This window comes from Girardinichthys multiradiatus, chromosome 20 (genome assembly GCF_021462225.1).
Source record: "Girardinichthys multiradiatus isolate DD_20200921_A chromosome 20, DD_fGirMul_XY1, whole genome shotgun sequence".
Lineage (NCBI taxonomy): Eukaryota > Metazoa > Chordata > Actinopteri > Cyprinodontiformes > Goodeidae > Girardinichthys > Girardinichthys multiradiatus.
Window position 1 is genome coordinate 25,187,473 of NC_061812.1, and position 116,987 is coordinate 25,304,459.

The 116,987-nt window shown below is 40.1% G+C and overlaps 1 protein-coding gene across 1 annotated transcript; it reads left to right on the forward strand.

Annotated features, from left to right (window-relative positions):
* The first annotated feature begins 19,682 nt into the window (after positions 1 to 19,682).
* bsnb (bassoon (presynaptic cytomatrix protein) b) lies at positions 19,683 to 99,643 on the forward strand. Its single transcript, XM_047347686.1, has 12 exons — positions 19,683 to 19,839; positions 21,318 to 22,106; positions 76,424 to 77,185; positions 79,361 to 85,636; positions 88,451 to 90,527; positions 90,880 to 91,760; positions 92,191 to 92,302; positions 92,810 to 92,959; positions 93,077 to 93,128; positions 94,068 to 94,189; positions 94,532 to 94,743; positions 96,520 to 99,643. Exons 2-9 carry the CDS (start codon positions 21,348 to 21,350, stop codon positions 93,115 to 93,117), a joined length of 11,058 nt encoding a protein of 3,685 aa, XP_047203642.1. The 5' UTR covers positions 19,683 to 19,839; positions 21,318 to 21,347; the 3' UTR covers positions 93,118 to 93,128; positions 94,068 to 94,189; positions 94,532 to 94,743; positions 96,520 to 99,643.
* The last annotated feature ends 17,344 nt before the right edge of the window (positions 99,644 to 116,987 follow it).

Consider the following 116,987-nt stretch of genomic DNA (forward strand, 5'->3'; position numbering starts at 1 on the left):
CCCCGCCCACGTTGACGGGAGGCCACGATCCAGCGGACCGTGTAGGCCGGATGACCCTGGAAGTTCCGGGTGGGCGGAGGGGGCTCGGCCGGAGGGCAGAGCATGCTGGTACTGACAGGCTTGAGCTGGGAAATATGAAAAACGGGGTGAATACGAAAATGAGCAGGCAGACGGAGACGGACTGAAGTAGGACCAACCAGAGACTCGACGAGGTAGGGACCGCTGAACCTGGGAGACAACTTTCTGGACAGGGACTTAAAGGGCACATTCTGTCCGGCAAGCCAAACTCTCTGGCCAGGGCGGTACTCAGGAGTAGGGGCACGGTGCCTGTCCGCATAGCGTCTGTTTTGCTCCGAGGTCCTCTGAAGAGCCCGGACGGTTAAGTCCCAAATACGCCAGCTCCTCCGAACATGATGCTGCACTAAGACTGAGGATGCCTCCCTCTCATCCAATGGGAACAACGGAGGCTGGTAACCAAGAGACACCTGAAAAGGTGTGAGACCAGTAGCCGCAGAGACATGGGAGTTATGGGAGGACACTATCCAAGGCAGGTGGCTGCTCCACTCGGTCGAGTCGGCTGAAGTGACGCAGCGGAGGGCTGCCTCCAGTTCCTGGTTCAACCGTTTGACCTGGCCGTTGGACTGCGGGTGGTAGCCCGAGGTTAGCGACTCCTAACCGTACAAAACTCCCTCCAAACCCTGGAAGCAAACTGGGGGCCCCAATCGGAGAGGATGTCCTGGGGAATTTCGTGGAGGCGAAAAACATGCTTGACGAAAAGCTTTGCGGTCTGAAGAGCAGAAGGCAATTTCTTGAAGAGAACCAGATGGCAGGCCTTGGAAAAGCAGTCGATTATGGTCAGGATAGTAGTCATGCCCTGGGAGTTGGCAAGCCCGGTGACAAAATCCAAGGCTATGTGGGACCAGGGTCATCTTGGAACCTCAAGTGGCTGCAGAAGGCCCGCAGGTGGACGGTTAGAAGATTTGTTCCATGCACAGGTGGGGCATACGTTTACAAAGTCCCTGATGTCCTTATGAAGCGTCAGCCACCATAACCTCCTGGTGACCGTGGCGATAGTTCGACTGCCGCCAGCGTGAATGGAGAATCTTGAAGAGTGAAACCATTTGATGAGCCGAGATCGTACTGCGGAAGGCACGTAGGTGTGGTTGGCTGGTCCAGTTCCAGGCCACGGCTCAGTAAGGAGGGCCTGCCGCACACTGTCCTCGATCTCCCAAGTCATGGCACCTACAGTACAGCTAGGTGGCAGGATGTTGGCCGCTTGTGTCTCCGACTCATCTGGGGCAAACTGACAGGACAATGCATCAGGCTTAATATTTCTGGAGCCAGGTCTAAAATAGATGGAAAAGTTAAACCTTGAAAAGAACAATGACCAGCGTGACTGACGGGGATTTAGGCATTTAGCAGATTGAAGGTAAGCCAAATTCTTGTGGTCTGTCCATACCAGCACGGGATGTTCAGCGCCCTCCAGCCAGTGCCGCCACTCCTCCAAAGCCAGCTTGATGGCGAGGAGTTCACAGTCGCCGATGTCATAATTCCTCTCTGCTGGTGACAGTCGGCGGGAGAAGAAGGCACACGGATGCAGTCTCCCATCCAGGTCTTGGTGTTGGGACAGCACGGCCCCTACTCCGGACTCTAAGGTGGACACCACAGCTGGAGCTTGATCCGGGTTCTTCGGAGGTTTGAGAGCGATCAGTCACCAGACAGAGACGTTGACTGGACGTGAAGCCTAGGAGGAGCGAGACAAACGGTCAATTAGATTATCTTCAATCTAAAAGTACAAGATTCAGGAAATCTTCTCTTGTAACTATGAATCTGAAAATATTATTTAATATTTAATATTAATCATTTAATATTTCATCAAATAATATTTCGGTCTGTTAAGGGTTGTCCTGTGAATACCAGCCTAGTAAGGCGGTGGTATTAGGACAAAATCAAAAGGGTGAGCCAAGCTCTGACATAATTGAAAAGCAAAACTCTGCACACACATGGAATGAATTCACACAATTTCTTAAAATACAAGAATACAACTCAAAGTCAAACATTTTTAATCAACAAAGTCTTTGCTTTGCTAAAACAATCCAACTACACTACTAAGCAGAATTAAAGAATAACGAAGACTAATGGGTTATGTACAATATAAACAAGTTGATTAAAGATGATTGAAAACCATGACCAAAAGAGTGATGCAACATTACCATGCAATGTTTATGTTTGAGAACCAAGGATTATCTTGAAGAATCTGGAAATGAAGTTAAGTTAGTCTTGGAACTAACTTAGGCAATAATCAGCAAACATTTAGACAACCCTTCACAATGCAAGATCAGAAGAAATATTATTTTAATAAAATAATGTTTTAAATAATGATCTGCTGCTGCAAATTCTATACCAACAGTGAAACATGGTTGGAGCACCATAATGCTGTGGGGTTACTTTTCTTCAGATAGAACTAGGATTTGTTTTAGAGGTGATTGTAATTAAGAACAGCTCCGAATGCAGGTCAGTTTCCAAAACCTCCAGGTGTCTGCTAGAAAGCTGAAGAGAAATTGTATTTTCCTGCATCACAGTGAGTCCAAGCATATCCAAATCAACAAAATATCTGTTTGCCAGAAGAAAGTAAAATATTTGGAATGGTAAAGTCAGGCTTCAGAACTAATCTGATAGAAAATCCATGGGGTTTGCTTGAAGAGTTCTGTGAACTAGAGATGTCCTCATATTCGTAGAGATTTTGAGAGCTTTTAGAAGATAGTGGGCAAATAATGATAAGTCAAGATGTGGCATGCTGATAGACTCCTACACTTTTGAACGCCAATGTATGACCCAATCAGGGAAAGAGTTGATTATATAAATACAGTACTGTACTAAAGTTTTAGGCAGGTGTGAAAATAATACTGTAATTAAAGAAAAAGAATGCTTTCAGTAATATAAATGATGATTGTTTATTATTAAATGCTAAGTGAGCAAACCCAAACATACAGCCAAAGTCATTAAGAACTATCTTCAGCATATATATATATATATATATATATATATATATATATATATATATATGCTATATAGACAGTACAGACCAAAAGTTTGGACACACCTTCTCATTCAAAGAGTTTTCTTTATATTTATGACTATGAATATTGTAGCTTCACACTGAAGGCATCAAAACTATGAATTAACATGTGGAATTATATACTGAACAAAAAAGTGTGAAACAACTGAAAATATGTCTTTATATTCTAGTTTTTTCAAAGTGGCCACCTTTTGCTTTGATTACTGCTCCGCACACTCTTGGCATTCTGTTGATGAGCTTCAAGAGGTAGTCACCTGAAATGGCTTTCACTTCACAGGTGTGCCCTGTCAGGTTTAAGAAGTGGGATTTCAAGCCTTATAAATGGGGTTGGGACCATCAGTTGTGTTGTGAAGGAGGTGGATACAGTACACAGCTGATAGTCCTACTGAATAGACTGTTAGAATTTGTATTATGGCAAGAGAAAAGCAGCTAAGTAAAGAAAAATGAGTGGCCATCATTACTTTAAGAAATGAAGGTCAGTCAGTCCGAACAATTGGGAACATTTTGAAAGTGTCCCCAAGTGCAGTCGCAAAAACCATCAAGCGCTATGAAGAAACTGGCTCACATGAGGACCGCCCCAGGAAAGGAAGACCAAGAGTCACCTCTGCTGCGGACGATAAGTTCATCCGAGTCACCAGCCTTAGAAATCGCAGGTTAACAGCAGCTCAGATTAGAGAACAGGTCAATGCCACACAGAGTCCTAGCAGCAGACACATCTCTAGAACAACTGTTAAGAGGAGACTATGTGAATCAGGCCTTCATGGTAAAATAGCTGCTAGGAAACCACTGCTTAGGACAGGCAACAAGCAGAAGAGACTTGTTTGGGCTAAAGAACACAAGGAATGGACATTAGACCAGTGGAAATCTGTGCTTTGGTCTGATGAGTCCAAGTTTGAGATCTTTGGTTCCAACCACCGTGTCTTTGTGCAGCGTAGAAGAGGTGAACGGATGGACTCTACATGCCTGGTTCCCACCGTGAAGCATGGAGGAGGAGGTGTGATGGTGTGGGGGGGTGCTTTGCTGGTGACACTGTTGGGGATTTATTCAAAATTGAAGGCATACTGAACCAGCATGGCTACCACAGCATCTTGCGGCATGCTATTCCATCTGGTTTGCGTTTAGTTGGACCATCATTTATTTTTCAACAAGACAATGACCCCAAACACACCTCCAGGCTATGTAAGGGCTATTTGACCAAGAAGGAGAGTGATGAGGTGCTGCGCCAGATGACCTGGCCTCCACAGTCACCGGACCTGAACCCAATGGAGATGGTTTCAATTCAATTCAATTCAATTCAAAGATACTTTATTGATCCCCGAGGTGAAATTAGAATTCCAGTACAACCCATCCAAACATACAGGTCCTTCTCAAAATATTAGCATATTGTGATAAAGTTCATTATTTTCCATAATGTCATGATGAAAATTTAACATTCATATATTTTAGATTCATTGCACACTAACTGAAATATTTCAGGTCTTTTATTGTCTTAATACGGATGATTTTGGCATACAGCTCATAAAAACCCAAAATTCCTATCTCACAAAATTAGCATATTTCATCCGACCAATAAAAGAAAAGTGTTTTTAATACAAAAAACGTCAACCTTCAAATAATCATGTACAGTTATGCACTCAATACTTGGTCGGGAATCCTTTTGCAGAAATGACAGCTTCAATGCGGCGTGGCATGGAGGCAATCAGCCTGTGGCACTGCTGAGGTCTTATGGAGGCCCAGGATGCTTCGATAGCGGCCTTTAGCTCATCCAGAGTGTTGGGTCTTGAGTCTCTCAACGTTCTCTTCACAATATCCCACAGATTCTCTATGGGGTTCAGGTCAGGAGAGTTGGCAGGCCAATTGAGCACAGTGATACCATGGTCAGTAAACCATTTACCAGTGGTTTTGGCACTGTGAGCAGGTGCCAGGTCATGCTGAAAAATGAAATCTTCATCTCCATAAATCTTTTCAGCAGATGGAAGCATGAAGTGCTCCAAAATCTCCTGATAGCTAGCTGCATTGACCCTGCCCTTGATAAAACACAGTGGACCAACACCAGCAGCTGACACGGCACCCCAGACCATCACTGACTGTGGGTACTTGACACTGGACTTCTGGCATTTTGGCATTTCCTTCTCCCCAGTCTTCCTCCAGACTCTGGCACCTTGATTTCCGAATGAAATGCAGAATTTGCTTTCATCCGAAAAAAGTACTTTGGACCACTGAGCAACAGTCCAGTGCTGCTTCTCTGTAGCCCAGGTCAGGCGCTTCTGCCGCTGTTTCTGGTTCAAAAGTGGCTTGACCTGGGGAATGCGGCACCTGTAGCCCATTTCCTGCACACGCCTGTGCACGGTGGCTCTGGATGTTTCTACTCCAGACTCAGTCCACTGCTTCCGCAGGTCCCCCAAGGTCTGGAATCGGCCCTTCTCCACAATCTTTCTCAGGGTCCGGTCACCTCTTCTCATTGTGCAGCGTTTTCTGCCACACTTTTTCCTTCCCACAGACTTCCCACTGAGGTGCCTTGATACAGCACTCTGGGAACAGCCTATTCGTTCAGAAATGTCTTTCTGTGTCTTACCCTCTTGCTTGAGGGTGTCAATAATGGCCTTCTGGACAGCAGTCAGGTCGGCAGTCTTACCCATGATTGGGGTTTTGAGTGATGAACCAGGCTGGGAGTTTTAAAGGCCTCAGGAATCTTTTGCAGGTGTTTAGAGTTAACTCGTTGATTCAGATGATTAGGTTCATAGCTCGTTTAGAGACCCTTTTAATGATATGCTAATTTTGTGAGATAGGAATTTTGGGTTTTCATGAGCTGTATGCCAAAATCATCTGTATTAAGACAATAAAAGACCTGAAATATTTCAGTTAGTGTGCAATGAATCTAAAATATATGAATGTTAAATTTTCATCATGACATTATGGAAAATAATGAACTTTATCACAATATGCTAATATTTTGAGAAGGACCTGTACATCATGACACAAGACAATGGGGGGACGGGTCACCGAGGCTTTGCTGCCCACTCACAGGCGCTGCCCTTGCTAGATGAGAAAAGAGGCCACATTAGGTAAGTAGAGGGAAACAAAAATCATATTTCACACTTTATCCTTAGCAGGATACAGTTTGAGATTGCAAAAAACCTCAGCACAAAGAAGCAACAAATTTACAAAACAACATCATGCCGGGAACGGTGAAGGTGGTGTGAGGAGTGCAAATGTTTATCTTGAGCATGTGTGTGTGTGCAAGTGAGTGTGTGCAAGTAAGTCCATGAAGCACTGTCACAGAGGCCATTGTCCTTGATGGTTCGTTGGAATGTACATCAACCGGCCACAAAGTTCTGAGCAGGTCCACAGGTGTCCTCAGGGAAGGGAGGGGGCAGAGGGAGCAGAGCGTCATGTTTACATAACTTCCAGGAGAGGTTGAAGATAGCCAGCCATCAAGGCCGTGCAGGGAAGCCAGATTCAGAAAAACAATAATTATTTGGGTTAGGCTGACTCTTAATTTTCCGTCAGCCTTGAGAGTCTCACTGGTGCTTCTCATAGGCAAATCCAAACAGCCAAATTCCTGGTCTTTCTGCCAGATCCGAGCGAACAACTTTCTCCAAGATTTATCCCATTTCATCCCTGAGTCCAGGAACCGCAACCTGCCTGCGATCCTGTGTAAGGATCACATCCAGTCTGCGATTCAGCTCACGTAACATCTCAGTCTGAGTGTTGATCGCTCTGAAGATCCCATCACACATGCCAGGTAGCCTTACAATGGCCAGAACAGCTGCTGACATTCTCCGAATTTCTCGATATGCCAGGTAACCGCTGACTCCAAAAAGCAGAAATCCTGATATCAAACATCCAATTATATACACATCTTCCACATCCTCGACTGACATTATCGACAAACACACAATCCTCCACTTCTGCCAGGAGTCCATCGTGTATCCGGAGAAAAATGTCCCGTCCGGGCAAGTGGGCTCTCCCGACCCCTGTCTTCTCGTCGAGAAAATTTGATCAATTGCATTGAGAGACCAGCTGACCAAATCCATATTTTGGAAGAATTTGGAAGATGTGCAAAAAGAGGCTCCAAAAAAAAAAGACAAGACACAGAGCTGAAGCAGGGCAGATATGGGAGGGGTGCGGGAGACAGAGAAAAAGGGTCCACCTCCACCGAGAGCAGGAAAAAGGGTGAGCTGCACCGCAGAGTGAAGGCAAAAGGGCCAAAAAGTGCTAAGCATCTCTGGGAACTCCTTCAAGACTGTTGGAAAACCATTTCAGGTGACTACCTCTTGAAGCTCATCAACAGAATGCCAAGAGTGTGCGGAGCAGTAATCAAAGCAAAAGGTGGCTACTTTGAAGAACCTAGAATATAAGACATATTCTCAGTTGTTTCACACTTTTTTATTTTCATCAATCAACAAAATGCAGTGCTTTTCAGCACATTGCTTTCAGGTGCAATTATTATTTGTAACTTTGGGTTAACCAATTGTGGGAACTGGGTCAGGAATCCGCCGAGGCACATATAATTTGATATTTGCATACACCAACATATTTTGCTATAAGAGCTGCCAGAAACTAAATCTGGGACACTGATTTAATTATTACACCATAAGTCGTTGCATTTAAAGTCCCAGCTTGTTATAATCGGTTGAGCTTCTCTTTACAACCAGAAACAACAGAAAACAGCAGATTCTGTCAGTGTATGAAAGACAATAATAAATGCTTATTAGGTCAATTTTACTTTACAAGCTCAATTACTGCTAAAATTTAAAAACATTTGGACCTATTTGAGCACAACTAGGTTTATTTTGCAGCTTATCCTGTTTGCAGTTGTACAATAAAATGTACCTTAAATTAAGGTATTATGAAAATAGAGTTTAGCAAACTCTTAAACCTTTGTAGCTTTGATGTACATCATCATTATTACTTTAAATATAGTCACAGTTCAGGGCCATAAACTCAATAACGCTAGATCAATAAAACCTGCATAAACATGGCAGCAAATCCTTATCAGGGAGAAAAACAATCATTATATTGTACATGTATTCACTTTAGTATGCCCAGATCCTGCTGTGTGTTTCAGAATTTAATGTTAGTCAGTATGCACAAATTTCCTGCGCCCTGTTAAGAATTTGGCTCCCTGCTGCGGCTAACGCTGCACCAGATCACCTACTGAGAGGCTCTCAAAAGAATTTCATGAGCCATTTTCCCACATCATCTCAACATTTTCAGTCGTGTCAGTTTGTTTAAATGGACCCCATTAGTTGCTTCGGTGACATTCAGGAGTAGATACGCCAACTGAGATAGAAAAACTCAGAGAGAGAGAGAGAGAGAGTGAGAGTGAGAGTGAGAGTGAGAGTGAGAGTGAGAGTGAGAGTGAGAGAGAGAGTGAGAGAGAGAGAGAGAGAGATTCAATGTTTCAAAGTTTTTGGCCCAATTTGCAAAGAATTAATAAGCCACTGCATCTCAAGCATCCCGATCCTGAAACTGCAGTCCTCTGAGCTGCTGTATATGCTGCAGGGTGATACTTCCACTTGATATCTAGCCAGAGCTTCTTCTTTCATCAGGATCACATATTCTTTGTTTGTGATGCTTAGCATGTTTTTTTTTTTAGAGATTGGCCTGCATAACGTTTAACTACAGTCAGCAAATGCATGAAGGATAGGAGGTGGGAAACTAGCTGTATCTTAGAAAATGTCAAAGTGATTGCTGTGATTCCAAGATAGCAATAGGCACAAATGAGGTTTTGATGGAATTACAGTCTTGAGCAAAAATGCAGTGTTGCAGATCACAAGATGTAATTGATTTCATTTAGAAAACAAAATACTATTACTGATCCTCTCACTGCTATGATATAACATATTGCTAGAATATTGAGTATTTACCAATTTCTGTGATGTTACGAAATCAACACCGTCAGCAAAAGCAGTAGAGGCCAAGCAGGCTTCAAATCAAATTCAGTTTTGGTACAGTTTGGTTTATTTATATAGCTCCAATTCAGAGCAAATGTTATCTCACAGTGGTTTACAATACTAACAGGTGCAATTCATATACAATTATAAGGAATCGGCTTCTGTCCACATTTAATTCAAATTAATCCAGTTCGGTCCAGTCAAATAAAATGTTCCTGATTAAAACATTAAAAAAGGGGAAAAAAGTTACAGGTGTTTACATTCCATGTTGCTGGATCATTGCATGGTTGTATCTTAAATTTCGATTTGCAACAAAGAAAAAAACAAGAGCAAGAGACAAAACTAATGGAAAGTATTCCTGGAGAGAGGAAAGTCAGGAACTGTTGCTCTGATCTTGGATAACCTGAAAGCAAGAGATGGACGGAAAATATCTAAAACAAAATGTGTCAAAAATAACTAAGTGGAGAGTAGTTACAATGCTTCTTCTGCTTAAAATTGTTTAGGCATGCTTGAGTTGAGTGTTTCTTTAGGCTGGTGCAAACAATGCTCCATGTGATAAAGATGGCTTCATGAAGTGCATCTATGTTCTGGAACTGTCATCTCTTTTTCTAAACCTCCGTTACAATCCAAACATATAAATATTTTCAATAGGATGTAGAGACATTATTCTCCTGGAAAAAGCTCTAGCTGAAAGACCCAGTAATCACTGCTTATATGGGCCCTCAGTCAAAAGGAATACATGATGTAACTACTTCGCTGTTCCATTGAGGAAAAATGTTCCAGAGATCATGATGGCATCTCCTATGTTGTTCTGTGTAGAAAAACATCTCCAGTAGGATTTCATTGTCATGCAAGTCATGTTGGAAGATCTGTTTTTTTTTTTTCCTTGCTGAGAATAAAACTTTCTTTCACCTTTCAGTGTCCCATGCATTGCAAAGTCAAAACATGCTGGTTTGGAGTGTGGGAGGATATGGGACCTTTGAAGATATTTTCTTTAAAGTACATTTTTTCAAGGAACAGGCAGGGTCTTCATGGACACCCCACTGGTTCCTTTATCTCAGTGTAGCTTTGTGTTTTTGGTCTACCTCTTGATTTTTTCCCCCAAAAGCACAACTGCTGCTTAGGGGGCTGCATTGTGCTTGGTTGTACGTTAAGGAAAATCGGGTCAGAGCAGGCAGGCTTGCTCTTTTGTGCAGGCTTTTTATATTGCCATTATTGCAAATATATTTAAAGGAAAAAAAAAGTTAGAAAGGTGGAACTGTTGATGTTTATGTTTGGAAAAATTTCCTGTGTAACTCTCCCTTTGGTGTCATAATCACACTTAAATCTGGTAGGGTTTTTGTAGACTTTTCTTTTAAAACACTGTTCCCCCTGAAACAAGTTAGTGGGTGGGTACCCTGGTAGCAAGTGCATGACTGTCTGCTAACCTTAAAGCAGTTTCCCCTTCTTTAACCATTGTACACATTTGACTGACAGCTTGCTGTGACAGAATGGGGAGGAGGAGTTTCAGTCTGTGCTGCACACTGAGATGGGGACCCCAATCAGCAACTTAGAGCTGACTCAACATTTTCAGACTTCAAACTCATGCTCCAGACACTTGTGACTCGACTGGGTTTTAACTCGAGGCTCATGAACAATCTTTATTTCATGTAATCAAGGGCAAAAGTAAGCTGGCAAGTTTGCATCATTTGAGTTATTATTGTGGATAGAAATGACAGGTTGTTAGAGTAAAAATATATCTGTAATGTTCATGAAAGTACATGTCAGTAAAAAGACTTGACAGCAGCTTCCAAGTTCTTCTGTTTTTAATAATGCTATTGAGCAAATTCACAGTAAATGAGCCACAGACTGCAGCTCTAACAGAGAGGAGCATTTCCTTCTGCAAAATGATACATTCAATTTAGTTGCCAGAAGCTTTTATTGATCTTGGACAATTATTAGCTGAACAACGTATTGTTTGATGTAGTATCATCATGATGAGCACATGAATTACTGTCGAACTGAACTCTGTATTAAATGATTTCAAGTTGTTGTATTATCCTCTGTTTGTTAGGCTAGCGTTATTACGACACATCTGGTTTTCAAAATAAGAGCACTTTCTGCTTGATTCATTCAGAAATATAACATTACCTGGTGCTAACCAATTTGAATAGTTTTCTTTGAACATTAGCATTTATATTTCAGGGTGATTAATATGTTATACCCGTTTAAAAATATATATATAATTCAGACCAGTTAACAGTTCTTTTCTCATTGAAATGAATATTCAGAAAGAGATGAAGGTGTTAAATTTTTTATGTTAAATAATAATTAATATTTTAACTCTTAGCACTGCGGTGTCATAGCCAGACTAGACAGCATGAACCCCATGTAAATATGTTAATTTCAGTTATTTGAAACATTAAGAGAAACTTGAGGGACCTATGACATGACACTTGAATTGGACTTAGGAAAAAATGACCTGTGAACATTTCTGTCATGGCAAGAGAAAACCCCACAGTATGCCTGCAATGCCATTAAAAAAAAGTTTAAAATGCACAAAGAATTTCAGTGGCTTTGAAACTGTTACTTTTTAAGAGTGTGATAAACCTGGAAACCAGAAAATGGTCATCTAACTTGTCATAAAAAGTTCATTCAGTTTAGTTCTGAATACTGTTCTGAATAGGAATAATGACTCCTATTGAGTTGACCCACATCTTTTATATTATGATTGTTAAAATACATTCCATAGAGTGAAATACTTACTACTACGTGACAATAGGCCTATTATGTTTGCCATTTAACTCCTTAATGTTGGTCAAGACTTGAGAAGAGCTCAGCTTACAGTTGTGGACATTCTATTTGCAAGAATAAATGTATTGTTATTGTAGTATTCTGATAAAAGACAGATCAAATGAATAACAGAATATTGAAAAGAAAAGTAATATATTAGCAATGGATGATTAGACTATTGTAAATACCTGCACTTATTGCCAAGGATTTTTGTTTTTATTATTTGATCTCTATCCAACTCTTGGTGGGTCCCCTGTTGACAAGGTCTATTTCCAGTTTCTCATGACGGATCTTTTTGGCTGATAATTGGTTCCATGTCCTGACTCAAAACCTTTGACATGTGCCAACCTTGTACTCACAAGAGTACACTCACATCTACCTAGCTAAAATTGGAATGGAGTCTATGTTTTAAAGAAAGCTGACAAAAAAATTGAATATGATTATAAGCTTAAATATGAAAGTTAGAGGAAAGGATGCTATATGGAACAAAAAAACAGATAAGACAAAATAAAGGCATCAAAACGAGCACATGATTGGTGTTTCAGAGAGCTGATAGAGGAGCAGAACAGGAGATAGAGTGTGCAGCGTGCTTGTTTTCTGCTGATACAGATCAGATTTCATAAAGATCCACATGACTGCTTCATAACAAGGGGATGCAGCGAGGAATGAGATGGAGATATGAGGCGGAGGCAAGCAGAGACATGAAAAAATTAATAAATAGCTGCTTGCCCTCCCTGCAGCTGCTCTCTTTGTTTTTCCGGCTTGTATTTTTCCTGCTGAGCTTTATATGATTATCCGAACTGTAATTTGGAAACAAGGATTGGAGGACAATAAAAATGGAAGAAAAAACATTATAAATTAGATTACCATTGAATCAATGATTGGATAGTGTTGCGTTAGTTATGAGGCGCCCTGATTTGCCAACCATCCACATTGCTGTGACTGTTCTTAGCTCTGCTTACAACTACTCTGGTTGTCTGACTTACAGTGTCAGCCATGTAGGCATCATCACTCTTTATGCTGAGGACTGACAGGGGGCCAAGCTAAGATCCTGCTGAGACTGTGACTTACTCTGTCTAAGTTACTGAATGTTACAGACAGTCCCAGTGATTGACTGGAAGCTTGATATTTACCATAGAGCAGGTGGAGTGGGTGCTGAAACCTTCACTGGTGTCAATACAAGTTAAAAATGTGTGTTTCATCAGATGCACAACACTTTGCAAAAGTATTCACACCTTTTGTACTTTTTCATGCTTTGTCACATTGCAACCACAAATTTCTATATATTTTATTGGGATTTTATGTGAAAGACTTGAATGAACCCATGCATGATATTGAAATGTAAGGAAAATGATGCGTTGTCCTGCTAAAAGATGAGCCTCCAACCCAGTCTCTAAAGGTCCATTTATGCTGGTCACATATGTTACATACGCAAACGCATTCAGATAGAATCATCTTCTGCGATCATTTTGCGCATATTATAGGGAGCTTTAGATGCAAACCCAAGTGGAAAAACAGAGCAATACCACTGGAAATTGTGGGGGCTCTGCAGTGTGTTGTAGCTTATGTGCGTATAGGGAAAGAATCCAAGAAGATATTGACAGAAATGTTGAAACTTTTCTATCTACATGTCACCATGTATTTAACAAACAGACCACCTCCACCTAGGAAGTATAAATGAACCTTAACAGAGTTTGCTCCAGAATTGCCCTGTATTCAGCTGCATCCATCTTCTCATCAACTCTGACTAGCTTCTGTAGTTATACTCAGATTAGATTACACACAGTTAGACTATTTATTAATTACATGACTTCTACGTGCCTTTGGTAGTGCTGGATTTAGTAAAGGGAGGCTGTATTAAAATGCTTGCCACACCTTTCATATTTTTGAATCAAAATATTGAATTCCAGTTATAATTTTTTCCAATTCACAATTATGCACTGCTTTGTGTTGTTCTATAACACAAATCCCAATAAAATACACTCATGATTGTGGTTGTAATGTGACAAATGTGATTTTGTGTCTTGGCCTCTGGCTTGCTTCCTTTAATTTCCCCTTGCTCTTTTTAGTTTTCAGCTGTAGTCTTTGTAGAGAGGGTGTGTGGACATCAGACAGTAACAGCAAGTGGGTGTGAGGGTTGGAAAAAAGAGCTATTGGAATAGGTTGCGTCACATTTGTACACATACATGGTATATGTGGGCATATTTGATGCCCACATGCACTAAAGAGCTGTGACACTGTAGCAACTACATACTATTGGTTGGTTCGTCCTTTGGCTCCTAAAACTGCTCTGACCCTTGGAGATAAGGATTCTTCTGTGAAATCTGGCATCTATCACTGATCCTTTAAATTCTAAGATTTGTTGAGCATTTCTGGCATTTCAGATGTTGTTTTCCAGGATCTTCCACAATTCCCTAATCAGTGAGAATGGTATTTAGCTAATCAGCATTCTCACTTATTGTTGCCCTAAACTATTTCCACATACTTCAACCGATTTCAGCAAATCGTGTATCAAAACCTTTAGTTTGCTCTGCAAAGTTATGCTGTCTTTTGGTAACTTTTTTGAAGTTTTTTACAGTGTAATCGAATGACAGACTTTCCCACCTGACACAGTGCACATTATAGCAGTTTTGATTCTGTTGCAGGGGTTCGAACTCTTCCAACTTGCTTAATTTTCACTCTTCCCAGACAAATTATGTATCAAAATATAGTTTTTTTTGTCTGGGTTCAGAAAACAGGACTCTCGTTAATGTTGGACTCAGAGATTTCTGACAAATCGCTCCAAAGTAACTCAAAGTCAGCATGACCCGTATTGACCAGAAATAGAAAAAGAAAACATTTACAAGACATTTTACAAAAAATCCGAGCAGCTAATTGTTGTTCCCTTTATCCAGTTTCTTGAGCATCTCCTGGGTCTACCATTCAGCAGATCAGCATTTACATGGCTGTTTCACAGGAGCAGCAATTCTTTTAGTTGGATTTAAAATTTGAAAGCTAAGCCAAGATGTACTTTTTACAAACATTCTTAAAGCCTCAGGTCACATTATCCTACCAAAAGCAGCCACTGCAATCAATAAATCTAATTTTTTTAAAGGAGTATACTTGGTCGCTGACAAAGCATAGGTCGATAATGTGTGTCTGGCAATATCGGCAGTTCTCACTACTCGCAGCTGTACATCTCTTAAAATATCAGTAACCTGATCAGTATGTGTCGGCACTCCCCCATACTCCACAAACGTTTTCTGTTTTTCTGAATTCTGAATTTTAAAAGCTCCAACATTGAATATGAGAACTTTGCAAAAAAGACCATGACCCTAACCCTGGGTTTCCTTATGTTAAAAATGTTTGGCTGGTCCTGACGGGTCATTGTGTGAAAACTATGAAGGTAATGTTTTTTTGGAAATACAGTTGGCATGTTAAGAGGCTGAAGCATCACTTGTGGTAAGCAGCAGACTGCAGGCTATCTAAATTAACCCATATCCTAGCTAATTAACCAGCTAGTGTAAGCTTGTTAGATTTACAGTGTTACTCTATAAAGAGGTGAACAAGAGCTGGTATTCTGTGCAATGAGCACATTTATGACAAACCTGGTACTAAATCTGTTGTGGATTCATATCATATTTTGCTGCAGTCTTTCCCCAATACATCAATCTGTTAAAAAAATGAAATAAATCTTTTAAAATGGCCAACTTTTTTTGCTGATACTGACTTTAAATGTATCTACTACTTGTGACTGAAGAGGAATGCAACTCTTAATATTCTGAATATCTTTCCTCAACCTAAACTGATTTGTAAATCATTACAGGGTGACTGTCAACACTCTCACCTGTGTTTTCTTATTCTCTGTATATTTCTTTGCATCAAAATCAAAGCAACAATAAAATAATTCCATAAACATTATTGTGTCTGTATTAAAAATGTATCATATTATTTAAGGTTTAATAATGTACTCATTGATACTTTCTGTTTTGAAAACATGAAATTAGGTTACGTAATCGATTTAGTTTGAAATCTACAACAATGACCTTTCTACATCATTTAAATGATGAATTTGATGCGTTAAAGGCAGAATTATCCTACTTTGACAGCAGTGAGAAATTGTCTATATCTCAGTTTTCCTCTCATCAATTCTAGCAGTGAGCAGTTAGGAGAAAATGACAGCACAAAGAAATAACTATGCAACCTGATAATCATCTTACAGAGTAAATTAGATGTTGCCAGCTGGAGTTGGGGTTACTAAGTTTCTCATGTCACTAAAATATACCAGCTCAGCAGTTAGTTTGTGCCCTGTTCTGCACATTAACTCTGCAATTCAAACTGTCTGTTGACTCATACTGTTACAGCTAAACTGTGAGGTAATAACATGCCTGCAAGGTTATAATAAATGTTTTGATCAGTAGATTTATGTTATTTTACAATCTTAATTATCAACTTTTCTCAGCAGTTATTTACACTTAGAGCTAAACAATCCTAGAGGATAAGGATAATTTACTGTAATTGGCAAATGTTGATACAGTTGTGTGAAGTCATTATCATTACTCATATGTTGGACGTTATTGTAAGGGGGCACATACTAAGCATATAAACTGCATGATTTGTGTCATATTATTCTTGGGTTCACCAATGTGTAACCCTGTTTTCATCCTACAGATTGCCATTTCATCCCTTCCTTCTTTCATTTACTATCCATAAACAAACCAGTTGATACCACGTACTTAACCATTACATTTCAATTTATAGTTTATGAAGGAGATCCTCTAATACCGACCATTTGAAGAATATTTAAAGAATGCTTTTGTGAACTTACACTGGTTCATGAGTAGGTAGCAGTATATGTAGGAACAAATAAGAGTCTAAAGAAGTAGCTTTTAAACAAGTACACTATCAATCCCCTACACACATGGGCTTTTTAAAAGCTGTCACCCCTATGCATAAAAGTGTTGAATTATTGGCTGTGCAGGTATGAAATATCCAGAAATGTTGGGTACAAAAAGATAAAATCTGCAAAACAAGGAATGAGAAGGGGGCGAAATGACCAGCCACCACAACCAAACATGGGGAATAAAACAGTGAGCGGTTGCTCTCATCAAAAACTAGCCAGTTGTGTAACCCGTCATTGTCAGTTCTTTTCTATGCAACCATCCATTCATTGTCTATACCAGATTGTCCTTGCAGGGTTGTGGGGGGGCTGGCACCTATCTCCAGCAGTCATTTGGCGAGAAGTGGGGTACACCGTGGACAGGTTGCCAGTCCATCACAGGGCCACGGGACAAACAGCCATACACACAAACAATCATACCTAAGGGCAATTTAAAAAGACCAGTTTACCTAACATTCGAGTTTTTGGATCGTGAAAGTACGCAGAGTATCTGGAGAGTACTCTGATATTCACAGGAAGAACATGTAAACTTCATGCAGAAAGACCACAAGCCAGGATTCAAACTAAGGACCCTGCTGCAAGGCAACAGTGCAAGCTCTTTTCCAATTTTCATTTAAAACTAAAAAGATTGTTTAACTTTGATCTAATTCCTTGGCTAATCTTGAAAAAGTTTTCCCCTTTTTGCCAATCACTTTAGTCCAGAAATGCGGCGTCACATTACCATTCAGGTTATCTTCTATTGATGATGGCATTAGCAAAACTTTAGCGGCAGTTCTGGTGAAATACTACCCCTGACAGGTCAATTGTTTAAACTGAATGCTGTGTTAATTGTGGTGTGTGGGTTGATAACAAGTTAATTGCCACTTTATAAACTTGGTGCTAAATTTCTCCTGTATAAAAGTCTCAGAGCAAATGGTTAACTTAAACCTCCGTAAATGACCCCAAATGGACTCAAAAGGCATTCAAACCCAATACTTTTTGTGAAAAAGCTAACAATAGGCATGTAGCCTCGGTCTTTGTGCCCAAGATTTCTAGGTAATCCCCACTCTCTCACAGCCTTTCTCTGACTGCATTTATAATGCATGAAAGCATTATGCAATGACCATGAATCCACAACAGCTACAATAGTGTGGCAGCTGTCAAAGCACCAGGATGCCAATTACCTCTTACGGCCATGTGCCATCACTAACACCTTTCTATGGCCTCCTTTTCCTTTTACACCTCTATGGTGCAAAAAAAGCAGCAGAAGAGCTTGAAACATAAATGTTACCAGTGGCTGTAAAGTACAGGAGATTGTTCAGAGGATTCTAATAAAAAATGGAAAGAAAAAAAGGAAAGAGATGCAGAAAAGACATGGGTGGAATCACAGAATGAGGGTCAGCTTTTGATTATTAAAGACATCCAAAGTTGTTGCCATCTGTGACATTTATTTACCATGCTTTTGTAAATAAGTAAACTGTTTACCAATTAATGGCGATTCTGAGCTTTATGGATGCGTAAATCCTTTGTCACTGAGATATTTCACATCATTCAAAATTATGACTCATGTTAATCATTTGGTAAGGTGAAAACGTCAGCAACACTTCGTAGACCAACGTGTTTCGGCTTGTGGCCTGCTTCAGGGTCATTACAAATCACTTCAATCATTTTTCACGTATACATTTTGCAACTTGTCAAATAGGCTGAATGGCTTTTCAGCCTGTACTAGATGAGCGGTAAACAGTCAGTCAGTCAGTCAGTCAAACAGATCAACACATATACATTTATAACTATTACAGTAAATACAACCCACACATAGTTGACTTTGTAGTTCGTCTTCTTTTTGATATTTATGGACAGCAAGGAGAAAGTGTGGCATTTAGGGAAAACATTCAAAAACTGTGCTAATTTACTGTATCTGTTTAAGTATATCTTACTTTTTCTGCTCTCATAATCTAGTATTTTTAGTTTTCTGCATTGTTTCTGGTAGTTTAACTTTCCTAATACTCCCCATGGTCAGACAACTAATTTAACAATATATAAAACCTGCTGTTGAAGGTTTTCTTTTAGCTGATGTTTGTATAGTCAGATCCATTTCAGGAAAGAGAAGTCAGCAATTCAATTTGAAAATCTTCTTCAGTGGAAAATAATATTTACATTTGTTAAATATTACAGTATAACATTCAAATCATTGTGCACCAAATTGTGTCCATACTATAACAGATTGTTTTGAAGGCTGATAAAAAGCTGGATTCACCATCTATTCATCTGCCTTGAGGTAGTGTCTGTGGTATTTGACTATAATTATTTTTTTCACCGTTTAGACTGCAGGATAGTTTCGTACCTTGTTCACATTAAGAGACCCTAAGGACGACCTCACCCCAGTAACTAAGAGATATAGCTGTTCGGTACTATTTGTCTGTCTTATCTCTTTCAAAGATTTCTCCAGATTGTTAAGGGCTTTTATTAGGGGTCTAATAAAATGTCTTAACAAGGCAAGGTAGCAATACAATCTGCGGAGCAATGATTTGTATTTTAACAGTTTTTTTTCTTCGTTAATAAAGCTCATACTGCAATCTAAGAAAAAATTGAAATTTCCATAAGACGTTAGAAACACAGTACATGAAATATTTTGCTACTGGTCACCAAGAAGTGGTGCTAATGCTAAGGTCAACATTCTCTGGTTTATTAACTTCTAAACCATAAATAGAACTGTCAAGAACAAACTAAAAAAATCCTTAATGTAAGGATGAAGCCATGAAAGCATATATTTGCGCTCATATCTAAACAAGAAACCAAATAAAGGAAAAAAATATTTATTTATGACATTTTGAAAAATGAACTAAGCAAAGCAAAATCAAAGTTTAATTGTAGCTAGCAAAGAATTCATTGGACAAATCTCAGACATATAGCAATTATTCTTCCAAATCCACTCCTCAAGAGCTACAATCTGCCATTTTTAGAGGCATCCCTGCTTCAACACACCTGAATCAAATAAATGAGTCATTACCATGCCTGTGCAGAACTTGGTGACAAGGTGAGGAGGTAGTTCAGCCATTTGATTCAGGTGTGTTGGAGCAGGGATGCCTCTAGAAGTTGCTGGATAATAGCTCTTGAAGATGGGAGTTGGAGATCGTTGATTTAGATGAACTTCACATCCCAATTCAGAGTCACATCACTGAGACAGTTCAGCAAATCTGGCAACATCCAACACCAGAAGATGCTACAATGTAAAGTGGTTTATTTTGGAAAACAACTTAATAGATTTGACTTCAGGTTTGTTCATACATTCAGGGAAATGCACTAAAGCAACATGTTTAATATGGTAATGAGTATATAAAAATATAAACTTAAGATCAGAACTTAAGTTTTTTTAATCTTTAAAAAATCATGTTTGACCTACTTACCGTAGATTTCCTGAATATGAGCGTAGAATAAACCTGAATATCTAATTTGCTGCAACCCATGGTCATCATACAGTTTACAGTCAAACTGTTTGGGCACTTAAGCTAATGCTTCTTGTTAGGATTTGTTTAGCTACTGCATAAAATTTTTCATTGAAGCATACCTAGGAAAACCTTTAATTTAACTCTTCTGTTTGCATATAGTAATATGTTACAACTTGACCCTAAGTGCAAATTAAGTTTAGCAATTTTTTGACTGAAAAATCTTTCATCTATTAGCATGAAAACACTCAAATATATACCAGACCAAGAATTATTTTTACAACTTCTGTATTTTGGTGATAGTTTTTGTTACATGCTTTCATTAAATCTGCATTAAAATAAAAGGGTTAAAGGTTCGTAAGTGTTCTTCTCAGTAGAGAAGAATGCAATGTATTTCTTCATATCTCCTTTCATTGGCATTGACCATTTCCTAGATTTCAGGTTGTGCTGAGTCTAAAAAGCTTATTGTACAATTGAAATTGCCGTATCCTCGCAGTTTATGCGGGTGGTGTGTATGTATGTATTTTTTAAAGTCAGCAATTCCTTAGGTTAGTGTTGGGGAGGCACAATTGTTTACCGTAGAAAAGGGAGGGATGGATTTGCTGAGGAGGGTTTAGACCCCTTTCAGAACTGCTTGCAGTTCTAAATATATCAGTTCTAGATATTTTATTTACAGATCATGAAATATTGAAAGTTATTTTGAAATAAATGCCACTGAATGCAACAAGTGTAAGAGACCTGCAAAAAACTACGAAGCCTATCCCTGTTGAAAGGAACGACTCAGTCTTTTGACTGAATATTGCTGCTGAGTTTTTTTCCACTTTAAGTGTTGAACTTTACACTGAGCACTCAAATAAGATTATATTTTTATTTTGCACTACAAAGTCCATGCAAATTTATTGTCGCATTTCTCAAAATGTTTAAATAATGTTGCTCGCAGAAAACTCAAAATATATAAAGAGAACTGGATCAATATTTCATACATTGTCTTTATTGTATTTTTATTGAAAATTTAAAGTGTCTGTTTCAAAAACTAGGGAAAGTGGGATTTCTAATTCTGCGAGCAGGAATGTTGACATACTTATTTAGAAATATTATTCATTTTCTCAGATATTCTTAACATAAGGGCCATAATAAAGTTAAATAATTGTGTTTTTTTTCTTGTGTGTTAATGAAACTCCAGACCACAACTAACTCTGTGATTCCTATTTGAAGGCTGATAGCTCCAAAGTGTGGCTTATTATTTTTTATTCCTCTTTCAGGTGCAAGAGTGGTTATGTCTGAACTGTCAGATGCAGAGAGCACTGGGGATGGATATGACCACACCACGCTCCAAGAGTCAGCAACAGATTCACTCTCCTTCTCATCCAACCCAGCCTGAGTCCAAACCTGATGCTACCAAACAGCCTGCACCTCAGCCTCAACCAAGTCCTCAGAAACAGCCCATAGCTCAGGCCTATTCAGCACCTGCCTCTACCAAACAGCCTGTTACAGGCGGTCCCAGTCATCAACAACCCAAACTGCCTCCAGGGGCGGTCCCTCTCCCTGGGATGGCCAAGGCCCCATCCCAGCCAGACCTCTCTCGAGGCTCGCCTGCCCACCAGCCCCAACACCCCCGCCAAGATCAGACTCGCAGTGCAGGAAGCTCCCCATCACGACAACCCCCACCCCCAGAGCAGACATTTGGAAAGCTGTTTGGCTTTGGTGCCTCCCTTCTAAACCAGGCCAGCACTCTCATATCTGAGACCACTCAACCCCAGCAACAACAACAGCCCCCAAAACCAGCTCCCAAACCTGGGGGGGCACCTGGTCCAGGACCTGGAGCAGCTAAGTCTTCAGGACAGCCTGCACAACAAGGGCCACAAGCACCACCTCAGCAACAACGGCATGCTCCCCCTGAGTCTTCTAAGCCCAAAGCCTCCTGTCCTGTCTGTAAGACCAACCTTAACATTGGTAATGCGGCCGAGGAACCCAACTACAACACTTGCACACAGTGCCACTCCCAGGTGTGCAACATGTGTGGATTCAATCCCACTCCACACCTACTTGAAGTAAGGCTCTGAGTTGTTTTTTTAAATCTTTTTTTATTTTTTTTTTTAACTATTCCGCACACAAACCTTAAGCTGCTTTAAATTATTCATTGTTTTGTTTTTGTCAGTGTGACCAGTTGTTACAGCTGTACCCCAGCTGAAGCCTTTCTGTCTTGAGTTTGCATACTCTCCCTGTTCATGTGCTCCCCAGGTACTCTGGTTTTGTCCTGGTTCTGGTTGCCCTCCCACACTTCAAAGTCAAATGCCTAAATCGAGATTTAAAAGTGCCCATCTAATTCAAAATTGAATGCTTGTTTTTCTTATCATTGACTGGCAATCTATTGATGATTTACCAACTCTCATGATCCCAGGAGATATGCTCTAACCATGGTGACCATGAACAGGATTAGATGGATGAGTGGAAATTTGTGCAAGGACCTAATAATTTCTCCAAATACTGTTTAAGGTTCATCTTTGGCTTGTTTCACACCTTTGCAGCTCAAGAGATTTAATATTATCACCAATTTTGTTTAGTTCCTTATTTAGTTTAGTATTTTAATTCAAAAATATAAAACTTTTGTGGTTTAACTTCATTACTCACAGTGAGAGTATATTTCAAGCGCCATTTTTGGATGAGTTTGCTCACAGTTAATAAAACCCCATAATTTAGTTTAAGACCAATAAAAAAGGATTTTATGACAGAAATGTTGGCTTACTGAAAAGTATTTCCATGTATATTACTTGATTCGGGCTCCGTTTTCATAAATTACTACATCAATGTGGTGTGACATGGAGGCGATCACGCTGTAGCACTACTGAGGTTTAAAGGAGATTGGTTTAATAGTTTTTGTGAAGGATCATAGTGCATGCTGACAGTTTAACTTCACAAATCATATTATTCATCTCAGGATCCCTGCAAACAGTTGCCCTGATATAATCGATTTAATTTGTTATCGCTGTTTGAACAAGTGGTGCCTGTGATACGTTTCAACATGGCTCCAAAGAGTTTTGATTGGTTGCTGGTTTTTCTACTCCTGTCAGTAGCTGTTGATGAAAATGGGTCTCCATCCCATAAATGCACCATAGGTTTTAGGTCAGCTTGAAGCAATACCAGCAGATGCCAAGGCTTCCCAAATCATCGCTGACGGAAAACTTCATGATGGATCTCGAACAACTTAGATTTTGTACCTCTCCACTATTCCTCTAGACTCTAGGATCCTAATTTTGTGACATACCCTAATTCTGAAGGATGTCAGTGATTCTCCACTGGACAACTGTCAGAAGTGGATTTTATATATATATATATATATATATATATATACATACAGTTAAAAATATATATTGCAAAGGATGTTTCTGCAAAAGATTAACAGCTATTTGAGCTGTAAGCACTGTCAGATATGCTGATTTCTCTACAATCACACAACAGGTTTTTATTAAAAACTTTCCATGTCTTTTTGTGTTTCTTAGTCAGCATTTGCTCTGTTCTGCACTGTCAGAGTCTTTCATCCAGGTAACAGATTAAAGTCCAAGCTGTGACTCACCTCATCAGTGATTTCAGCCTGAGGCAGCACAAAAATATATGACCAGTCAGGAAACGGAGCCTTATTAAGGTCAATTAAATGGATTATCTTTGTATTTATTAGACATCCAGGGGTCATTTGAGGCTGTATCCTTCTCGTTTTGCATCATGGTACGGGTCTGGTTGGTAAGAAGAGGGACTTGCAATACCTTCCAGAGCCAGGCAATAACAGATTTTAATTATGCAAATCTAAGTCCAATTGAATGATAGCAGTAATAACAGCGTTGCTGCAGAGCACTGGCTTTTTATGGGAATGTCTTGTCTTTCCAGGCATCTGGTTGTCACAGGCACTAGCAGAGGCCATTCATAGATCGCTATGGAAACACTGGGATAATTTGTCTGTCAGCCATCCCCTTTCATGCTTGGCTGCTGCGATGCAGAATCTCTTAAAAAACTTTCAGACTGCTGTTGTTTTGTATTCAAGACAGACACATTTGTTCGGTGTGTTGTGTTTCTGCTCCCCGAGCTATGGTCGGCTACTCGCTTCAACATAAGGTGCATTTTCTTTTGTTTTGTTTTTTTTTCCCTGTGAGCTTCAGGTGTGTTCCTCAAGAGTACGCAATTAAATTTTTAACATCTGCAAGGCTTTTTATTTTGTGACTGTGAATTTTATTGTGGGTGTGGTGACGTAGCTGTAACAGAAAAAGATGCACTAAATCTGCTGCTGTGTCTAATACTTTTCTCTGCTATTTCTCTTATTTTTAAAGCAAATCTGCAGGCACAGGCTGGGATGAAAATCTGATGATTGAAAACCTCGGGCAAAAATACAACAGGATTGCAGTATAGCATTGAATAAAAATATAAAAATGTATAACATTATCAAAAAGAACTGCAAAATTACTACTACTGCTGATATCAAATATTTCTAGAGATGCACAATGTATTAATTCACAGTTGTCATCGCAGAATTCATTTGAGCAATATCAATATGACAAAGGACTAGAATGTTGCAATATTTGGTAGGCTATTGAACACTTACTGGCCAATTTATTAGATACATCTGTTGAGTTGCTTGTTAATACAAATAGGAAATCAGGTAATCACATGAAAGCAAGTCAAGGCTCAGAATAGGGAAGAACGGTGATTTAAATGAGTCTAAACATAACATGTGGTAAGTTTCAACTGGTTTGAATACTTTAGAAACTGCTGATCTTCTGGGGCTTTCATGCACAACCATTTCTCAGGTTTACAGAGAATCATGCGAAAAAGAGAAAATATCCAGTAAGCGATAGTTGTGTGGACAAAAAGGCCTTGTTCATGTGTAAGATCAAGCATGAAGCCAGCGAGAGCTGAAAAATGTGAGTGGCAGAATACCACCACCTACACTGATGCTGCTGACTGCGAGTTGTCAATATTTTTGTCTTCAGCCCATATGATATCAAACATGCCATCAATGTCTGCACCTTGTCTCTCATCTGCTTCACTGGGCACTGGATCGATGTTGATTTCACTCCCATGCAGGTCGTTGTACTAGCAAAGAGTTTGCCTTCTGCACTTTACCACCAGCCGAGCTCCATCTTTAAATTCAATGCACTTTTAAGGCAAAAAGGGGTGACAAGCATCTCAAAAAATGGTTGCAAATCCTGCATGTCAGTAACCTAGATTGTCATCAAAAAAATGATTTATTTCAAAGTAATCCTTTAAAGATTTCAGGTTTTTTGTAACACTTACATGTTTCAGGATCATAAAACAAAGTTTAAGACACAAGTAACTACAAAAATGTAATAATTTCATTTATCAAAAGGGGAGAAACTATCCAAACCACCTTTAACAGCGCCTGGGATGGTTCCCCACTGTTCCGTGTTCTCTCTATTTGCCGATAAAGACTCTTACTGTGATTCACTGGAGTCCCAAAGCCTTTGAAACAGCTTTGTAAGGTGGGGCAATACTTTCTCAAATAGTGCCAAGTAGTTTTTCCCCCCTACAAATACAATAATCATTTGAAATCTTTGTGAATTTAATCTGGTTACCAATAAGGTACTTAAATTAATAACTGCACTAAGATAGGTGCATCAATGAGATTAGTGACCAAAACATTTTTCTTTAACTTTAAGAAACCATATTAATTTTACTGGTCAAGTTGGATGGTTTTTGCACCAACACTGTGACTAAAATGGTGATGTCTGCTATATAGTTGAAAGTTGTTTTGTTTAGCCTTATACCACCTCTCTGGCATCATGATGAAAACATCTATCCATTTTTATATTCTCTTTCTGGAAAGCTGTTGATGTGAAGCTCACAAGTTGAAAGTGTGTTGGTGAGTTAGCCTTTAATAGATGTTTGCAAAAAAAGAAGATTTATTTCATTTTGGTGATGTTGGGACCCCAGCCATGGAACTTTCAAAATAAATCACAGTAACCTACTCCTAACTCAGCCAGGAGGAGTAACAGCGAACTTCCCGTGACGTCACTGTTTGAATAAAAACCAACAAACAGATCTCTTTCCATGTGAATCCCCATGGAAACCGGACAGGAGAGGCACAGTGCGCTAATGTCTCCTTGCTGGCAAGCAGACATAACTCTTCAAACTGGATCCAAGAGTGTCATACGATCCCTCAATCATATGCACCAACTTAAGTAGGAATGAATTGGTGATTGTGTATCTGGTATTCATTCATGAACGGGGGTAATTAAGGTACAAGCGTGGCTTGACTTTTCTTTCTGAGGTCTACAGAAGCAAACTGTGTTTCAGAGAGTTCCCTGCAGAGACCCTGTTACTATGACGCCGAGTGGAGCGGTTTTCCTGGTCTGAAGATACCGCAACACAGCATGCCACTCTGCATGCAGTTCGGCCCAGCCGGCAGAACGAGCTGCCCCACCCCACAGCTACGGAGGTTAGCTGCAAGCTAAGCCTTTGTTCACCGTGAATGTTTCCTCAACACCCAGGACAACTTATCTTCAACACAGTTTACGTAAGAGGTAGTGTTTGGGCAGAGAAGATTAGTTTAGAGTAAAATAAATGAAATAATGTTCGTTTAATGACGTCTGTTTTTGTTTGTGTGGAGAAACTCAGCTACAGTAAGTGCTAACAGACTAGAGCTCAGCTAAGAATGTGTGGTTTTAAACACAGAAGATCGGCCATAACGCGGCTTCCATGCTTATGCATTTCAACCCTTTTATTAGTGGTATTTTAATTGAATGTGTTTCTGGATTCTGGTAACCAGCTATAAGTTTCTTTTGTTAGCTCCAACCGCTAAAAGCTAAGAACACGTGCTCACCCACTTCATGAGTCAGCTGAGGATCATTTACCCAGAAAGGTTGTTAGTTTCCAATGTAGGAAATAATATTTCCCTAAATATTAATTTACTAAATGGGATAACTAATTAAACACCAATAGGACCCATTTATCCAAAAGGTTTGGTTCTTATTCAAAATAATATTTCCTTAAATATTATATTAATAAATAAATGTTAAAAATAAAATGCTATTTTATTAAAGTTATGTTTTATCTGATATATATATATATATATACCAATTATTGCCTAAGTTAGTTCCAAGACAAACTTAATTTCATTTCCAGATTATTCAAGATAATCCTTGGTTCTCAAACATAAACATTGCATGGTAATGTTGCATCACTCTTTTGGTCATAGTTTTCAACCATCTTTGATTCACTTGTTTATATTGTAAAAAGTCCATTGGTCTTCCTTATTCTTTCATTTTACGTTGTAGTTTAGTTGGATTGTTCTAGTGTAGTGAAGAACTTGTTGATTGAAATATGTTTGACTTTGAGCTGACTTATTTTTGTTTATAAATACTTGTACTCTAAGAAATTGTGTGAATTCATTCCATTTGTGTACTGAATTTTGCTGTTCAATAATGCCAGAGCTTGGCTCCTCCCTTTCAATTTTGTCCTAATGCCACCGCCTTATTGGGCTGGTATTTACAGGACAACCGTCAACAGACTTAATTATTCTTGAATAAAATATTAAAATATTACTATTAAATAATATATTCACATTAACGTTGACAGTAAAACAAATGTAAAACATTACCATTCATTAAAAAATAGCTATGTCTAGCTGTTTTTAATATATTAAAACAAATTTCTGATATCTAGGTAGAGTCACAGTTTCTCAAAATGTCTCTTCTTCCACAAGAATACATTTATAGTTTTAAAGAAAAGGTTCCCTTTAAATATGGGACAGCTAAGAGAATGGTTTGGTTAGACAATAACTGCAAATCAAAAAAGCGTGGGCTGAAGTAAAAGGCCCAGAACTATGTTTTCATTTCTGTGTGTGCAATCAAATCTGTGTATAATAAAATTCAAAAACATTAATGTAATAAGCATTTTTGCTCTTCTCAGTGTCTGACCTGCCAACATAATTTGATAATTGTTTAGCACATCCTTTCTTGTGATGTTTTGTTGCATACGAGAAACAGATTATATTGGAAATATGTATAAAACTTGGTTTTTTGTCATGTTAGCAGTGACACAACGCATGATTCATTTGGAACGAATCAGGCTGAGCTGTATAAAAACACAGTCAACTTCTTTTTGATCTTGGATAAGACGACGAGCGCTGAGAGTGAGTGGAAGAAATGGAGCAGGACGACGGGGGGGCAGGAAGGGATGAGGTGAAAGATTGTGGAGAAAGAGGAAAGTGAGAATCAGAGATAATGAGTGAAGGAAGCCAAATGTTTGTCACATTGCAGAATATTTCACATCAATTAGAGCTGCAATGCATGTGGGGCTCTGAGTAAATAACATGTCCTTGTTTTGGGACTTTTACTCCCTTATTATGTTTCTCAAGGAGATTAAAAGCCTACGAGTGTCACTGTCTTCTCCCTTCAGTTTGGCTGTAAATGTGACATAAAGTGTTTTTACTGAAGTATTGCTGCTAAATCTGATTTCCAGGACTCCGAAGCTTTATTCCTAAACTTCTTTATTCTGCCTCTTTCCTTTATTCTTCTGCCGAAATGCAGAGTTACAGGGTTGGTGCTCTACATTAGCTTTTCCCCAACTGTACATACAGGTAGTAGAAGGAATGCTGGAATTCATCATGCCTCAGAGCTCAGCAGTCACAAGCTATGTAGCATTATTTCTTCCCTTGTCAGTTTTCCTATGTGACAAAATTTTTCGTGCCCACCGTTTGGCAGCCACTGTGCTTTGACTGTGTGTCTATTATTATGATGTAGAAGCCTGCCCACTGTTTATAACGAGGTGTAGGCCCTTAGTGGGTCATAAATAAGGCAGTGAGTTTTTCACAGAACTGTAGAAAAGGTGCAGAGAGACAGAAAACATAGCTCATTAATATTTCAGATGTTCATAGTAAATAGTTCATGCGGTCTGGAGCAGTGATAATACTGTTTGATTATGTTGCATGCAGTCAGTTTGTGTTGATGTGTGTTTAAGCTGTATGTCCATGCATACATGCACACGTGTGGTTTAATGAGTCTGTAGGAGGCTGTTAATTTAACTGTTGAATAGGATTTATGGGATAATTCAATACTCTGCTTACACATACATATAAATCTTGTTCTTTTACCTGTGTATGGGTGCTTTTCCTGCTGCTTAGTAACTCTTTCTGATGTTCAAGAACATTAAGATTTATCAAACTAATTCAAATTTAGTCATAACATACAGTTGTAAACCCTCTTGAACGTTTTTACACAATACAACCACAAACTTTAATGTATCATTATTGGGATTTTTTGCCATTGACCAACAAAAAGTACTGAAAGTAAAAGTAGACGTGGGTGTTGCACCACTTGTTTGCTGAATATTGGACCATCTGCACGTTGTTGGACGTCACTATGCCTTTCCAATGGTATCGGCCATTTTGTATCCAGGACAGTTCGCTCCTACATATCCCGTCGGACATTGCGACTGATATGATGGGGCGCCCCAAGTCTGACGTCACAGGACGCTATATATGAAGGCACCCAGTTTGAACATACGCCTTCAGCTGGAGATCGTGACACGGTCACCAACATCTGAAGCATCACCTGGACAAGAGTCCCGAGTGGATTTCATTTATTCTCTCTTGTTGGCCAACGAAGAATTCATAAAAGAGGTTTCTGGAATAAGAAGGCCAGAAATTTCACTTTGCCAATCAAAGACGTGAGTTTAACACGTAACTAAAAAAAACACGGAGTTTCGAGGAGACGAACCGCCACCGTGTTTTGGTCCTAGTCGACTTTGATGGTCAGATCATATTTTCCCTTTCGCCAAGGAGGCCAGAGGACGAAGATTGACAGCTTTTCCTGAAGTTAACTGTGGACGCACAGTAACTTCCAACTCCCCACATCCATTCGCTCTCAACTCCGCAGAGAAAGAAGGCTTCAACAAGTAACACCCATCCTTTATTTTTATTTATTTCTTAGAAAGCCTGGGCGGCGTACAGGAGGTTTTAGTGCGATTAGATTCGCTATTTAATCTAATGTGTTCTGAATGATATGTGCATGTAACCTTTTTATTGAAACTTTCATGTGCCGTGTTTGACGTCTGGAGGCCGCTGCGCTACCCAGCTTTGTGTGTGTTTTGCGGGGTTATTGAACACCTGAGAGCAAGCGCAGGTGCGCTGTGAGACTGGACTGTTAAAATAACCTCATGGTGAAATTCCCCATTTTCTTTGTCTTCAACCTCACTGCTTGCTAGCTTGCTGCCAAAAGTTTTATAACTCTTTGTCCGCTCAAGAGTTGGGGGAGGTTTTATGACTGAGTATAACTGAGTTACAGTGGAGCTGCGCCCCACCCTCCACTCACCACCCTATCCTTTTTGTCATATTATCATTTTTGCCATAACTGCTGGTTGATCCCATTCGCACCCACTGCTGTTTTGCTTTATTTTTGTTTAGTTAGATATTTGACCCCTTTTGTGTAGAACTTTGCATGTTTGAGTAGGTGAAGATTATTAAATCAGAAGAACGGATTGTATCAGGCTGTGATTTAATAAATATTCACATAGATAAAGAGAATGCGTTTCTGGGTTTATTTTGTGTAAGAGTGATTCGTCAGTCAAGATAAGGTTAAAAGTTCCACACGTTTCGGCAGAAACAGTCGATTAAACAGTGACATCTCCGGTAATAGTTGTTAATTATTACTGAGTATTTAACGGTTGTAATTATCAGAGGCGTTGCGCCACAATTACAACAACAGAAGACAACTCTGGTCTCAATTCATAAATGAGGATTTTGGTTAAGAAATTAATTTTGTCAAATTATGATTTTTAATTATAATTATTGATAAGGATTAATCAATCAATAATCATAATTCCAACATGGGTTTCAAAACTTACAGAAACTTTATAGAAACCTGAAAAGTGTGGGGCACACTGGTTCCCCCCCTTTTTGTAACAATATTTTGCAGAATTATCTTCAATTTAAGCTGCAAATCGTTTTGGGGTATGCCCTTGCCAACTTCGCACATCTAGAGACTGAAACAAAAGCATCCCCGCATGATGCTGCCACCACCATGTTTCACAGTGGGGGTGAAGAATTAGTATGCCTCCACACATTGTGTTTTGGGTGTAACGAATTTTTTTTTAATACTGGGCAGATTTTGTAGTGCATGGCTAATAGGTACCCTGTTAGCAAATTCTAAGCTTAGGATCTCTGCAGCTCCTCCAGAGGAACGTTTCCACAACTTTATCCTTGTACTGCCATATGTGTTCCTTGGTCTTCATGATGGTGTTTGTTTGCTGATGTCCTCTAATAAAACCAGTAGTTATACACAGGCTCTTTACTAATTAAGGAACTTCTGAGGGCGATCGATTAAATTGGAGTTTATTTAGCGGTATCAGGTGAAGAAATAGATCACAGGTTAAAATGGTGAAAACCATGTTTTCAATTTATTTTTCTACTTCACAGTTATGTCCAGACTGTGGCTCAGTGTGTAGACTAGTCATCTTGCAATGCCAAAGTTGGGGATTTGATTCCAGCTTGCTCCTTTGGACAAGGCACTTACCGCCAAGTTGCCTGCCGATCTCTGTATCAGTGTACAAATGTACAAATGCGAGTTTGCGAGTGCAGTTTGGTAAATAGTGTAAAGCGCTTTGGGTTGGTATGACTAGAAAAGCATTATAAAAGTTCAACCAATTTACCATTTACTTTGTGATGGTCTGTCACATAAAATCCCAATAAAACACATTGAAGTTTGTAGTTGTAATAAGACAAAATGACAAAAGGTTCATTGGGTTTACATACAAGCAATTTATGCTGTGCGTCTACACAGTAAATTCACTGAAAAAAGCTTAGAATTCAACCCCTTAGGCAGACAGTGAGTCATTCCTTCACTTTCTTAATGGAAGATCCAGCCAACGGAACCCAGAGGACAATATCTACACTGTGGCACGCAAAGGCAGGCTCATTGTGTTATCACAAAGATGTGTTATCCTCACACCTTTGGCAGAGCAGTAGCCATTCCAGTCCCTTTATTTATATATATATATCTATATATATATAGATATATATAGATCTATCTATCTACATATATAGATAGATAAATAGATAGATAGATCTATATATATACAGTACAGACCAAAGGTTTGGACACACCTTTTCATTCAAAGAGTTTTCTTTATTTTCATGACTATGAATATTGTAGTTTCACACTGAAGGCATCAAAACTATGAATTAACGCATGTGGAATTATATACTGAACAAAAAAGTGTGAAACAACTGAAAATATGTCTTATATTCTAGGTTCTTCAAAGTAGCCACCTTTTGCTTTGATTACTGCTCCACACACTCTTGGCATTCTGTTGATGAGCTTCAAGAGGTAGTCTCCTGAAATGGTTTTCACTTCACAGGTGTGTCCTGTCAGATTTAATAAGTGGGATTTCAAGCCTTATAAATAGGGTTGGGACCATCAGTTGTGTTGTGCTGGAGGTGGATACAGTGCACAGCTGATAGTCCTACTGAATAGACTGTTAGAATTTGTATTATGGCAAGAAAAGCAGCTAAGTAAAGAAAAACGAGTGGCCATCATTACTTTAAGAAATGAAGGTCAGTCAGTCCAAACAATTGGGAAAACTTTGAAAGTGTCCCCAAGTGCAGTCGCAAAAACCATTAAGCGCTATGAAGAAACTGGCTCACATGAGGACCGCCCCAGGAAAGGAAGACCAAGAGTCACCTCTGCTGCGGACGATAAGTTCATCCGAGTCACCAGCCTCAGAAATCGCAGGTTAACAGCAGCTCAAATTAGAGAACAGGTCAATGCCACACAGAGTTCTAGCAGCAGACACATCTCTAGAACAACTGTTAAGAGGAGACTGTGTGAATCAGGCCGTCATGGTAAAATAGCTGCTAGGAAACCACTGCTGAGGACAGGCAACATGCAGAAGAGACTTGTTTGGGCTAAAGAACACAAGGAATGGACATTAGACCAGTGGAAATCTGTGCTTTGGTTTGATGAGTCCAAGTTTGGGATCTTTGGTTCCAACCACTGTGTCATTGTGCGGGTGCCTTGCTGGTGACACTGTTGGGGATTTATTTAAAATTGAAGGCATACTGAACCAGCATGGCTACCACAGCATCTTGCAGCGGCAAGCTATTCCATCCGGTTTGCGTTTAGTTGGACCATCATTTATTTTTCAACAGGACAATGACCCCAAACACACCTCCAGGCTGTGTAAGGGCTATTTGACCAAGAAGGAGAGTGATGGGGTGCTGCGCCAGATGACCTGGCCTCCACAGTAACTGGACCTTAACCCAATGGAGATGGTTTGGGGTGAGCTGGACCGTAGAGTGAAGGCAAAAAGGCCAAAAAGTGCTAAGCATCTCTGGGAACTCCTTCAAGACTGTTGGAAAACCATTTCAGGTGACTACCTCTTGAAGCTCATCAACAGAATGCCAAGAGTGTGCGGAGCAGTAATCAAAGCAAAAGGTGGCTACTTTGAAGAACCTAGAATATAAGACATATTTTCAGTTGTTTCACACTTTTTTGTTCAGTATATAATTCCACATGTGTTAATTCATAGTTTTGATGCCTTCAGTGTGAAGCTACAATATTCATAGTCATAAAAATAAAGAAAACTCTTTGAATGAGAAGGTGTGTCCAAACTTTTGGTCTGTACTGTATATATATATATATATATATATAGGTGACATTCCACGTCCCTAGAGCCAGCCTAAGCATCCGGGGATCGGGCCGCTGAGGTCTCCACCTTCGTCCGCCACCCAATCCTCTTTGCACCGGTCCCTCACGGTTCCTCCTGCAGGTGGTGGGCCCACTGGGGGATGGCCTCGCGTCTCTCGTTTGGGCTTGGCCCGGCCGGGTCCCGCGAGGAGCAACCCGGCCACCAGGCGCTCTCCGACGAGTCCCGACCCCAGGCCTGGCTCCAGGGTGGGACCCCGGCTCCGCCGTACTAGGCGACGTCACGTGCCTTGATATTTTGTTCTTCATGAGGGATTCTTGAACCACTCTTTGTCTGACCCATCACCTAGAGCCTGTTTGCCATGGGAGACCCTACCAGGGGCATTTAGGCCCCAGACAACATAGCCTCTAGGATCATTTGAGCACTCAAACCCCTCCATTGAGAGGAACCAGTTGAGGTGGCTCGGGCATCTATACCGGATGCCTCCTGGACGCCTTCCTCGGGAGGTGTTCCAGGCACGTCCCACCGGGAGGAGGCCCAGGGGATGGCCCAGGACACGCTGGAGGGACTATGTCTCTCGGCTGGCCTGGGAACGCCTTGGGCTCCCCTGGAGGAACTGGAGGAGGTGTCTGGACAGAGGAACGTCTGGGCATCTCTGCTGAGTCTGCTGCCCCCGCGGCCCGGTCCCGGATAAGCGGAAGACGACGAGTACGAGTATATATGTATGTATATATGTATATACGCGTCGAACATGTCGAACCTTGAGGTGGATGCTACCGGGTGCCACTCCTGTCAGCTAAGAACAGGAAACTGAGGCTACAATTCGCACAGGCTCACCAAAATTGGACAATAGAACATTGGAAAAACGTTGCCTGGTCAGATTAGTCTCGATTTCTGCTGCGACATTCGAATGGTAGGGTCAGAATTTGGCGTCAACAACATGAAATCATGGATCCATCCTGCCTTGTATCAACGGTTCAGGCTGGTGGTGGTGTAATGGTGTGGGGTATATTTTCTTGGCACACTTTGGCACCAATTTAGTACCAATTGAGCATCGTGTCAACGCCACAGCCTACCTGAGTATTGTTGCTGACCATGTCCATCCCTTTATGACCACAGTGTACCCATCTTCTGATGGTTACTTCCAGCAGGATAACGCGCCATGTCATAAAGCAGGAATCATCTTAGACTGGTTTCTTGAACATGACAATGAGTTCACTGGACTCAAATGGCCTCCACAATCACCAGATCTCAATCCAATAGAGCACCTTTGGGATGTGGTGGAACGGGAGATTCGCATCATGGATGTGCAGCCAACAAATCTGCAGCCTCTGTGTGATGTTATCATGTCAATATGGACCAAACTCTCTGAGGAATGTTTCCAGTACCTTGTTGAATCTATGCCACGAAGGATTAAGGCAGTTCTGAAGGCAAAAGGGGGTCCAACCCGGTACTAGCAAGGTGTACCTAATAAAGTGGCTGATGAGTGTAGATCTATATATATATATATATATATATGACTTCTGTGACACCGCCTGCAGTAACTGAGTGCTATATCGGCTCATTTTTAAATATGCATTTGTGCAAAGTAGCGTGATGCTCATTAAGCTGTCACTGAGGCAGGTATGTCCTATCTAAAGGTTTTAGATTCAGAATTTCTCATTTTTAATTTGTGTTCTTCCACCAGGGTTGAGTGCCCACAGCAGGTATTTATAGAACATATGTAGAATGTGCACAGATCTTTCACATGCTGCCTCAGTATGGATGAACATGTCACTCTTATTCTCAAACGTCCCTGAAATGTTTTCTGAAAGTTGGCACTAGCATGTGTTTCCCTCAGGATTCTTATACAAAGCCAGATGGCTGGCGGCATCAGCCATCCAAGCCTGCCGTGTTCACACTGGCTGCTCCCAAAGTGACTACCATGCGCCGTCACATGATTTAATCCCGTATCCGCTCCCAATCAGCTGGTTGCTTCCTCTTGATACATCAATATTTCTTCAAGTTGGCTATTTGACACACTGAGGCACAATACATACGACAACATACAAAATTATTTGCTTAATAAGGATCCAAAAATATATGTATTTTTGCACTCGAGAGCATCTGAAAACAAAACATTATTATAATCAAATGCACAAAATAGTCATGTGAAAAAAGTCACAAAAAGTTATATAATTATTTGGTCTAAGTTTACAACATACTCATGGAATGTTATTATAGTTCAAAACTTTTACCAGAATTTAAGTGGTCAAAGAAAGTACAACACAAAGAATAACATCCCAGTCAAAATAGAAGAAACCAAAAATATTTATAAGATGGCTAGAGGGGTGTTGGAGAAAAGGCATGGGGTTATAAACCTGAAACTGGATTTTGAGAACACTGTGAAAGGGCAGATTCTTTTCCATTCTCATTTCTTTTTCTGTTTGCATCAGGTTTTATCTCCCTTTCAATAGATGTTCAGATAGGGGTTCAGTCATCATTTATAGTTTTGGGACAATAAAACTATGTGGTTAGGTTTTGGTAAAGATGATAAACTATAAAATACATTCTTACATAATTTCAGTCCTGCCTACAGGTCCTTCTCAAAAAATTAGCATATTGTGATAAAGTTCATTATTTTCCATAATGTCATGATGAAAATTTTACATTCATATATTTTAGATTCATTGCACACTAACTGAAATATTTCAGGTCTTTTATTGTCTTAATACGGATGATTTTGGCATACAGCTCATGAAAACCCAAATTCCTATCTCACAAAATTAGCATATCATTAAAAGGCTCTCTAAACGAGCTATGAACCTCATCATCTGAATCAACGAGTTAACTCTAAACACCTGCAAAAGATTCCTGAGGCCTTTAAAACTCCCAGCCTGGTTCATCACTCCAAACCCCAATCATGGGTAAGACTGCCGACCTGACTGCTGTCCAGAAGGCCACTATTGACACCTTCAAGCAAGAGGGTAAGACACAGAAATAAATTTCTGAACAAATAGGCTGTTCCCAGAGTGCTGTATCAAGGCACCTCAGTGGGAAGTCTGTGGGAAGGAAAAAGTGTGGCAGAAAACGCTGCACAATGAGAAGAGGGGACCGGACCCTGAGGAAGATTGTGGAGAAGGGCCGATTCCAGACCTTGGGGGACCTGCGGAAGCAGTGGACTGAGTCTGGAGTAGAAACATCCAAAGTCACCGTGCACAGGCGTGTACAGGAAATGGGCTACAGGTACCGCATTCCCCAGGTCAAGCCACTTTTGAACCAGAAACAGCGGCAGAAGCGCCTGACCTGGGCTACAGAGAAGCAGCACTGGACTGTTGCTCAGTGGTCCAAAGTACTTTTTTCAGATGAAAGCAAATTCTGCATGTCATTCAGAAATCAAGGTGCCAGAGTCTGGAGGAAGACTGGGGAGAAGGAAATGCCAAAATGCCAGAAGTCCAGTGTCAAGTACCCACAGTCAGTGATGGTCTGGGGTGCCGTGTCAGCTGCTGGTGTTGGTCCACTGTGTTTTATCAAGGGCAAGGTCAATGCAGCTAGCTATCAGGAGATTTTGGAGCACTTCATGCTTCCATCTGCTGAAAAGCTTTATGGAGATGAAGATTTCATTTTTCAGCATGACCTGGCACCTGCTCACAGTGCCAAAACCACTGGTAAATGGTTTACTGACCATGGTATCACTGTGCTCAATTGGCCTGCCAACTCCCCTGACCTGAACCCCATAGAGAATCTGTGGGATATTGTGAAGAGAACGTTGAGAGACTCAAGACCCAACACTCTGGATGAGCTAAAGGCCGCTATCGAAGCATCCTGGGCCTCCATAAGACCTCAGTGCCACAGGCTGATTGCCTCCATGCCACGCCGCATTGAAGCAGTCATTTCTGCAAAAGGATTCCCGACCAAGTATTGAGTGCATAACTGTACATGATTATTTGAAGGTTGACGTTTTTTTGTATTAAAAACACTTTTCTTTTATTGGTCGGATGAAATATGCTAATTTTGTGAGATAGGAATTTTGGGTTTTCATGAGCTGTATGCCAAAATCATCCGTATTAAGACAATAAAAGACCTGAAATATTTCAGTTAGTGTGCAATGAATCTAAAATATATGAATGTTAAATTTTCATCATTACATTATAGAAAATAATGAACTTTATCACAATATGCTAATTTTTTGAGAAGGACCTGTACAGCATAAAAGTGCAGACAGGCTTTCTGGTCATTTGTGTGGTGAGTTTGTTGTAAATGTCTTAAAACTGGTTTCTATGATTATAGATGATGCTAATTTTTACAGTTTGTCCCATCAGAGTGTGAATGAGCTCAAATATATAATGTTTTCTTAAACTGGGCCTTACTGTCTTGCTTTAAAATCCAAAATAGACTTTTGTAAAGGATTTCCTTGCTGACTTATTTGTTTCAGCACTTTCTTGTATGACTTGTAGTTCTTTCATGTTCCTAATGGATAAAAGCTTTCTCTTGACATGCTAGTCTTTAATGTGACATTGTTCCCTTGTTTCTTGCTCCAATTCATGATGCATCCAATTCATGCCCCCCTCACCTCTCGCCTCCATCAATTTACAATCCTTGTCTTGGTGTCTTAAGGCCTTATTCAGACTGGACAGCTTGCTGTTAACATAGAGTGATTTGACAATGATTCCTGGTTGAATTATTTGACTTTGCAACATGGGTACTTGTGTTAATTTAGACTTTGCATGTAGGAAGGCAAAGTGTTTATTAGAAGTGATATGAAGACACCAGTTCTTTATGTGTCAGATAGAGTGACTTGAGTCACAGACTTGGATTAGAGTTGCTATTAAATTGCGAAAAACAAAGACCTCACACTTGGCTTACCGAGACTTGACTTAGAGTTGTTGATTCGAGTTCTATTAAATATTTTCTCATGTCATAGCTCATGTAATCATGGGTAAAAGTAGGCCGTCATGTCAGACTATTCCACAGCTCTGACAAGTCTGTTTCTGTGTAATTCAGTTTATGTGTGTAGCATCAATAAGAAAGTAACTTTTCTTTTATCTGCCTTGTACTGCCCCATGGAGGCAGATTGGGGAAGGGTAGGTAATTACTGCAGAGTTGGTTCAGTGTTGTGGTGGAGCGGAGACGGACGCTATATAAATTCAGAGTTAAGCTTGCTTTATCTACCCCCTGAAGACTTGAGACTTGACTTGGACATTCCCTTTAAAGAATTGAGATTTGACTTGTAATTGGGTTGAAAGACTTGAGACTCCTCTTGGACTTGCAAAGTCAAAATTCTGACTGGAATCGGCCTTGCCCCTCAAAGCTGTGTGTATTGAGAATGTATTTGTTTTCTATTGCTCAAACCCTGAAAGGACATCTAATAAATACAACCTGTAAATGTAGGCATACAGTTTGCGGTCCACTCGAATGAAATGGGATTTTTAAGACCTTTTTCAGGGATAATGGATGGGTTATGAGTAGGTAAGGGGTTAAAATATGGTGTTTAGTTGTAACTGTTAAATAATAGCATTAGCATAATAATAGCGTAAGAAACTAGGGAGTATATTATGTAAAGAGACAGTCCACATGAAGACATCCTGCTCTTGTGTGTAGAGAGGATAGGGATTGGGGGAGGGGTGCTCTTGACGAAAAAGCTAATAGTTTAGTGTTACTAATCCATGTTCAGTAAGCATAGTGATCCCCTTGAGTACAGGGCTTAACCCCAACACATCATGGTGAGGACTCACACAAATAAACTTCATCTGAGAATGGTAAGCCATGTCAGATAATTAAACAGAGACAATGGCATTTTGACTTCACCTAATAACTACATCAGCTTAAGATTGAAACATGGAAACTTGGAGATTGAAACATGGAAATATCATAAGTCCTTTTATTTCTGATAAGCTTTGTTTAAATTTCACTCAGGACAGTTAAAAACATTTAGGGTGGCATTGTTCTGAAGTGTGACAGGAAGATGATGTACAGAGATGACTGCTTCCTGTGGAGACTATGTGGCACCCAGCACAGATGGCATGCTGGTTTGGAGGCTTAAATGCCACTCACTCTCCACTCTAGGACCTTTGTTTTTGGCTCAGAAAAGTTGCACACTCTTGAACTTAACTTCTTCTTTCAGATGAGACACAAAGCATTTATTCTTTTGAATTTTTAGTTTGTTAGATGTTTTGTTTACTTTTCCATTATATTAACTATCTTTTTTCCATTTGGAAGCAAAACTTATTTTTCTTGCCCTTTTTGACACCAGCATTGCACGTTGTTGGATATCATAGAACTTCAATTATGTTTTTTTTTAGCAAGATGTTTCTGAGGCCGACTCCAACCCTGGCATACACACTCAGCACCATCAGTGCTCTTGTTGAATGACTGCCTGAAAAGGACAGAGACCAGACTAAACTTAAATTACACTTCCAGTTCGTTCCTGTTTTCCTCTAAACACTCTTTCCTCTAAACACACCTTGTGAGCAAATATGCTTCAAGGTCCGCAAGTGACCTTAACATTGGCTTAATCATCTCTTCAGAACTCATCATCTTCAAGGCCCGGTGGCGACTCTAACGAGCTTTAGCAATGCTCTAGGGGCTCCCGCCAGTGCAATGTCTATTCTCCCTGGCAGAATCACAGAGGTGGTCTGGTGCAGTCTACCCGCTACTGAAACTTTGCCTTTCTGTCTCAGCACATCACTTCATCCGCCTCATTGGTGCTCCAGCTCTCCTCTTGGCCGTGCAGCACCTCAGGCATGCCGCTTCTCCTTAAGGCTGGTATTGAGGGGGAGGAGGGGGGTTAGAGGAATATGCTCTGCAAATACTAAAAGGGTGGCGAGACAAATGCATGTTATAGATGTACGGTTGTATGTCAAGAAACACAAAAACACAGTCTGAGTGAGAGCTATAATAAAAAAGGAGCAGGAGATTGAGAGACAAAATGAAGGAGATAAAGCTCACACATCGCTCTATTACATTTAACCGTTCACTAATCTTCTCAGTGCCGCAGCTGTCAAGCAGGAATGAAGATGATCAGATCTGTGGGTGAGGGTCTGAGCTCCTTTAGCTTTAGAAGTGGCCTCACAACTGTTGCCTCAGTACTACAAGCAGTATGGCGGCCATAACAAGGATTTAATTTCAGTATAAATATAGCTGTTTGTAAAGGCATCAAAGGTTTGTTAGATAAGATTAGTAAAATAAAACACATAATGAAGACCAAACACAGCAGACATGTCAGGGAAAGTTGTGGAAAGGTTTAAAGCAGGGTTAGGTTATTCAACAAGATCCCAGTCTGTAAACATCTCACAGAGATCTTTTCAATCCCTGATCCATAAACTGGAAGCTTTGCACAACTGCATGGCTCCCAAGATATTGCTATCCACTGGCACCTAAACTGGCACCTTGGACAGGAAGAGCATTATTCAAAGCAGCCATCTCTAGGGGAGCTGCATAGATCCACAACTCAGGTGAGAGAATCTGTTGACAGCACAATTATTAGTCATATGCTCCATAAATCTGTCCTTTTTGGATGAATGGGAAGAAGAAAGTCACAGTTGAAAGAAAGCCATAAGAAGTTCTGTTTGCAGTTTCCATGTAGCAGAAGAAGCAAACATGTGGAAGAAGGGGCTCTGTTCAGATTAGACCAAACCCGTTCTTTGACCTATATGCAGAAGGCAATGTGTGGAGGAAAACAAACACTGCACATTAAACTGAAAACCCAACATGGAACATGGTGGAGGAAGCATTATGCTGTGGGGATTCTTTTGTGTTGCACAGCATACAATCTAAATGAAATCCATCGAAGTTTGTGGTTTAAACTTAACAAAATGTGAAAACTCAAATGGTTTGAATACTTTTGCAAGGCAGTATACTTGAACACCTTTCATTTTGGTATTAAAATTCAGTTAATGAGTTTTCCATTTAAAAAAAAAATAAACTGGAGCAGATCTGACTTAATAAAATGCATTCCAGCAGATTTTTGAACTAATGGATCAGAATCAGCTTTGTTGCCACGTTTTTACAGACAAACGAGGAAAATTGACTCTGGTACACTGCTCTCAATAATAATGAATATCTTTTTTAATATACATTTATACACAATTGACTTTACAATAGAGTATAATGTGAGATCAGTCCAAGTATAAATTGTGTTCTGGATCTCTGACTGTCAAGTGTTTATCAGAGAAAACATTCTGGGGGAAGAAACCTGTAGGAGCTGGTTTTAGCAGATAGCGTTCTGTAGCGCCAACTGAAGGTGAAAACCTAAACAGTTTGTGTCCAGGTTGTGTGGGGTCTGCAAAGATTTTAGCTGTCCTTTTCCTCACCCAAGAGCTGTATAAATCCTGGATAGAGGGAAGGTCAGCCCTGATGATTCTTTCTGAAGACCTGATTGTTCGTTGCAGTCTGGACCTGTCCTGTTTTGTGGATAAGCCAAACTACACTGAGATGGACGAAGACAGGACAGACTGAATTATGGTAGTGTAGACGATGACCAACAGCTTCTGCCGAAGATTGTACTTCTTGAGTTGCCTCAGGAAGTACAGTCTCTGCTGGGCCTTCTTCTGAACATTGTCTATGTGTAAGGACCAACTCTGATTTGAAGAAATGGTGGTTCCTAGGAACTGGAAGTGGTCCACAGTAAACACAGTATTTTTGAGTGTGGTGAGGGAGGTATATGTGGAGATGGTGTTCTCCGAAAGTCTACCATCATCTCCGCAGTCTTGAATGGGTTAAGTTCCAGGTGGTCCAGTGTACCAGTTCCACCTCCTGTCTGTATGCAGACTCGTCACTGTCCTGGATCAGATCAATAACAGTGGTGTCATCTGCGAACTTCAGGAGTTTCACAGATGGGTCATTTGATAGATGTATTAAATATTTGCTAAAGTCTGACAAAAATCCATGTTGTTATGAACATTTCCAAGGAAAAAATTAGAAACAATGATAAATTGGTCCTATGTTGGTCCTTATGTTAGAATGATTTCTTTTTTGAAAAATCTTGTCCTTTATATACAGGTCCTTCTCAAAATATTAGCATATTGTGATAAAGTTCATTATTTTCCATAATGTCATGATGAAAATTTAACATTCATATATTTTAGATTCATTGCACACTAACTGAAATATTTCAGGTCTTTTATTGTCTTAATACAGATGATTTTGGCATACAGCTCATGAAAACCCAAAATTCCTATCTCACAAAATTAGCATATCATTAAAAGGGTCTCTAAACGAGCTATGAACCTAATCATCTGAATCAACGAGTTAACTCTAAACACCTGCAAAAGATTCCTGAGGCCATTAAAACTCCCAGCCTGGTTCATCACTCAAAACCCCAATCATGGGTAAGACTGCCGACCTGACTGCTGTCCAGAAGGCCACTATTGACACCCTCAAGCAAGAGGGTAAGACACAGAAAGAAATTTCTGAACGAATAGGCTGTTCCCAGAGTGCTGTATCAAGGCACCTCAGTGGGAAGTCTGTGGGAAGGAAAAAGTGTGGCAGAAAACGCTGCACAACGAGAAGAGGTGACCGGACCCCGAGGAAGATTGTGGAGAAGGGCCGATTCCAGACCTTGGGGGACCTGCGGAAGCAGTGGACTGAGTCTGGAGTAGAAACATCCAGAGCCACCGTGCACAGGCGTGTGCAGAAAATGGGCTACAGGTGCCGCATTCCCCAGACCTGGGCTACAGAGAAGCAGCACTGGACTGTTGCTCAGTGGTCCAAAGTACTTTTTTTGGATGAAAGCAAATTCTGCATGTCATTCGGAAATCAAGGTGCCAGAGTCTGGAGGAAGACTGGGGAGAAGGAAATGCCAAAATGCCAGAGGTCCAGTGTCAAGTACCCACAGTCAGTGATGGTCTGGGGTGCCGTGTCAGCTGCTGGTGTTGGTCCACTGTGTTTTATCAAGGGCAGGGTCAATGCAGCTAGCTATCAGGAGATTTTGGAGCACTTCATGCTTCCATCTGCTGAAAAGCTTTATGGAGATGAAGATTTCATTTTTCAGCACGACCTGGCACCTGCTCACAGTGCCAAAACCACTGGTAAATGGTTTACTGACCATGGTATCACTGTGCTCAATTGGCCTGCCAACTCTCCTGACCTGAACCCCATAGAGAATCTGTGGGATATTGTGAAGAGAACGTTGAAAGACTCAAGACCCAACACTCTGGATGAGCTAAAGGCTGCTATCGAAGCATCCTGGGCCTCCATAAGACCTCAGCAGTGCCACAGGCTGATTGCCTCCATGCCACGCTGCGTTGAAGCAGTCATTTCTGCCAAAGGATTCCCGACCAAGTATTGAGTGCATAACTTTACATGATTAGTTTAAGGTTGACCTTTCTTGTATTAAAAACACTTTTCTTTTATTGGTCGGATGAAATATGCTAATTTTGTGAGATAGGAATTTTGGGTTTTCATGAGCTGTATGCCACAATCATCCGTATTAAGACAATAAAAGACCTGAAATATTTCAGTTAGTGTGTAATGAATCTAAAATTTATGAATGTTAAATTTTCATCATTACATTATGGAAAATAATGAACTTCATCACAATATGCTAACATTTTGAGAAGGACCTGTATTAGATAATCTCCTGATAATCTGCCTGTTAATTAAGGTTTAGTTTTGTTGGGACCCACAGCCATGGATTTCAACATTAAACTCCGGTACATACTTTTCTGGAACTTTCAAAATAAATTGCCTTTAACAGACTTTCAGCACAACTTCAGAAGGGGGAAGGGGGGTAACAGAGGACTTCCCATGATGCCACTGCCCGCATAAGACCCCCCACCTTCCCACAAGTCTTTCTCTTCCACACCGATGACCATCGGGATAGGAGATAAACAAAGCGCTGATGTCTTTTGCTGGCAAAAAGACATAAATTCAACTGGATCCAAGGAAGCCATACGATCATCGATCATATGCAAAATTAAGTAGAATGAAATACTGTCTCTGTATCCGGTATTTTCATTCATGAACGCGGATAATTAAGGTACAAGCATTACTTGACTGTATCTCCGAGGCCCCGCAGACGCAAGCGGTGTTTGAGAGAAGCCCCGGCAAAGACGCGGTCTCCCAGCCTGCAAGGAAGACGGCAGAGACCGCAGCGGACAGGACGAACGTCCAGCTCTCCGTAGCTAACCCCTTTCTTTCACAGAGCGAACGGAGAGGTTAACTGAAAGCTAACCGCTTGTTGACTGTGGACGTTTCTTCGAACTTCATCGCCCTTGGACAACATTTCCTCACCATGGTCAGAGGTTAGGTTTGGGCAGATTAACCGTTAGGATGAAATAATCTGAACGTTTTCATTCTATGAAGTTTTGTTTTTGTGAAACCTGGCTATCTTAGTGCTAATAGGCTAGCTACAGCACGCGCCGGTTTATGTTCTTTGTATGTTTTAAAGTTAAGATAAACTTTATTTAAAGGGTGGTTTTAAACAGAACATTGCTCATAACGCGCCATCCGCGCTTATGCATTTTAACCCTTTTATTAACCCTGGTATTTTAAAGGTATGTGTTGATTCTGGTGCGAAGCAATCCGCTTCTTTGTTAGCTTAACGGCTAACCGGTAGAGAACATGTGCTATTAAAGACTATTCAACAGAAAGGCTGTTGGTTTCAAGCTAGTGAATAATAGTCCCTGAACATCATTTACTAGATTTGATAACTAAGTAAACACCATTAAACCCCATTTCTCCAGAAAGATTTGGCTCTTTTCCAAAATACTCCCTTAATAATATTTCTTCGAATATTATTTCAATAAATAAAGGCAGCTAATTAGACACCGTTGAGAATTAGTCATCCAGAAGGTTGGTTTTATTCAGCAGATCATTATTTAAAACATTATTTTATTAAAATAATATTTCTTCTGATCTTGCATTGTGAAGGGTTGTCTAAATGTTTGCTGATTATTGCCTAAGTTGGTTCCAAGACTAACTTAACTTCATTTCCAGATTCTTCAAGATAATCCTTGGTTCTCAAACATAAACATTGCATGGTAATGTTGCATCACTCTTTTGGTCATGGTTTTCAATCATCTTTAATCAACTTGTTTATATTGTACATAGTCCATTAGTCTTCCTTATTCTTTAATTCTGCTTGGTAGTTAGTTGGATTGTTTTAGCATAGTAAAGAGTTTGTTGATTGAAAAATGTTTGACTTTGAGTTGACTTATTTTTGTTAATAAATTCTTGTATTTTAAGAAATTGTGTGAATTCATTCCATATATGTGCAGAGTTTTTAGACCGAAATATTATTTGATAAAATATTACAAATATTAACATTAAATATTAAATAATATTCTCAGATTCATAATTACAACAGTTTGTTTAGACAGTGAGTTGTACTTCCTGTGTTAAATGGCATGATTCTTTTGCAGCTTGTAGATTTGTTGTTTTGTCGTGTCAGTTGGTTTAAGCTATCCTATAGGCTTCAGTTTAAATATGCATGTGTGCATTGAGTGGAAGTAATAGGAAACCTGTCTGTGAAACTCCCATACTTGGAGTTGTCATTTTACCACATTCTGGTAATACGTTACTGCTTGGGTAACTTGTCTTGTTTTTTGCAGCGAGTTTTGTGAATTGTATTTTCCTGCCTCCTGGTTGTAGCTTTTTCCTGGCAGCACTAATAGAAACTCATTTCAAATAAAGCAGGGCAAAGGAGACAGGCTGTCCGTGAGGCTGACATATGTGACAAGATGAGACGTATTGGTTGACGAGGCTTTGGTTGCAGTAACGGTTTTATTGTCTTCTTGGAAAACAGACATATACTACCAGTCAAAAGTTTGTACACACCTTCTCATTTAGTGGTTTGTCTTTTTTTTTTTATCACTACCTCTGGGAACTTTTTCATGACTGTTGGAAAACCATTTCGGATGACTAACTCAAGAAGCTGACTGAGAATCATAAATTAACTGTGATTAACCACAACTTCACAAGCCACACCCAGGCATGATTGCTGCGAGACCTGAGGAATCAAGAAATCTCTCAACGAATATCATACCGAGTGTCAAACATGGGGGTGGTAGTGTGTTACTCTGGGGCTGCTTTGTTGCTTTAGGACCTGGACAACTTGTCATAATCAATTGTTGTAATTATTAATATAAATATATTATTTAATATTAATATTTTTATATTTTATTAAATAATATTTTGGTCTGTTAAAGGTTGTCCTGTGAATACCAGCCCAGTAAGGCGATGGTATTAGGACAAAATAGAAAGGTGTGACACGAGCTCTTGACATTATTGAACAGCATAAACTCTGCACACACATGGAATGAATTCACACAATTTTTTAAAATACAAGAATTTATTAACAAAAATAAATCAACTCAAAGTGAAACATATTTCAATCAACAAACTCTTTACTATGCTAAAATAATCCAACTAAACTACCAAGCAGAATTAAAGAATAACGAAGACTAATGGGCTATGTACAATATAAACAAGTTGATTAAAGATGATTGAAAACCATGACTGTAGGAGTGATGCAACATTACCATGCAATGTTTATGTTTGAGAACCAAGGATTATCTTGAAGAATCTGGAAATGAAGTTAAGTTATTCTTGGAACTAACTTAGGCAATAATCAGCAACCTTTAGACAACCATTCACAATGCAAGATCAGATAAAATATTATTTTAATAAAATAATATTTTAAAGAATTATTTGCTGAATAAAACCAACCTTCTGGATGACCAATTCTCAAAAGTGTGTAATTAGCTGCCTTTATTTGTTAAAATAATATTTAAAGAAATATTATTAAGGTAATAGTAAAATAATATTCAAGGAAATATTATTTTGAAAAAGAACCAAATCTTTCTGGAGAAATGGGGCTTAATGGTGTTTACTTAGTTATCAAGTTTAGTAAAATAATGTTTAGGGAAATATTTTACTGGATTGAAAACCAACAACCTTTTTGGGTAAATGATCTTTAGCAGGCAAGCTGTTAGCGGTTAAAGCTAACAAAAGAAGCTTGTAGCTTATCATCAGAATCAAACACATACCTTTAAAATACCATAAAAATAAAAAGGTTAAAATGCATAAGCATGGATGGCACGTTATGGCCAATCTTCAGTGTTTAAAATCACTCTTTAAATAAAGTTTTCTTAACTTTAAAACAAACACAAACACAGAACACACAAACTGAGCACATGTGCTGAGCAGATAATCTGCTAGCACTAAGATGGCTGAGTTTCACACAAACAAAACCAAACTTCATAAAATGAAAAAAGTTTTAGGTTATTTAATTCTAAAATACTTCTCTCTTTCTGCCCAAACCTAACCTCTCAGGTGAACCGTGCTGAGGAAAAGTTGTCCAGGTCAACGAAGTTTGAAGAAACATCCACAGTGAACAAAGGGTTGACCGCAGCTAACTTCTGTAGCTGTTGGGTGGGGCGGCTCGTTCTGTCGGGTGGCCAAACTGCATGTTACAGCTGTAACCCCGGTGATGCGGTCCCGTTGTCCTTCCTTCAGATCGGGAAAACTGCTCCACTCGGTGTCGTAGAGACACGGTCTCTGCTGGGAACTCTCTAGAACACAGTTTACTTCTGTAGATCTCAGAGAGAAAAGTCAAGCCACGCTTGTACCTTAATTACCTTTCTCTCTCCTAGTGCCCTTTCTCTCTCCTAGACATGGCGATTGACTAAGCTTAACTGTAACTAACTCTATGTGCTCTCTTTCAGACTCTATCCTTGAAAACTGGCTCAGAGTTTATCTGTTCATGCTTTCTAGGTGAAACGACTAAAGGAGCTACATCCATTAACATTTATTTTTCCTTCCAATAGAAAGGACTTCTGGATCAGTGCTTCTTTGTTCTCTTTGTGTCTCTGCTCTGTTCTCTCAAACCCCCAGTCGGTTGTGGCAGATGGCCGCTCACACTGAGCCTGGTTCTGCTGGAGGTTTCTTCCTGTTAAAAGGGAGTTTTTCCTCTCCACTGTCGCTACATGCATGCTCAGTATGAGGGATTGCTGCATAGTCAACGCCAGTGACTGTCCACTGTCTCTACATGCTCATCCAGGAGGAGGGAATGCTGCAAGTCGCTGACTGGATGCAATCTGCTGGGTTTCCTTAGACAGAAAAACTTTTTATCTAATTTGAATAAATAACTGAATCTGACTGCACTGTTCAATGGTTAGGATTAATTGGAATGTATGTACCTGACTTTGTGAAGAGCCTTGAGACAACATGTGTTGTGAATTGGCGCTATATAAATAAAACTGAATTACCCATGTTCATGAATGAATACCGGATACACAAACAGCAATTCATTCGTACTTAACTTATGATCGCATGATTGTATGACACTCTTGGATCCAGTTTAAAGAGTTATGTCTGTTTGCCAGCAAAGAGACATTAGCGTGCAGTGTCTCTCCTTCCAGCTCCGCAGGGCCGTGTGGAAGAGGCAGAATATCTGCGAAAGCGGGGTTTTATTCAAATAGTGACGTCACGGGGAGTCCACTATTACCCCTTTTCCTGGCTGTGCTGGAAGTAGGTTAATGTGATTCATTTTGAAAGTTCCAGAAAAGCCCATACTTGCCATTCATGTTGTCCCAATGGCTGTGGTCCCAACATAATGGAGCCATGAATTTTGATTTCCACCAGAAAGTCCTGAAAAAGAACATCCGGCCATTAGTTTGTGTCCATAAGCTTTAGTGTACTTTGGTTATGTAAAAATGAAGTTTTGGAGTGGCCTAGTCAAAGTTGGGGCTGAACTCCAATTGTGATTCTGTGGCAAGACCTTAAACTGGTCATAGACACTCAAAAGCCCTCCAATGTTGCTGAATAAATAACATCTGCAAAGAAGAGTCGGCCAAAATTCAACTACAGCTATATAAAATACTAATTGCCAGTTTTCACAAACACTGGGTGGCAGTCGTTGCAGCATAGGATGGCACATTAATGAAATCCTCATCTGAAACTACATTTTTATTTACCTGGGTTACTGTGGTCTGATATAAACATTTGCTCAATGACCTAAAAAACAGGTGTAACAACAAAAATGAAAAAAATCAGTTAGATGGCAGCTATTTTTCACAGCCTTGGATGTGGGATTACTCATCTTCTATAGGATCCTCCAAATAGGCTGCAATGTTTTCAACCTGTACATGTACTGTATCTGATTTAATCTCACTGAACCACAATGCAATTCTGTGTTCCATTATTTCACTGACATAAGATCTATGGGCAAATTACAGCCTGCAAAGGTGGAGATCAGTGAATGAAATAGGTAATAAAGACTACACAATCAAGAAAAACATAAAAAGGTGTGTACTCTGAAACTTTGTGCTGTTGCTCAGAGAAGCTTTTAAACTTTTATGGAGATATTGCAGATGCATCATTTTAACTTTTTCAATTCTTTCCGGGCAATTTAGCAGAGATGGGCAATATTATATATATGAAAAAGAAAGCATCAACCTTTGAATTCAGTTAATCTTGAAATGCTTTTTATAAGTCATTGAAGTGTCCAAATAGGGATGTTGAGATATACCATTCCTATGAAAAGCTTGTTGCATTTTTGGTGGATGAAAAAGTGTATTCACAAATTCAGCAGAAGAGGTGATGGGTTACTGTATGGGCTTTTAATAGAAATTGTTTTATGTCCTTCCTCCTACCTTTTATTATATTCAGTTTAAACCGTGGATATGTTGATGGTACCAGTTGAGATTCTTCAGGCTTTGGCCTTCAGCTGATTCAATCTGAGTTACATAACGGATGCTTAAAATAATGTGCCAAGTCTCAGGTTTAATTTGGACATGTTTGTGTATATAGAGCCTTGGCTGTTCAGTTAAGGATACAAATGGGGATCTGGTTTGCCAACATCTAAATAACATATTCTATCCAAATGGTGCTCACATAAAACTTTAAAAATGAAAAGAACATTAGTCTTGTGGAAATGCAGAAAATTATTTGTATTGTTAAAATATCCTTGAAATCAATAATACTCTTCAGGAGCTTCTTACTCAGGAAGAAATTAGAGTATAACTGATCTGCCAGAAGGTTTAAGCACAAAGGCAAAGCTAGTTTCAAAAGGTAACATAGAAACATTTGAGGTGATGTTGGCTTGTTACATGTCATTTTAAGGCATGTTGCTTGTAAGATCATTTTAACGTTTAGGTATTAGATGCAGCACACAATGATTGTGAGTTATAGATATATAAGCATTTGGGAATCAAAAAGATTGTGTATATACTTTTTAATTAATATAAGTTTGCCAGCATATACAGAAGGCACCAGTAAGAGGCACAGCAGGCTTGGAGTATATAAGTGTGTTTTAACCCATTGCCAGGGTGAGAAGACATCAGCAGTGACTTAGAGAAGCAATAGATGCTGCCTATCAGTCTAGGAAAGTTTATAAGACAATTTTCAAAATATTATATTCTACATATATTAGTATTCTACAGTGAGAAAGGGGTTTCATGAACTGAATACATTTTAAATTGTACCCAGTCTTCCCATAAACAAGTGTCCAACAAATCCACCCCAAGGTCACATTGCTTAGAGAATTTGCAAAAAAAAACCCCAATGACTTAATCTCAGTCTCAGTTTTAGTGGGATTTCTAAATTCTGAAGTTCATTACAGAAAAACAAATATGGCTTATTTGAAATTGTTTTCAGGATAATTCTTTCTAAAGAGAATATGGCTCAACAGCTTAGGTTTGCAAAGTTAAGCGAACAAAGAAGGCTACTTGCTGATTGTCCACAAGGCACAGCATCACATTTTGCAAAAAACAGTCAGAGCCAAAGGTCCTAGAAGCCTTGTATTCATTGAGTTGACTCTGTATACTGCATTCTGTATCTATTTTCTGAACAAGCTGGGCCATCAACAAAACAAAGCTCCTTAACTCAGCTGCAAATTTACAATAGAGTCTTTATACTCCTCCAGCATCTCTCTAATTTCCTAAAACTTTAGGAAAATTAAATGTATAATTTTATGATCGACTCTTATTTCAAAAGATTTGGCTTAAGCTCTGTGATGAGAGACCCTTTTAAATAATTTCAGTGCCTGAATATTTTCAGGTACCTTAAAGACTCATTTGAAATCTGTATTTTGCTTTTACTTAGGTTATTGGTGTAAGATATTAAGTTGGTTGGAAGAACTAAAAACAGAACAAATCTGTAACAGGACTAAATCTTTTTCTGTGCACAAATTACATTTTACAATACTCTCTAAAAATCCCAAATACTTTTTACAGGTTACCATTTCCAGGTTGCAGTACATGTAAACATTAAGTTAAATTGTTAAATTGTCAGTAATGGCCGTTAAAGAAAAGTTAACTATGTTTACCTCTGATGCAATGTTACTGTTCAGCTTCCATATTTAGCCAAAGACACTTCAAATTTACAATTACCTTCACTTTTTTAGTCGTCTGCTGAGATGCCCAGACGTCCCTCTCTCCAGACACCTCCAGTTCCTCCAGGGGGAGCCCAAGGCGTTCCCAGGCCAGCCGAGAGACATAGTCCCTCCAGCGTGTCCTGGGCCGTCCCCTGGGCCTCCGCCCGGTGGGATGTGCCTGGAACACATCCCGAGGAAGGTGTCCAGGAGGCATCCGGTATAGATGCCCGAGCCACCTCAACTGGCTCCTCTCGATGTGGAGGAGCAGCGGCTCTACTCCGAGCCCCTCCAGGATGGCCGAGCTCCTCAACCTATCTCTAAGGGAGTGCCCGGCCACCCTACGGAGGAAGCTCATTTCAGCCGCTTGTATCCGGGATCTCGTTCTTTCGGTCATGACCCAATGTTCATGGCCATAGGTGAGGGTAGGAACATAGACCGACCGGTAAATTGAGAGCTTTGCTTTTCGGCTCAGCTCTCTCTTCACCACAACGGACCGGCACAGTGCCCCCATTACTGCGGCAGCCGCACCGATCCTTCTGTCGATCTCCCGCTCCATTTTTCCCCCACTCGTGAACAAGACCCCGAGATACTTAAACTCCTCCACTTGAGGCAGGAACTCCCCTCCAACTTGAAGAGGACAGGCCAACCTTTTCCGGTCGAGAACCATGGCCTCGGACTTGGAGGAGCTGATCTTCATCCCAGCCGCTTCACACTCAGCTGTGAACCGCCACAGCGCATGCTGTAGGTCTTGGTTAGAGGGGGCCAGCAGGACCACGTCATCTGCAAAAAGAAGAGACAAAATCCACTGGTCCCCAAACCAGACCCCCTCCGGCCCTTGGCTGCATCTAGAAATCCTGTCCATAAAAGTTATGAACAGGACTGGTGACAAAGGGCAGCCCTCCCGGAGTCCAACATGCACCAGGAACAGGTCCGACTTAGTGCCGGCAATGCGGACCAAACTCCTGCTCCGCTCGTACAGGGACCGGGTGACCCCTAATAAAGGGCCCCCGATTCCATACTCCTGGAGCACCCCCCACAGGGCATCACAAGGGACACAGTTGAATGTCTTCTCCAGGTCCACAAAACACATGTGAACCGGTTGGGCAAACTCCAATGAAACCTCGAGTACCCTGTACAGGGTATAGAGCTGGTCCAGTGTTCCACAGCCAGGACGAAAACCACACTGCTCCTCCTGAAGCCGAGGTTCGGCTATCGGCCGGACTCTCCTCTCCAATACCCCGGCGTAGGCTTTACCAGGGAGGCTGAGGAGTATGATCCCCCTGTAGTTGGAACACACCCTCTGGTGGGACCACCACCCCAGTCTGTCAGTCCAGAGGCACTGTCCCCGACCGTCACGCAATGTTGAAGAGGCGTGTCAACCATGACACCCCGACAATATCCAGAGATTTGAGGTACTCAGGGCGGATCTCATCCACCTCCGAAGCCTTGCCACCGCGGAGCTTTATAACCACCTCGGTGACTTCAGCCTGGGTGATGAAAGAGTCCAACCCCGAGTCCCCAGCCTCTGTTTCCACCACGGAATGCGTGATGGCAGGATTGAGGAGATCCTCGAAGTACTCCTTCCACCGCCCGATAATGTCCTCAGTCGAGGTCAGCAGCCTCCCACCCCCACTATAAACAGTATTGGCGAAGCACTGCTTCCCCCTCCTGAGGCGCCGGACGGTTTGCCGGAATCGCTTTGAGGCCAACCGGTAGTCCTTCTCCATGGCCTCACCGAACTCCTCCCAGGCCCGAGTTTTTGCCTCTGCCACAGCCCAGGCCGCAGCACGCTTGGCCTCACGGTACCCGTCAGCTGCCTCAGGAGTCCCACAAGCCAACCACAGCCGATAGGACTTGACAGCATCCCTTACTGCCGGTGTCCACCGCCGGGTTCTGGTATTGCCGCCGTGACAGGCACCGCAGACCTTACGGCCGCAGCTACGGGCAGCAGCATCGACAATAGATGCGGAGAACATGGTCCACTCGGACTCTATGTCTCCAACATCCCTCAGAATCTGGTCAAAGCTCTCCCGGAGGTGGGAGTTGAATACATCCCTGGCCGAGGGCTCCGCCAGGCATTCCCAGCAGACCCTCAATATGCGCTTGGGCCTGCCAAGTCTGTCCAGTTTTCTCCTCCTCCAGCGGATCCAACTCACCACCAGGTGGTGATCAGTGGAGAGCTCAGCCCCTCTCTTCACCCGAGTGTCCATAACATGCGGCCGAAGGTCCGATGATACGACAACAAAGTCGATCATCGACCTCCTGCCTAGGGTGTCCTGGTGCCAAGTGCACTGATGGACACCCTTATGTTTGAACATGGTGTTCATTACGGACAATCCGTGACTAGCACAGAAGTCCAATAACAAAACACCGTTCGGAGTCCCCGGGAGGGGCACTATCCAGCACCCCCGACAGGGACACCAAGAAGGCCGGGTACTCCGCACTACGGCTCGGCCCATAGGCCGAGACGATAGTCAGAGACCTATCCCCAACCCGAAGGCGCAGGGATACGACCCTCTCATCCACTGGGGTAAACCCCAACACAAGACGGTTGAGCTGGGGGGCAATAAGCAAACCCACACCAGCCTGCCGCCTCTCCCCGTGGGCCACTCCAGAGTAGAAGAGAGTCCAACCCCTCTCAAGGAGATGGGTTCCAGAGTCCACGCTGTGCGTGGAGGCGAGCCCGACTATTTCTAGTCGATATCTCTCGACCTCCCGCACAAGCTCAAGTTTTTATATATAAAAACTGTATCCAATTAAAGAAGAGAAACAATAAAATATGATTTATCTCTTGATATATTGCGAAATATAGACAAAGCTGTTTATTTCTTCTCAGCGCTCTCCAAATGATTTTTAACAATACACCAAGATCCCTTCTATACAGACAATACATTTGCCCCCCAGCGTGGACAGGCCACATGTGTTTACTGGATTAAAAGAGGGCACCTGTAGCCCACGTTGAAACAAACAGAAACAGACCCAATATGTAAATAAAGAGCAGGAAACATGACCTTAGCTGGTGTTACTCTGCCCCTGAAGGGACAGCAGAGACCCGCACACTTAATAGCCCATGACATATTGTTGACCTGCAGGAACACAGTCTGCAGAAGTCCTACTGTGAAACAAATACACACACACACATACGCAAACAAACACACAAAAATATACCATGTGCAAGTGCCACTGTTTAGGAAACTTCTAATCTTCTACTGCACACACCTTACTTATTATTAGTCCGCTGTAGTTGTTATTTTCGAACAAGGGATGGGGAAAATACCTAGCTATATAAAGGTTTTGGCACTTTTCAAATAATTCTAATAATGTCAGGGATAAAACTACTACTATTTTTGCGTTCACCCTAAAACAAGTTAGAAAATAAAACTTTAATAAATATTGTGTCAGCGGCTATAAATAAAATTCTCTTGATTAGCTTATAAATATCCTTTTGATCCCTGTTTTTTATGAATCTACGACCCTGAAGTGCCTGAATAGAAATAACATCCTATAAATATGTATTTGTCCCTTCTTCACTTTGTGTCATGGACTTGTCATTGACTTGTCAAATCTATTCTGTAATTGTCGGACCATGAGCACGAGTGTCTCTGACTATATATTAGTCCTGCTTGCTCAGTGGATGATCCTTCATTTCCTCTCTAATCCAGAGGCCTCACAACGTCTCCCCATTGAAGGAGTACCAAGGGATTGACCTATATACCTGCTGACTCTTACTGACCTATCACAACTGTGGCGTGGTTCAGCTTGTCACGCTGCTGAGACAAGTGCTCGGTCATGCTTCAAGCTGTGCACTTAGCTGTCTTAAACTACCGCCTGTTCAGACCATTCATAATAGAAATTGATGCAGTGGTTTAATAGGCTCTGAAAGGGCTTTAATAAAAAAATATGTAGTGATCCATTTGAATTACAGTGCTTTGAAAAGTGCTCAGTATAGTTAAACCTTTCCACCTTTATTCGGGTTATAATTATAACTTGTAACACTTTAGTGTAACATTAATTGATATAAGGTAAACTAGCTCCACTATGTTAAGTGGAAGAAAACTGACACATGGTTTACATACATTTTCTGATATAAAATTCAAAATGTGTCTGAATAAATATTTTGGACCGTCTGAATGTGTATTCAGACCCTCTGAATTGTTATTTTGTTAAATTACATATCACTGCAAAATTTCATCTAGCGTTGCTGTCCTGTTAAAACGGAAACTTTGATCCAGTATTAAGTCTTTTCCAGTCACTAACAAGTTTCCTTACAGCATTGCCAAAAACATGCCAACAGTATGATATTACCACCACCATGTTCCACATTTGTGGATGGGGTTTTCAGGTTGATGTGCAGTGTTAGTTTTTCATACACATCATTTTGCATGTTGGCCTAAAGGTTTCATTTTGGTATAATCTGATCAGGTCACCTTTTTCCACGTTTGCAACAGCAATGTAAGTAAGTACAGGACTTAAGGGAAGGTTGTTTCAGTTGCCACCTTTAACCAATGCATTATGCTAAAGTGTGCAGAAATGAGACATGTTATTGGGTCTCAACTTAGTGTAGCTTTGTCAGAAGTATTCCCATTTCTGATTAAAAAAAGCTAATAAACAATAAACATTACATTTTGAGATGATGGACTGAACAATGTAGAGAGGGCTGAGTACAAATGCATGCTACACCTTTTAGATTTTTATTTAGTAAAAATATCTAACTATTTTCTAATCTGTGTTGCCTTATCACAATAAATCCCCACTAAAAGACCCTGAAGTTTGTAGTTCCAACAAGACAAAATGCGGAAAAGATTAAAGGGATTTGAATTCTTGTCCAATGCACTGTATATTCTTATCTCTTCACAATGTCTTTATGGATTGTAAATTTTCAAAATATTGAATGCAAACTCTCAATTTTCTATTTTTAGATGTGTGTGTATATGTCCACCCACATGGTGTGTGAACATATTTTTTCTCCTGTACTGATTCTGAGAATGTGCGCGTCTGGGCAACAACCATATGGGGATATTTTCCCACTCACCTAAAGCTCACAACTGCTTTTTGTCACACCCATGTACAGGTGTTAGTTAATAATTCACACTGACCCTCTGCTCTCCTGACATTCACTTGTTAGGAATTAATTATGACCTCCTCTGCTGTACACCTCAGTAATCTCTGTGAGGGACATAACTCGGAGGATTAATGTGATGATTTCTTCCTTTTGTTATTACAAAGAACATTTGCTCTCCTTTGAATTGTGCTTTGTTGCTCCTTTAAAGGTTGTAGATATGACGTCGGTCTTTGTTTTTGCTTTGTCAAAAATGATTTATATTCAGGCAGCAGGACGATCAAAGCAGTGTTGATGCGATAGATAACTGGGTTATTGTATATTTAAGGTTAAGTAGTGTAAGACGAATGGATAAAATAGATTTGGCTATTGTAGAGGACATATAATATATGACTCTGCTGCTGCACATGACTTATTACGTCCTGCATACTGTAACTGTCTTGCTTCCACAACTCTTATTCTATTTTTAGTATGACAGCCCCAGCTACAACTTATGTGTATACAGAAAATGTGACACCTCATTCCATCCGGCATTTCATCTACATCATTTCAGCATCATTATATTTAATATGTGCTATTGTGTCAATGAACTACTACCTCAAACAGAAAGGACCTTCCTCTTCCCTGCAGGCAATGAGCACCTAAAATACATTATCTCAATGAGCTCTCTGACTGCATTTAATGACGTCTGACATTTCTGGCTCACAGCTTGTTGTCAGGTCCTGGCAGAGGCACCATGTGGAGGACTGACTCGCTGTGAGCTGACTGACAGTAGGAGGGCAATAACTGAGGCTGTGCAGCTTGCACAAAGTGCTGCTTGACTTTTTGGACAAAAAATAAATAAATATATTTTGTTTGTACTTTTGGGCAGTGATTGGGCAGGGATTAAAAGCTAAAATTTATTTTAAAAGACTGCTGTTAGATGTGCAGCTTTTAGAAATAAGTTTAACTTTAAGAATTCAGTGTTTTTAAAGGTCTTTGAGTTCATGTTGATGTGTCTGTGTTCACTTCCACAAGCCTTTCTATATGAGTGCTATAATGGACTCTCTGGCTCCCTCCATGTGCACAAAGTGCTATAGCTTGCCACATTCTCTTAATTTAGCTCTGCAGGACAGCAGTCTGTGCACATTTCTTTCTTTCTTTCTTTCTTTCTTTCTTTCTTTCTTTCTTTCTTTCTTTCTTTCTTTCTTTCTTTCTTTCTTTCTTTCTTTCTTTCTTTCTTTCTGTCTGTCTGTCTGTCTGTCTGTCTGTCTGTCTGTCTGTCTGTCTGTCTGTCTGTCTGTCTGTCTGTCTGTCTGTCTGTCTGTCTTGTATATTTCCACCTTTATTCCTTGAGTTTGAAGAAATTATTTCTTGTTTATAGCCAGCATTTTTAGTTTTACTTTTAATTAAACTTTAAAAGGATATTAGTGAATATTTTTCACAACTGTATTTACAGCTGCATCTTAATAAATTAGATATCATCAAAAAGTAAGTTTATATTGTTAATTCAACCAAATGTTGTTTCAGTGAATTAATTAAAAAACTGTAGCTCATTGTGTAGATATATTATATTACATATATTACATAGCTATTATTTCAAGTGATTATTTCTGTGAATTTTGATGATTGTAGCTCACAGCTAATGAAAACCAAAAATACCCCCAGAACATTCTTTCAGACTAATAAAAAAGTATTTTTGATACAGAAATGCTGGCCTACTGAAATGTTTGTCTTTGTACTCCATAGCATATGCAATCCATACTTGGTTGGGGCTCCTTTTGCATAATTTACTGGATCAATGCTGCAATAAATGGAGGGGTTAGCCTGTGGCTCTTCTGAGGTGTTAAAAAAGCCAAGGTTGCTTTAACAGAGGCCTTAATCTCCTCTATGCTGTTGGGCTCGGTGTCTCATCTTACTCTTGACAGACCAGTTTGATAGAATGGTCATCAAAGCAGATATTAGTACTTTTAGCAATGTGGCTAGAGGCCAAGTCCAGCTTGAAAATGGAACTCCATAAACCTTGTCAGCAGAGGAAAGCATGAAGTGCACTGACTTTAGACTTGATAAACCACACTGAAACAAGACTGGCAAATTCATCATCGACTGTGGAAACTTCACACTGAGCCTTAAGCGGTTTGGCTTCTGTGCCTCTTCACTCTTCCGCAAAACTCTTGAACGTTGATTTTCAAATGAAATCCAAACTTTACTTTCATCTGAACAGAAAACGTGGGACCACTGAGCAACAGTGCAATCCTGTTCCTCCTTAGCTTTGATAACACTGTTCTGGTTAAAGAGTGGTTTAACACAAGAAATTCAACAGATGTAGACAGTATCCCTCAACTCAACTTTGCATTAATATGCTTTGACACAGCACTTTGTAAACAGCCAGCTTCTTGAATAGTAACCTTTTTTGGCTTAACCTACCTGTATAAGTCAACAATAATCCCCATGAACCAGGTTTATTGCTGGTTGCTGAGGAAAAAACTCGGGTGTGGGAGGAGTATGGAAAAGCCATAGAAAACGACTTCTGTATTGCTTTTAGGCGATTCTGGTCCACCATCCAGCGGGGAGAAGAGGTACACCACCAACACTGTTTACAGTGGGGAGGGTGTGCTGCTGACCTCAACTCGGGACGTTCTGGGTCAGTGGGCAGAGTACTTCGAAGACCTCCTCAATCCCACCAGCACATCTTCCACTGAGGAAGCGGAGCCTGGGGACCTTGGGACGGGCCTTCCAATCTCTGGTGCTGAAGTCATCAAGGTGATTAAAAAGCTCCTTGGTGGTAAGGCCCCGGGGGCAGATGAGATTTGCCCAGAGAACCTTAAGGCTCTGGATGTCTACACCTTCAGCAGGGTCCTGGAGGGTTCATGGGAGTTCGCCTAACCAGTCTACATGTGCTTTGTGGACTTGGAGAAGGCACTCTGCCGTGTCCCTCGGGGAATCTTGTGGCGGGTACTCTGGGAGTATGGGGTACCAGGCTCTTTGATACGGGCTCTTAGGTTCCTGTATGACCGGTGTCAGAGCTTGGTCCGCATTGCCGGCAGTAAGTTGGACTTTTTTCCGGTGAAAGTTGGACTCCGCCAAGGTTGCCCTTTGTCAACGATTCTGTTCATAACTTTTATGGACAGAATTTCTAGACGCAGCCAATGTGTTGAGGGGATCCGTTCTGGTGGCTGTAGGATTGTGTCTCTGCTTTTTGCGGATGATATGGTCCTATTGGCTTCATCAGCTCGATCTACAGCTCTCCCAGGAGCAGTTTGCAGCTGAATCCATGGCCATGGTCTTGAGCCGGAAGAGGGTAGAGTGCCTTCTCCAGGTCGAGGGGGAGGTCCTGCCTCAAGTGGAGGAGTTCAAGTATCTTGGGGTCTTGTTCACGAATGAGGGAAAAATGGAGCAGGAGATCAACAGACGGATTGGTGCTGCATCAGCAGTGATGCGGGCGCTGTTCCGGTCCGTCGTGGTGAAGAGAGAGCTGAGTCAAAAAGCGAAGCTCTCGATTTACTGGTCGATCTACTTTCCTACCCTCATCTATGGTCATGAACCTTGGGTCATGACCGAAAGAATGAGATCATGGATACAAGTGGCTGAAATGAGTTTCCTCCGCACGGTGTCTGGGCTCTCCCTTAGTGACAGGGTGAGAAGCTCGGTCATGCGGGAGGGACTAAGAGTAGAGCCATTGCTTCTCCATGTCGAGAAGGGCCAGTTGAAGTGGCTTGGGCATCTGGTTAGGATGCCTCATGGACGCCTCCTTGGTGAGGTGTTCCAGGCACGTCCTACCAGGAGGAGGCCCAGAGGAACACCCAAGACACGCTGGAGGGACTATGTTTCTTGGCTGGCCTGGGAACGCCTTGGGATTCCCCTGGATGAGCTGGCCCAAGTGGCTGGGGAGAGGGAAGTCTGGGTCTCTCTGCTTAGACTGCTGCCCCCGTGACCCGACCCCGGATAAGCGGAAGACGATGGATGGATGGATGGATGGATGGATGGATGGATGGATGGATGGATGGATGGATGGATGGATGGATGGATGGATGGATGCTTTATTGGTCTTATTTAATACTCTTATTAAATGAGAAAATTAAGTTTGAATTATCAAATAACTGCTTGATATATATTGTCACATAAATTGCTTTTGAATAATTGTATAATTTCTTGAGCTCCACCTGTATACCAGCAATGTTAGACTAAAGTTTTTAAAACCAAGCAATGATGAGTTAAAAAAATTTGGTCTGGATAGCTATGATGTGTGATGAAACATGAAAACGAATAGCGAGTTATTCAATAAACAGACACATAATGCCAATCTGAAACGTCATTAATTTCTACTTTTTCCAAATCATTGATCACAGAAGAGAAGCTCTATAAGAGAAGCCTTTTACAACTTTAAAGAGAGAGATAGTGATACATTTAAACTAATATTACTTTGATTTCTCCTAAAACACTTACCTGAGCTTGCCTCCACAGTCCTGTCAGCATTTTGTTTTATGACCCATGACTTAGCAGTTTTTTTTTTTTACTGCTTCTGCAGCATTTTCAGGGGGTAGCAGGCAGACATTTTTTTTAATTTGATATTATTTTTGTTGTTGCCTTGATTTAGAGTGAGGGAGAGAAGAGAGAAAACAAAACAGCCTTACAAACCTGCATCAGTCAACACTGAAACTGATTCAGCTTTAGGAAAACTAGTGCGACTCTATTGCTGAAAACTACGATGACAATATCAGTTACAATAACCCATATTTTCCGGAATTCAATGAAACTGAAACACCTGGTTTTAGACCACAATAATTTATTAGTATGGTGTAGGGCCTCCTTTTGTTGCCAATACAGCATCAATTTGTCTTGGGAATGACATGTACAAGTCCTGCACAGTGGTCAGAGGGATTTTAAGCCATTCTTCAGGATAGTGGCCAGGAAAGTTCCTCACTCTTCTTTAGCCTCTCTGCTACCAAAAATCTACACCTGGTCTTGGTGTGAAGGACAGGAGAGTCCATCCGACTGGCATGCAGGCAGGGCATGCAGAGCATGAACAAATAATACCTGAAATATAAAATCCCAGAAAATATTGCATGTATTGCATGTATATTGCATATATGCTTATAAGGAAGGTGAGTTATGTCTGGAAGAAAGAGGTCCTGTGTTGTTTGATTGTTGTCTAATCTTTTCTGAGGGAAGCAGATCCCAAATTCTGCAAATTTCAAAGGGACTGTTAGGGGCTGCTAATTTTCCAAAACTCATATTGCACCATATGACAATTTGTGTACATGTGTACATTGGAGCATTCCGTGTATTTGATCATAAGGGTGTACACCCAGTTTCCCACTTCCTGGCTGTTGCAGGGATAGCATTTTTTACCAAGAATGTCACTGTGACTCCTTAACTTGGTTGGGAAAATGCTTTTCAGGTTTTTTTTTTTTTTGTTGTTTGTTTCTTTTTTTTTGTATGAGATGCTAATTCAGGTTTTATGATTTTATTTATGGCTTCCTTTTGATGGCTGTCACCTGGAACAACACAAATCGTTGCAGTGTGGGTGCAGGTACAGTTAATATTATTCACTAACAACTTCATACATTTAGAGAGATAGTAGGGGTTTTTCAAGTGGGGTTCTGTGTAGTATGAGTTATCTGTATGTTATCTGCATCTACAGGGGTTGGACAATTAAACTGAAACACCTGGTTTTAGACCACAATAATTTATTAGTATGGTGTAGGGCCTCCTTTTGCATCCAATACAGCGTCAATTCGTCTTGGGAATGACATATACAAGTCCTGCACAGTGGTCAGAGGGATTTTAAGCCATTCTTCTTGCAGGATAGTGGCCAGGTCACTACATGATACTGGTGGAGGAAAACGTTTCCTGACTCGCTCCTCCAAAACACCCAAAAGTGGCTCAATAATATTTAGATCTGGTGACTGTGCAGGCCATGGGAGATGTTCAACTTCACTTTCATGTTCATCAAACCAATTTTTCACCAGTCTTGCTGTGTGTATTGGTGCATCGTCATCCTGATACACGGCACCGCCTTCAGGATACAATGTTTGAACCATTGGATGCACATGGTCCTCAAGAATGCTTCGGTAGTCCTTGGCAGTGACGTGCCCATCTAGCACAAGTATTGGGCCAAGGGAATGCCATAATATGGCAGCCCAAACCATCACTTATCCACCCCCATGCTTCACTCTGGGCATGCAACAGTCTGGGTGGTACGCTTCTTTGGGGTTTCTCCACACCGTAACTTTCCCGGATGTGGGGAAAACAGTAAAGGTGGACTCATCAGAGAACAATACATGTTTCACATTGTCCACAGCCCAAGATTTGCGCTCCTTGCACCATTGAAACCGATGTTTGGCATTGGCATGAGTGACCAAAGGTTTGGCTATAGCAGCCCGGCCGTGTATATTGACCCTGTGGAGCTCCCGACGGACAGTTCTGGTGGAAACAGGAGAGCTGAGGTGCACATTTAATTCTGTCGTGATTTGGGCAGCCGTGATTTTATGTTTTTTGGATACAATCCGGGTTAGCACCCAAACATCCCTTTCAGACAGCTTCCTCTTGCGTCCACAGTTAATCCTGTTGGATGTGGTTCGTCCTTCTTGGTGGTAGGCTGACATTACCCTGGATACCGTGGCTCTTGATACATCACAAATACTTGCTGTCTTGGTCACAGATGCGCCAGCAAGACGTGCACCAACAATTTGTCCTCTTTTGAACTCTGGTATGTCACCCATAATGTTGTGTGCATTTCAATATTTGGAGCAAAACGGTGCTCTTACCCTGCTAATTGAACCTTCACACTCTGCTCTTACTGGTGCAATGTGCAATCAATGAAGACTGGATAGAAGGCTGGTCCAATTTAGCCATGAAACCTCCCACACTAAAATGACAGGTGTTTCAGTTTCATTGTCCAACCCCTGTATTTATACCAAAATAGGTCTGGAGAAAGAGGAATGCATTATGATGCAGGAGTAAAGCTAACTGCTTGCCACGAAGTTCTCCTAACAGAGGACATCTCAAACTGATATCTGACTAAACTTTAGATATTTAGATATCTAAGTAAACACTAAATCAGACTGTTAATTTTAAACCTCTAAGATTCTGCATTAAACTATTTGTCACTGGTCAACAAATGCCTTTTAGCCTATTTGCTAATAGTTGCAGTATGATTAGAGGCTAGCATGCCACTTTCTGCATTGGGGCAGCTCTGAGCATTGGGACCCACTTTATAGAGCATGTTTATGTCAGATGAAGGGTAAAAAGAAGGCAAGTGCTTACTGATGACTACAGACAAGAAATGTTTGAAAAGTCGACAAATACATTTTATGTTCTTTCTTTTTTTCTACTTAAAATATTAAGTTATATAACTAATATTTAAAGTCTACATCTAACAATGTGAGTATAATGTTCTTATTGTTGTAATGATGCAGTTCTAAAGTAGACAACATTTTGTCCAATTTATCTTTGGAAAACAAAAAAAAGTCATTATATCAACAGAATAGGAGTTCAGGGAAGTCTCTATTGTTGGCTGATTGTTGACTTACCAAAGAGTGCTGGTATTCCCGCTCAATAGACCCTGAAGTTGTACCCTTGCCAAGTTCTACTGATGGTAGCAAGAGCACTTGGGATTTATTGGCAATGAAATACAGTTAACGCATCTGCAGCACCAGGAAGATTGTTTCCTATCAGGAGTTTCTCCTTCTCTGCCTCTGCTCCGTCTGTCTGTTCTTTCTCTTTAACCAAAAGTTGTTCCCCTATGTTTCTTTATCTCAAACAGGTGGATAACATACACAGATGTTGTTCACTTGAGGAAAAAGCAAAATACTAACCAATATACTACTTCAAAACTGTGGAGATTTAGAATCTGATGAAAAAGCAGTTGTGATTGAAATCCACTCTAGAATGTGTCCCAGATGGCTAGCAGTTAGCCACAATTATCTCTGAGACCTTCTCTCTGTTTCTAAAATAGTGTTAATGATCCATTTCTAGTGTTCTATCTAAGGTGTCTATGCCCTGTTCAGGGGTAATGCATTTACTTTACTTTTATTTAGCGATTATTTTGTATGCTTACTTTATCCCACATTAATCAAACCATTAAGAAGCTGCAGTTCATACTTCCGGTAATTTTATTTTATTGTATGCAGTGCTTTTTAAACTTATTGATAACCCTTATACTTTTCCTCACTTGTACTTTCCCTTACCTTATGTTTATTGCATCTTTATTGTGATTTATTCTGATAGACCAACAAAAAAATGGTGCACAATTGTGAAGTGTAAGGAATATTTTACATGGTTTTAAAATCTTTTTGTAATTTAATCCAAGTTGTACTATGAAGTCCTTGGAGGTTTGTTGGAGAACATTAATAAACAAACAGCGCCATGAAGACCAATGAACACATCAGACAGAGATACAGTTTTGGAGAAGTTTGCAGCAAAGTTAGGTTATAAAACAACATCCCAAGGTTTGAACATCTCACAGAGCGGTCTTCAATCTAGCTTGTCAAAATGAAAAGAGCATGGCAAAACAATCCCAACAAGACATGGCTACCTTCCTAACCTGACAGGCTGGGCAAGGAAAGCAATAAACAGAAAGTCAGCTAAGAGGCCCTTGGTAACTCTGCCTAGGTGGCAGAATTTGCTGACAAGACACCTCTCAGTTGTATTGTTCACAAAGCTGATGTTTATGGGAGAGTGTCAAAAAGAAAGACATTGCTGGAAGAAACCATGAAGTCCGATTCAAAGTTTTCCTAAAGCTATGTAGAGGGCAAACATATGGAGGAAGGCACTATGGTAAGATGAGAACAACATCAGAAGAAGAAAACTAGCACCACTCATCACTGTGGACACACCATCCCCAGTTGGTATAAACAGTATCACGCTGTGGGGTATTTTTCCTCAACATAGACAGGGAAGCTGGTCAGAACAGATGTGAAGACTGATGTTTAGATAGATGGCGTTTGCGGAAGAAAACCTGGCCCACTTAAAGTCCAGACATAAATCTTATTGGGCAACTATGACAAGACTTCGAAATTGATGTTCACAGAAACTCTATCCAATCTGACTGAGCTTGCGCAATTTGGGAAGGACAAATTGGCAAACGTTTTAGTTTAAGCTGGGCAAAGCTGGCAGAGTTATACCCAATAAGGTTTGCAGGTGTAGCTGTAGTCAAAGGTCGTTCTGTATAAATGGGGCTGAATACAAATGCACATCACACTTTTTAGATTTAAATTTTTTTTTAAATATTGAAAAACCATGTATCCTTTCATTTTCACCTCATAATTATGAGATTATGGTCTATGGGTTTAAATCCCAGTAGAATACCTTTAATTTTATGGTTGGAACATAAGGCAACTGAACAGTGCTGCACAATCTGTTAGGCTCAGTTGTTGATAAGTGTTGGCATATTTACTTCCTGATCACCTGCACAGACACATGTTTAAGTCAGATCAACACACTCAGGTTGCCAACACATATTGTGTGTGTTTAAGCAGCGCTGTAATGTCTCAGCAGGCTCTTGTTCGAGTGAGATCAGTCTGTGAAATTGGGTCAACCTCTCCGACCTTTACCCGCTGGTAACTTGCAGTGTTCAATCTCTCCTTATTTAAAAAGTGAAAGGACAGCTTTTCACCATCTGGATGGAGTATTACTACAATAAATGTCCAGAGTATTCGCCTTATATCATGGCGATCACACTCTGATTGCTCTTCCAACTTGAGTGATGATACTGAAATTATAGTACATTTTACATTACATAGAATGCAATGAAAAGCTTTCTCTTCAGCTGCTTTGTTCTCTGAGACTGAAGCTCTGCCAGTGCAGTGATGGTGCTTGGGGTTATTTTCTGTGTTATTGATGTGTTTTCTCCTGGAGAAAGGTACAAGCCAATTCCTACTGGTTTTCTTAGGAATTACACACAGGGCTGTGTAAGCTCCACAGACTGCATCTCAGAAAATCAAACAGATAAAGCCCTATCAAAGAAAACAACCTGTGGGTATCTTAGCGTAGGAAGAGGTTATTTGTAAATGCTTGTTAAGGGTTCTAAACCTGCATCTCAGTCTGTGAATGTGTACTCAGATGTGTAAGCACATAAAAAATCTGTGTGTTAGAGTTATATGATTTGTCTTTGTATCAAAAATTGCGATTAGGTCTTTTCTCCGCCATTAACACATCTGCAGCACACCTGCAAACTTTAGCTTGAATGAGGGTGCATGCTGTACGTGGGAGGGGTGTGAGCAGCGCATTCATGATCTGCCAAGACATTCCTTCTGGTTCTGATTGGATGTTTCTGACCAGGGGCAGTGTATTTCTGCAAATGGCAGTATGACCAATGGGAGGAGCCAGAGAAGCTTGATTTTTTTCACAGATTACCTGTCTCATATTCTAGTGTCAGGACATAATGACAGTTTTAACAAAAATGTAAAAAATAAATTTTAACAAAAGTTACCTACTGCAGCTTTAAACATGAAGCAAAAGGGAACAATTTTACAAGTGGAAAAACCAGACAATATGAAGGAGCTGAATGCCCATGGATGTTACACAAAGCAATAGATCTATCTTAACAAATAAACACTGTTGACTACAAACGTGAAAACACAATCAGACCGTTGATTCTCACCATTAATATACATAGGATCCATATTATAATCTTAACAGAGCTGTTTGGCTGCCAAGCTAAAAAATATTGTCCCAAATAGTAAAATGGTCAAAAACTTATTTGTGTGAATCTGATGAATTATTAATCTGATGGATTATTATGCAGTGTATCTGTCAGGAAGGCATCTGTGGTGGATTAAATTGAATTATTATTTGCTTTAATTGTCAGAAGTTAGTGATGTAAGAAACTCTGAAAGTACCTGACAGGTTGTGCTTGACTTCCTCCCACACTTTGCCCTGCATTTTGGAGGAAAGCTCCTTAAACTCAGTTTTGTCATCACTTCTTGGGTCAACCCCCCCCACCCAGTAATACACCCAGTAATAGTCTGTGTACAATACTACACATCTGACTGTTGTGATGAGTTTTCCTCCTTATGCCTGTAATGGAGGCTTTTGCCGTACAAAGTGGATTCAGAAGTGGAATCTACAGCCATGTATTAGTTACCTGACTAAGCATCCACTCCCCCACTTTGTAATCACCACCCTCCTATTGGGCTGCTGAAAAATGTGAGAATTAATGAAGGTAAACATGTACGTACTTGCAATCTCTGCTTTAGTACAGAGAAAGTGCTCCTAGTGGCAGGACTTTATCAATCAGTCAATCAATCGGTATTTATGGAGCAATTTTCATGAATAACAATGGCAACACAAAGTGCCATATAGAAGATAAAAACAGAAGGCATAAATAACAACAAAAGAAACTACTGTTAAGGAATGAGCTAAACAAGGCAAAGCATGGAAAAAATATATAAATGTGTTGCTAAAAGATGATGAGGTATAGAGGAAGACATATTGGAGATACTGCTAAAAATAATAATAATTATAAACAACTAAATTCAATAAGTGAATAAATAAATAATTTTTCTAAATAAGTAAATAAATACATAAACAAGAAAGAAGTGGATTAAAATTTTGATTTTATTTGAACAAGTGGTATAAAAAGGTAAATAATCACAACAATTAAACAAAATGAATACTAATTACTAAAGCAAACTAAAAATGTAAGGTAAATCACAGATTAGAATGAAAAAAAACAAACTTGGAATGAATAATCATATTTAATAAAACTGCCCTGTAATTTTCTCTTTCTAAAAAGATCTGGTATATAATTCAATAAATACAAGGGACTAGGTACGGGCCTGTATGAGATTTTCAAGGAATGATAACCTTGAGTAAGAATACCAACAAAGCAATAATTATTAAATCTATATAAATTTCAGATATTATAATATATTCTTGCTGCTAAAATAATATTGATTAGTAAAATATTGTCTGTGAAATGTGTTGTTATTGAGAGCACATATGGGAGTGTTCATATACTCATTACAATAAAAAAAAAAATTATTTAGAAAAATCAATAATTAAATGTTAACCCTGTCAAAAGCAGTCAAATGAAATTTAGGTCAGTGTCAGGCAAAAACATTAGGTAATTTTAAAAGATTATTTTACAGATATATACACAGGTGGAAGACTAAAGCAAAATATGAAACAGACATGATGAATTTAGTCGAAATATTTCAATAAACATGCTTATTGTGCAAAATATTATCACTTCTTATCTTTCTGCTTCTCATGGAGTAAAACTGAATCCTAAAATACAAGGATGAACAATGAAACTGAAACACCTGTCATTTTAGTGTGGGAGGTGTCATGGCTAAATTGGACCAGCCTGGTAGCCAGTCTTCATTGATTGCACATTGCACCAGTAAGAGCAGAGTGTGAAGGTTCAATTAGCAGGGTAAGAGCACAGTTTTGCTCAAAATATTGAAATGCACACAACATTATGGGTGACATACCAGAGTTCAAAAGAGGACAAATTGTTGGTGCACGTCTTGCTGGCGCATCTGTGACCAAGACAGCAAGTCTTTGTGATGTATCAAGAGCCACGGTATCCAGGGTAATGTCAGCCTACCACCAAGAAGGACGAACCACATCCAACAGGATTAACTGTGGACGCAAGAGGAAGCTGTCTGAAAGGGATGTTCGGGTGCTAACCCGGATTGTATCCAAAAAACATAAAATCACGGCTGCCCAAATCACGGCAGAATTAAATGTGCACCTCAACTCTCCTGTTTCCACCAGAACTGTCCGTCGGGAGCTCCACAGGGTCAATATACACGGCCGGGCTGCTATAGCCAAACCTTTGGTCACTCATGCCAATGCCAAACATCGGTTTCAATGGTGCAAGGAGCGCAAATCTTGGGCTGTGGACAATGTGAAACATGTATTGTTCTCTGATGAGTCCACCTTTACTGTTTTCCCCACATCCGGGAGAGTTACGGTGTGGAGAAGCCCCAAAGAAGCGTACCACCCAGACTGTTGCATGCCCAGAGTGAAGCATGGGGGAAATTCAGTGATGGTTTGGGCTGCCATATCATGGCATTCCCTTGGCCCAATACTTGTGCTAGATGGGCACGTCACTGCCAAGGACTACCGAAGCATTCTTGAGGACCATGTGCATCCAATGGTTCAAACATTGTATCCTGAAGGCGGTGCCGTGTATCAGGATGACAATGCACCAATACACACAGCAACACTGGTGAAAGATTGGTTTGATGAACATGAAAGTGAAGTTGAACATCTCCCATGGCCTGCACAGTCACCAGATCTAAATATTATTGAGCCACTTTGGGGTGTTTTGGAGGAGCGAGTCAGGAAACGTTTTCCTCCACCAGTATCACGTAGTGACCTGGCCACTATCCTGCAAGAAGAATGGCTTAAAATCCCTCTGACCACTGGGCAGGACTTGTATATGTCATTCCCAAGACGAATTGACGCTGTATTGGCCGCAAAAGGAGGCCCTACACCATACTAATACATTATTGTGGTCTAAAACCAGGTGTTTCAGTTTCATTGTCCAACCCCGTAAGTGTGGATGGCTAGCCTGCACTATTCTTAACAGCCACTACTCCAAACTCAGACCACTCTGGAAGTTTCTTTGACGCTTTATTAAAGGGATTTTAAACAGCAAGAGCAGAATGACAGAAAACTGTCATAGATTTGAAACCATAGCTTTTCAAAATCGTGGTGTACTGTGAGACCAGTATTCTGGCTATGCCTACAAGGAACTTTCTAATAGCAGTTTTTCTTAAATGCATATCATTACTTCACAACAGCTTTTTGTTTGGACAAATGTTTTGTTAGTCAAACATATTGCTGCAGTGCAGAGTTAAATCAGATTCCTTATAGGGGAGAAAAAGATACAATTTTAAGAATTATTTGCATTCTAGTCATGATATTTTATCATTTATCTCAAAATGTTGGCTACAGTTTAATTTAGTCTGACTGAAATATTTGAGATTGCAGCACTTTTCTCTGCTTTCAGAGCGCGCTGAAAGACCGTTCCTGAAGCAACAGAGGCTTCATCTTATACGAACACGATTTTCTCTTCACTGTGTGGGTAGAGGTGGGAAGCACTGCCCACATAGCTTTCTGCTGTAAAAGCTAAAGCACTCTACATGAATAATTTTCTACTTGCAGCTTGGTTTCAACCTTGGTTCTCCCTCCCTTTCACCCACGCAATCATGTTATGCTGATTCAAGATTAAATAGGAGAGTTTGGCGTTTGGCAACATGGCAGGAAGAAAGCTGTTCTATTGGAAAAGAGAGAATTGAAGTTTATTACTAACTGATATTTTATTTAGGTATTGATTCAATAATGTAAAATTTAATTTGTTCTTTATAGAAAGTTTAAAACCTAATGTATGATCTATATATGCATGTGTGCACAAAGTATGGATACACGGCAAGTCTTCGTGTGTAGCTTCGGTAAATGTCTGTTGGTCCCAGAGTGAACTAGCCATCCACAAGCACAGTCGCTGGTCATAAAAGAACCAGAACAGATGGCTGCTTCTGAGAGAGCTGCACCTGTTTATATATAGCTTCTCAGTAGAGCACTTGAGAGATATGAAAACAAAGCAAAGCTGTCACTTTGGCAAACCAGTGGATGCATACGCCTCATGGTCTTACTTGAGACAACATATTTCTGATGGATTTGAACACAAAAAGATAAATTTTATCTTGTATGGAAAAATACCATCAGTAAAAATAGCATTCATACATAATGTTTCCATTGTCTTCTCTGCAATGATTTATGATTTGTTTTGAGAGGTTACAACACTTGGAGTAATTTTCTCGTCAAACTAAGAAAAAGAAATTATAAGTAAAGCACTACGTCGCTGTCACTTTCAGCTTTACCAAGCATTTTCTAGACTCTCACATTTCATCTCAGTTATAAATGAGAAATATGTTGGCTTGCTTCATTCTTGCTTTTGCTGCACCATCAAAGCTGAAATGCATGTTTTCACAACATGCAAGATTCAAATGACATCATTACTAAAGGTAGGTGTTGCATAATTTATCACTCACATTGCATAAGAGCCCTAATTGAGTTTTTATGAGGTGCTATATTTGCCTCTGCGAAGAGTCTTATGATATTCTATCAATCACATCCTATTTGTGGTTCAATTTATATAATACTTTTCTTATTATTAACTCTAAAGTCTTCTAGAGCAGAGTCTTACCATTGTCACCAATACCAAAAATGTATCACCAATTACAGCTTTGTTTAGATAGTGTAATTTACTGAAATTTGTTTGATATTGTAATTATTCTACAACTGTCTGCAGACAACACTAATTTCTGCGAACTGTAGAGAAAAATAAACTAATCTAAAAGCTGTCTATATATCTACTGGCCTCATCTTAATAATTGATGCACTTGATAAATAAAGTGAAATATTTCATACCATATGCACTGAGATTCAAAATCTGTACACATTTTTAAATCCCAACTAATTTCTTCTTAATTAGCTTCCAAAAAGCCAAACTATCATTATCTTTTAGAGTGGCCTTGATCAGTGTTTCTCTGGGCTTTTTAGGGATATTTCAAAGTTTTCTTTGAACTTAAGCTGCTTTTTCACTCATTTTCTCCTTTTATTTAACTGTGACAGCATATTGTGCATTGTGTTTAAAAATACAGACAGAGCATGAGTGGGGACAAAATAAGATGCATCAGAAGTAAAAAGCTGTCTATGGCAGATAAATTGCATTTGAAAGTAATCATCTTTAAGAAACAGTAAAAATAACCTGCCTTGGGACCTGAAAAATGCACCATCAGTTGGTTGATCATCTTGCATGCCACATTTGCAGCTCTTTAGAAATCACATTTTTTGTGATAAAATCCAACTTTTTTTACCTCTTATTATTTGGAATGGGCTGCATGGTGCATTTTTAAAATTTGTTCTATTCTAGGTTGTCTGTGGTTGCATAGCACTGGTCAATCTGTTACATTTAGCATTATTTTCATGCCTGAATAATTCATAGATCAGAGTTAAGTGGGTAAACAAGCAAAAAAAGAAAATTACTCTAAAGCTGAAGAAGTACTGCACAGAAAATTTGTCTAAAGAAAAGCTTTAAAAGATCTTGTAGAAGACTCAACTAAGAAAAAACGACCTTAAAGCATCACAAAAAACAACATTGTGATTGAAAGCATAACATAAAGAAATTATGGATTACATGAGACTTCTACCCAGAACCCCTCTCATCTATTTACAGCAGAGTTCAGAAGTGTTTACACCTCTTCACGCATGCCAGGTTTATGTGACATTTAAAAATGAGTTCCTGATGCGTAATTTTTAAAGTTTTTCCCTCCATTTTTCCATCACTTTAAGCCCATAATTAGTCAAACCCCTGCAAGATTGAGATTCAATGTAACCTTTTCATTTTCCCAACATGTTTCTTCTAACTGTAAGTAACTTATCTGAGTGGCCCAGCCAGAGTCCCAACTTGAATCTGATTAAATTCTGTGGATAGAGCTAAAGGTTAGGGTGATAGTTCGGAGGCCTTCACACCTTATCATTAAAGAAAGTCTTTAGTGAGTAGCAGTGACAACAAGCAAAAAGCCGGTCAGCTATGTTAAGCAGGATTTGAATGCTCTGATGACAATAAAAATTTTGTCATGGTAAATTTAACTGCTTTGACCCATATGTAGATAACACTCAGGAGACTGGAAAAGGTTTAACAGTTTATTTTTCTTTAACAGATAACTTCAGGTAACGGCAGGTTTTTATGATCAGTCCATGCCAGAATGGGGTGAGCTGCGCCCTCTAGCCAATGGCGCCACTCCTCCAGAGCCAATTTAATGGCGAACAGCTCACAGTTTCCAACATCATAGTTTTGTTCTGCTGGTGACAGTCTGCGGGAAAAAAGGCACATGGGTGAAGTTTGTTATCTGGATTTGATATTTGGGATTGTACAGCTCCCACTCCGGAGTCTGAAGCATCAACTTCCAAGATAAACTGCTTTGCAGGGTCGGAATGGACTAGAACGGGTGCCTGAGAGAACCTCTCCTTCAGGGAGAGGAATGCGGTGTTGGCTTCCGGAGTCCACCTTGTGTCTGATATGACTTAGCCGATTTGTGCTTTCCCAGTTTCATCCACCATTGCTCATGGACCGAAAAAAACGTTGCACAGGGAGTGCAGAGAAAGGTAGAAACCTCCTTTGATCGGTGTGCCTACTCAGGTTTGGGATGTGGTGATAAAGAAAGTAGACTGTGTCTATGTGACTGTGTACTATAAACTCATTGTAGAGACCAAATCTCTACATTAAGATTCCTGTTGTGATGTTAGGATGGGCCTTGCTGAATAGGTGATTGTCACTCTTTATCTCTTAGCTCTATTTGAGTCTTCAAATAGTTCTCTTTCTCTCTCGTTGAATGAATGTAGTTTTAAGGTATTTTAAAACCCGTAATTTATTTGCTTCTTTTTTTGGCACCTTTGATCTTTACACTGCAGTAAAAATGCCCTCTGATACAGTCACTGAACACCTGAATTGTTTATATTTAATAGAAGTGAAATGGCCTGTTGGTAAATCTTCTGCATTTGTGTCTTTGAAATGTGACAGCAATAAAATACATGATTTAGTGGGCAGATGGTGATCGGCAGTGGAGGTGTTTATGAGGTTATTTGTTTTGTTGAACGAGTCTGTGACACGCAAACACTCCGTCTCCAGGCCTGAGGCACAGATGATTATCATTAACAGAGGGCTTTGTTACTAACATGGAGCCAAACCCTTGCAATAGAACCATTTTATTCAAGCGAGCAGTTTCATCGATCTGTTGCATTGACCTGAAATTGAATCTGTTTATGTTAATATTGTACCGTTGATGGATTTTGTTCTGGATTTTTAGCAGTGTCAGAATCTATAACCACGGCCATACATAAGACTCCATGAGGATGACTGCGAAGGGCAAATCCCTGCTTCCAGAAGCAGGAGAGTTTACTGTGCGCTCTATCAAAGGTTTAGTAATTGTTGCACCTCTCTACAGACATGATCATCTGTATTCACACTGAGCTTTTTCTTTGTGTACCCTGTTTGAGAATGCTTAATGTTGTCAAAAGATTAAGTCTTCTTCAAGAGATGAAAGGCCTTGTTTGGACAGGCTTTCAAGTACTCAGTTGCTCAGGATAGTTCCTACTGAGTCCTTGGCACTGCATGATCACCTATAAAGCAACAAATTTGCATTTATCTGTACAATTGCAAAGTGTTGCTTTGTCACAATATTTGGTAGGTATCTATATTTCAAGTGCCATGCATTAATTGCTGATAATATATTTAGTCAGTTGAATAGACTTTTACTGCCCTTGATAATCCCACCACAAATAGATTCCTGTGATTCAGGTGCTAAATATTACAAGAACTGGTGGAAACATTATGATTAAGGATGGGCAGTTATGTTGTCATTTATGCTTATTGTGGAAAAATAAATATTGCTTTAATAGTCATCCTGTGAAATTACAATAAACTTTAACTGATGATGTAGCGTCAAAAAAGGTGACAGCGTAATTCAGGTTGTTGCTTTGGCTGCAAAATATGACTAAATGTAAAATGTAAATGTAACTAATGTTTTGTAGCCTTTTTAAAACAGGCAAGTTTTATTTTCAGAGCAATGTATGTATTTATATGGCTCTGACTCTATCTAGTAATGAATGTATTGCCAAAAGATTTATTGCAATTGTCATTGCAATAAATTTCACGTAATACACTGAGGACACTTTAAATCCATTTTGCCCATCTCTAAATGTGATGACAGAAAATAAGGAAAATTATGAAAGTGTAGATTAAAGGCAACCCACATTGTCATAACGGTATTTAACGAGCGTTGCAGTTACTCGTTTTCCTGCAGCCCTACTTTAGAACAAGGCATATATATGTGTTAGAATGGCTCAGTCAAAGTCCAGACTTAAATCGGTGGCAAGATTGCTGTTCACAGGTGCTCCACCTTCAATCTGACTGAGCCTGAGCTGTTTTGTAAAGCATAATGGGCAAAGATTTTAGTCTTTACTGTGGATGTGCAAAGCTGGTAGAAACATACTCTACAAGATTTGGAGCTGAAACTGAAGCAAAAGGTGGTTCTACAAAGTTTTGTTTATGGGGAGCTGAATGCAGGTGCACGTCTAACTATTTGGATTTTAATTTGTAAAAAAATATTTGAAAACCATGTATCCTTTTTCTTCTACTTGACAATCATTTCCTACTGTGTTGTTTGGTGTGTTAATGTTTCTAATATTATACAGCCTTGTTTCAACATGTTTATTGTTTCTTTCTGATGGCAGCAGATGGAACCTCATTCATTTTCTTACTAGCTTCATTTCTTTGGTTCTACTGAAATTAAAAATAGTTAAACCATGGTTGTTTATTATGACTTTGCTGATTCCTGGTTTCTTTTGTATTTATTTTTCAGAAGAAAGAATGGCTCTGCTTAAACTGCCAAACACAGCGGGCTCTGTCAGGAAGCTTGGGAGATACTCCACCTCCTGTAGCCCCCTCCATGGGCTCTCCTTGGGCACCTAATCCATCCAAACAGCAAACACCTCAGCAGAAAGCACCCAGTCAAGTTCCAGGGCCTAGAACCACAGGTCCTCAACAACAGAAATCTGCGGGTCCCCAAGTAAGTGGCCCTCCCTCTAATGTAAAACATGTTGGGCCTGCTCCTCAATTGAAAGGGCTCAGCCAAGCCCCCCCTCAAACCAAGGGTTCTGCTCAGCCTCCCTCCCAACCTTCATCTCAGAGTAAGGGACCAGCTCAAATTAAAGGTCCTAGCCAGTCACATGCTCAAAGTAAGGCCCCTGCACAGCCTGCTAACCAAGTGAAGGGCCCAAGTCAGGCCAAAGGGCCGACTCAGACAAAAGGATCTGCTCAGCCCTCTGCTCAGACTAAGGGCCCTTCTCATCCTTCTGGTGCCAAGGCTTCATCTAGCTCTGGTAAAGCTGCTCCTAACCATAACAAGGCTCCTACACCCTCAAAACCAGTTCCTACTCAGTCTAAACCCACAGGTAACAACCTGACCCGCAAACAACCGCAAAGCCAGGAGAAGACTAAAGTTGCATCTAAATCTCTAAAGGAAGATGCCAAAGTCTCACCAAAGAAGATTTTGTCAGAGACTGTGACTTCTTCACACGAGATCAAGATAGCAGAAGAAGAAAAGAAGTCAAGACACCATGAAGTGAGCTACCTGCAACTTCTTCGCCTTCACCTGTTACACCTGTTACTCGATTCACCCTTTTACTTTGCTCCATTTTAAATAACTTGAATCATTTTTCAGAATCATGATGTTATTAATATTTTATTATTCAGCTCATCAAAGCTCTTCTTTTTTATTTAAAATTTTTTTTATCACTGTCATTTTTTCCATTTCCTTATCATAAGTTTTCAGGCAAGGCAAGTTTATTCGTGTAGCGCCATTCATATGCAACATAAAACAAAGTGTTTCACAGGAAAATAAAGAAACAGAGATAAAAATTATGAAATACATCTAAAGTATTACAGTAAAGTATACAAATTACGTAAAAAGAAAAAAAATTTAAAAATCACATTTAAAACAAATAAAAAGCTACGACTTTATAAAAAAGGACTGAACTAAAAGGATGAAGTAATCATTTAGTTTGATGGGAAAACTGCAGCAAACCATACGGTTTCCAGTTATAATTTAAAAGAACCAGCAGTTTCTACACATCTCAGGTTTCATTTCAGCGCTTTGGAGCATAGAAACTAAACGCTGACTCCCCTTGTTCAATTTTGGTCCCAGAAACACTGAGTGGAAAGGTCTCTGATGACCTGAGGAGTCTAAATGGTTCATATCTGACCAATATCTCTAAAATGTATGTAGGCCTAAGAGCAACCAGTCCCTTTTAGACCAATAACAAGATTTTAAAATCTATCATTTTCCAATCAGTGAAGGGATCTAATCACTAGTGTGATATGGATTATTTTCCTGGCATTAATCAGTACTCTGGCAGCAGAATGAGCTGTTCATGTGTTAACATTTATGCCATAATAGTCCATAATGAGTCCATAATAACACCAAGGTTTCTTACATGCTATTTGATGATTAATTCTGGTTTAATCTTGATCTCCAAAAAATTTAAAAATACAAGGTGAGAGATCAAGATTCAACTTGCATTTTTGGGACCGAAAAATGTTTTCTACCTTTAGTTGTAGGACCCATTAGAAACACATTGACTCAGTAGCTGGAACGGATTGTGCTCACATGGTGAAACCAAAATATAAAGTTCAGCATACATATGGTCAAAGTAATAGTAGTACTCCATAAGAAGAACGAAGAGTAACATAAGGTATGATCTATGGTCTTCAGATTTATAAAAGTTAAATCACTTAAAAGTTTTACTTTAAAACTTTTTAGGCCATATTTTACTTACATTTTTTGTGTTAGTAATAAGCAAACACAGTGATAAGAAGAGCTTTATGTTTATTAATCGTAACATTATCAAACCTTTATCCAAACACAATCCAACCGATTTAGATGTCTTTGACTTCATAACATCCTCTTTCCCATCTTCATTATTTTTGTTTTAGACGTAGTCATCATCGTCATCACAATCAAAATCACCTTCAACATCATTTTCTTTTTCTTCTTTTCCTCTAACAGTCAAATTTCATTTTAATTCCACTTACCCATTTTTTTTTTGTTTGTCAAAAAGTATTTTTTTTGTATGTTAAACAAATTGCAAGCTTGTTTTGTAATGTGACACTTTTTAAGCATTCCAAGCATGTTCTTTATTCTTCAATGGGTCGAAGAATGCAATGGAGAATGCAACAAAGATGGCAAACAAGCATGTAACCAAACAACATTTGTCTCTAGATGTTTGTATGTTCAACTGTATGTTATAGTCATTCTATGTCAGTGTCAATTCTTTCCATTTGTGTGCATATAACACTGAAGGGGAAACTCAACTCAGATTATTACAATTAAATTAATATGGTCCTAATTTTTTAGATTGTGAAAGTTCCTCCTATGTAGTTAATTTGATATTTTTTGCAGATGTTATTTTTTTATTATTAAAATTCTTTCACAATATAAATGCAACACAAAGTAAATATTTGGGTTGATTTTATCCTAAAGTTTTAAAATATCTTATCAGTTATTTCAAATGTAATTATTCTCTAATATCTTACATTAGAGACTATTTCATCTGTACCAATTGTAAAAAATGTTACCTGCAATCACCTGAAAATGCGCATAAAAATGTCAGTGCTGCTGAACTGGATGAAATAGTAAAACATGATATGTGCAGTGTTGCTTGTGATGTACCTTGGATGAGTTAATTATGGAGATCCTTTTTTAGTTGCTAATATCCTCCATTTTCTCTATTTTTTTTAGGACTCCAATAAATCAAGTACACAGAGCTTAAGTGACACTGGATACTCTTCAGATGGGATCTCCAGCTACCAAGGGGAGATTATAGGTCAGATCCGGGAAGAGAAAATCAAGCTTAATGAAAGAGGTGCTTCCATCCCTTCAGACATCAACAAATTAGAGAGCTCTATGAAACCTCTGCTCGAATCAAAGACTGCCTCAGACTCAAAACATAGACCGCATTCACTTTCTGTGGGGCAAGAGCGAGACTACAGTCCTGATGAAGAAACAGCAAGGGACGAGTCAGAGGATGACCTCAGTTGTAAACTTCGCCATGATTATGTGGAAGACAGCAGTGAAAGTGGTCTGTCACCATTGCCAATACGACAAAAGAAGTCCCACAAAGATTTAACAGATGAAGAATACATGAGGAGGCAGATTATGGAGATGAGTGCTGATGAAGAAGAATTAGAAGAATATGGAAACCAGAAAACCAAAAAGACGCATAAAACCAGTGGAGATTCAGGCAAAGAGAGAAAGCGACTCTCTCATCAGTCAAATAGTTTTGAAGAAGACAAAAAAGCATCTGAGGGTGCTTATAAGGCAAATGAAGAGGAAGATGTTGTTATGGCTGGAGGCCTTCGGCGTTTTAAGACTATTGAGCTGAATAACACAAACAGCTACAACCGGGACATTGAGCTCAGTAATGAGCATGACCTACGAGAACCGGAGCTCGAAATGGAGAGTCTGACTGGCTCACCAGAGGAGAGATCCAAGGGCGATTATTCATCCACTCTACCTGCCACAACTCCTAGCTACACTTCTGGAACATCACCCACCTCTGTGTCATCTATGGAGGATGACAGTGACAGCAGTCCTAGTAGAAGAGCACGACTTGAAGAGGCTAAGCAGCAAAGGAAAGCTCGACATCGGTCCCATGGGCCTCTGCTCCCCACAATTGAAGACTCCTCTGAGGAGGATGAGCTCAGAGAGGAAGAAGAATTGCTAAGAGAACAGGAGCAAATGAGAGATCTGGAGCAACAGAGAATTCGAAGTACTGCTCGGAAAACAAAAAGAGATAAAGAAGAGCTGCGGGCACAGAGGCGCAGAGAAAGGTCTAAAACTCCCCCCAGTAACCTTTCCCCTATTGAGGATGCATCACCAACAGAGGAGTTGAGACAAGCTGCAGAGATGGAAGAGCTTCATAGATCATCTTGCTCTGAATACTCACCTTCTATGGACTCAGAAGCAGAAGGTTTTGAGATGATTGGTGGAAAGCTTTACAAATCAGGAAATGAATTTAACCTTCCAACCTTCACGTCACTCTATTCACCAACAGAGAAGGCATCAACAATGTCACCATCTGATAAAACCTTAAAAAGTGCAGAAGAGGTATATGAAGAGATGATGAGGAAAGCACAACTCATGCAGAAGCAGGGACAAAAATGTGCCTCTCAGCCAGAAACTGGCCATCATCTTGATGCTGGAACCTCCCTAACCCCTGGCTCCAGCCCGACACAAGTTACTGCACCAATGACCTTCTCCCCATCAGGCAGTGATTCAAGAATGGCAGGCATGCATGGTGCACAGCATCTATCAAAAGAAACACAAAACAGAATGATGACACAGAGTGCCAAAATTGAAGGCGTTGTTGGCGTTGCCACTACCAAAGCTCAAATTACTCAGGCAGTTTCAGCTCGGCAGGCGGGAAACGCAATGCCTGTTGGGAACAGAGCAGGCCCCCAGAGGCCAACACAAGCAACACCTGACCCTGGATCATCCTCTTTGACATCCAAAGTCTTTTCACTTTTTAAAGGACCCAGCCCCCCAGTCTCCCCCTCTACTTCTCCAACACAAAGTCCAACACATGCAGCATCTGTTCGACCCACAAGCGGTAGCGGTAGACAGCTACCATCATTGCCTTCTGGTGCCACAACAGCTCCAGCATCCCATGGTGCACAGCCACCTCAAAGGACAATGTCACCTCGTCTTGTACGACAGCAGTCATCACAAGATTCGCCTGTGATGGTTATAACACTAGGCTCTGAAAAGTCCAGCCCTGCCAAGCCAATTACTGTAAACTCATCCACTTCCCCCTTATCATCACCGACACAGGCCAGTTGTAAGACCCTGTATAGCTCACAGCCTCCTTCAGCAACTTCCCCAACATCACCTCAAATGCATTCATCTCAACAGCTACAACATTCTTCACAAATCAGGCAGAATATTGAAAAAGTCAATGTTGGTGTCAGTGCTGGGACCACAAGTGCGCAAAGTCATGATTCAAAGGTCATGGGCCAAAGTCAAACACAGCAAGACACAAATGTTGTAGATCTGAGAGCTCCTATGAGACCAGCTCCAATTATTATGACAGATCAAGGAATGGATCTAACATCCCTTGCTTCTGACACTAGAAGATACTCTTTAGGAGCAGAGCAGTCATCGAGTAGACACACAGCAGTGCAGCCTCTTATTATGAACCTAAACGCACAAGAGCAACCGCATGTTTCTGTATCAACCCCAACAACAGTAAGTGTCACTGTTGCAGGGTCAATGTTTATGTCTCAACCCAAACAACCTGTTGTATATGGAGACCCATTACAGAATCGTGTGGATCTGGGTCAGGGCGTTGGATCAGCTGTTTGTTTAACCCAAAGTAAAGCACAAATTACTGATCCATCCATACCCAAAATTGATGCCTGTCTGGAAAATCTTGGCATACAGCAGCAGCAACTGCAGCTACAGCAGCAGAAGCTCCTGCAGCAGCAGCAACTTCTTGAACAACAGCTCCAGCAGCACCAACAGCAGTCCTCTTTTGCTCGTTACAATTTAGCCAATCAAGTACAGCCACTGCTGATGAAAAAAGATATTGTAGTGACCCAGACAGGCATTGGCCAACCTGTGGTGACTGCTAGTGCCATACCTAGAGTGTCTCCTCTCGCTCCACCATCAGCATCTGGGGCTCTTACTTCCAATGTACCACTTGAAATGTATGGTGGAGTTGCCTTAGAGTTAAAAAATAAGCCGACTGTTATGAACCTTTCAACAGGGAAACCCCATGTTATGATGGTACATATTGATGAGAGTAACACATCAAGAAGTGGCGCACTGACTCAGTTGGTCAAGCGAGAGGAGCAGCCCCCTGCACCACCACCCCCCCCTCCTCCTCAGGTTTTGGATCTAACTGGACAGCTTAAACAAGAAAACCAAGTGGCTTGTTGTGATGTTGTTTACAAACTGCCCTTTGCTGGTACCTGTTCAGGGACATTCTCTCAAAAGCCAACTACAGTGTCCTCAGATAAAAATACCACCACCGAAACTTCTCAAGCAACACACCCTCCTCAACCCCCGCACTACATTGTTAGCCAGCAGCAACAAACACAACACCAGCCTCAAGTTACGCAAGGACTACATGAAGAACACAAACTATATCCACCAGCTATGGCCTCTCCAGGGAGATTACAACCCTCTATGTCTGATACTAATCTCCCTTCGATGACTGATGCTGGTCCCTATCAGAATAATCTTCAAGGGGGTCTGGCTGTAGATCTAAGCAGTATGAATCAAGGTTATGATGGTGGATATCTTGGCTTGGGGGCACAATATGGATCTTACACAGACTTGCGTCACCAGGGGGATTTTGCAGGGCCTTCATTACCCCTTCGTCGATATGGCTCCATGTCAAATATAAACTCTGATTATGCCAGTGGTTCACGTGATCTGACAGGATCACAGGACTCCAATTTGGCTCAGTACAGTGCCACTACTGCTAGGGAGATCAGTCGTATGTGTGCAGCCCTTAACACTGTCGACCAGTTTGGAAGCCGTTTTGGAAATAACCCTGAACTGGCAGCATATGGGGCTGGAAGAGGAGGACCTTTAGCCAGGTTAAATCTCCAGCAAAGTTTGGCATCAATAAGGGCAAATTTGCTTTATGGGCCAGATAATAGACAAGCTGTGAATGGCCAAGCCCTGACAAATCTAATCAATGCGAGACAAGCAAGTATACGCGCCTTGTACCCTACTGCTATGAGAGGTGGTGATGGCATGATATATTCCACCATAAACACTCCCATAGCTTCAACCTTGCCAATTACTACACAGCCTGCCCCAGTCATCCGTCCCATGCCTAGAGGAATTTACAGACCCTATCCTACAGGTGTAACTGCTGTACCTTTGGCTAGTCTCACCAGATTGCCTCCAGTGACTCCCAGAATGCCTCTGTCCACACAAGGACCATATTCCTATCCCCCTCCAAGCCAGTATCTTTCATCTGTCACACCAACAGGAAGTGTTGCAGATATAAGCACCTCCCACCAGGAAATGCCAGTGTACCTTGGGAAGCCTTTAACAACAATATCTGGTCCAACAGCTGCCACCGTTCCCCCAACACCACCAGCAGCACACTCAGGAGTACAAAGTGTACCTGCACCTGGTATACAAACTACAACAGAACAGCAAATAGACCGATCTCAGTTTACTTCACAAAGTATTGCATCTATCTCTCAAGTTCAAGGCCAACCTTCACCTGCCCAACAAGTGCAGGCTCAAATACAGACTCAGCAATTACCTACCCAGACGGAACCTTTATCTTTGACTCAAACCCAACTTCAAACACAACCCGTCTGTCAGCTTCAGTCAGTAGTTATCTCTCAAGGCCAGACACAAGCTGAAACTACCCAATCACCAAGTTCCAAACTATCCCCTCCCACTGATGCACAAAAAAACAAGGAAGAAGAGAAACTCAATCAGCAACAAGAACAACTGTTGCAGCTAGAGAGAGAACGGGTTGAATTAGAAAAACTAAGGCAGTTGCGCCTTCAAGAGGAGCTAGAAAGAGATCGTATGGAGCTCCAGCGTCACAGAGAAAAAGAGCAATTGCTTGTTCAACGTGAGATCCAAGAACTGCATACAATCAAACACCACGTCCTACAACAACAACAAGCTGAGAGGGAGACACAGCTTATAATGCAAAGAGAACAGTTGGCTCAGCAAAGAATGCAGCTTGAACAAATTCAGACTCTGCAGCAGCAGCTTCAGCAGCAACTGGAGGAGCAGAAAAGGCAAAAGACAGCAGCAGTTGAAGCAGCAGCATCAGCTGCAGCCGTGGCTGCAGCAACATCAACCCAGAGTGGTATCCAAGGCGTAGTTGTTGGAGCAGGGGCCCCTCAAGGGTTTATAATCTGTGATCAGACTGGTAGAGTCCTTCAGCAAGATGGGCAGAGTGTGCAGTTTTGGCAGGATGGACAAGTTGTCCAAGCAGTGGTGGCTGCTCGACCCATACATAGCTCTACCTCTGAAATGTCTTTGAGAAGCAGTGACAAACAGGGTGATTCTAAGATTATGAAAAAGCAGAATTCCATGCCTCGGTTGAGGGATGGTTCAGAGGAGGACTCTGTCAAAAGAATTATAGACAGCTGTGTGCAAACAGATGATGAGGATGGTGAAGAAAGGTACATGAATAGACGTAGGAGAACGAGGCGTATTGCAGACTGCAGTGTACAGACTGATGAGGAAGACCAGGGAGAATGGGACCAACAGCCGGTAAGACGCAGACGGTCTCGTGTGTCCAAGCATTCTGAATCTAGTGGGGAGGCCAAATCTGATGGCACTTCCAAAGTGGTTTCTACAAGTATAGCTATTCAGACCACTAATGACTCGTCATGTCAAACAGAGTCAGACCTTCTTGGCAGAGTTTCACCTGCAATCCACATTACTATGGCAGAGACCTCAAAAGTTGACCTGTTGCATTATATAGCAGCTCCGGAAAGAACTCACAAAGGAGAAAGTCTAGCCTGCCAGACAGAACCAGAGTCACATTCTCAGGGAGTAGTCGCCCCTCAGCTGAGTGTCCCTACAACTATTAGCCCATACTCAACAAGTCTCCATATAGTAGGTGGAAATGCACCTGACACAACCTCTGCCAGACTCCAAGGAGTTGCTAAGTTTGAGAGGAGGAAACCAGATCCTCTGGAAATAGGCTATCATCAGCAACAAAATGAGTCTTCATCTCGCCATCCCCCCAAATCTCCCCAAGTACTGTACTCCCCGGTTTCTCCATTGTCTCCTCACCGAATGTTGGAGACAACTTTCGCCTCCCAGGAAAAGCTTAACAAGGCCCACGTTACACCCCAGCAGAAGGCCTTCACTGCTGAATCTCCACAACGCCATCAGACACTTCCACGGCCCATAAAAAGTGTGCAGCGCTCTATGTCAGATCCTAAACCTCTTAGCCCAACATCAGAAGATCCTGCCAAGAACCGGTTCTCCCCGTATCATCAAGTGCTGTCCAACAGTCAGGTACGGCATAACCATTTTTTGTTTGAAAATAATTTGCTAAGCATATATTCTAAAATATTTTTTGTTGACTTATATTAGCTTTTATTTTCAGATTTAGAGGAGTAAAAGAAAGAAATTGAGGTTCCAATGCATAAATTGCTGTAGGTTTACATCAGAAACTTCTGTAAATGTAAATGAAGATGGGGTATAATTACCTTTGCAAGGTACTGTAAAGACACATTTACTAACATACAGTTTAATAAACCCATTACTTAATATTGATGTAGATATATAAGCACACTACAGGGGTTGGACAATGAAACTGAAACACCTGTCATTTTAGTGTGGGAGGTTTCATGGCTAAATTGGACCAGCCTGGTAGCCAGTCTTCATTGATTGCACATTGCACCAGTAAGAGCAGAGTGTGAAGGTTCAATTAGCAGGGTAAGAGCACAGTTTTGCTCAAAATATTGAAATGCACACAACAATATGGGTGACATACCAGAGTTAAAAAAAGGACAAATTGTTGGTGCACATCTTGCTTGCGCATCTGTGACCAAGACAGCAAGTATTTGTGATGTATCAAGAGCCACAGTATCCAGGGTAATGTCAGCATACCACCAAGAAGGACGAACCACATCCAACAGGATTAACTGTGGACGCAAGAGGAAGCTGTCTGAAAGGGATGTTCGGGTGCTAACCCGGATTGTATCCAAAAAACATAAAACCACGCCTGTCCAAATCACGGCAGAATTAAAGGTGCACCTCAACTCTCCTGTTTCCACCAGAACTGTCTCTCTGGAGCTCCACAGGGGCAATATACACGGCCCGGCTGCTATAGCCAAAACTTTGGTCACTCATGCCAATGCCAAACGTCGGTTTCAATGGTGCAAGGAGCGCAAATCTTGGGCTGTGGACAATGTGAAACATGTATTGTTATCTGATGAGTCCACCTTTACTGTTTTCCCCACATCCGGGAGAGTTACGGTGTGGAGAAACCCCAAAGAAGCGTACCACCCAGACAGTTGCATGCCCAGAGTGAAGCATGGGGGTGGATCAGTGATGGTTTGGGGTGCCATATCATGGCATTCCCTTGGCCCAATACTTGTGCTAGATGGGCACTGCCAAGGACTACCGAACCATTCTTGAGGACCATGTGCATCCAATGGTTCAAACATTGTATCCTGAAGGCGGTGCCGTGTATCAGGATGACAATGCACCAATACACACAGCAAGACTGGTGAAAGATTGGTTTGATGAACATGAAAGTGAAGTTGAACATCTCCCATGGCCTGCACAGTCACCAGATCTAAATATTATTGAGCCACTTTGGGGTGTTTTGGAGGAGCGAGTCAGGAAACGTTTTCCTCCACCAGTATCATGTAGTGACCTGGCCACTATCCTGCAAGAAGAATGGCTTAAAATCCCTCTGACCACTGTGCAGGACTTGTATATGTCATTTCCAAGACAAATTTACGCTGTATTGGCCGCAAAAGGAGGCCCTACACCATACTAATAAATTATTGTGGTCTAAGACCAGGTGTTTCAGTTTCATTGTCCAACCCCTGTATATCTGGCCCAGAAGAGGAGGTAACAGAATGTTCTCATACAAGCATCTGGCCATGCCATTAAAGCCCCTCTGCTGGATCTCCTCCTTCATCTTCCCCCTATACTTTCTCAGTGTGTTTCTCTCTCACACACTGGGTTTGTGCAATGCCTTCTATATATGGAAAACCCCTAAAGTGCAGCTAGCAGGACACACAATGTGAAGAAATCCTGGTTCTGCTTTGCTCTCTGTGTGATTGTTAGCAGCTGGGCAAAGTAAATTAACACCGCTTTGCACTTAGACCTAAATTAGTCTTCAGATTTTTATTTACCATCTGGAGTGTTAGTCTTTAATACAACGCTCTTTTGGAGAATGCTTGACAAAATCACCATGGATATACCTAACATATATATTTTGTAAGTAATATTATAGCATACATGTCTTTTGGATTAATGTACTTTTATGTTTGATTAATCTTGCCTGCATGCAGTTTGCAAATATTTATGAAAAAGACTGTGGATATTTCATTAGAAGACTGGAGTATGGAGAAAATTAGTTGATGGAATAAAATCTTAGGATTAATGCTTTGTCTTGCTGTCATATTCTTGATAATATGCCAGTTCTTTAAGCTTTAAACTACTCAGATGTAAATAAATAAAAATCTTTTGTTTTATTAAAAAGGTCTAATTTTCAGAGGATAATTAGCTCATAGAATAATGCTTTATTGTCATTATCAAGGCACATTTTATTATTTGAACCCTTGTCTATGAAAAGGTGCAATACTGAAAAAAAGACATAAAACAAAAAATCCAACAAACAACATATGTGCAACAAAAGATAAAAAAAAAAAACTATGAGTTACGACTGATATAGAGGACATCTTCACAGACAATTCATTTGGTTTATATAGTTATATAATATTTAATTAATTGTACATGGTTTATGCATAACAGTTGTAGAGGCATCTGCTGTTGTGGAGAATGCACACTACTGTATCAGAATATGACTTTTACTTTAAAACGATGAGCTTAACTGGTTCACATTTAACATAAAGCTAAAATGTATCTGGTATAAATGCAAAGCATTACAGAGTAGTTTCATCTTCTTTTCAGCTAATCTATCTATGCAATTTAATAATAAGCAGGACTTTTGACAACACTGTAGAATATATTTTATTTTGTTTTTGATATTAATCTGCAAATATTGTTAAACAGTAAAAGTTTAATTTATATAAATGCATTTTATTTGTCCCTGAGTGTTTGCTGTTGTGTGTCTGACTCTCATGACAGATGGCCTCCCTGCAGCAGCAGCAGAACTCTCTGATGAGGAAAGTAAAGAGGACTCTCCCCAGCCCCCCTCCAGAGGAAGCTCCGCTTCCCATTGTCACTCCAGCACAAATGTACAGCTCCCCTGGCATTCCTCAGAGGGTACTTTCAAGACCACCCCAAGGAGTCACCAAGGCTGGCCTGTTGAGCGAATTAAAAGCGGTGGAGCAAGAGTCATCAAAGCTCCGCAAGCAACAAGCTGAACTGGAGGAAGAAGAAAAAGAGATTGATGCCAAGCTGCGCTATTTGGAGCTAGGCATCACTCAACGTAAGGAGACCATGGTGAAGGAGAGGGAGAGAAGAGAGTTGGCCTACATGCGATGTATGGGGGATGCTCGAGACTACATGTCAGACAGTGAACTCAATAACCTCAGGATGGCTGCTGCAACAGGAACCTATGATGCCAATGGTTTACTGACAAGACCTAGTACTGCACCACTGAGTCAGTTTAGTAATGACCTCAATGCAACATCTCAGTATCCCTCAACCTCGTCTTATATGCCATATCCATACCCTCAAAGTCAACAATCAACACAGCAGCCTGTTTCTGTTTACCAGCCAATAGGTTTCCAAACTCCTCAATACCCGTCATCCTCTGCGCCGCAGCCTGGAACATTCCAGCCCCATCCTCCGACAGTCCCTGGGTACCAGAACCAGGGAACCTATTCCTCCCGCTTGTATGGCCAGTCCTCCTATCAAACGGACTTCACCATGCAGCAACATGGTCACCAGGGCTTCCATTCACCTGGTCAGCCTATGCCAGGACAGAGCCTTCCTTATCCTAGCCACAGTTCCTACCAGCCTGCCCTCACCTACCAACCGCAGGCAGAGATCCTTACAGTCCATCAAAGACCGAGGCAAACGTCTTTGGCTGACCTTGAACAAAAACTCCCCACCAATTATGAAATCATTGGTAACCCAGTAGTCTCAGTGGCCACATCTGCTCCAGACACCAACTTTGGACCAGCTTACAGCAACGCATATGGACAATATCGCCCCCCTGAGCCTGGCCTTACTCACTCTGTGGACAGTCCCACCTCTGCTTACACTTCAGATGGTCTTTACACGTCCAACCTGGAGCAGAATATTCCAAGGAATTATGTGATGATTGATGACATAAGTGAGTTGACAAAAGAAAATGCTGGTCAGCCAACTGATGCTCTTGGTCATCCTGTAGCAGGGCGGTATCGCAGTGAGAATGGCTCTGCACGAGGAACTGGCTATGAGGAGCCTGTTGATGCTTATGGAAGACCTACAGGATCAGCTGGTTACCAAAGCCAAGTGGACAGTCGCACAAGCACCACAGCGAGTGGAGGCTCATCTTATTACTATGATGATTATAAACATTCCTCTCGTTCTGGTGGCCACAAAATCTCCTCCAAAAGTCTTGCTCCTGCTGTAGTCTCCTCTAAACGTAGTAAGCACAGGAAACAGGGAATGGAGCAAAAGATTTCCAAATTTTCACCTATTGAGGAAGCTCGGGATGTGGAGTCAGATCTTGCTTCTTACACAATGACAACATCAACTGCAGGCACTTGCCCAGCTGGGTCAAGATCTAAGAAGCTTCAAGATGATGTTACCTATGGAATGAAGAAAAATGCATATGATCAACCAAAATATTATGGTACTAGCCATGAGGGTCTTGAAGAGGATGACCACATGTACAACTCTGGAAGGTCCAGATCTACTGGATACGGTATGGACAAGATTTCCTCCAGAGGCACTACAGGCCACCGCAGCAAATCCTACGAAAGAGATGCTATGGAGCGATCTCATAGAAGCAGCCGTAGTGGACGTCCTCCAATGCGAACTCAGAATTCAGAAGAGGAGAGTCCACTTAGTCCTGTTGGGAAGCCTGTAGGTATAGGAAGAAGCTCTGCCATGTCGGAGGCCCACGATGTAAGAAACCAGTACGGTTCCAGCCATTCGTTGCCAGATGTGCAAGACCACCACAAGAAAGAACTCCCCAGAAGTCACGTCTATAAACCAGATGATCCTTATCTCGTAGATGACATGCATTGTGCTGTTTCTGATAGTGAAGGTAACTGGTGCTGAATTAATTCTTCTGTGATTTTTTTCCACCCTTCAGATGTGCTGAAAAGACTGCATGTGAACACTGAAGGAGAACTCCCTTATTTTTGTTTTCTTGTCTATTTCTTGTCTAATTCATATACAAAGCCAAAATATTTTATACCTATGTTTTGCGTGCATGGCTTTTACATTTTAGGTTAGTTGTGTTCTTTGCTTTTTTTTATTCATTTAAATTTTTTGTTGGAATCTGCATGGCTCTGGACTGTGGAGCATATTTTCTCAGTTCCACATCAATCTGCATGCCTCTTCACACCCCACATTAAAGCAGTTGATTGATAATATGTGTATTGCTTTTCAAAAAGCCTATCATTTGGGCCAAGAGGAGACTGATTGGTTTGAGAAACCACGTGAGGCCCGTTCTGATCGCTCAAGACATCATGGGAGTGGAGGTCACTCCTCCACAGGGAGACGTAGTAAACACACGTACCATGACTATGATGAGCCTCCAGAGGAATACTGTCAACAGGATGAGTACAACCAGTGCCACCCTTCCTCTTCATCACGGGACCACCGCCACCACGCCAGCAACTCCGGTAGACATAGTTCCTCTCGTCACTCCTCGGAGGACCCTAAGTCTTCACGGTCTTCCAGGACGCAACCTAAAGACCAATCTGGTCGCACTGATGGCAGGATTTCCTCATCTACACAGAGACGGAGCGGTACAGACTCTCGCTCTACACATGGAAGCCCACGCAACTCAGGAGACTTCTCTCGTGAGTCGGTCTCCACTCATCACCACGGCACTGGGGGACGGAACCAGAGATCTCAAGGTGATCGCACAACTGGTAGGAGACAAGATCCTTCTAAGCCACAGAACCAGCAGCCACCTCAGGGACACGGTGGGCAGCAGCGATTAGATGGTCAGCGGCAGACTGGAAGACATTCAGGTTCTGAACAACTTGATGGTAGCCAGCAGGTGCAGCAGCATCAACAGAGTGTACAACAACAGCAGCAGCCGCCGCCACAGCACAATCAGACCCCGCAGAGTAGCCAGCAAGCTACAAATGCTGCATCTGGACCACCACAGCAGCAGCAGCAACAGCAACAGCAGCAGCAGCAGCAACAGCAGCAGCAGCAGCAGCAGCAGCAGCAGCAGCAGCAGCAGCAGCAGCAGCAAGCCAAACTTGGACAAGCTCCATCACAGCAACGCCAACCAGGAGTCGGGTCTGCAGCAGGGCAGCCGGTAAGTGTATCTGTTTAACTGCAATAATAAATATACATATATTTTTGAGAATTAAATGACATTTTTATTTTATTCTATAACCTAATGACATTTCTTCCAAATTCCAAATAAAAATCTTGTCTTTATAACCCTACATGCAAACCTGCATAAGGAGGAAAATGCACAAAAAAATCAGTTCTTGGGACAAAAAGGTCCAAATGTGATTACTTACTTTAAACACTGTTGCATTTTCTCACACTGTTGTAGCACTTGTACAAAATGTATTTTGTTACATTTAATTTGGACGGGTATGTTCTGCTGTAACACTTGTTTCCCTTTTGTGTTATCAAATGCTATTATGACATGGCATGTTTATGTTATTATACCCCCATTCAAGATTTTCAAAACAAACAAAAAAGTAAATTTTTTTGGTCTATTTAACATTGTGCAGGGGAAAATGGATGCCACGCCTGCTGCTGTTGGCCCAGGAATGACACCTGCAACAGGAATCGCAGCAGCCCCTCAGCCTTCCAAAATAGCCACACCACCTCTAACTGGCATTGGTAGGATTAAGTTTTGCTTTTATTCTGGGCTTAACAAGTAAAAGACACAACAAGTAAAAAACATTTTACTTGTTGTGTGTGCTTTTTCACAAAATTATTTAGTTACTCTGGACCCCTTTATAAAATACCATTGAAATTTGATTGATGAAATAATAACTTTGATTTAGATTTATTCAATGTAATAAAATGAGCCAAACAGGTGTGATGGAGAGATTCTATCACCTTTCATTTCATTTTAAAGATCAGCATTTTTAGTTCTGACACAGCAATTTGCTGAAGTTGAAAAAATTAAGTTTGAATTTCTCAGTAATCTCATTGATGCTGCTGTGAAAAAGATTGATCATCTTCAAAGCAGTGACACATTGACTCCTAATTATAGCTTTGAACACTTCACCAATGCTCACCATTATTCCCGTTAGGTTTCCTTTAATATGTCAATAAATGAGCATAACTTAAAAAAAACAAAACACTGTGTTATTGTAATGTGTTTTTTTGCTTTATTTGCAGGCACCAAGGCGGCTCCCATTGGAATTGGTAGCAAGCCTGTAGGAATAGGAAGTGCTGCAGCAGGTCAGGCACCAGGTCCTGAAGGCGAAAACGTTCTAACCAAAATCCTGCAGGGAGGGGCAGCAGAGCAGGCAGGAAAACTGGGAGATGGTATGAATACTTCTTTTAACTTTTGTTTTAGAACCAGTCTTTTAGTATTATTTTAAAAACACAGCTTTTCTTATACTTTGGTTATATTTACACAAAACTCTTCTGTCCATCTGGCAGCTTTGTCTGGCTTGGGGAAAAAGTTCACCTCATTCTGGTGAACTAATAGATGGTGAGTAAGTACAGTTCAATTTTTTGTTGTCACACACATCCATCATAATTTACACCTTAAATTGCTTTAGTGCCTTGGAAAAGTATTTATACCTCATGAGCTTTTTCACATTTTGTCATGTTACAACTTCAAACTTTTAAGTATTTTATCTAGATTTTATGTGATAGACCAACACAAAATAAGGCATAATTGTGAAGTGGAAAGAATATTATAGTTTTCCAATTTTTTTATAGATGAATATCTATATAATAAAACCAGTTCCACCAATTACCTTCAGAATTCACCTATTTATGAAACTTAGTCCACTTGTGTGTAATTTCATCTCATTATAAATCCATCTGTTCTGTGAAGGCCTCACAGGTTTGTTAAAAAAACAGCAAGTTTTAGTTATAAAACAACATTTCAGGCTTTGACCATCTCACCACCCTATTTCCATATGAACAAGGAAAAAGTGTGGCACCACTCTAGACCTACTAAGAAGTGACTGTCCACCTAAACTCACAGGCTGGGCAAGGAGAGCATTGTTAAGGGAAGTCAAGAGGCCAATGGTTACTCTAGAGGAGGTCCACCGCTCATATTAGACAATGCGTGGACCAGAAAACAATTAGCCATTCACTCCACAAATCTGTACTTTATGAAGGAGTGGCAAGAAGAAAGCCACTGTTGAAAGAAGCAATAGGAAGTCCTGTTTGCACTTTGCCAGAAACAATGTAGGGGACACAGACTTTCATTTACAATCATGAGCTACTTACTATATGTTGCTCCATCACATAAAGTCCTAATAAAATACAGTGATGTATTTGATTTTAATGTGACTAAATGTGCAAGTCACTGGAAAAAGAAGTTGTGTGAAGTTGTGTGGCAGAAACTGGGTATGATACAGTTTAATGGAAAATTAGGATGCATTTTTTTATTGCTTGACTGTGCTTTTTCTTTCAGGGAATGCAGAAATGACATAAGACTGACTGGTTGCTTTGTACTGGAAAACCTATGAAACCACCTTACATATATTTTACATCCAAAAACAAAGAAGAAAACAAAGAATGATCCTGAATGCATCAGTGAGTATACAGATGTTTTTTTAATTCTTTTTTTGTCACTTGCACCATTAAGCAGGTGAAAACATGCTAATCCAGAAATTGTTTTTGTTTAATGTTAAAAAATTTTAAATGTTAAAACTTTTATGATATTTCTATTAGTTAAGATTAAGCTGGTTAATCTGGTTCACCAAGACTGAAAAAAAAAGTGTCATATTAGGATTAATAGCTTAACATACAATCAGATGTGTATTTACACAGCTTAGCATAGTTGATGTTTGCATAATGAGAAGACTCAAGTGAAGTGATGACTCATTAAATGCTGTTACTCTCTGCACCTTTCCCTTACTCCAAATTACCGAACAGACCTGGAATCAAAGGATGCCTTGTCAGCACTGAATTCCCCAGACACTGGCTCACGATTGAAGTGAATTAAATATGGGGGATCGCGTTGTCAGCAGGCTGTTACAAGACATGAGAGGAGGACTGAAGAGGCCTGAAAGTAAGTGGAGGCTTTGAAAGAACTGTGGTCCCAGACTGACGATCTTGTAGATGTCTGGGACCTCATTAGAACAATGGTAGGTTGCTAAAAGATATCTGCAGATGTTTCTGAGTGTGCATGGAGACATTTCTGGATACCTCAATGCAGATTTACTTTGCTTTTTGGTTTCTTTGTGGATTTTAGAGTTATGTTAAGTAAGATAAACAAAGTCACACTCTGCTTGGAACTTGGGTTGCAGAGGTGAAAGGCCAATGCCTGAAAAGTGTGAGTCAGCGGAGTCTGACTCTGCACATCTGCAATAATCTGAACCAAGCAAAGCATGCTGAAATCAGCCTCAGAAAGCTAAATGCATCTTGGCTTTAATGTCAACACACACGAAGGCATGCAGGAACAATCCGGAGCACGCAAGGCTTCTTAGTATCATGACACACGGTACGCAGCATTTATTTCATGGTAGATTGAGCATATTCTGCTTGGCTGAGCAGAGCTGCAGAAGTGCAGATAAAGCAGATTTTAATTTCCTATATTTAGCTTTTGCCAAAACACATCCTGTGACATTTATACATGAAGCTGAGGCTCAGTAAGTTGATTATATTTTATTGGTCTCTTGTTTTGCAGATTAAGATTGAAACCAGTTATCATAGTTTATACCAGCATGATATTTTATGAAGAACAATTTTTGAATCGTGGTGAAGGCTTTTCCCAGGCCTAAAACAGAGGTCATTGTCAATGTTTTGCTGCAGGTCTAAAAGGTTCCCCAAGCAGACCTGTGCAAGTGTTCATTAGCCGAGGTTTTTGGCAAGACTTTTATCTGTGTTTTATTAATTTCAGTGACTGCTGTCATAAGAACTTTGTGCTTTGGGCTTTTATAGGTGCTGGAGCACTAGATATACATTTACCCCGGAATAAATTAAATAACAACAGATTGGTAACTTTATGGCGTTTCTTGTATGTTGCTTAACTAAACAGCTGCATATGAAGTTTTTTTGTCACTAATGTTTTGTTTAATTACAATAATATTCATAACTTTTAAAGATTTCCACATTTGGTCACATTACAACTACAAACTGCATTTTACTGGGATTTTATGTAATAGACTAATACAAAGTATATAATTGTGGAATGTAAGAAAAAGGATACATTGATTTCTAAGTAAAAAACCCTGAAAATGGTGCATCTGTTCAGCCCATCTCTGGCCTCACTGCCCCTTCTTAATAAAACATCCCACAAGATGATGCTGCCACCACCATGTTGTACTGATATACTCAGATTAATGTGTTGTGTTAGTTTTCCATCACACATAGCATGAAATAGAACAATAATTTTCTGTCATTTTTATAAACATTTTAGCAGCAGTCAGCAGTGCCTTCAAGATCAGAACACAACACTATGGCTTTAATAAGATATTATTCAAATTTAAATATCATAAAATGAATCCACCCTTCATCCTGACTGAAAAGAAACCAGATTATTTTTTTAAATGTTGAAACAATTTTTCTGAAAGTTTTTTTTTTTTTTTTTACTTTGGCCCTCAATAAGCAAATTTATGCACTGCACCAGAATTAGCTACAGGCTTATATGAATGTTTTTTTTCATTTGATAAAGCTGATTCCTTTATTGAATTGTGCATGAACTATTAGTAATTCAGTAGCTCATTGGATGAAGATGCGATTCACTGCCAAAAAATCATTTGGAAATTATTTTTAATCAAATTATGCTTAGTTTAATTTATCAATTTGTACCACATTGCAGTATAAAGAAGCAGTAGTTTGTGTTTCTTCTGTGTTAGCAGTTTATTTATTACAACCAGCATTCAAATCCTAATTGTTTTTACTTATGTATTTATTTCCAGGTCAGTAATGAGGAAGTGGTGAAGTGGAGGGAGAAAGCAACGCTGCTTTCTTTGATCATGCAGAGGAATGCTCCTGCATGGACTGCATGGAGAAAAGGCAGTACAATCTTCACTAACAGAGGATGGGGGTTTATTGGACAACTTGTCCATGCGTGTCGCCTCTTGCAAAAGATGCCTCACAGCGCCCTCTGCAGAGATTTCATTGCAACACCACTTGCCCCTGAGAAATTCAGGTTGTAATGGGATTCTTGATTCTACACTGATGCTTTGGGAGCATTCTCAAAAAAAAAAAAAAAAGATTGAATTGCATAGGATTTCCTTGTCTCAAAGAAACCACTCTTACCCCACGATGACAACACGTACTTGGAACCGACGGAGCTTTTAACGACAACAACAAAGCAACTTGGAGATTCTATCAAAATCCTTGAAATGCTTCTCCACAGTACATTCCAGTATAAGGAGCTTGACCAGTTCTCTGAATGTGTTTTTAATTTCTTGTCTCTTCGTTATGGTGTCTACAGAATGCATTGTGTAAATGTGGACATGAGAATGCACGCACAAATGGAAAAAAAAAGAAAAAAAAAATCTGAAAAAATAAGCCCATATCAGTCCTTTTTTCACCACTTATATAAGATGCCGCTACTCGTTAGGTGTTGTTTTTTTAAAGGAAGGGACTTACTACCAGCGTGCCCAAACGTGTGAGATTCACGCAGATGAGAGGACCAAATGAAAGAGTGGCCACGGCTCTTTATCAGCCATCACCAAGCCATCATTACAGACATCCTTTTTTATTGATTTGTCTCATCTTTTGTTTATTTTTTTATTTTGTTTTCTTGTTCTTTTGCCTGATGATGAATGGAAGAGCCTTATTCAATTATGTTTTTACTTGTATACCTCATGTTTTAAGATGTCCACATCATTATGAATTTCTTTTTACACTGTATACTATTGTATGTACATAAAACAAATCAGAGATCTATGATGTAAATTTGTCATTTGTGTATTTAATGAGTCACTCTCCAGTGAATTTCTTTTTTTCTTTTTTTTTTTTTTTGCTGTGTTATTTTTTTTTTGTAAAACTTTATATTTTCACTTTGTATTTGTTTGAATCTGTTATCGCATCAAATAATTTGCTTCTTGGTTTTTAAAAGCAATAGCATGCAGCAAATGGTATATAGCACAAGAGTAAAAATGTGTTTTGTTTTGTTTTTCAATTACTGATAGGGGGTATCAAACAAAAAGGAGTAAGATCTGTCAGACGGTTTACAGCCACAACACCATGCATGACAATGTTCAGATAAGAGCATGCAGACAGACGGACACACTATATATTTATCTGTTACAAGCTCATACATGCGTTGCACACTTTGCAATCCCAGTTTCACTTCAGAGCCAAGGCTAATTGAGTTTTCACCAACTAGACTTGTTAACCTCCTGCTGATTAATGAGGTTACCAGTTCGCTAACAAGCTGGGCCCACTGCCTGCTTTTCTGCACGACACACACAGAACAACACAGATACAGGAGAGGATGAAAAAGCAATTATCAAAGTCAAACGTTCTATGCAATGAGTCATTTTGAATCGTGGAAGTGATTCACTCTAAAGCAGTTTATTACCATCGCTGTATTCACAACAAAACATTAGAATCATGAACAGAAAATAGGTTAAAAAAGAAAAAAAACAAGAACTGAAAATGTTTTTACCTGGAATCTTGTCTGTATGAATTTGAATACTGAGTATTGATCTAGACTTGTGTTTATTTTCGTGGCATGTTCTTAACCCTCTCACTTTCACCACACCGTGGGGAAGGGCGGGAACTCGTTGCCAAAGGGTAAACTTGCGTAGATTGTCGGTTTTATGAATGTCCACCATCGTGTTGCTTTTGAAGCATGGGGTTTTGCTTGGCTTCATCTGGCTGTTGTTTTTTTTAATTTGTTTTTGGTTGTTTTGTAATCCCTCATTCAGTCGTCGTGCATTTTGGCTGACCTGTTTGGCTTGCAGTGACTGTCTGTGCTGCTATAAACCTGTAATGCAGATGGTCGGGCACTTCCCATCAATTCGTGTCAGTGTACATATTGAGTGTCAATATAACCTGTGGGGTGAATGGAATGCTTATATTGGATATACTTCACTGTTGACTCAACCCACACAGAAGCCAAGCCATTTGAAAGGTGCATGATTAGATTCTTCTTGATCGTCGTGGAAAAAATTATAAAAGAAAGATAAGTCAGGCATGATTTTAAGAAGGTTTGCCTCACTAACCTTGGCTTTAAGCAGCCAATGATGGGACTATCAGTGAGTTAAAATGTTCAGCCAGTCATTCAGAAATCAGGGCATGTCATTTGGAAACCACAAGCCTGACTGGTGGCGCTCGCTGCTCAGCAGAGCGCAGAAACAGGTTGCGTAACGGCGCCTCTCTCAAGATGTGCGGCAGAACAAAGCAGAGGTGCATTGTGGTCGATAAGAGATGAAAACAGCCTTCAGTGCAGCCACACGAATGAGAAGAGGGGCAGACAGACACATTCTCACATTCCTTACTGTAAATACAACCTCATTCCTCTGTACAGCTTTTCAGTTTGGAGTACGGCTGCCGTGCATCCCCATGCCGTATTTGCTGCCAACTTTTGTGTATAAAAATATTTATTATGACCACAATGATGATGATGATGATAATAATGATGACACTAATAATGATGGTTATTATTATTATTGCATAAGCCTAGTGTAAGTGGCTGACTTGTAATGACTCTTTACAACAGTGGAACTAAACTCTTGTACATATCCACCCATCCAGTGTGTGTAGAGTTTCTCTACAAATTGTACTGAGAAAATCTGCAGCAGGAAACCTTTGTCTGGCAAACAGAAGGTTATCAGTTTTGATGGATGTGATATGCGAGGTGAGACGAGGGGAAAAAAGAAACTACAAATCTGGAAAATGTCATTCACTGTTGTCAGCGCAATGGGCAAAATGTCAGTCGTGTATCCATTGTGAAACCCTTGTGTTCTATTCAGTGTATTCCTGTGAAAAGAGTACATTTTGGTGCATCATGTCAAGTAATGTGAAAATATTGACCCTGCAATTTCCAAAAGGAGAATCGAATAAAAAGAAAAAAGTTTATTGTGACTACGGTGTGCGGACTCTGTGTGAAGGTGTGTGTGTGTGTGTGTGTGTGTTTTGCACTTGGTTGTAGCAAGGTAAGTTTCGTACTAGACTTAGAACTGATGTAGAAGAGAGATCAAAAATAAGACTTCGACAGCTATGAGACTGTTCAGATAAGAGCGGGCTTTGCGTGCAGAGGTGGTGATGATTTATCCCAGTGTAGGTGGTAAAAAGAGAGAGCGAGAAGTGTGAAGAGCAGTTTTTGGCAATGTGCTAGGAGAGATGGAGGTGTAAGGATGAGTCTGTTCAAGAAACAGAAATCAAATTCTTCCGTCTGTTCTTCGTGCATTTGTAAATGTGAAATACTGGAGATGCATATTCTTACTATAATGTTTCAGTTGTGCAAACATATAACTACAGTGTGGAAAAGTATACCTCTGTGAAGTTGTTCACATTTTGTAACATTGCGACTGCAAACTTTAATGCATTTTATTTGGATTTTATATAATAGACCAACACAAAGCAGTGGATAGTTATGAAATGAAAGGTGGGCTTATAGTCTTTGATTCTTGATAGAAATCTATGATAAAAATGTAAAAACAACTAAAACTAGTGCTTTTAGAAGTCAACTAATTAGTAAATTTAATCTCCATTTATATATCTAGGACACTCATTCACTCATTCAGATTTTAAATCCCTTTTAAAGAGGGTCCTGGCCACGACAGAAGCACATTATTAGAGATCATTTTAAACATTACTGCATACACTAAAAGTAAACACAAGTTTTAAAAAGTATCTAAAACAAGAAGTCCATAAAAGTGTTCAGAGAGAGCAGTTCCTGGACAAATTTTGCAACCAATTCCAGGAGGATGAAGCTGCAAATACAGACCCTTGGGACCATGAGAAAGCAGACAGACAATCTGTGAGTGAAGAATGTAACATCCCACAGTCCTTTTGTAGATATAGTTTAGAAGGTGATAAATGTCCAGCAATTGCTTTATAAATCCTAGATAAGTAGAGCACACCTATGTCCATTATTAGTCTGGAGGGGTTGCAAAGATCTACAGCTTAGGTGCGAGAATATCATTACAGAACAACTATTAGTCATGCCCGCCACAAATCTGGCGCTAATGAAAGAGCATCAAGAAGAACGCTATTGTTGAAAGACAGCCATTACCAGTCCTGTTGGCAGTTTACACAAGCCATGTATGGGACACTGCAAATGTGGAGGAAGGTGCTTTGGTCAGATGAGACCAAAACTGAACTTTTTGGTCCACAATAAAGTCATATTTGTGGATAAAAATTAACATTGCACATCATCATGCTGTGGGAATGCCTTTTATCAGGAGGTACAGGGAAGCTGGACAGAGTTGATGGGAAGATGAAATGAGTCAAACAGTGGCTGAAATGTTTAAACAAAACCTGTTGGGAGCTGCAATGGCTTGAGAATTGGATGTAGGTTCACCTTCCAGCAGGACAATAACACTAAACAAGAAGTGAAACCTACAATGTAATGGTTTAGGTCAAAGCATATTCATGTGTTAGAATGGCTCAATGTGCAAAACTGAGATGGGAATGTCAGGCACACAAAGCATCTCACAAATCCTGCATTCATATAGGTAAGCCAGTTTGCTGTGGTACCAAAAGTATTGCGAGATGTTTAAACTGCTGGACTTAAAAGCACAGCGCTGGAACATGTAGTGTGGATGTACAGCAGGTAAGGAACAACAAACACTGAACATAACTGAAAGTTAACCTGATATATTCCCCTATTATGTATAAAGTGTACTGAATAGTAGATTATTTGATTGAATTTTATGTTGGCAGAAAAACTAGTGTGAAGTTCATCATCCCAAAGAACTGACAAATATTTTAAAGTCAACGTACAAAGACAGATGGAGTTGTTTAGATATATTAACACATTATTGCCAGGATCATTTTTATTGATATCAAATTATAATGCCTAGGACTGAAAAATGAATATGCACTGTACAAATTTCAAACACGCCTCTAGGATGACAATGAGAAGCTCAGACACTACGAATCCTATAGCAAAAGATGATTGTGCAAGACGAATTTAAGCTGCTTCCATCCTGACGCAGATATCTACTGCCAAGATATAGGACTAATATATTTAAAATACATTTATTCCTACAGTGAATAGATTTTTAAAATAGTATAGTGTGATTTTGGTGCACGTTCTTTTGTTACATTCTGTCTTTGTGTTTTAATACTGGCTGTGCAATCAGTTGCCGCTAAGCAATAATAAAGATTCCTGAACTTGATTCCATAAGGCAGTGACTCAGGGAGCTGAATACAAATGCATGCCACACTTTTCAGATTTCTCTTTGTAAAAATTTGAAAAACATGATTTGCTTTACTTCCACTTCACAATAATACATTGCTTTGTGTTGGTCTGTAAGTTTGTGTTTGACAAACTGTGACAAAATGTTAAACAGTTCAGGGGATATGAATACTTTTACAAGGCACTGCATACTTTAAAAACTGCAACAATATTTACTGCAAAGCGCAGTAAATCTAAAGCACACTGTGTAGTGAGTTCTGATTGTCATCCTAGAGGCATGTTTGAAATTTGCACAGTGCATATTCATTTTTCAGTCCCACTCATTATGATTTGATAAAAATAAAAATGATCCTGGCAATAATTTGTTAATATGTCTTAACAACTCCTGTCTTTGTGCATTGTCTTTAAAATATTTGTCAGTTTGGGATGAACTTCACGCTAGGTTTTTTGCCTACATAAAATTCAATCAAATAATCTACCATTCAGTACACTTTATATATAATAGGGGAATATATCAGGTTCACTTTGCAATACTTTAGGTACCCCAGCAAACTGGCTTACCTATATAAAGGCGAGATGCTTTGTGTGCCTGACATTCCCATCCGCAGAACAAGACTGCCCTCCACTGGACTGGAACATAAAGTCCAAAAATAACATGCCTGGTTTAAATATAGGAAGGAAGGATGGATGGATGGATGGATGGATGGATGGATAGATAGATAGATAGATAGATAGATAGATAGATAGATAGATAGATAGATAGATAGATAGATAGATAGATAGATAGATAGATAGATAGATAGATAGATAGATAGATAGATAGATAGATAGATAGATAGATAGATAGATAGATAGATAGATAGATAGATAGATAGATAGATAGATAGATAGATAGATAGATAGATAGATAGATAGATAGATAGATAGATAGATAGATAGATAGATAGATAGATAGATAGATAGATAGATAGATAGATAGATAGATAGATAGATAGATAGATAGATAGATAGATAGATAGATAGATAGATAGATAGATAGATAGATAGATAGATAGATAGATAGATAGATAGATAGATGATACAGCTGAGTGCTTGGGGATGAATTACAATAAGAACCGAGAGGACTAAACAGAACCACAACCTAAATCCTGAAACACCCCTCACTGTTCTGCTGATTTTCTCCAAAGTTCAACATATGATAGATCTGTGAAAGTTATATGTGACATGATAATGACCCTTTAATAAGTTGAAAAGGCAGGATTAATTCAAAACAGTTATTGACGATGAAGCCACAAAACTACATAGTAGACTTTTATCTTCAACTATTTTTATAGAAGGGAATAACTGAGCTGTTTTAGATTATTTAAAGTAAGATGATAAAATAACTACAAATGTTAAATACTGTCTAAATGTGTCACAAACGGATATGACTAATAAAGAGCCTCATGAAGAAATGACTGTCAAATCTTTCTCTGATCAATGCTTTATTGCACAGTGTAGTAGCTCACTCTGCAGCTATAATGTCCAACATTTTCTTCTCTTCGAGTGAGGCATTTTAAACACGATCATCGTGTCATATCTGCTTGGGTTTTTGTTATATTAACTGGTCTAGTCCTTTGTTTTCTGTCTCCCTGCACCCCAAGCCCACACCTGTTCTGTTTTCCCCTGATTGTGTTGTCACGTTTGTCATTGGTTCTCCCTGCTTGTTCAGTTTCTGTATTTAAGCCCATTTGTTTCCTTTGTTCCCCGCTGGTTCCTTATGTTATGTGTATGTGCAATCTCATGTGCTGGCTACCCTGTCTCTGCCCTGCCATGGATAATAAAGACTCATCTTACCTGAAAACCTTGAGCTTCAGGAGTTCTTCCCTGCATTTTGGTCCATCAAAAACCCACTTTATGACACATCCTTAAACAAAGAATTTATATCCTTGCACAAACAATAACAGTCAGGGCACAGTTTAAGGATAAATAACTTACAGCCAGATCAGAATCATAAATCAAATCTCTATCTCTTACTGTCCATCTGCCCATCCCTGTGAGAAGTTTACATATACCTTTCATTAGCATGAACTTCATGTAAATTTGGTCTTTTAAGGATTAGGACAGGGTTTTGGAAAGGTCATTCCAGAATTGTCATGTTAGCCTGGTTTATCCATTCTAAAAACAGTTTTGATGTATGTTTCTGATAATTTTTCTATTGGAGTAAATTATGAAGCGAGAGGTTATTTCTTAGTTGGCACCCACTCTGTGCATGGTGACGTTAATCTGGCTTCCCTGTGGACAATGACACTGGTCTACCAGCATCTCCCATTTATGACAAGTCTTGACCCTTGGTAGTTCCTGTATGGTTCCTGAACATTCTAATCAATGTCCTTTAATCTGAGGGTAACAGTTTGGGTCAGACAAAGGACTTATTAAAGCTGGTTTTAGTGTGGAAGAAGCAGGGTAACAACAGGTTTCTGTAACTTCTTTCCAAATCCCTAAACTGAAGTTTGAAAAATGATAAACTATGCATTGAAGTCAGCACACTGACAGGAACCATGCAGGACCAATAAATTCAAACAGGACTCACCTACTCTGATGATAAGAGTGGTCAAATATGCAGCTGCAACTATCCTGCCATAGTTGTTGGCCACATAAAATGTTTAATGGAGTTTAAACGAAAATTCATTATGAAAGACTCACCTTCACCATCTCCACCGTCCAATGACTTCCCCATGCGTCTCCAGGCCTTCCAATCAGCATCCTGTCCACCTGATTCATCATCCAATCACCTTCCGACGCCTGCTTTTTAAAGGACCTTCGGCTGAGTTCCTCCTCGCTTGTCAGCTGAGCTCACCTCCACCATCTTCCTTCACATCTACTCCTGGCTTCCTCGCTCCCTGGCTGCCAATCCACCACCATTGTCAGATCAGGGGGAAGACATCTCTAAATCTAAGCCTTACAAATGTTCATCTTAGCTCATATCATTCACAGCATTCATGTCTTCCTCCCAGGTCCGAGCGCCAAAGATATAATTATGTAATTTCACATCATTAAAACTTTTCTAATTGCCATCCCTCTCTTTGTGAGTCTTTTCAGATTGAAATTAAGGTAGAACTTGCCAAGGGCTATGTTAAAATCTATTAATGTGAATGTGTATATATATATATATATATATATATATATATATATACACACACATACATATATCTTTGTGTTTGTGTAAGTTTGAACCCATGTGAAATAAAAATAATTCAAGCTGTTCTTATTTTTTAAATTTATACAATCTGTTTGTTGTATACAGGGTTTCTGTATGGAATTTGATGCCGTATTCTCCAGGCCTTGATGAATATTTGTATTACCAGACTTTCCTATTCTAGTGGTCATCTTTACAATCCACAGCGTTATTCTTACACATTTAAAGGGTTTGTGCTGTTTAAATATTTACCAAATTCTTAGTACTTTATTTTATTTTGCACTATGTAGATGAACTCAAACAATTATTAAAAAGTGGGAAATTTTGACATGAAACATGTAGGAACCCTGAGCGTAAGGATTCCATCCTGGAGGATGACCACAGCAAAGCATCTATACAATAATGCCACTGTTATTTACTCGGTAATACTCTATAAACATTATTTTAGACATTTCTATATGGACAGAGCAGATTACTACTTCTATATAGCCGATTGATTACCAGACTCCTGTTATCGTCTTCTGTTCTAGGTCGCTTGACCTCAGTGTCCTCAGATCAAAGGCATAATCGTAAAGTCATTAAGCTGTAATTGGGTGCCTGCATTCATCCATTTCCTGAAAGCCGTGACGAGAGCCTGTGCCTCTGAAGATTAACCAGTTATTAACATAGACTGTGACCTTCGAGGAGAAGTTCATGACTCATCCGTAAGTGACGGTCGAAGTACAGGAGCTAGGAGCTGAATACTTATCCTGCAACTTAGGTATTTGTCACTGTTACAGTCAAAGTACTGACAAGAATAATTGGAACTGAGTGTTAAAATTAACTGGATTTATTGGATGACGATCAGCAACTTGTTACACTATTATTTTATAATGTAACTCCAGCATTTCTAAGACTTTTTCATTCTTCAAAATACTTAAGGCAGAGATATTTATGGAGTAAACTAGTAAATCTCACAAGTGATTAAGAATCCACTTAAAAAGGCTTAACCATGCCACAGGAAGCAGATCTATAACCCAATCAGCCCTGAATTCTACTCGTTGTGGAGTGGATGATGAAGCTGATGTGGCTGAAGGAAAGCTTCCAGCTCATGTTTTCCAGCTGTCACATATCAGCGTACAGCACCGTCGATATGCAACCATTTAATTACGAAACGATAATTCTCCAGGCCTTTAAGGTTTCAGTAAGGGTTTGTTTGTTTACAGTAGCTGGTGCACCTCAAATTGCTATAATGTCACAGCAACAAGATAAACTCTGACCCTTAGAAAGAAAGTTTCCTCAAAACTTGATACTGCTAATATAGTTTAAGCTGTTTGAAAAATCAATGTTTTAGTTGTAAAAAAAAAAAAAAGACATCCCAAATGCAGCTTTATTAATGAAGATGAAAAACAATGGCAGATAATAAATTCTTGTCACAGTAAATAAAGTAGAGGGTTCTAGAGGTAGATGTTGGTAAAATTTGCACAAGATACAAAGTGCATGTGAAGACGCAAAAGAAAATTGACAAGGATCACGGATTTAGAGACAAACCTGGCCAGGAACAAATATTGATGAAGATTGTAGATAGGTAAAGTGAGTGAAAATGTTGTTCAGAGGTAAAGAATTAAGAAACATACTAACTGAGTGAAGTAATGACAGGGAGCAAGGGTGAATCCCATTTCCTTGTGTTAACCTCACCTTTCATCCTCTGTGCCTTCAGATAAAGGTTATATACTTCACTGAAAAATGGGACACTAGCAATTCTGCAGCACACCTCAGCATACATTTTCTAAACCGTCATTTTATATACAATACCAGTCAAAAGTTTTAGAACGTGTTTCTCACTTAATGGGTCTCTTTATTTTCTTGACTATTTCAATTGTAGATTCTCACCAGAGACAACAAACCTGTCAATGAACACACATGGAATTATATAGTAAACAAAAAGTGTGAAATAACTAAACATTTTTATATTTTGAATTATTACAAAATAGCCACCCTTTGCTTTGATTACTGATTTAATCTCTGGGTATTCTCTCCATGGGCTTCATGAGGTGGTCACCTGAAATGGTTTTCCAAAGAGTCTTGAATGAACTTCCCAGACGTTCATTGAGAAACGGCCAGAGGTTAATATGTCATTACAGCAAAGGGCAGCTATTTAAAGATTCTAAAATATAATATATTTAAAGTTAGTTTACAATCTTTGGTTTGCTACATAACTGCATATGTTCATTCACTGTTTTCATACCTTCATTGAGAATGTACACACAATGTAAATAGTCATAAGCATAAATAAAACCATTAAATGAGAATGCTGTTCTAAAACCTTTGACTGATAGTGTAGATGTCTGTGAAAGTGCTATATAAATAAAATGTACTTACAGGGGTTGGACAATGAAACTGAAACACCTGTCATTTTAGTGTGGGAGGTTTCATGGCTAAATTGGACCAGCCTGGTAGCCAGTCTTCATTGATTGGACATTGCACCAGTAAGAGCAGAGTGTGAAGGTTCTTATCATGGGCGCATCACTGCTAAGGACTACCGAACCATTCTTGAGGACCATGTGCATCCAATGGTTCAAACATTGTATCCTGAAGGCGGTGCCGTGTATCAGGATGACAATGCACCAATACACACAGCAAGACTGGTGAAAGATTGGTTTGATGAACATGAAAGTGAAGTTGAACTTCTCCCATGGCCTGCACAGTCACCAGATCTAAATATTATTGAGCCACTTTGGGGTGTTTTGGAGGAGCGAGTCAGGAAACGTTCTCCTCCACCAGTATCACGTAGTGACCTGGCCACTATCCTGCAAGAAGAATGGCTTAAAATCCCTCTGACCACTGTGCAGGACTTGTATATGTCATTCCCAAGACGAATTGACGCTGTATTGGCCGCAAAAGGAGGCCCTACACCATACTAATAAATTATTGTGGGCTAAAACCAGGTGTTTCAGTTTCATTGTCCAACCCCTGTACATACTCACATCTAAATGCATCAAACTAATGTGTTTCTTATGGTTTTGTTCAATTGACATTATAATTTAAACACTGCTGTTTTATAAAGTGCTTGTCTCTTTGTAGATTTCTTTACATTTTTTTTCACCTAAATTTTTTAGATAATCAAACTCATTGCCTGAGTAAACACAAGAAGCAGTTTTAAAGTAATGACCTTATTTATTAGAGGAAAAAAGCTTTCCAAACCAACCTGGTCCTATATAAAAATACACTTGCCTGCCTCGTTAAATCACACTGTCAAGGTTTGTGTAGCAGAGGACCCCGGAATGCAGACAAGCAGGCTGCATGATGGTAAGTAAAAGATTTAATCTTGGAAAAAAAAAACTCACTCACTAGAGGAGGCAGGAACAAAGGCGAGACAGGCATGGCATGATCCTTAATGTTTCCATGAGGAATGAACAGAACAGATATGGAGCAAGAACCAGGTGAAACGAGGAGACTAAATGCTAGGTGCAGGTGAACCGAATGAAGATGACTGAAGACAGGAGAGAACAAAACGTGGCAGGAGCAAAACAGAGACTCTTGAATACAAACGTAAACACAACTTGTTAACCATGAAACTAAAGCATAACCAGATCCAAAAAACCTAACTTGACAAAACATGAACTAGAAGACAAAAACTAAAGCATGACCAGGAAAATAACAAAAGCATGATTCAAAACCTATCAATAATAAAATAATAATAATAATAATAAGAAGAAGAACCCAAAAACACCCACAAATCATGACACACACATGTGATTTACTACATTTATGTGGTTCAATTTCACTAGTGACACCTAGGCCTGATTTCTAAATGACCTATTATGAAATCACTTAAATAGAAACACTCTGACCGTAAGAAGTAGATTAAAAGATACAAAAGCACACATCATGACCCTGATCTTAAGAATGTCAAAAACCGCTGAAAAGCAAATTGTGATGGGGGAAAGGGGTTCAGCTTGGTAAACGTTTCCTGTTTTAGGTCATTCAGAATTACCAAAATTATATAAAATTGTTAAATGCCAGAGTAATGAGATATATTAGATGTTTACACTAACATTATGTTGACTTTAAACAATCTGAAAAAGCTCAGATAATGATGACTTTGTAAGATTCGACAGCATAAATCACAACATTTAATTTAAATTGAGGCACACCTGTGAAACAATGAAACACACTGCTTCCTTGTGCGACACCACGGGAGATTCAAAATAAATCAGCCAAGATAGCAGCAAGAGAATTGTGGGACCCCATAAATCTGGTTCATCCTTGGGTACAATTTCCAGAAATGTATCTGTTCAAACAAGTGCAAGTATAAACAGCATGGGAATGTCCAGGCTTTATACCATTCAGGAAGGAGACTGGTTCTGTAACTCAAAAAATAACGTGGTCGGGTGCAAAATGTGAGCATCAACCCCAGAACAAAAGTAAAAGACCTTGTGAACAAGCTGGCTAAAAGCCACTAAGAGAGGAAGAAGCCATTATATAAGCAGTATAAAGGCCAGATTATAGTTTGCATATACACTGAGGAACAAAGACCTTACCTTTTGGAGACATATCGTGTGGCTTGGCAATAACGCTATAAAATTTTCCTTACATTTGTAGGAAAAATGGGGAAGCTTGCAAGCCTGAGAACACTATCCCAACTGTGAGGTATGGGGGTGGGATGAAGATGACAAATTAACACAAAGAACACACCTGAACCAAAACACAAAGATACTTCAAACCAAGGAGGAAAAAGAGCAAAACTGAATTAAGAGTGAAAACCAAAATACACAGAAGTCAAGAGGTCCAGGTCAGAAAGCTTCTCAGTCAAACCGTGAACAAATTTGTTCCTACTGTACTCTTTTCACACCTTCACTGCTTATCTGTGCACATGACAAAAAGCTTGACAGGGAAAAGCAGAGAGCTGGTGTGTTCAGAAATGCTGATGCCTCTCCTTTAGGCGCTGTCAGCTACACTTATAGTCAGTGTTTATAAAACGGCACAAAGTACCTATAATTTCATTTGGCCTGAAGGAAGGAGGAAGATCACAGCTGGAGCAACAGCCGGGAGGGTTGTTTTTCTTTGGAAACGCATACTGGGCTGTCTCTTCACACATTTTTGGAGGACAGACTCAACTCATGATGGTAGTTATGATGTCATGAGATCAGACAGATTTATGTTACAATAGAAATGTTGTCTCTCACAGTCACTCTGAGGATATGCAGACAGTTACTGTGCCCTCAGGGTAGCCTGAATACTACAGGAATAACAGATAAAATATTGTTTCAGTTTCATTTTAAAACATACATAACCTCTTTCTCAAATTGTAAAAGATTTAGACAACATACCTGTAAATTCTTCTGTTTTTTCAATCAAGTCGTTCAAATAAACCTGAAAGTCAGATTTCTCTCATGAAATGTTGGAAATAATTTTATTTTAAACCTTATTTATAATGATAGTGTTTTACTTTTTTGTCTCTGGGCTTTAATTGTATCTCCATTTGTGGTCATGATCTATTCTCATACAGATAAAGATGTCTTATTTTAATATTTCCGCACAGCCAGGACTGAGGGCTAATGCTGAAACATATTTAGGGCATAGAGTCGAGTCTGTCAGGCTCCTTCCTTATGCTGAGATTAGCAGACAATAGCATCATCCCCTGTAGTAGAGGTTTAAAGTAACTCAATACATCCACTCAAGCCTGCACTTAGGAGGTAACTGTACTTATTTCTTCTGTGTTCTCCAGTTTCCTTTTCATTTCACTATATAACAGGATGTCCTTATTGTATGTCTAAAATATTATTATTAATTAGTATTATTAATTATTTTATTATTATTATTCTTATTCTTCTTATTCTTATTAATATATTTTAGATAGCATAAGGGTCAAGGTCAAGGTCAAATTTATATATATAGCACGTTTTCCAACAACTTATGCTAACAATGGTAACAGGCGTGACAGTAAAGCAATAGAAATAAAAAGAATCAACACAAAACAAAAGACAATAGAAAAAGTTCAAAATGGCATTTTAAACAGATAAAAATCACCCAGAAAGATAAAAGGCATGAGGGTGAATCAATTAAGATAAAGCTAAAGGCAGATGAGAAGTTGGTAGGTGATGTAATAAAAGATCATTATTTGGCCAAAGTAGATTCAAGAAATTGAAACAGAAGATTATGATTCAAAAATCACAGATTAATTAATTAGATATTACCAGCTCCCCCGCGACCCACTATGGAATAAGCGGTAGAAATGACTGACTGACTGAATAAAATCTGCCTGCTGATATTCATTTAAACAAATGTTTGGTCAGACTGATTGGATCCAAATGATTAGAGTCAGAGTCAGAGTCAGAGTCAGATTTGTCAGCCAAAGTTGGGTGAGAAAATGAAGCTTTTTTCCTTCATCTTGGCCTAAATATCCTTGATGTTCCCTCAAAATACATGTTCTGCCATTGCTGCCACCAATCTTGAATTATATAAGGGCATCTACACCTCAGTTTAGTTTTTTCATTTATTTGACAATAAATGTATAGACATTGCCAAAGAACGCTCAGTGATTTACAGCTGCACCTGGTTTTAATGTTCCACTAAGTAAGATATACTCATTTAGTCCTTTTACAGTGCCTTGCATTCATATGCAAGGCACTGTATTCATACCCCTTGAGCTTTTCACGTTTTGTGATGCTACAACCACAAACTGAAATATTTTATTTAGGATTTTGTGTGATACACAACAAAAAGTGGTGCATACCTGTGAGTTAAAGGAAAACAAACCCACAACTATGGTTTTATAGAAGACGGGGTAGAAGTTAGCTACTGTTGAAAGAAAGCCATAAGAAGCCTGAACAGCACTTTTCCAGAAGCCATGTAGGGGAACTGTGTGCTGAAAACATAATACGGCACATCCTCACTGTACAACATGGTGGTGGTGGCAGCACCATTGAGTAGGGATACCTTTGTCCAACAGGAACAGGAAAGCTGGTAAGAGTAGGTGGGAAGATGGATGGAGCTAAATGAAGGAGAATACTGGAAGAAAACCTGTTCAGGGGTCTGAACAACTGAGGATAGAGCAGATATTACCTTCCTGCAGATGCATACTTACCAAACAACGGAATGGTTTATGTAAAAAGAATATTAGAATGTTAGAATTTATTTGCAGCATTTTTCCTGTGCATGTGTTTTGTTGGTTGGTTGTAAGATTTGGCTTCTCTCTACTGTAATTGCAGCATTTTTTGCAGCGTTTCCCCGTTGCATTTGTTTTTTGAGTTTCCATCATTTTTATGTGTTTGCAGCACGTTTGGATCTGGCACCTGTCTGCCACTGTAAGGTAAGGTAAGTTTATTTATATAGCGCTTTTCAGCAACGAGACACTCAAAGCGCTGTACATACAATTACAATACAATCACAAAGAAAATAAACATAGATACAGACACAGAAAAACAAATCTAATGATAAAATCAAACAACAGAGGTAATTAAAAAAATTAAATAAAGAGAATAGAATGATGGATAGAAAAATGAAAAGAAAATTGGACTGAAAACGTAACTAATGCTTAGATGGCATAGTAAAAGTCCACTCTAAACAAATACGTTTTTAATCTTGATTTAAAGCAACTTAGGGTTTCGGCGCTTTTACAGTTTTCTGGCAGTTTATTCCAGATTAGCGGAGCATAAGAACTAAAAGCTGCTTCTCTATGTTTGGTTCTGGTTCTGGGTATGAAGAGTAGATTTGAGCCAGAAGACCTGAGAGGTCTGGGTGGTTGATACACTGACAACAAGTATGTAATGTATTTTGGTGCTAAGCCATTCAGTGATTCATAGCCTAACAGAAGTATTTTAAAGTCTATTCTCTGAGCTACAGGGAGCCAGTGTAGGGACTTTAGAACCGGGATGATGTGCTCCACTTTCTTAGTTCTAGTGAGGACGTGGACAGCAGCGTTCTGGATCAACTGCAGCTGTCTGATCAACTTTTTAGGCAGACCTGTGAAGACACCGTTGCAGTAATCAATTCTACTAAAGATGAACGTATGAATTAGTTTTTCAAGGTCCTGCTGAGACATTAGTCCTTTAATCCTGGAGATGTTCTTTAGGTGATAGAAGGCCGACCTTGTTACTGTCTTTATGTGCCTCTGAAGGTTCAGGTCTGAGTCCATCACTACACCCAGGTTTCGAGCCTGACTGGTGGTTTCTAGCTGTATTAACTGAAGCTGTGTGCTAACTTTTAAATGCTCTTCCTTTGGACCAAAGATTATTACTTCAGTTTTGTTTTGATTCAGCTGAAGAAAATGTTGGCCCATCCATGCATTGATTTATTCTAAGCATTTACCCAGCGCTTGAATGGGTTCATGGTCACCTGGTGACATCGTCACATATAGCTGTGTGTCTTCTGCATAGTTATGATAACTTACAATGTTGTTTATTAAAATCTGAGTTAGGGGTAGCATATAGATATTGAATAGGAGGGACCCTAAGATGGACCCTTGGGGAACGCCCCATGTGATTTTTGTGCTCTCTGATGTAAAGTTACCTACTGACACAAAAAAATCCCTGTCCTTCAAGTAGGATTTAAACCAGTTGAGTGCTGTACCAGAAAGGCCGACCCAGTTTTCCAGGCGCTCTAATAAAATGGAGTGATCAACAGTGTCGAACGCTGCACTGAGGTCCAATAATACCAGCACTGTGGTTCTTCCACAGTCTGCATTCATACGGATGTCAGTGAACACCTTGACAAGAGCAGTCTGTACTGTGGTGAGCAGGAAGCCTGACTGGAAGACATTGAAGCGGTTGGTCATTGTTAGGAAGTTGTTTAACTGCTGAATCGCAACTTTTTCAATAATCTTGCTGATGAAGGGGAGGTTTGATATAGGCCTGTAGTTCTGTAGTAGCAGCTTGTCCAAGTTGCTCTTTTTCAATAGAGGTTTGATAATTGCTGTTTTTAGGGCCTGGAGGAAAACACCTGACAAAAGGGACGTGTTTATTATTTGTGTTAAATCAGATGTCATTATGGGCAAAGCTTTCTTAAGGAAAGCTGTGGGTAAAAGATCGAGACAGCAAGAAGAAGAGCTTAGTTGGTGTACGATTTCTTCTAAGTTTTTGCAGTTTATTTGGGAAATTTTGTCAAAATCAGTTCTAGTTGGAGACAACATTGGTACTGGAGTTGATGTGCATGTGCTGACTGCCTCTCTGATCTTTTGGGTTTTTTCAGTAAAGAATTTAGCAAATTCATTGCAGGCCCTGGTAGAGTGGAGTTCAGATGCTACAGTTACAGGAGGGTTTGTTAACCTGTCGACCGTGGCAAATAATGCACGAGCATTGTTAATGTTTTTGCTGATGATCTCAGAAAAGAAGGATTCCCTTGCATTTTTCAGTTGTAAGTTATATCTGTAGAGTCTTTCTTTATAGATAATATAGTGAACCTGGAGTCCAGTCTTTCACCACCTGCGTTCAGCTTTTTGACACTCCTTTTTTTCACTTCTGACTGGTGGAGCACTTCTCCACTGAGACATTTTCTTTCCAGAAACGACTTTCACTTTAATTGGAGCAATTGAATCAATGATGTCTGAGATTTTAGAATGAAAGTTTTCTACCAGGTCATCTACAGTGTTACCGGGCAAAGTGGAGGTAGAAGAGTAAATCTGTTTAAAGGTTTCAGCAGCACCGTCCTTCAAGATGCGTTTTCTTATCATGTCTCTTTGGCAAACTGAGTCATTGCAGATGATGCTTTCAAAAATAACAGAAAAGTGGTCAGATAGAGCAACATCAGTTACAGACACCTTGGAAATGTTTAGACCCTTAGTGATGATAAAGTCCTAAATATGTCCCTGTTTGTGCATTTGCTGTTTAACATGTTGAGTCAAACCAAAATTTCTAAGAGTGTCACATAGATCTATTGCACTTCTGTCTTCAGGATTGTCCATGTGAATGTTGAAGTCTCCCACAATAATTAAACAGTCATAATCAACACATATCACAGATAAAAGCTCATTAAAATCACTGATAAAGTTTGTTTTGGACTTAGGAGGCCTGTAAATATTCAAGAACATTGTTCGGACCGGGCTCTTTACCTGGAGAGCCAAATATTCAAGTCAAATTTGCCCAGAAATACTTTTTTACACTTTAGTAAATCTTTAAACAAAGTGGCCACCCCTCCACCTTTTCTTTGCTGTCTGCTCTCACAAAGAAAATTGTAGTTCGGAGTTGTCGACTCTATCAAAATAGGAGCTTCATTAAATTCATGTAACCATATTTCTGTTAAAAACATAACATCAAGATCGTGGTCAGTAATGAAGTCATTGATTAAAAATGATTTTCCTGACAGAGATCTAATGTTCAGTAAAGCCAGTTTATATGACTTAGTTGTTGATATTAACTCTGTGTCTGGTTGTGCCTGACAGTTTATGGCTTTTTTGTTTATTACTGTCTTTTATCCTTTTGGCTTTGTTCTTTCTGTCACGTAAAAGCACAGAGATTTTACAACTATCTCCTATTAGGGGCCCAGGTTTTTCCTGGACATGTTCATTTCTGATAGAGTTACCACTGGGGCCCAGACTGTATCACAGAGAAGTGATTTGAAGGTCCTGATTAGGAGGAGATAGATTAGGAGGTGGTGGAGGTTTGCGGCATTTGGAAGATGTTGGTTTAGTAGCAGGGCCTTGGCCACGGGGGATGTTGACTGGAGAAGATGTCAGAGCCATTTGGGTCCCGATTTTAAGAGCTCCTTTCATGTTATCAGAATCCAGTAAAGCAAAAAGCGGGCTCAGTGGGGAGATGGGAGAGTTCTGTGTGGTCTGGGTCAGGGTTTGGGGGGAGGGGGATATAATGGGGGTCCACTTCTCCTGTGGATTTCGACAGGGAGACCTTTTGTGATGACCTCTCTTTCTCAGCCAACTGGCCGATTGTTTCTGCTGGATCTGTTGGAGGCAGCGTTATCATTGTTGTTGATACTCCATGTTCTCTGCTGAAGATCGGAGCTGCTGGCGGATTATTTACTGAATAGAAGAGATTAGATGTGAGACGTCTGGCTCCCAACTTGTTCAAACAGAAACCATCTTGCTTAAAGAGTTGTCTTTTTTCCCCAAAAATATTAAAGTTGTTGAAGAAGTTCACAGGTGTGGTGGCACATGTTTTTTTCAACCACTTATTAATCATCAGAAGTCTGGAAAAAATCTCATCTCCACAGAAAATTGGTGCAAAGGGTCCGCTGAGAAACACCTTGATATTGAGACATCCAACAATATTCAGAAGACGAGAGAAATCCTCCTTCAGTCCTTCTGATTTTTTCTGAGCCACATCATCCATGGCTCCACAGTGTATAATAAGGTTTTCTAGAGACGGGCGCTTTTCTGTGATTGCAAGAATATTCTCTGAGATATCGGAGACCACTTTACTGGTACCAATCATAACTTCTGTGTTTTTGTTGTTGTAGAAGTTTTTAATCCCATCCACAGCAGTGTTGCCCACTATTAGGGTTCTTGGTCCGGTGGGGCGATTTTTCTCTGGCAGCTTAGGAGAAGACTGTTTAGAATGAAGGTTGTTCTCAACCTTTTATTGTTCTCAGAAGATGGATCATTTTCCTGGTTTTCAGTCTATAGTGGAGCAAATCTGTTCTGGAGGGGATTTCCATTATTTCCAGCTGTCTCACTCCTATCAGTTGTGACAGCAGCTCGCTGTCGAAGTCTCCTTTTTCCAGGGTAAATGGGGGTATTTCTCTTTAATTCTGGCCATTCTAATTTATTTAATTCCTGAGATCTTCCAGTGAGTCGTCCACCTTGATTTTTTTGGGCATGCGCCTAAAACATGCCAGGGGGGTCTGCCGGTAGGCTTTTTCTCAGTGTTCTGATTGCCGGCTGAGTTGTTGAGCTGGCTGTCACTGTTTGGGATCACAGGCAGAGTTGGATCATCGCTGTACCCCATATTCAC

Excerpts from the sequence above, each read along its gene's own strand:
- bsnb (XM_047347686.1), top strand. The coding sequence starts at position 21,348 with ATGCAGAGAGCACTGGGGATGGATATGACCACACCACGCTCCAAGAGT. Across the intron at positions 22,107-76,423 it reads CCACTCCACACCTACTTGAA|AAGAAAGAATGGCTCTGCTT; the intron begins GTAAGGCTCTGA and ends TTTATTTTTCAG. Across the intron at positions 91,761-92,190 it reads GGTCTGCAGCAGGGCAGCCG|GGGAAAATGGATGCCACGCC; the intron begins GTAAGTGTATCT and ends AACATTGTGCAG.